The 144,179-nt window shown below is 36.3% G+C and overlaps 6 protein-coding genes across 12 annotated transcripts; 2 read left to right on the forward strand and 4 right to left on the reverse strand.

The window, feature by feature from the left end:
• Positions 1 to 2,426: 2,426 nt before the first annotated feature.
• Positions 2,427 to 90,926, forward strand: LOC132277368 (uncharacterized). 5 transcript variants are annotated; one of them, XM_059779228.1, is made up of 6 exons: positions 2,427 to 2,837; positions 4,784 to 4,843; positions 4,917 to 5,126; positions 5,581 to 5,613; positions 8,975 to 9,043; positions 9,544 to 10,811. In XM_059779228.1, exons 1-6 carry the CDS (start codon positions 2,755 to 2,757, stop codon positions 9,626 to 9,628), a joined length of 540 nt encoding a protein of 179 aa, XP_059635211.1. In that variant the 5' UTR covers positions 2,427 to 2,754; the 3' UTR covers positions 9,629 to 10,811. The 5 variants fall into 5 exon arrangements, with proteins under 5 accessions (XP_059635211.1, XP_059635212.1, XP_059635209.1 ...); XM_059779229.1 differs by lacking the exon at positions 9,544 to 10,811 and adding an exon at positions 16,170 to 16,774 and having other exon boundaries at positions 2,431 to 2,837; XM_059779226.1 differs by lacking the exon at positions 9,544 to 10,811 and adding an exon at positions 90,773 to 90,926 and having other exon boundaries at positions 2,432 to 2,837.
• LOC132277365 (cuscuta receptor 1-like) lies at positions 12,640 to 19,004 on the reverse strand. The gene is made up of 6 exons (XM_059779222.1): positions 17,905 to 19,004; positions 16,207 to 16,362; positions 15,910 to 15,984; positions 15,641 to 15,778; positions 15,148 to 15,294; positions 12,640 to 14,970 (listed from the first exon to the last, which is right to left on the reverse strand). The coding sequence occupies exons 1-6, from the start codon at positions 18,269 to 18,271 to the stop codon at positions 12,734 to 12,736; spliced, it is 3,120 nt and encodes a 1,039-aa protein (XP_059635205.1). The 5' UTR covers positions 18,272 to 19,004; the 3' UTR covers positions 12,640 to 12,733.
• Positions 19,161 to 23,289, reverse strand: LOC132277363 (cuscuta receptor 1-like). Of its 2 annotated transcripts, XM_059779220.1 has the most exons (6): positions 22,860 to 23,289; positions 22,572 to 22,727; positions 22,258 to 22,332; positions 22,017 to 22,184; positions 21,680 to 21,826; positions 19,161 to 21,530 (listed from the first exon to the last, which is right to left on the reverse strand). In XM_059779220.1, the coding sequence occupies exons 1-6, from the start codon at positions 23,272 to 23,274 to the stop codon at positions 19,312 to 19,314; spliced, it is 3,180 nt and encodes a 1,059-aa protein (XP_059635203.1). In that variant the 5' UTR covers positions 23,275 to 23,289; the 3' UTR covers positions 19,161 to 19,311. The 2 variants fall into 2 exon arrangements, with proteins under 2 accessions (XP_059635203.1, XP_059635204.1); XM_059779221.1 differs by lacking the exon at positions 22,258 to 22,332.
• LOC132277367 (protein ALP1-like) lies at positions 25,764 to 29,053 on the forward strand. The gene has a single exon (XM_059779225.1). It carries the CDS (start codon positions 27,600 to 27,602, stop codon positions 28,914 to 28,916), a length of 1,317 nt encoding a protein of 438 aa, XP_059635208.1. The 5' UTR covers positions 25,764 to 27,599; the 3' UTR covers positions 28,917 to 29,053.
• Positions 42,006 to 49,803, reverse strand: LOC132277366 (cuscuta receptor 1-like). 2 transcript variants are annotated; one of them, XM_059779224.1, is made up of 6 exons: positions 49,070 to 49,803; positions 48,700 to 48,774; positions 48,441 to 48,596; positions 47,771 to 47,917; positions 47,365 to 47,612; positions 42,006 to 44,283 (listed from the first exon to the last, which is right to left on the reverse strand). In XM_059779224.1, exons 2-6 carry the CDS (start codon positions 48,761 to 48,763, stop codon positions 42,292 to 42,294), a joined length of 2,607 nt encoding a protein of 868 aa, XP_059635207.1. In that variant the 5' UTR covers positions 48,764 to 48,774; positions 49,070 to 49,803; the 3' UTR covers positions 42,006 to 42,291. The 2 variants fall into 2 exon arrangements, with proteins under 2 accessions (XP_059635207.1, XP_059635206.1); XM_059779223.1 differs by having other exon boundaries at positions 42,007 to 44,283; positions 48,700 to 49,239; positions 49,348 to 49,803.
• Positions 90,927 to 109,935: 19,009 nt separating the features above from the next.
• Positions 109,936 to 130,530, reverse strand: LOC132278440 (cuscuta receptor 1-like). Its single transcript, XM_059780226.1, has 6 exons — positions 130,182 to 130,530; positions 129,109 to 129,258; positions 127,434 to 127,570; positions 110,747 to 111,757; positions 110,428 to 110,626; positions 109,936 to 110,309 (listed from the first exon to the last, which is right to left on the reverse strand). The coding sequence occupies exons 1-6, from the start codon at positions 130,528 to 130,530 to the stop codon at positions 109,936 to 109,938; spliced, it is 2,220 nt and encodes a 739-aa protein (XP_059636209.1).
• Between the last annotated feature and the right edge of the window lie 13,649 nt (positions 130,531 to 144,179).

The raw sequence follows: 144,179 nt of genomic DNA on the forward strand, positions 1-144,179 counted from the left end.
AATTCCCTTTAACAAATATCATCCTCTCTTTCCATATCTTCTCAGAGGTAGGAAGGTCCGTACATATCCTATGTTAAAGAGAGGAAGTGAAATAAAAACAGCCAGGCTCGGTTCCATGCCTGGAAATGGTGTAGGTAATTAATAGGTTTGCAAGAGTCAAATCAAGACTCTCTAGCCTTCGGCAAATAAGAAGAGCCGAGACTATTCGAAGAAAGTTAGGGTTTATTTGAAGAGGGGTAAGACCCAACTTATTGAAGACCAAGTGATAGAAGGGGTGAAGAGAAAATCGAAGAGCATTAAGGTGTCCAACCGATAAAAACAATTCATTCTCCTCGACGCCCTCGCCTGAACTGAAGTCATCCTGTTTTGGGTATGTAACAATTTTTACCCCTTCAGGGATTTCAAATTCCTCCATTACAGACTCAATGGAGAATTTGAGATGCCGTACAGACAAAATCATTATTTCTTTTCTTTGGTGAAAATGCTATTTAACCCGGAAGTAGATACTTCAGCTTGAGGTAGGGAATCGTCCATTTGACTAACTGAACCGTTTGTAAATTCAAAGGGGTCAGAAGCCCTAGGGGGAGGAACCCTAATGAGAATAGGGGAAGACGAAGGTGTGGACTCGGAGTCTACAATTTCTATGTGGTCGTGAGTGGGTGAGGTGCTCATAATATGAAATCAAAGAAATATGTGAAGAACTAACCTGGTTTCATGACGAAGCAAAGAACGCAATAAGCACAGCGAAGGCAAAAGTAAGTCTTGAAGAAGCTCTTAAGACAGAATGGCAACGGACACTCCTTGAACTGCCTTTTGCAAAAAAGGCAACCGTGCAACTTCAATTTCTTTTTTATTAAGAGCCATAGTCCAATTAAAGAGGGAATTGGGGACAAAGTGTGGAGGAAAAAATCCCCCTTCAGTAAGAGTCGTCCATGTCACTGCACTAAAAAATTATAGTTTGGATCTTTGGATGGATTGCAGAAGCCCAGCCCTTCTCAAGCCTAGATTAAGTCTTTGTTAAGCCCAAGATCGCTAATGGTAAACTTTCAGCCCGTCGAGCAAAATCAGCCAGCCCAAGAAGTATTCGGCCCAAACATATGAAGGATTAAATGAGTCCAACTAAACGAAGGATCCTATATAAAAGGAAAGTTCTGTAAAAGGAAAAGTCTGACATGGAAATAATTATAAAAGAAAGTAACTTTATAAGTAAAGAATTGTATATGGAATGTATTGGAGGACAAGTAAGGCGAGTCTTATCATAATTCTACTATCTTTTTGTATATAAATAGAGGCATAGATCTCCAATAAAGATCATCGAGCAATAAACGTTTTTCTCTGAGTATTCTTATTGCTTATTATTATTATTTTGAGTGAGTTGTATTATTTATTTTAATTTTTTTTATAGAGAGAAATTTTACACCTACCATTACAATTTTATTATTTTATTATTTTTATTATTTTTATTATTATTATTATTTTTTTGTGATATCTCATTTTCTAAAACTCATATATCCCTTCTCTAGCTAGTAAGGACTTTGTTCACTAAATGACTCTTCACTCTGCTCTTCTTAATTAATTACTAGTAATATTGTAAAAAATATATTTATTATTTCTCTTTTTCTCTTTGGAGTATGTTTTGATTTGATGTGGTTAATTTGATAAGTGAAAATAAGTGTGTGTACTTAATACAACAACGTAACCATTTCTCTTCTCTTTATCGCATTAGGAAGTTTAGAACTACCTGATAGCTTGGGTTGGATTTGCTCAAATTAATTTTCGTCTTTGCTTTGTGGTGGGAATAGAAATTTTTATTTTATTATTATTATTTTTTTAAGCACGAATTAATCAAATTCGTTTATGCATTATATTTCATCACTTATTATTATTATTTTTTAATTTTCGGGTGAGTAATATTTCGTCACATCTGATGGTGCCACATCCAAAATAAGCATGTGCAATTCACGTGATTTTTTTAAATTCTTATTATATCGTTATAACTTATATATATACAGCTAATTTTCTATAAAAAAAATCATTAATTATATATATATATATATATATATATATATATATATATATATATATATATATATTAGCAACAACAATCACTAGACAGTTAGAATGGCTTGGGTTGAGAAAAAGAAAAAATAAATATGCATGTTTGAGCATTACTTAATAACCTAATTGATAGAATATTAACTTTTTTAATGTGTCCATATTTGAGGCCCCTCCTAATAATTTGAAAAAAATAAAAAAATAAAAAGGTCAAAAAACTTATAATTTATATCCTTATTATTCAGCCAACTCATATGTGATCATAATTCCTTATTTCTAAACAAATTTCTTAGTTAAGGTTTTCTTGCAATTTATTTGTAGGACTATATGATTACATGAGTATTTATTTATTGTATCCTCTATTTAATTGCACACTGACCACACCCAATAAAAGTCGGACTTTTGACTTTTCTCCCCCATCGGAGTTCCATGTAATGTGTACTCACACGCTCTTCTTGATCGCGTGGTTTAATCTAACACAAGGATGAGGATCCAATGCGTCAAGTCAAAATTGCAATTCATTACCAACAAAAACCTAAAAGCTGTTCAATCAAAAACCCTAATTAATTTTTATTACTAATTTATTTTCACACTCGTTCGGACACTAAATCCACCCTGATCCTCTCCTTTGTTAGATTAAGATCTTTGCTTGTTCGGAGTCTTTTGTTTATCTCTCTAAATCTGAAAAAATTTGGGGCAATGGAGCTGGGTATTTTCAGTTCAGATATTGTTACCGTGGAGAGGAAGATGGTGTGCTATGTGGTGCTTGGCTTCTTATGGTGGTATGGATTTCCATTTCTTTTTCTTTTGGTTAATACGGAGTATATAAAATAGTTCAGAATTACATGATTTGGTTTTGGATTTTATGCTCTGTTGTTGTTTTTAATGATTATTTGAGCAGTTTTGTCTTTGTTGTTGTACAGTACACCGAACAACAACTTGTACTCCTTTTGTGTTTTTTCTCACATTTTAAGTCTGGTTCCTATTTAGTGCTTGAATGTTGGATTTTTCCTACTTTGCTTAGTTAAATAATACGGAGTAATTTTTTGTTTTTATTTGCATGGGGTTTTGTTCAAAGGTGGATTTTCGCTTGAAGTTGAACTAGTGAAGTTGTTTCTACTTATGTTCACCTATTATATAGCACTCACTCTGTGTCCTGCTCCTTTTTCGCATATTTTAGTTTTAGTCTTGGTTTGGTTAGCTGGATCCTTTTGAAACTGGTTGTAATTTTGAAAGTTGGCTCAACCGTTTGTGTTTGGAATCTGTAGAATGCACTTGAAAATGAACCATTACCTGGGGCTGTGGTAGGAAATACCAGCACTTATTTTATTTTATTATTATTATTATTTTTTTGTAACGGATAATCAACCTATATCATTTAAGGCTGAGTGTTTTTTGCACTTTGTGAGAATTGAATCCAGAATGTCCGAGTTTACCATTCGTCCACTTGGCCACCAGTATGGCTTCCCATTTTTTTTGTTTTTCTTCCGGGAATTTAGATAATATGGAAGTTGCTAACAGAATCTTGACTAATTAAATCTTCCCAGAAACAAATGGAACAATGTATAAATCTTCCCAGAGAACAATGAAAATAAATGTTATGAATTAATCCCTTTTTGTATACCCAACGATACAATTAGTTAAGAATTAATCCGCCTAAGATCACACACAAGTATACAATTACAACAAAGAGAAAATAAGATGGACAAACACAATATTTAATGTGGTTTGGCCGCACCTGGCCTACGTCCATGGAGAGAAAAGATTCCATTATTCATCATTATAGAAGAGATATTACAACGGTAGATCACACACACACTATCTCATTAGTAATAACATCAAGAGAGATGTCGAACACCGGATCATGCTCACACCACGATCATCGTACTCACACTACGATCGAGCCCTTCGCTCGTTATCGGTGTTCACCACACGTCATCCTCTCTACCCACACACTCACATATTTCTACGAGACTACATCACTCTACCTTTCCGGTGCCTCAGTGCACCCATTCTTTCCCTTTCTTCTATTCTCTCATATTCCTCTTCTCTTCTCTACTTCCTTCATCACCATGCACCTCTATTTATAGGCATCCCCATCACTAACGGACGGCTAAGATGCAATCTCACCAACGGTGGAGATCGATTCTCTAGAATCTTCTCCCACTTTCTTCACACTTCTATATATATCTACAAGTATCTACAACATTCTAGAACTCTCCATAATACTCCACACAACTTTGGAGAACTCTATAACCTTCCACACACTTCTACAATATTCTACACCTTTCTACACATATCGAGAATCTTTCACACAACTTCAGACAATTCCGGAAGACTCTAGAAACTTCTCTCTTAATATATATATATATATATATATATATATATATATATATATATTATCCTTTAATTTTCGTCATTTTTAACAATAAATATCACTCCTCTATCTGCAGTTCTCAAAAGACCTCGAAAACTACAACACACATACGTCCCAGCCTCGACCTGAACCCTACACCTCTCTTTTATTTTGTATTTTTAAAACGAAATTGCTGTGGGATTGCATTTCTGTGTTGTACTTGGATTAAGTTGCTGTAGATTTGAGTTTGCATTGTGATGTTTTATATTTAATACATATATTGCAGATTTGGAATAGCAATATGTAATGGTTGCTTTGTTATTTGTAAAATATTTGTCTCAGCTCTCTTACCAACATTAGCTAATATTTCAGCCAGGAGCTCTTTTTGAAGGATATCAATGTTTTGCCAAAATTGATTGAGAATGATGAAAGGTAGTATCATTTGCATGAAATGTGTGGTTCAGTGGTTGAAGGGGAAAATTCATGTAATACTATCATTTTGCAGGTTTCCTGTGGACGAGCTTCATAAATTGAGAAAGCCTGATCCAGAAAATAAAGATGGTATTGATACAGAGAATGATGATGAAGAAGATGCTGACAACGCTGATGATCAGGACAATGATGATGTTGATGATGATGATGATGGTTATAGTGGCTTTAATTCTATAAAATATGACTTCTACTGTGAGATTGGTGGATTTCAACTTTTCTATTGGTATGTGGTCTTTCCAAGGCTTCACTAACAAACTGCCACTTTTGAACCCCTCTGATATCTAATAATAACTTAGTTTGAGTTTTGAGCTCTCCAAACAAAGAGAATCTACAGCTTCCTCGGAAAGCTTGTGCAGATTATGAACTATTTCTAGAATTTGAACTAAAGCTTGAATCAAGCAGCAACAACTTTGCATGGTTACTGGATCAATCCCTAGTGAACTATTTTTGGACTAATGCTCTTGTTCACATGAGATAGCACCTGGACCAAGGCCCAAGGCGACCAAGGCGGTCGTCTTGGGCCTCAAATTTTAGAGGGCCTCATGAGGCCCATAGAGGATGGAAAAAATTGGTCGCCTTGGGCCTCAAATTTTAAGGCCTATAGGGGATGGAAAAAAAATAAAGTTAGGGCAAGTTTCAGACGACACAATGTCACAATCTGCTTCGACACTCCGCAGGGCCCAGCCTCCGCTATCGCCTCAGGTGACAAGGTATGTTCATCCTCTTTCTCTCTTCTCTCTCCTCTCTCCTTTTGCATGAATCGATCTTTTATAGATGTTTCTTTCTTTCTTTCATCTCATCATTTGATTTTTTCTAACTTTGGTTTGTTTGATTCGGGCCTTTACCTTTGTTCCAATAGTGAAAAGTAGCTTCCAAACTAGGGTTTTGTGTGTGTGTGTGTGTGTGTCACTGTGTGTCATGGCTATCAAAAGCAATGAATATATTATGGTTCTCTTAGTATTTTAATAAATGTGTGCCTTTCTACATGTGTCTTTCATGGCGATCGAGTCCATAATATATGGTAGGCACTTTTTTTTTTCCCTCTCCCTAATTTCACTCCAATCTCACAACAGTAGCAACCATACCCCTTTTCCTCATAAGTTTTTGCATTTTCACATTCAATCCTACGAAAATTAAGGATCCCTTCTAGTGGGTTGAACCGTTTTTCAATCTCTAAATTATGCTCATACTTAAAAGTGCCAAATTAAGGGTTTTTTTTTTTTTTTTTTTTATATAAAGATACATACCACCATCATTGATGTTATTTGAAGTTGGCTCAGCTAGAATTTCAGTTAATAATACTGTCAAAGCACTTGCCATCAGAATGTACAAACACATGGAAATCAAGAGCAGGCTTTAACAAAACAAAAGTTAATGGTTTTTTCTATTAATTTGCATAGGTCTTCTGTAGCAATGATCAATCATGTAATGTTTTCATTTTCGGCGATTTTATGATTTTCTGGAATATTTTTGTCCTTGTCTCGTTTTGTGTGCCGGACACCGTGGAGTGTGCCGGGTGTGTTTGAGAGTTGGTTGGGGCATTTCTTTGAGTTTAGGACCTTTAGAAATGCATCGTTTGCCATTTAGACATTTTTCTGTCTTTCGGACTGAGAGGTCCCACGTGGGACCCGTTGTTGGAGTCGTTGAGTACGAAGATTTTATTTTGGGTCCATTACATTTTATGCATTATTAATTTTGTGCATAGTTTTATGGTGATTGTAGTTTAATTTGTATATAAGTGTATATATATATAATAATGTTGTAAAGGTGGGATATTTATTTTTTTGTGGGACCCGCCATGTCATAAAGCCGTATAATGGCTTTATAGCCATTACAGGCCATAGTTCCTTCTCTCTCCACGCTGCTATCTCCTCTCCTCCTCTGTAACTCATTTTTTTTTTTTCATTTCACAACTTTAAGCCAAGATTTCTCCTCCACCATTGTGAATTAGGTTTTGCCACTAAAGGCGAATTTGATAAGCTTGTTGAGGCCTTCATTTTGATTGGAGCTGATTTCAATTTGGTGCATCCTTGGATTTCGAAATTCTAGGGTTTTGGGCTTAAATTGGGGCTTCTTGTGTCTTTGCTCTCTGATTGAGGTAGGGGTCTCCCTAATGTGTTAAGTTTTGCCTTTTATTTGAGAAATTTCTAATTCCTTTTGTGATTTTATTTATTTATTTATATGAAATTATGTTTTTATTTATTTATTTTTATGAATGTCTTTAAGTGTTAAAGCATGAATTGTCTTAATTTTGGGTCAAAGGGCTATTTGATTTTTGTTATATAAGAGTTGTGTTGATGTTTAATTAATGGCATGACATGGTGTGTAAAATTACATGTGAACTTGCTTGTGGATAATTCTTGTATATGATTTATTCGAGATAATAATATTCTTGTTGTATTGAATTTTTAAAGTATGCCATAATTTTAATTGATTACCATAAAATGCCATGATGATGTGATTATTGCTATAATGATGAATTTGGGCTTTATGAGAGTGAAAGTCATTGCATTGCATATCATGGCATAAAGGGGGAATTTTTGGAGAAGATTTGAAAAGAAGATTTTTTTTAGAAATTGAAGTTTGTTTTTTTTTTTAGAAAGGGAATTTTTTTTTTTTTAAATGAACCGGATTTCGTGAGTCCGGGGCTAGCTTGACCTAGAGGGAGCGCGGCTCGGTGTAGGGCGTGAAAAAGTTAATGCTAGGCCCTTTATTGGTTGCCGGATTTGGAATCGGGGATAGTCATTAAAAAGTCAGTTAGCGGATTTTCAAAAAGTGTGGGTTGGGTCGATATGGACCGGATTCGGGACGGGTATATAACATTTCATATCATGCACATCAATTGTGGAATTGTGTTAAGTATTGGGATTGTTGCCTATTAAGTTGAAAATATTGTGTGGGCCCCATTGTATGACCCTGATTCCTATTCTATTCTTTTACATGTTACGTGGCTCAAAGGAGTCAAAAACTGACGCCTTAGGCGATTTCTACTGAGCTTTATGCTCACTCTATTATTTAACATTTTTCAGGACATGGGAAAGAAGTGGCGGATGATGTTCCACCACAGGCCTAGTTTGGATTAGAGGATCATTTTGCTATTTTTGTATCTAAGTCCCATCATTTTTTGTAAAACCTTAGTTTGATATATTCGGTATAGAGACTTATGAACTTTTGTTATTGTAATTTTGCTTCATGAACTGTAAGTTGATGTAATTGGAGTAAAATTCTAGTATGTGAGCATGGGACTATGTATAAGATAGGTACTCCTTTGTTCTGGATGAATGGGATGATAATGATGGGCTATTTTGAGGAGGTTGTTGGTGTTGTTGTTTTGGGAATGTTTTATATTATTTGCATTGTGTGTTGGAATAGGTTAGATTAGTTTTGAAGGTCCAAGAGAGGCCATTACATTTTTATGCATTTCAACAGGTTGTTGTAGGACCCTTTTTAGCCGCGATCACGCCGAATTTTATTTTTATTATTTTTTTTATTATTATTTTTTTATGACTGGTATCATTTTGGGTCGTTACAAATCAAACACTGCTACTAAAGTTGATTCCTCATCCTGAAATCAAGAAAGGGGTAATTGGCTCCCAAAAAACACACACAAAGTGTAGGTAATATAAAGAGTGAAAGACAAAACTATATTATGATAGTGGATGTCTCATATAACCTAAAAGTCCCACTACTTCTTCAGCATTACAAGTTCAGCCTCCTATATATATATATAGTCACTTCATCTCCACATATTTTTGTCATCTGTAATCATCAAATTTTAGCAGCTATATAAACAATGAATGTAAAAAAGAAACTGCAGTTTTCTGTTCCTCATTTCCACTTTTGGATTGTATTTTTTGATACTCTGTTTTGTCTTCCATCCTCTCCTCTCTTCCAGATTCCAATGAAAACTCCAGCCATTCGACCATTCAACCATTCGACCAAACTGCTTGATTTTAGAATTTATTTATTTATTTATTATATTTATTGTATGATCGGCAATGCCAGTTATTATTGTTTCTGTTTGATTCTCCATCCGTTTTATGTTAATTGTGATCTTCTCTCACATGCTAGCAGGACACTCTTCTTAGGATCTTGTGAGGTTATTTGCCTTGAACTTGAATCAAATCATTGCATATTGAGGTAATATATATTTTCTTTAAACAAAGCAAATTATTATTATTATTTTTTTGAAGTCTAGTTTTATGTTGATTATGGTTCCTGTTATTTAGATTTCAAGAGATATCATTATGTATACAATAAAATTTGAATCTGGGCATGGAAAAAGTACAAAAGAAAAAAAGAAGAGAGAAGAAGAATTGATTCAATCTCAAAAAGGAGATATTCTTAAGTTTTTTAGGAGCAATACACAAATAGAGAGTTTAGTCGAAGATTTGGTGAAGGAAGAACATATGAATGCGAAAGCAAATGAAGAAAATCTCAATAAACATGAATATTTAATGAATGAAGATCATAGGAAGTTAGTCAATGAACGTGAAGATTTAATGAATGAAGATTATAGTTATTAGTTAGTTGTCTTATGCACAATGCAGATGCGTACAATTATATGAGCTATAGAATTTGAAAACATCGTGTGAAAATTCCGCACTCCTATAATTTTTTTTGCGCATGTGAAACTTAAGGGCCTCACATTTGAAAGTTTGCCTAGGGCCTCTCAAAATATTTGGAATCTTAGGGCCGGCCCTGACCAAAGGGGATAAGTTATAGCCTAGGGAACTGACTGAGGGCACATATATTTTTCCTGCCAACATTGTATGCCACCAGGGCAAGGTTCTTAGAGGTATACAAGGATGTTACTGCAAAATTGTCATTTACTCAGATGTTGATCCTAGAGCAACTGTACCTAAATGTGTGTGTGTGTCATGATGTGCTTTCGAGTCTGCAGTTTTTAAGATGACTGAATGTTTGTAGCTTTTTGGAAGTCATTCAAGGCAGTTCATCAAATTTGATTACAAGAACTACAGGTGAGGATAAAAGTACAGTCACACATTGGAGTCTAGAAGGAAATTTACGGATAGCATTTTATTTTGTTTCTATATATATATATATATATATCTGAAAATTGAAACAGCATGTACTGAAAATTCAGATCATTGGAACAATATAAATTATAAGTCATATACAAGATTGCTGAAAAAACATCTGGGTCAGATAGAGAATGCAAATATATTAATTCAAACTTAAAGTTGAAATTGAGGAACATAAAAGTAAAATAAGTATTTGAGTTACATGTTGCTGCAGTTGGACAGCTTATGGAAGCTGTCAATAACAAAATAGCAGCAAGAGTTTATATAGACTTCAATGAAGTTGAACCATACCCATCGCCAATAAGGATTTATATACAGAAGTAGTAACAAAACTAGTGCAATTCCCAATAACACTGTTATATAAGATGCTGAAAAACTCGCATAAAATGCACCCTCGTCCATGAAACCACCATCATTCTCAGAAATATTTTGCATTTGTGAAGTTGATCCAGTGTTGCTGCAACTGTTAGGTAATGGAGGTCCACAAAGATATAAATTTCCCTCATAGATTGAAGGTCACAAACTGAGCTTTCATGTCTGGTATTTTACGGTTTTTACCCGATAAGTTGTTGTGTGCCACATTGAAATCCACTAGAAAGGTCAAGTCAGTTAATTGAGAGGGGATACTCCCGTTCAAGTTGTTATAGGAAAGATCTAAACTCTCTATGTTTCTGAGGTTGGAGAATGTTGTTGGGACTGATCCTATCAGATTGTTATGGGACAAGTTTAGTGTATGAATCTCGGTTAAATTCCCAAGTTCCAATGGGATTTCACCTGTCAATTGGTTGCAAGAGAAATCAATTCCAGACATAAATTAAAGCACAGTGCCCTCATATGAATAGGACCTAGACTTTGTTGTGAATTCCACCTCTTCTTTGACAGTAAAAAGTTCAGATTGTCGATTGAATCCATAATGGAAGGTGAGCTCTAATTGTTCTCTAGCAACCAGATTGGTAACTTACCCACCAGGCGGCTGTAGTAGAGATCAACCACTCCTAGGCCACTTTGGTCATATAGGAAGCTGGGAAGTTTATTAATGGTACAATTTGAGCAGCTAAAAGCCTCCAGTTGGAAACTTGGAATCCATGATTGGAACTTATTTTCAACACTCAGAATATTGTTGCTATCACGTAGAATGACCTTGAGCTTTGAATGGTTGAAAAATGATGCAAACGAGAATGGAACCATGAAGTGGCTATATGAAAGGGAAATGTATTCAAGTGCCATGAGACTAGTAAGAGGAGTCTGGGCAATATTTCCATTGAAATGGTTCAAAGAGAGATCCAATTTTCGGAGAGATGTCAAGTTTCCTAAACATGATGGAAGTATCCCACAAAATCGTTTTTGCTGAGGTCTAGCTCTTGGAGGTTCTTAAGGTTGCACCAGCCTGTAAAGATTTAAAAAGTCGATGATGATGTTGGTATTGGTTTTGTTTCATTGGTCTGTGGCCGGAGGGGCTATTTATTACTTCACATTTGTTTATGAGGCTTAAGATCAAACTGTCAATTTTTCAGGTCTTTAAAGAATTTCAAACATTTTTTCCCTCTTGCATTTATGGGAAAATTTAATTAGTTAGGAATCCATCTATTTATGCAAACATTACTGCAAGTCTTGGAAAATCTGAAGCTCTTTACATATTGGTAGGGCTGGCTGAATATAAGCCCCTCGATTTTGAACCCTCCTCTATCCTATTAATGTGGAGTTTTGAGCTCTCCAAACAAAAGGAATGCACTGCTTCGCGGGTAAGTTAGCAGATAATGAGCTGTTTCATCCAGAAACCAAAGGGATTTTTTGTTTTTAAATTGATGCTTGGATATGATTCTGTTTGATAAGTAGCATATCAAGATTGAAATCTCTAGAATGATGGCTAGTACAAATGAAATTGTGGAAGAACCACCTGTGAGAATGATTGAAGATAGGATATATGTTACGGTGGGGAAGGAGGTTAAAGAGAGTAAATATACTTTGTCATGGGCACTGCATAACTCAGGAGGAAGGAAGGTCTGCATCCTTCATGTTCACCAGCCAGTGCAGATGATTCCAATGAGTAATTTCATACTGATGTCTCTTGCCTCTGTTTTCGGTTCAGACCGAGCTGTTCTGATCTGTTCCCTCACTGGGACTGAAGGATGGTTGGAGAAGACATATGGTAAAAGACGCGCGTTAATGGTGGTGGTAACCAATTGACTGTTTAAGGGGTATTTTCGTCCAAAACATAACCCCTTGAACGGCCATCAGTTAAAATACCCCCCTCATAATAGTTGAGGGGGGTTTTTTGCTACAACAATTCATAAGGGGTTTTTTTGCTAAAGGGTGAAAGTCAAGGGGGTTTTTTGCAATTCGCCCTATAATATATGTGTATGTAACTACTAACAAATGTAATTAAATAAGACAATTCAATTATCTAACTAATAAGTAAAGAACCTGGATTAAGACCAAGGTTAGAATTGAATTCTATATCCGTTAGACAATATTCACCCCACCTGGTGCTGAATGGGCTCTTTGCAACTGTCTCCCGGGAAAGAAACAGCAAGAAATTGCTTGACATTGGTTCCCAAATCAAGAAAAAAATAGCAAGAAATAGATTTTCATTTATTGGTGGTAATGCACCCCTTAGATGCAAAAATCTGTAGAAATTTAAAACACCTTAACCTAAAACTTAAATCTTGGGGGAAGTAATGGTAACATGGATTGGGTAAAGGAAACATAATACATTAAATCAAACTTATATTGACACATAGATATGTGGAGACTTGTGGAGGCAGCAGAATTGTCCGATAAGGAGTTACACATTCCTGCAATTGAGCAGCTTATGAAAGCAGTCAACTACAAAATAGTAGAAAGTGGTTATACACACTTCAATGAAGTCGAACCATACCCTTCTCCAATAAGGATTAATACACAAAACAGCTGCAATACCTAACAACACAGTTATATAGGACGCTGAAAAAGTCACATAAAAAATACCCATGTCCATGAAACCATCATCATTCTCCTCATCCTCTGAAGCATTTCGCTTTGTTGATGGCGATCCAGTGTTGGGGCAATTTTCATGCAGTGGAGGTCCACATAGATAAGGATTTCCTTCATAGCTGCTTTTGTTGAAGGTTGCAAATTGATCCTTCCTATCTGGTGTTTTACCTGATAAGTTGTTGTATGCCACACTGAAGAAGCTCAGAGAGGTTAGATCAGTCAGCTGAGAAGGGATACTCCCATTCAAGTTGTTACAGGAAAGATCTAAACTCTCTATATTTCTTAGGCCGGAGAATGTTGCCGGGATTGATCCTACCAGATTGTTATGGGACAAGTTTAATGTATGAATGTCCGTTAAGTACCCGAGTTCCTGTGGGATTTTACCTGTCAACTGGTTGCAAGAGAAATCAAGTCCCGACATTAAATTTAGGACAATGCCCTCGTACAAGTAGGAGATGCTCTTTGTTGTAAATTCCACCCGTTCTTTGACAGCAATATATGAATGATTTTCATAATTAGATTCATACTCGAGCGCCATAGGCAAATCTGTCATCCACGTATATGTCATCCCCATGATAGACAAAGCTAATGACCTTGAATTAGGAGTCGATATACTAGGGCCTCCTACAAAAGATTTGCTACCACTTGCTTTAAAAGTAATGTTAATTAGGCAATGTGGTATAGAACCAGATAGATAATTCTGAGAAAGATCGACCAGACTGACTTGGTTCAAGTTGCATAACTTAGAGGGGACCTCACCTTCAAAATGATTAGCTTTCAATATCAGAATGCTTAATGCATAAAGGCTGCCAATCCATTCCGGAATTGTACCAGTTAAGTTGTTATCTCCAAGGTCTAATGTTACCAAGGTAGAGCTGTTAAAAGCACGAGTCCATGGACCACTTAATCCATTTTTATTCAGATGGACATATGCTAGCTTTGGTGGAGAAAAACAGGATGGAATAGATCCAGACAGATTATTCTCAGAAAGGTCCACAAACCTAAGCAATTCAAGTTTGCAAAACTCAGTTGGAATAGGACCTTCAAGCTGATTTTTTGCCATATTAATTTCTATCAAACTTGACATATTCCCCATCCAATGCGGGAGCATGCCAGACAAATGGTTACTACTGATATCCAACGCCCTCAAATTGGTGGCGTTAGACAAGCTATGAGGTATCTTTCCGACAAAGTGATTACCGTCCAATAATAACAGAAACAACATAGTCAGGTTGAAGGATTTTGGAAATATTTGACCTTGCAAATGATTGTTTGATAGTTTGAGGAGTCGTAAGGAGTAGCAACCCCGTGCAATATGTTCTGGTGTTTCTCCTGACAGGTTATTGTTGGATAAATCTAGAACCCATAAAGAGCTAAGATCACCCAGGGATGAAGGAATATTACCTTGGAACATATTTCTGGACATGTTGAGAGACTGCAAATTTGGAAACATTACATTTAAATTCTTTGGAATTTGACTGCTCATGCAATTATCTGAAACATCCAATCTTGAAATAAGTGGATTAGGATAAGAAAGCAATTGAAAAGGCCCTGTGAAATTGTTACTTCGTAGCCTAAGTACTTCCAATCTCGTATTGTTCACTAACAACCAGGTAGGGAACTTCCCCACGAAGTTGTTATAGGACAGATCAATCACTCTCAGGTCATTTTGGTGATAAAGAAAATCAGGAAATGTTTTGAGGCTACAATTTGAACAGCTGAAAACCTTCAGTTGGAACCTTGGAATCCGTGACTGGAACTTGTTTTCAACATTTAGGATGTTACTATCACTTAGAATGATCTTGAGCTTTGAATGGTTGAAAGATGAGGCAACGGAGAATGGAACCTCAAAGTGGTTATATGAAAGGGAAAGGTATTCAAGTGACATGAGACTGGTAACAGGAGATTGAGCCACATTTCCAGAAAAATGGTTCAAAGAGAGATCCAATAGTAGAAGAGATGTCAAGTTTCCTAAACATGAAGGAAGCATCCCCTCAAGATCATTTTCACTGAGATCCAGCGCTTTCAGGTTCTTAAGGTCGCACCAGCCTGTAAAATATAAGAACTCATCTCAGATAATTGAGTTTTTTATTTATTTATTTTTATTATATATATTTTTTATATGAGTAGAGTTATTAATCCGAGGACTTTGTTGATGTTAAAGATCAAAGTAACAGAAGGTGTAGATATATAGAGAAAGAGATGTTAAAACATCAATTAATATACCTTGAGTTGGTAAGCTGCCAGCAAGTCCACAACTATGCAACGATAAAAATGTCAGAGAAGTCATCATTCTAACATTTTGAAGAAAGCTACGGTCGATGGATGAAAAATCCAAAACCAATTGCTCCAAGTTGTCCAAGCCATCCAAATCTGTATTAGAATATTAATAAATAAAAAAAAGTTATAATGTGTTGCCTACTAAGAAATACGGAGTAATACTGATATCTATCTTATATATATGCAGCATCAGATGTCAGTACCAAAAAAATAAAAAGTAATAAAAATAAATTATGTAGGATGTTATAACATCTTGTTATTTTACAATATACCCCAACAGAAAAATACCATGAGAGAGAGAGAGCAGGAATAAGTAGAGGAGATTTCTGGTAGTTAGTACTCTCACAACTACTATGAAACATTGCAGTGAGAATTTGTGGATGCATATTTAACATGATACTGCAGTTATCGATCTAAGCATGAACACTATTAATTCTACCTTTTTCCATAATCAATCCCTTCAAACTAATTACTAAAGTCTTAATACATGGAAATGCTCCCAGTGACTGCAAAACACTTGCAGAAAAATTGTGACCTTTCAAGACTAGAACCTGCAGCTTGCCTAAGCACTTTCTACCTGCATGGAGAGATGTTGCAATCAATAACTTACAATATAGATCATATATACCATCAATTCATTCAAGTCAGCAACATGAAGAGAATGACTGAAACTTCATCAGACATCTTTTTACCATATTATATTTATACCTCTTCTTGTCCTGAAGCTTTGAATCATGTTATATGTCAAATCCAGCTCCTCCAAGTTGCTCATACCACACAAGTCTACCATATATAAAAGAAGCAATCTGTCATCTATTGTACTATTTTAATTATTTCATAAACATACTAACGTCAGTGTCATTATTTTGCTTGTTTGCTTTTTTTTTTTTTTGATGAATTCCATTACGAGAAAAGAAAATTGTTTGTCAATTGGTATGCTTCCCTTCTATGGTTATTTTGTGGTGCAGGATAATGGTAGGAGCTTTTCTTCAGCAGTAGACTTACCTTGAACATTAATTGATCCTTTCAAAAGGTTGTTCCTCAAATGAAGAATTTTAAGGGATGATAGCACCCCAAGAGATGGTAGGACGCTGTTATTGTAAAAATTTTGATCCAGGGTAAGGACCTCCAGCTTATCCAACCCATTTAATCTTTCAAAACCTGCAAGGATCAAAGACCAGAATTATGTAAAAATAACTAAAACCTAATAAGTAAATCCATAATAATAATTATTATGAATTGTTATAAGCATATAACAAACCTGCAAGGATAAAAGACCAGAATTATGTTGTAATTATTCCCCAATAAGTAAATCCATAATAATAATAAGGGTTAAATGCAAAAAACCCCCCTGAACTATTGGGGGTTTTGCAACTAACCCCCTTGAATTAAAAAAAAACCCCTAAACTATGAATTTGTTGCAATTTGCCCACTCAGGCCACCGGAAAAGTAAAAAGACGAAACTGCCCTTCCAAGTTTGTTATATACTCAATACAACCAAACCCGAAGCCACACACACTGCAGAAATGGAAGAAGTGGCGGCAGCACTGGTGGAGATCTCTTTGCAATTCGTCAACCGTGGATGTGGAACAGAGCATCGATCATCGTCGTAGCCGCCGAGCGAGAGAGAGAGGGGTGAAGGTGATGGCAGCCGGCGCGTGAGAGAGAGCTCGGCGGTGTGGGTTGTGGATATTTCGGCTGGTAGAGAGCTCGATGGTGTAGAACAGCGACTAGGGAAGTCGCGATTCTGGCACAAATCAGAGAATGGCACAGCGGCGACGGATCTGGCGTTGGCGACAACGGCTTTTGTGCGCCGGTGATTGATAGAACAGCGGGCAAGATGGGTTGTGGATGAACTTCGGCAGTGCTCGGATGGGGGCGAGACGGTGACGGCGAGCTTTCGCAGCGGTGGGCGACGGGTTGTGGAGAGGACTCAGCCGCAATGAGGTGCTTCACGGTGTGATGGCAGCAGCGAGCTTGCCTTCGGATGATGGTGGTGGTAGTGGAGCCACCACTAATGACGACTCATGGTGCAATTAATTTGGGGTGATTACCAGTGACGACTCGTGTGTATATCTATATATATATAAATATATCGATTGAGCTTTGGTGTTTCAGTACGAATTACTGTATTTGAATTGATTCAATTGGGAAATTGTTTGAGAAACGTTTGTGGCTACGGCGGTGATGGCAGTGGCTGGACTGGTTCACTATGAATTATTTAAATTTTTTAAAATTGTGGTTCAATTGCTTCGAATGGTGGTGGCAGTGGGATTTTAGTGTGATTTGGGTTAAACGGCTTTCGGTGTGGAAGATGGGCTGGTCGGTGTTGAACCACGAACGCCTGCTGTTGAAGATGGTGAACAGTTATAGGGCGTGTTTGGGTATGCTATGGGGTCTATGGAAATTAAGGGCATTTTAGTCCTTTCATGCATATAAGGGCAGTATGGTCTTTTAAAATAAGTAAATTATTTTTAACGGCCAAAACTTGCCGGATTTTCGCCGGATGGAGTTATCTGAAACAAAATTGAATAGTTCAGGGGGTTAGTTGCAACTTTTGTAGTTTAGGGGGGTTAATTGCAACTTTGTCAATAGTTCAGGGGGGTTTTTTGCATTTAACCCTAATAATAATTATTATAAGCATATAATAAATTTCATCAAATACTACTGGTTATTAGTCAGCTAAAACAAGAAAATTTTGACCTTCATTTGCAACCCAACCAACAAGCGAATTATCCATCAAATCAAGAATTCTAAGCTGTTTGAAGGGAAGAAAGAGAGAGGCATTGAAATACCAATCTCCTAAACTATAATCCCTTGTTAAATTAAGAAGAAGTTTAACCACATGCCCTGTGGTGATGTTGCACTCAACTCCTTCCCAATCACAACAGCCACTCTCTATACCCACTGCGTCCTTCCAAGATGGCAAAGAAGTTCCATTTGGGTAGTTGATGGAAGCCTTGAGTTGCAAGAGGGCAATCCTTTCTTGCTCCCACCAACCACAACATCCATTTTCATGAATCCATACCAAAACTAGCAATACCCATCGCCATAAACCCCTCAATTCCATTTATTTTATCTTCCAAAACACACAACAATTTGTCAGATTAAAGTTTCAAAACGTTTTTTTTTCAGAATAAATCTAGCCCATAAGACACTCCTCTGTATTCAATTTGGGAATGTATATATCACTAGTACTGTTTGGTAGGCAAGTCTCTTGATTAAGTCGTTGGAGTGAGGAAGGGACAATCAAGATACAGCTTGGCAACAACGTAAATGAACCACTGCCGGTTGCAAATGGGAAAGGATTGACTTACTGCAACACCATCAGTCCATCACCATCCATTAACTAAATGCATGCCACACTTTTTCTTCTGTCCAAATTAAGCTGGTCAAGGCCTATGTAGCTGGATTGGGAGAAAGTAATTAATGATGTGACAGATTTAATGCAAGTAGATTAAGTGCAATTGTTACATTTGTGAACCATAATACATAATATTTTCACAATCAATGTGAACAAAATAATATTTTCTGTATATGGGGAGCTGGGCAAGTTTTTTTTTTTTTGGGCGTGAGATTGATTTCCCTTCCATCCAAAATAAAGGTTAATGTCCCTTTTCAATGGGAGTAAATGCAGCTTCTTTTGATAATTATGTGTGTGTGACTTTAAGTATCTGTAGCTTTTTTTAATAATGGAATGTTAGTAGCTATTTCTTAAAACTGTCGCTGAAAGCAGTCCATCTAAATTGTTTATAAAAGCTATTGGTAATAACTAGCAGTACAATTATATTTGTTTGGGGTAGCTGAAGAGTTTGTCCGGCTGCTCACAGCAGCAATTTCTTCTTCTTCTTCTTCTTCTTCTTCTTTTATTTTGTTATTGTTTATTTTTTATTTTTTATTTTTATGGTACTATTACTATATTAATCTGACGCAAATTTTTTAAGAAATTTCAAACACCATTTGCTGAAAATTTAAATCATATACAAGTTGGCAGAGGAAATAATGCCAATATGGGTTGGGTACACAAACAAATTAATTGACTTGGATTGAAAAACAAGAAATGTACATATACCTAGACACAATTATCTAATCAAGAAGAGTTACACATTCCTAACAATTGAGCAGCTTATGAAAGCTGTCAACAACAAAATGGTAGGAAGATGTCATGCACATTTCAATGAAGTTGAACCATACCCTTCGCCAATAAGGATTAATACCCAAAACAGCTGCAATCCCTAACAACACAGTTATATAGGACACTGAAAAAGTCACACAAAAAAAATCCATGTCAATCAAACCATCATCTTTCTCCTCATCCTCCAAAGAATTTTGAATTGGTGATGGTGAACCCATGTCACTGCAATTGTTAGGTAATGGAGGTCCGCAAAGATAGAAATTTCCCTCATAGCTGCTCTCATTGAAGGTTGCAAACTGAGCTTTCATGTCTGGTATTTTACCAGATAAGTTGTTGTGTGACACATTGAAATCCACTAGAAAGTTCAAGTCAGTTAATTCAGAGGGGATACTGCCGTTCAAGTTGTTGTAGGAAAGATCTATACTCTCCAAGTTTCTGAGGTTGGAGAATGTTGTTGGGACTGATCCTATCAGATTGTTATGGGACAAGTTTAGTGTATGGATCTCAGTTAAATTCCCAAGTTCCAATGGGATTTCACCTGTCAATTGGTTGCAAGAGAAATCAATTCCAGACATCAATTTAAGCACAGTGCCCTCATATGAATAGGACCTAGACTTTGTTGTGAATTCCACCTCTTCTTTGACAGTAAAAAGGCCAGATTGTCGATTGAATGCATAATGGAAGTTGAGCTCTAGCATTCCCAAATAAGACATACCATTGAGGGACGTCTGTAGTGCCCTCAAATCAAGGTTACCCACATAATCGGTTCCCGAGAAAGATTTACTCTCACTTGCTTTAAAAGTAATGTTAATCAGGCAATGTGGTATAGGACCAGAAAGATTGTTATGAGAAAGATCAATCAGGCTTATTTGGTTCAAGTGGCATAACTGCAAGGGAACGACACCTTTAAAATGATTAGCCTTCAATATTAGAATGCTTAGTGCTGAAAGAGTGCCAATCCAACCTGGAATGCTGTCAGTTAAGCTGTTATCTCCAAGGTCTAATGTTACCAAAGAAGTGCTTCTGTCGAATGCACGAGTCCAGGGACCACTCAGTCCATTTTTATTTAGATGGGCGTATCTTATGGATGAGGGACTAAAACAAGAAGGAACGGAGCCAGACAGATTGTTATCTGAAAGATCTAGAAACTCGAGTTTATTGAGTTCACAAAACTCAATGGGAATGGGACCTTCAAGCTGATTTCCAGACACATCAAATTCCTTTAAATCTAACATATTCCCCATCCACTGTGGAAGCATGCCCGACAAATTGTTATTACTAATATCCATCGCCCACAAATTGGTATTAGACAAGCTATCTGGGATCTTTCCGTCAAATTGATTGTTGTCCAAATATAACCATGTCAACTTGGTCAGGTTAAAGGATTTTGGGAAAATTTGACCGTACAAACGATTATTTGATAATCTGAGGAAACTTAAGGAGGAGATACCCATTGCCAGATGTTCTGGTATTTTCCCTGAGAGGTTGTTTTTGGATAAATCTAGGTTCAATAAAGGGCTAAGATCACCTAAAGAAGAAGGAATATTACCTTGAAACATATTTCCGGACAGGTTCAAATATAACAAATTTGGAAATATTACATTCAAATTTGTAGGGAGTTCACCACTTAAGCGATTGTTAGCAAGATTTACTGAGGAAACTTGAGGTTGAGGAGAACAAACTAATTCAAGAGGGCCTGTGAAATAGTTATTTTGTAGGATGAATCCTTCCAGTCTCGTATTGTTCTCTAACAACCAGATTGGTAACTTACCCACCAGCTGGTTGTAGGAGAGATCAACCACTCTTAAACCAGTTTGGTGATATAGGAATCTGGGAAGTCTGTTAATGGTACAATTTGAACAGCTGAAAGCCTCCAGTTGGAACCTTGGAATCCATGATTGGAACTTATTTTCAACACTCAGAATGTTGCTATCACTTAGAATGACCTTGAGCTTTGAATGGTTGAAAAATGAGGCAAACGAGAATTGAACCGTGAATTGGTTATATGAAAGGGAAATGTATTCAAGTGCCATGAGACTAGTAAGAGGAGTGTGGGCAATATTTCCATTGAAATGGTTCAAAGAGAGATCCAATTGTCGGAGAGATGTCAAGTTTCCCAAACATGATGGAAGTATCCCCACTAATTCATTTTCACTGAGATCTAGCACGTGGAGGTTTTTAAGGTTGCACCAGCCTGTAAAGATGTAAAAAGTAGGATAGAATGAATTTTCATTTCAATAGAGTTGATCAACCTTATTGAGGCCTGAACAACTTAAATCAACAAGGAAAGAAATCAAAGCAATTAATGGTACATGTGACAGATTTATTCATGTATGTACGTACCTTGAGTTGGTAGGTTGCCACCTAATCCAGAACTTCGCAATGATAAGAACCTTAGAGAAGTCATCACTCCAACATCCTGAAGAAAGTTCCCTTTGATGGACGAGAAATCTAAATCCAAGTGCTCCAATCTGATCAAGGCTTCCAAATCTATATATATAAGAAACCAAAATAGTTATAATTAATATGGTGTCTGCTACAGAATTTAAATGATATCTATATGGATCATATATAGGATGAAGTACAAAAACAGTATGAAAATTGATGTTAATAAGATATTATTGGTAATTCACATCGAGCACGGGATGGTAGTTGCTAAGCAATATGGACACTAAAATACCTTTTACTGTAATCAGTCCCTTCACACTAACACTCAAAGCCTTAAGAGATGGTAATGCTCCCAGGGACTGTAAAATGCTTGAACTTAGATTTGAGTACTGGAAACGAATTGCATCACAGTGTTGACATTTCAAGGCAAGAACTCGCAGCCTGCTTAAGCAATTCGTACCTGCATACATGAAAATATGTCGCAAAGTTGACAGCACCTTCAATTCAATTATAGACTTTTTAACTTTTCATACCTCCTGCAATCACGAGGCTGTCAATCCAGTTATAACTCAAATCAAGGGCCTCCAAGTTGCTCATATCACAAAAGTCTACAAAAAATGAAAATTTTGTACTTTATATTTTATTTTGTAAATATACAAAACTCTGTTTCATATACAATTGGGTTCCCATATTAATTGTCAGATTTATGCTTTATGCAGTTAGCATCCAAATTTACTCTAAAAACTTGGAGATCGTGTAACTTAATTATTTGTATGATTATTACTAGAATGAAAAACTATGAAAAAAAAAAAAAAAAAAAAAAACAATTATTGAAGAAATGACTTACCTTGAATATCAATTGATCCATCCAATTTGTTGTGCTTTATACTTAGTGTCTTAAGTGATGAAAGCACTCTAAGTGATGGTAGGATGCTGTAATTGTAAAAATTATAATCCAAGATAAGGGCCTTCAGCTTGTTCAACCCAATTAGTCTTTCAAAGCCTGTAAAGGGAGATCCTTTTTCAGTCATTATCTTCACAAATATTTGTAACTACAATTCAAAGAAATTATATAAAAAAGATCATAAAAAATTTCACCAAATAGGATTTAGTTTGGAAAACAAGAATTACAGACCTTGATTTGGGATCCAACCAATAAGCCCATTACCACTCAAGTCAAGAACACTGAGCTCTATGAAGGGAAGAAAAAAGGAGGCATTGAAACCCCATTTCTCTAGGCTTTTCTTTTCATTTTTCTGGAAGTACCATTCATCCAAGCTATGATCCCTTGTAAAGTTGAGAGAGAGTTTAGTGACACGCCTTGTGGTGGCGTTGCACTCAACTCGTTCCCAGTCACAACAGTCAGTCACTGAATCACCCATGTCTTCCCAAGATGGCAGAGAAGTTCCATTTGGATAGTTGATGGAAGCTTTGATTTGCAAGAGAGCCATCCTCTCTGACTCCAAGCAACCAAAGGATCCATTAACATGGATGTGAAACAATATCCAAACCAACCCAACCCACCACCACCACAAACCATCCATCTTCATATAAATAGAGTCTGATGCTCTCACCTTACCCTTTCTATGAGCCCAAGTTTTTTAGTACTGCTTCTTATCAATGTGGTTTAAGATTATATAATAGAACAATAATGTAGGTTTAGTAGGTGCTGTAAATGCTGATAGTGCCCTTTAGCTGCAATTTTAACAAAAATTCAAAATGGTCCAACGATTCCTTGTTTAAAGTCAAGTGGTTTAAATGCATGAATAAAACATAGTTGACCTCAAATTGATCACACAAAATGAGGGTGGCCTTGCTTGCAATGGGAATTATAAATGGTTTGCTTAAAGATTTCTAGATTTAAATATAAAGATCTACGTGGCAGGAACTCCTCCACTCCAGAGTGATGGAAAGGTAAGTGGACGATTCAGAGTGATTTGGGCAGAAGAAGAAGTGCGGCATGCATTAATTTAGATAACAATTTCTTAATCTTTGAACGATTCAGTGAAAGTCTGATCACAACACTTATGGACGACTTATAAATTAGGAGAATTGACTACCAGCAGTACTAGTGATATTCCCAAATTTAATATACTTATTATTGACTTGCACGTATATAGATATTACGTTAATTGTCTTTAAATGATCATATCATACAAAAAAAATATCATATCAAAATACCATAGTATACTAACTAGTCGAATCTGATAGTTCAATTTGTCAGAAACATGTTATTTATTTGTTAGTAGGAAGGGATAGAGTTTAATTATGAAGTAATCGCTGCATAATTCAATTGAATGAGTTCAATATTCCAATATCTAATGAACACATTGTGCATCTCGCCACATTCCATTATATTCCACCACCAGGGTTGGACTCTTTGATAATTATTTGTGTATGGCTTCAAATATCTGGGACAGGGTTAATTTTCAGGTATTTCACCTGTGAATTGACTGCAAGAAAAATCATTTTCAGAAAATAAATTGAGGTCAATATTCTTATATTCACAGTTTTTTTAACTCCATGGTGATAAATTTTACTATTACAAGTGATGCAATTTTAAAAAATATAATGAATAAGTACACCAAAAAAATTGTGATGGAGAGATATTTAAATAGTAAGGCCTCATTTGGATGGAGGGATTTGGAGGGTTTTGGAGAGAAAAGAAAGGGAAGGATAGGGATAGGTGTGTTTGGATGGAGGGTTTTGGAGAGAAAAGAAAGGATTGGGAAGGATTTGGAGGGATAGCCTATCCCTCCAAATCTCTCCTAAACAGTAAAACCAAATCCCTCCAAAATTGACAAGATTTGGAGAGAAAGGGAGCTAATGACGTTTGGAGCCCATCCGGAAAAGTCGCCGGAAGTTGCAGATATCGTCGGAAAATTCGTCGGAAGTTGCAGAGACTGCCGGAAAAGTCGCCGGAAGTTGCAAAAATCGTCGGAAAAGTTGCCGGAAGTTGCAGAAATCGTCTGAAAATTCGCCGGAAGTTGCAGAGATCGCCGGAAAATTCGCTGGAAGTTGCAGAGATCGTCTGTTGCAGAGATCGTCTTCTGATTTTGGTAGATTTTGTAGTTGGCAGTTGGAGAGAGAGAGAGCCAATATGGGTTTTGACCTTCTATTTTTGTAGATTTTGTAGTTTGCAGCTGGGGAGAGAGAGAGAGCAGATGGGTTTTGATCTACTAATTTTGGTAAATTTTGTAGTTGGCAATTGAAGAGAGAGAGAGCTGATATGGGTTTTGACTATTTTTGTAGATTTTGTAGTTGGAGAGAGAGAGAGAGAGAGAAAGAGGGATCTGTGAGATCGGAATAGATAGATGGAGGAGGCTCAAATGATTTTGCGTTCTAACCGTACCAAAAAGGGTAAGATAGTAATTTTATTATTATCAATTCTTTTCTTTTCTCTCCTTTTTATTATCCAAACAACAATATTATCAATTCTTTTCTTTTCTCTCCTGTTTATCCAAACATGAATATAAACATTTCCTTCCCTTTCTTTTCTTTTCTTTTCTTTTCTCTCATAATCCTTTCTTTTCTTTTCTCTCCAGTGTATCCAAACGAAGCCTAAGTCTAAGAAATTTTTAATAAAAAATATTAATTAGTGTAATTTTTATTTTTATTTTTTGCTTATTATGGTAGTTTGAAAATCTTTTTATCTTAACTTAAAAAAAATTCTACATTAGATGTTAAAAAAAAAGTTGACACTTTTTATTTACTTAAGGGGAAAGTCTGAAAAACATTCTTGTGGTTTTTAATTTGTGTGAATTACACCTTTTAGTTATATTTGTTTATATAAATCCCTACAAAATATAAAAATGTGCAATTAAGCACATCTTGTGAGAATTTCGGTGAAAATTGAACGTCAGTTGGTCATGTGTCATGCACATGACCATTTTAAACCATTTATTTCGAAATTACCCTTCTTATATTTCTTTACTATCCCTCACCATATATATATATATTCCTTGTATTTTTATGATCACAATCTGTACCTCCAGATGAAGTACTAAACCTCATCCCAACTTCTACTTCCAGTGAGTTCTACTCAGTTTAATCAAATAAAAAAGTTGAAACTAAAAGAAATGTCAAGATAGACATACACATTTACGAATGGGTTTCGTGGTGGGTTTTTTATTTCCATCATGATCGAAATCATAGTGGGTTCAATTGAGTGGTGGTAGGGGTGGTGAAAGTGATGGTGGTGGAAGTACGAAGTTGGTTTTTGGGTTAATTTCGGGATTGCTTCCATGAACCCAAGAAGATGAAATTATGCGAATTGGGGAACCGAAACTCACCGGGTCACCAACGGGAGATTTCTTCTCAGTTTCCAACTCAGACCCAGAAATCTGCAGGCTCTGTTCTTATACTTCTTTAATTGGCTCTCTCTGTTCCTGTTCCTGTCATGGAAGTTTCTCTCTCAAAGAAGTGGTTTTGACAGATTATAGTCTCTGTTCGACATAGCACCTCTAGTCAAAGAGATCGATTAAATATGATACAGAGAGAGATTGTAATATTGATACAGAGAAAAAGTAAAGAGAGAGAAATTGCAAAATTTGTATGAAGAAATTAGAGAAATTTTAGTTACTAATCTACGGATTTTTCAAGCAGGCGAAGAAAGAGAGAAATCTGAGAAATCGTCGTTCACTCGATCGAGTTCCTTCCTCTTCATCTTCAACGGCAAGTACCCTGCTATGCTTTGAATTCTAACAAAACAAACCCTAACTAAACCAAACCCTAAAAATTCTTGATCAATTGTACTATACATATATATAAAGCCATATATATGAACGACCATGGATGCTCTCTTCTTTTCTCTAGAAGATTTGTGGTTTCTCTCCGAAAATCTAGATGAGTATGTTCCAAGGGTTGGGCTGTTTGCCCATTAAAGTAGTACGTGAGCTGGGTTCAGAACGTCGTGAGACAGTTCGGTCCATATTCGGTGTGGGCATTAGAGCATTGAGAGGACCTTTCCCTAGTACGAGAGGACCGGGAAGGACGCACCTCTGGTGTACCAGTTATCGTGCCCACGGTAAACGCTGGGTAGCCAAGTGATACTATTGTTTCGCACGAGTTAAATTATGGAAATTGAGGTTCAATTAAAGAAAGGGTTTGGACAGATCTTTGCGATTAAAACTCGGTGCTATCTCACGATTTTGCCTCGATCAGTCTCCGATTTCATTGTTGAGATCTTCGCGAGTCTTCATGCTAGGGTTTAGCAAATCATAATTCCAGAAAACAAAGGAAAGCTCTGTTTCCATGGCGACTCTGAAGCATCACTAGAAGAAATCATCACAACAAGGACATAGCAAGCGGTTCAGTGTGTGTAAATATGCCCTTTGACAAAGGGTTTCTTTGTCTTTTCACATTTTATGTTATATTATTAGTTTTTGTAAATCATAGAGGGCTATTTTAGTCTTTTTGTAGCTTCAGTACCAGTCAATAGCAGTCGATGCCTAAAATGCACTAATTCACACCATTTTTAAAATATAAGGGAGGTGAACAAATAATGAGGGATTATATACACTATACCGATATTGTAAGGGTGTAAAGCGCACACAAACCTTTCCTTAATGATATTTTATAAATAATGTCACGAATCAGTAACTTAGTTGTACCAAATTTCTACTTCTAATAGGAAAATTATGAATTCAAGTCTCGGTGAAAGAATGATTGTTACCAACTAAAAAAACAAAAAGTTTTATTTATTTATTACTTTGGAAATTACCGGTCAAACTCATACTAGTATCATACTGTAGTAAACTTTTTGGCGGTTGTTTATGCAAATAATGCAATTAACCCTGTAACTATAACAAATTACTGAACTTACCACACTCGTGTTGGCTGTTGACACCTTAGAGACAGAGCACGGCCATCAGTCATGGCAGCGGGCGGAGGAAAGCAGAGCGGCGCTAAGTCCACCACCAAACGCAGAAACGAAAATTCCGAAAATGCCCTTCGCCACTGTCACCGTGAAAACCTTACCCACCCCATCACCCTCGTCGCTTCCACCACCTCCGCCGCCCATTCTTTCCTTTCCCAAAAGGACCTCCGCCTCCATCCTTCCCAAACCCTAACCCTAGAATCCCATATCTCCTCCACCGCCGTCTCCATCTCCAAACTCCTCTCTCTCCTCTCTCCTCCATCACCACTCTCCTCCTCTTTCTCTTCCTCCTCAACTCCCCCTTCCTGCTGGTTCCACCGCTTCCTCTCCGCCGCCTCCGCCAACTACGACGCCCGATGGGTCGACGCCTTTCGCATGTCCAAACCTTCCTTCACTCTCCTCCTCAGACTCCTTACTCCTTCTCTCAACTCTCTCTCTCCGATCCCTCCCAATTACGCTCTCGCCGCTGCCCTTTTCCGCTTATCCCACGACGTGTCCTATAAGTCCGTCGCCAGGCGGTTCGGCCTCAATTCTGCCGGCACTTGTCGTGCATTTTACATGGTTTGCAAGGCAATCAATGAGAATCTGGGACATCTTTTCGAATTTCAAACCGATATCAAACGAATTGTAGTGGGTTTCGGTTGGATTTCACTTCCCAATTGTTCTGGTGTTTTAGGATTCCATCTGTTTGAGATTGATGGTGAGTTGTTGGGTGAAAATGGATCGTTGATGGTTCAGGCATTGGTGGACTTGGAAGGCAGGTTCTTGGATGTTTCCGCCGGGTGGCCTAATACAATGAAGCCTGAAACCGTTTTACGGCAATCCAAGTTGTTTTCGGGTGTGGAGGAATCGAGGGAGTTGTTGAATGGGTCATCTTTTGAGCTCAGTGATGGCAATTTTATTCCACAGTACATATTGGGTGACTCTTGTTACCCCCTTTTGCCATGGCTTCTCACTTCTTTTGTTAAATCCGACGAAAGGAGTAGTTTAAGTTCATCAGAACGAGCTTTTAATTCAGTGCATAGTCGTGGAATGGAATTGGTTGGCACAACATTTGGGAGAGTTCGGACTCGATGTCAACTTCTATCCAAGCCTTGGAAGGAAGAATGTATCGAGTCCTTTCCATTTGTTATCATAACGTGTTGTCTACTTCATAATTTTCTGATCAAGTGTAGTGAGCCATTTCCTGATGAAGCGGCATGCTACTCGAAGGATCAAGAGCTTGCAGTTTACCAAGGAGAGGTGGATGAGAATGGGCTGCGGATCAGGAATGCACTTGCCACACACCTGAGTAGGGTGAGTCAGAGGAGGTAAATTCTGAATTTATGAATGCAGTGGATCTTCCTTTTCTTTTAACGCTTTGTGTTATATATACTTATATAGTAGGAATGGGTTAATGTGAATGAGTTTTGTGTTTTGATGTGATCTACTTCAAGATGCATTTCTATTCAGATGGATCCCTCCCTCTCTCCCAAGTTCATAATTCCTCGTTATAACATTTGACTGACGCGAATGCGATTGAACTATATTTTTTGTTAATGAGGAAATGCATTTCAATGGGGCTAGGCATCAGGTTCTCAGAATGTATGCTTTGGATTTTCTGAGTTTTTGCACATGCAAGGATGTAGGTGCCTAGTGAAATAAATAACTGTTGAATGCAAAAGTGATCCAAAAATACTTGATGAGTGGCTCTGAAGAAAAGAGGCTGATATACTTCACCAGTAAACATATTAAAAAATGGCTACATGTTTCAACTGAATAATAGTTTTAGGCTTTAAGCAGAAAGTTCTAACAGTTACATGTCTAGTGCACCTCTATGAGATAAAATCATAATTGTTGCCAATGTGGATTTATGTATAAAATAGCAGAAATTCTGAACAGCATGGTTATGCAAGTCATCATGAAGCGATATAGGATGTTTCCTATAACTGAAGTCGCTATCTTCTTCACTGCCGTTTGTGGATGTTTTGATCATAGTTAGTTTTGGCAATTTGGTTGATCAGGAAATTCTATATGCCAACTTTGTGGCAGAAAATGGTCATAGGGCGTAATCTCGCATGATGCTTGGTGTGGGGATGTTTCCTTGAGAGGTGTTCTTGGTCTTTTTTAGTATAGCCTCTGGGAAGGAAGTGCTGGAACCAGATTATGTTAGGTTCTCTAAGAGTGAAGTTGTATGAGCTCAAAATTAAGTAGGCCCGAGTTATTGGATGCTTTCGTTAAGATTTGCATGGTGCCTCTATGTGGGTCACAGATTGACAATAGTGAAAATTTTTGCGAGACCATTTTATAAGGATTTGTGCTGGGGATGGAGAGTGAATTTCCTTGAAATGCTTTTAGCATGTCAAAGTGCTTCCCTACGTTTTTTCTTTACCTCAATCAAGCTGCAGCCTTATGGGTGATATTGACTATTGCTGACCGGAATCACTGGAAGAATATTCATCTGAATTGGCGTTGTATGTGTAAGGAAGCAAAGGAGATTGTCAACTATCTGTTGATTCACTTTGTGCTAATTCGATATTTAAGTTGTATCTGTTCTTTCATTTTGAATAGCTTTGAAATTATCCTATTCTTGGTTGTTGATTTACTTCTTATTGGCAAGGGCCTTGTGTAATCAGGAGAGTCGGGCTGTTCCAGAAGAAGTTGTAGACTGTATGGAAGGAAAGGAACAGCCTCACATGTATGATATTGAGATGTTGTACTGCTATTAGATACAAGTTTTAGGTCACCTAATTGTTTATACTCAATTATAGATTTTATAGGTTATTTGTGCTTTTTATTTGAGCTTAGACTTTGTTTGCTCTTACGTACTTTAAATGGGTTGGACATCTTTTCTTGCTCACAGTTTAACTTATTCTTACTTGCACACCCTAAACAAACAAACCAAAAAAAAAAAAAAAGTTCCATGTTCATTAGTCCTTTGTCAAATAAGTTATTGCATTGCAGTCAAACAATCTGGGATTATTGTTTAGTTGCTTAAGGAATAACAATGAGAAGCAACCAAGGGTAGGTGCTCTATTAAGTGAGTTGGTTGTTGAACTATCCTAAAAGCCTTGCAAAATTAAGATGACCTGTTGAAGAAGAAACTTGCCTTTACACGTACTTTAGACACATTATATATTTTTGAACTTGGAAGAAATATGCCAATTTTGAGTGGACTGTGGGTTTATCAAGCTACAATTGTGAAAAAAATTGACTTTTGTTGAAAATTTGGTTACACTGATACTCAGTTACCACAACAATTTGTCGCTATCACCCTCACTGACCATCAGTTTTAATTTTTAGAAATTGATTTATCTGATGTTGGGATTAGGAAGTGGTTGTATGGAAGGCATAGTTATCTGAGGAAAGGACTGATGAGCGAAAATGGTTCCAGTAAGAGAGCTCGAATAGTTGATGGGATCTTAGTTCCTCTAAACATAGGGCAGGGTATCCTTGACACAACTGCCACTGATATCCTGCTCTTGGGGATTTTATTTTCCTCCGTGCACAGGCCTGCTTATTAGTTTTATTTTTTTAATGAAAGAGGAATAACTGTCTGAACTAGTAAGGAGTATTTTTCTGAAAGATAAGCGATAAAACCTCAGGATGAGTAAGTACTTTGAGGGAAAGAATCTAAGAGATATTTGGTTTTAAGGTATGAGAATGCAACCGGGGACTGTAGTAGACTGCTATCGTTGCTACTGAACTCTCCTTGCAATATTACCTTCAGCTTGGTCAATTTGATGGCTGTACTGTTGCGATGGAAATCATTCTGCTGCTTAAATAGTAATAGACATGAAATTGAGGTAAAATCATCATTGCCCCCCCCTCCCCCTCTCTCTCTCTCTCTCACACACACACACACACACACAAAAACAAAACAGACAAGCAAAAACTTATTTGACAAATAAGTATAATTGGAATACAAACCGAGAGGATACTTAAATAGGCACATATATATAACTATGAAGATGCATGTAGTCTCTGCACGCCTATTTTGTTGGACAACTTGAGAAAGCAGTCAAGAACAAACTAATTGCAAGAGGTCCCATAAACTTTGATGGTGTGAAACCATGCTCGTCTCCAATAAGGATTTATGTACAAAACTGCAACAACTCCTAAAAATGCTATAAGGAAGGACACTGTGAAGGTCACATTGAAAACATCCGTGTCCATGAAGCCTTCATCTGAAGAAATTGGTAATGTTGATGGTGAATCAGTTTCAGTACAAATGTCATGTAATGGAGGTCCACAAAGAAGAGGATTTCCCTCGTAGCTGCTTTCTTCAAATGTCGCAAACTGAGCTTTCTGGTCTGGAGTCCTACCTGATAAGTTGTTGTGTGATACAATAAAGACTTCCAAAACGTTCGAGAGGGAATTGCTCCATTCAAGTTGTTGTAGGAAAGATCCAAACTCTCAGTTTGCTTTAGCCCCAAGAATGTTGTTGGGACTGAACCAGTGAGATTGTTATGTGACAGGTTCAGTGCAAGGTTCTCACATAGCATTCTGATATCAGGTGGGATTTCCCGTCAGGAAGTTGCAAGATAGATCCACCCCTGACATGGAGTCAAGGATATTGCCTTTTTAGGCATAAGATATCTTTTTTGTTGTGAACTCCACTACTTGTGGCACACTGTTTGTTAGGAAATCTCGAAGGTCAAAAAGATAATGATAATCTGATCGTGCTGAATCTAACCTTGATCCCACCACGTAGGACAACGATATGTCTCTTGGATCAGCAATTAGGTGGTCGATCGGTATAGAAGATCTTCCCAAGGTTGCCTCAAAAGATATGTCACTAAAGCAAGGAGGTATGGGACCAGAAAGATTATTTCGAGGAAGATCCAAGATGCTTAACTTTTTCAATTGGCATTCAACAAGAATGTTTCCCTCGAAGTTATTAGATTTGAGGAGAAGAATGCTAAACATGGAAAGGTTGTCGATCCAACTTGGAATGTTACCGGTTAGGTTGTTCTCTCCGACGTCTAGCGCTACCAATTTAGAACTGTTGTAAAATGCAAGTGTTAGTGGGCCGTTTAACCTGTTTTAGTTCAGATGGAGTTGCTCTATATGTGATGTGTAGAAGCAAGATGAAATAGTTCCAGACAAATTATTGTTGGAAAGGTGTAAAAAAGAAAGCAAATCAAGTTTACAGAACTCTACTGGATGGGACCTTCAAAATGATTTTTGGACATGACAACTACCCCAAAATCATGCATATTCCCAACCCATCTGGGAAGATTGCCTGACATGTTGCTGCTAATATCTAATACCGACAAAAGAGATATGGCAGACAAGCTGTTTGGAATCTTTCCCTCAAAATGGTTGTCGTTCAACCTGTTCAACGCTAGAAAGACTAGTGAACAAATATAAATGAAAACATTTGCTGCTCATTTTGGTGAAAAAGTAAATAATATAGATAACCAAATATACTTTGGATTCCTTAATTGAATGAATGGAAATTTAAATTGAGTTCATAGGATCTTTGTTGGGCATGTCAGTTATATCTTTTGTAACAAATCCCGGCAATTCATTTTGTTGGAGATGTAATTCCTTTAGTGATGGTAGAGCACCCAATGTTTGTGGAATGCTGACATTTTTAAAGCTGTTAAAACTGAAGCTGCAGATTTTTTAGGTTGCTTAAACTCTTCAAACCTGAGAAATATAAAAACGTAGCCATTAATGTTTAGCATCTTGTTGGTAATTAAATCTCAGCTATGCAAATGCGTAGTAGGATGACATCTAAAACTAGGTCTAGCAATATGTATTTATGCTCCTTTATACCTTCATTTCTGGTAAAACTATTTATGTGGTTGCCACTCAAGTCCAGTTCCTCCAAGTTGCTCATGTTATGAAATGCTGGTTGGCAGAGGAGTTCCATATGTATAGTTAGTTGTTGATGGAAGCTTTGATTTGCAATCCTCTTTTGCTCCAAGCAACCATTGCATTTTTTTTTTTTGAGAATGCAATGTAAAAAAATGTTATCTTTTCTAAGCGGATCGTCAATTTTTTAAATATTAATCATTGACAATAATTCATTGACTTGTTAATCTTTTCATCTTCAGCTTCTCTTCAAAAAGAAGAAAGGAAATGATTTAATATTTTAGAAGTTTCTTTTGTCTGTTTAAGCTTTTATAACCAAACCATGTCAGTTTAAGAATACAGATATTTTGTGTATACGTGGTGTTTAAACAGATACCTAGCCTATCAATTTATTGTAGATTGGCAAAAAGCATGTGAATTAACAGAAATGTATTAATATTGATACATTATGCAGCAATCTACACTCAGAATGACGCAGTTTTGCCAATGTACATTATTTTTAGTAATCCTGGGTACGTATCTTTTCTTCTCATCTACCGTTGCTCCAATGCATAAGAAATATAAGAAATATGAAAAAAAAAAGAAAAAAGGCATCTGTATTTGTTTGATCAATTGAGGGATTTTTATTTATTCAATTTTTTTTTTTTTTTTTGAGTCAGCTAAGTACTCACAGATGAGAAGGTTAGTGGACGATTCAGATTGAGTGATTTGGACAGAAGAAAAAGTGTGGTATCTTTGAGTCGTACGCAGCGGAATGTATATAGAAAAGTTTTTGTTTGTTTTTATAAAACAGATTGGTGTCCTTACTTTACTTATTTTATATTTTAGCAATTAAACAGTAATCACATGCAAATAAAATAAAGCAAAGTATAAGTTAGAGATGACACCAGGATTTTAGCGAGGAAACTCCAATTGATAAAATACGTCAACTGTGGGAAAAATCTCGTGGACTTGTGCAGTCCAAAGTAAACCAATCCACTATGATTAGAACAAAGTATACTGAACTTTGACTCTGGCTCACACCCTATCGTTCTACACCACACCAACCGCTGACGATCTTCTGGCTTTGCGACTTCCCGTCCAACAGTTACTTGATCTCAGACTGACACTTAATATTTGTAGAAGAGTAACAGGTAGATCAGACAGCACTCCACGAATGCTCCAATCCTTCCAAAGTGTGACTACGTTTACTTCTGTTCTTTAATCGTCTGAATGATGTAGAAGAAGATTTGCTTCGTCTGATCGATGTTGATACAACTGTATGATCACGATTAGGATTCGAACACAACAACTCTAACCTATCTAGGTGAATATGTGTATGATCTAGGAAGACTACAGAAAAATCAACTTTGATTTTCTATGAGAAAGAAACTTCCTAAGGCTTTGAAAAATATATGACTTATAATGTAAAAGCCGTCAATAAACCAATGTATATGACATGGTTTATATAGAGTCTAGAATGACCTAATCCCTCTGAAACTAAGGTAAAAATTCATGCATAGGATTTGGTACAATTCTAAACCAACTGGGATACAATTCAGAATAAGGAAACTAAAGTTGTATAGTGAACATGACTTTTTGAACCTGTTCAATAAATCTTGAACCGGTTCAAGATAGACAAAGTGTAAAATCTCGACTATGCTGAAGTTGAACCTGTTCGATAAATCTTGAACCAGTTCAAGTTGAACCAGTTCAAGATGGACAGAATGTAAACACTTGTTCCTAAGAAAATAGGATGTGTAGAATGTCCAACCTTGTTCAGAATCCTTCCAATGTGGTGTTCTTACCTTTTTCCTCAAAACTCTTCAAATATGGTAAGTTTGAACTCCTTCCCAGTTGTGTAATTCCTGTTGAACTTGATGACTTGTAGAACAAGTAATATAAATTACAACTCAACTTGGACTTGTTATGTCTACGATAATGATAATTGCCAATACATAAATAATATCTCACAATCTCCCCCTTTGGCAATTTCGTGACAAAACCCTAAAAACAATATATGCAATTTACTCAAAGCAGAAAAGTAAATTACATGATTTGCTTAAAGGTAATAAGAACATTATTCTTCTTGGATTCAAAACTTGACCTGTTTCCTGCACACTATCAAGCAACAACTACCAGTGAAGTTTAATAAATAAAAATTAAAAAACTCCCCCTGAAGTAAATATCCAAGGTTTCTCCCCCTGAAGTATTTTTTTCCCATGTGTTTTTGTTTTTACCTTCAGTTTTGTATCTCCCCTTTTTTGGAACAAATTGACAAAGGAGTGAAGTAAAAAAAACTATAACAGTAAATTTCAATTCAAAGAAGTCGAGGAAAGCATAATCCGGATAAGCATAATAAAAGCTAGGAAAGCATATTCCAGGAATATCCAAAAACAAAGACAAGTGGTGCAATAATTAAAACAAAACATGATGTCATGATGCATGATGAAAAATCAATAAAAACAGCACCATGTCTCCTTAACCACCCAGAGAAAAGAAAACATCATCTAGTCTTCACCACCTTCTTCTTCAACCTCGTCCTCATCTGTATATTCAGCCCCCTCTTCATCATTGCCCTCATCTTCAGCTCGCTGAGCCGGTTTTGGAGGCACAGGCCTGTAGACATCCTCATCCAGCACCCCAGATGGCTGTCCTCTCAGCTGAGTGACCTGTAATTTGAGATCTCGGATCTCAACCATCATCTTCTCAAATAATGAATTCTGATGCTGAAGTAGATGAGAATACATGAGGTTTGCATCGGATTTCATGAAAGTCCCTCTTGAAGAAAAGAGTGGAGTAAATTATGAACCTTGTGACGGCCCCTCCTCAACAGATCTCCTTGCCCTTCTAGCATTCTCACGAGCAGTTTTTAACTTGTGCAAAGTGCGTGGGTCTAACTTAGTCATGATAGGCTTATGATTAGCCCTTGGAGGAATTGCCACATTCTTTGCTTTCAGAATTTCCATGATGATCATTGGGAAGGGAGAAGAGTACTTGCGCGAGTTTTTCTTGTAATAAGCTATCATAAGCTGTATAATAGACTTTCCAAGCATAATATACTCATTATTAGCAAGAAAATAAAGCACTTGTACTCAAGGGAGAGTTCATCCTTCTTCCCAAAGTAGCCCAAATTTGCCATTGTAAACAGATTGAAGAAAGCAGCTTCATCTGTCAGAAATCGAGCTGGAATACTATCTCGGTTCAGTGAGAAGTTCGGCACACATATCTTTGGAACAATACGGGTAAAATCAGGACCTGAGACTGTTAAAGGGAGTGTATGTCCACTCAAAAGATGACTGTCCTGAAGACCAAGGATAGTCTTAATATCCTCCTTCTCAATAGTATGATCAACTCCAAACAGAGATACAACGAAGTAGGTGTCATGAACTTCACGGATATTAGCATATAAATAGCTAATGATATCCGGACAATAAACACCTTTGCTGAGTCTAGTGAAATAAAGCCAATGATGAGCTTTGATGTAGTTCACTAGATCTTGTCCAGTAGTGTCTTGTAGCTTCTGTAGATTAATATTTCTCTCTGTTTTGATTGGCCCATCCTTGCATACAAAGTTATACACTTTCCAAGCCTCTTCATTATAGAAATGTGCTGCTGTAAATTCAATCCTTCCAGTGCTAGAAACTGAAGGATAACAAATAAGAGCCATGCTTGGAGCTTGAAAACCACTTTGGGGTTCTTGGATGGAGATGCCAGTGCGAGACCTTTTTGGGGGTCTTGGATCTGCAATTCCTTTTCCCTTTGCTTCCTTAGTCAATTTAGGAGCCATGGTCTTTAGGAATTTTCTTACTTTGAAGCTTGTAACTCTTTTAGAACTTTTATCAAACACTTGGTGTGCAACCCCAAAAGTGTTTGTATGAAATTTTGTTTTGATCTTTACTTCTCCCCAAAATCAAGCAACAAATGTAAATTAGAATTTCCCAAGTACAATCAAGCTTCAATTTCTTCAATCAATGCAAAAATTGAATCAATCCTCCAAGATTTTAAACCCAAACTCCATAACTTCCATTCAAACCCATTTTGCAAACTTTCAATGTTCACATTCTTCAAATTTTTTTCTTCAATCTCATGAATATCATGTAATGATCATCTGTATCATGAATGATTGACAAACATATTTGATATGATGCATATGGATATATATGTTTAAGTTGGGTAATGACATGGAGTGAAGGAGAACTAGAGAGATGAAGTGTTATATGCAACAAAATGATGCAACTAGCAGGATAAAATCCAAACACCCGTGCTCTTGAACCGGTTCAGCTTTCTTGAACCTGTTCAAGAAAGGCAGTGCACATTATTACACAAGACTTGAACCGGTTCCACTTTCCTTAAACTGGTTTAAGATGGTCAGTCACATGTTTATGGCCAAATGACATGTTTGAACCGGTAGGGGATTTTGGGGACCGGTAGGATTATGACAGTATGTTATTCTAACTTGAAATTTTGCCAGAAATTTTCTTTGGAGTTTTTTTTTTTTTTTTTTAAAACACTTAGTGATCAAATTAAAACCAAAACAAAAAAAACTAAAAACTATAAGCTAAAAACAAAAATCTTTTTGATTTTTTTTCAGTTTTTTTTTTTTTTTTTTTTTTTTTTTTAAATAAAATAAAACAAAACAAATTATTAAGTAATTTAATCAAAGATTTTCAAGTCCATACCTGATCCAATTTCCCAGAGAATTATAGAGCTATCTATGAACAAAATTCTTGACACAACAGATTAGTCAGTCAATTTCATTTCTCAGGAAGTAATCACAAAATGAATTTTCACTTGCAAATATTAATAAAACAATTAGAAATCAATCTAGCAAGTTCAAGTGTGTGTGTGCAATTCATCTCCTCAATTTCCAATCAATTATCAATAAAACATTGTCTAAACTATATTGATCGAAAAACATCAAGATAAAATTGTCTTTGAGCAATTTTTCTAAGTTAGGTGGCTTTCACTCTAAAGAGCAGACAGCAATTCTCCAATTCAACTTGTCTCCACCTTTCTTTTTACTCATTTAGCTCATCTTCAAAGTCTAATGGGAGCTTTCGAACACATCTCAATAGGTAGCTTTTTCCTAAACTGAGAATTCAACATTTTTTTTTTTTCCTTTTTCTTTTGCAAGTTGATTTTTTTCATTTTTGTTTTTAAAGCTCCTATATTTTTTTTGACAATAACCTTTATAGCTTTTGTGATCAATACACCCTAGTTAACAAATTAAAGATTTTCAATCAAATTTTTCATATTTGGACTAGTGCACAAATGTTATGAACTTAAGAGATTAAAATCTAAACATCCCTTAATCAATGCAAATGAACTTTCATTGTATAGATTATAAGCCAAGAATCTATTCTTAATCAAAAAATCATGTGTCCAAATTTGCATTCAAGATAAATCATTAATTCAATGAAAGAATTTTCACAGATATTTCATGAAAACTATGATGAGAAACTCAATTCTAAACTAAACCCTAGTTAGTGATCCAATGGCAAAACAAACCATTTTCTATAAAAAAAAAAAAAAAAAAAAAAAAAAAAAACAACAAGCCATGATCACTGTAAGGACTTAGTTTGAAGGTGAAGTCTTTTTGGAAACTTGTTCCAAGGACTAAACAGGCACATATTTGATCAAATCAGATTTTTTGATCCAAACAGTTCTCACTCTCAACTCTTGAAATTCTTTAACATCCTTTACCTCTTTCTTAGACAAATTATCAGCTTTAGAAAACTTAGGTGACACATTCTTTTTCTTCCCAGAACGCCCCCTTTTTTTAGCATAAGAATTCTGAGAATGAATTTTAGAAAAGTCTTTCTTTTTCCTATGAAGGCATAAGTTATACTTATGTCCATTTTTCCCACAAAACGTGCAATGCAACAATTTAGGCAGATAAGACATAGCAGAATGTGATGTAATAGGCAAACATGGTTTAGGCATAATAGCAGGTTCAACAAACATTGGTTTACTTTGATTACCAGGAAAACCTTTAACAAATCCTAACCCTGTTTTATCATTCACATCCTTACCCATATTGATTATCTTATTCAAACTGTTTTGACTTATATTGATCCCTTTCAGTTTATCTCTTTCAGATTTCAACTCAATTTCAAGATAATTAGTTTTCAAAGCAAAACATTCCTTTAACGAGTTAGCAACACTTACCTTATCCTCAAGAATGATGATCTGTTTCTCAAGCTCAGTGACGACTGTCTCTCTTTCAACAGCCTTCTGTTGGCATTCAGCAATCTGTTTCTTGAGATCTTCATTCTCTCCTTTTTGCTGGATAAGCTCCTTTGCTAGCTTATTAATTGTCTGTTTGGTTTCAATGGTTTCTTTGACCATCTTCTTCAATCTTTCATCGTCCTTTTCAGCTTCTTCAATCTGTTCATCATGAACTTCATCTTCTTCGTTATCTGAACTATCAGAGTCAGATAAATGAACGACATGAGGACCCCTATCAAGAAAAGTGACATATACAAGATCATTAGTATCATCCTGAGGAGAATCACTATCACTTAAAGTAGAATTTTCAACCATAGAAACTTTTATTACTTTTCCTTTATTCCCATCCTTTTGTTCTTTCCTAGGATTAGGACAAACATTGGCTGCATGACCTTTGCCACCACAATTCCAGTAAGTAAATTTCATTTCTTTTGATTCTTCTATTTTCTTTTCATTAAATCTAAACTTTGACGTTTTGTCAAAATTTTGAGGATTAGCCTTGTTGCTATTCCTTCTCCTCTGTTGCCTTTGCAAAATCTGACTGAATTGCCTTGACAAGAATGCAATATCATCATCAGAGTCATCATTCACAGAATTCTCAACCTGTGTAGATTTTAAAGCAAGATTTTTCTCCTTCTGATTTAAATCAAAATTCTGCATCTCAAAAGTTTTTAGTGAACCTACCATCTCATCAACTCTACAAGTAGTCAAATCCCAATGTTCAGAGATGGTTTCAACCCTAATCTTAAATCTCTTAGGTAAAGACCTTAAGATTTTTTCACAGATTTTTTTATCACTAACTTTTTCCCCTAAGTGACACAGTTCAGAGATTATTTCAAGAAGACTAGAATAAAAATCAGAAAAGGATTCATCTTCTTTCATCACGATGTTGCCAAACTTATAAGAGAGCAATTGAATTTTGGACAACTTCACATTTAAAGTTCCTTCATGAGTAACCTGCAAAATATCCCAAGCTTCTTTAGCAGTTTTACAATCAGAAATTCTAACATATTCAGATGGAACAACAGAATTAATACTTGAATATAAAGCTTTGCCATTCGCATCATTACGCTCAGTTTCAATAGCAGTAAAAACAAAAGTATCTTTTAACTCTTTGACTATTTTACCATCCACAGTTGTATCTACTATAGGAGGTGTATAACCAGATTCAACTATTGCCCAAGTTTTACCACCAGAATTTTACAAATAGGCTCTCATATTTGATTTCCGAAAATTGTAATTATCTCCTTCAAATAAGGGACCACGTTGATTAGAACCGCCTTCTTTCAACGCATAAGACATGATTAAAATAATTTTTGAACACAAAACTTTCCAACAAGGATCAACTCAATGTATAGAGGTTGGCTCTAATACCAAATTGTGAGTCGTACCCAGCGGAATGTATATAGAAAAGTTTTTGTTTGTTTTTATAAAACAGATCTGTGTTCGTACTTTACTTATTTTATATTTTAGCAATTAAACAGTTAATCACATGCAGATAAAATAAAGCAAAGTATAAGTTAGAGATGACACCAGAATTTTAGCGAGGAAACCCCAGTTCATAAAATACGTCAACTGTGGGAAAAACCTCGTGGACTTGTACAGTCCAAAGTAAACCAATCCACTATGATTGGAACAAAGTATACTGAACTTTGACTCTTGCTCACACCCTATCGTTCTACACCACACCAACCGCTGACGATCCTCTGGCTTTGCGACTCCCCATCCAACAGCTACTTGGACTGACACTTGATATTTGTAGAATAATAGCAGGTAGATCAGACAGCACTTCACGAATGCTCCAATCCTTCCAAAGTGTGACTGCGTTTACTTTTGTTCTTCCATCGTCTGAATGATGTAGAAGAAGATCTGCTTCGTCTGATCAATGTTGATACAACTTTATGATCACGATCAGGATTCGAACACCACAACTTTAACCTATCTAGGTAAATATGTGTATGATCTAGGAAGACTACAGAAAAATCAACTTTGATTTTCTGTGAGAAAGAAACTTCCTAAGGCTTTGAAAAATATATGACTTATAATGTAAAAGCTGTCAATAAACCAATGTATATGACATGGTTTATATAGAGTCTAGAATGACCTAATCCCTCTGAAAATATCATAAAAATTCATGCATAGGATTTGGTACAATTCTAGACCAACTGGGAAACAATTCAGAATAAGGAAACTAAAGTTGTATAGTGAACAGGACTTCTTGAACCTGTTCAATAAATCTTGAACCGGTTCAAGATAGACAGAGTGTAAAATCTCGACTATGCTGAAGTTGAACCTGTTCGATAAATCTTGAACCAGTTCAAGATGGACAGAATGTAAACACTTGTTCCTAAGAAAATAGGAAGTGTAGAATGTCCAACCTTGTTCAGAATCCTTCCAATGTGGTGTTCTTACCTTTTTCCTCAAAACTCTTAAAATATGGTAAGTTTGAACTCCTTCCCAGTTGTGTAATTCCTGTTGAACTCGATGACTTGTAGAACATATAAATTACAACTCAACTTGGACTTGTTATGTCTACGATAATGATAATTGCCAATACATAAATAATATCTCACAGTATCCATTTAGATAATCATCATTGTACATTACAAAAACAGATAATCCTTAAATAGACCTATATATATGTACACACACATAGCCATGAAGATACATGTGAAGTTTACACACCTCTTCTGTTGAACGGCTTGAAAAAGCAGTCAAGAACAAAATAATAGCAAGAGGTCCCATAAGTTTCGACGATACGAAACCAGGCTTGTCTCCAATAAGGATTTATGCACAGAACTACAACAACTCCCAAGAACGCAATTATGAAAGAGACGGTAAAAGTCACATAGAAAACCCCCATATGCATAAAACCTTCCTCTTTTGAAGAGTGATGAGGCAATGTCGACGGAGATCCAATTTTAGTGCAACTGTTACATAATGGAGGTCCACAAAGAAGAGGATTTCCCTCATAATTGCTTTCTTCAAAGGTCCCAAACTGAGCTTTCCGTTCCGGAGTTCTACCTGATAAATTGTTGTGTGACACATTGAAGACTGCCAAAGAGTTTAACTCAATGAGTTGATAGGGAATTGTTCCACTCAAATTGTTGTAGGAAAGATCCAAACTCTCCACTTGTTTTAACATTGAGAAAGTTGTTGGGATTGAACCAATGAGATTGTTATGCGACAGGTTTAGTGCATGGATCTTGTTTAGATTTCCAATAGTAGATGGGATTTCTCCTGTTAAGTGGTTGGAAGAGAGATCCACTCCTGACATATAGTCCAGTATATTACCACTGTATGCATACAATCTACTCTTTGTGGTGAACTCCACTACTTGTGCCCCAACCTTTAGTGGGAATTCCTCATTCTTCTCACCAAAAGTATTATAGTTGTTAAATAACCTTGTCTCCATCACCACGTAAAACACAAAATAAATTCTCCAATCCACAACACCAAAGCTATCTGATATAAAGGATTTTGTAGTCATTGGCTTAAAAGGTATGTAACCAAAGCAATGAGGTATGGAACCAGAAAGATTGTTTTGAGAAAGATCCAATATAGTTAACCCTTTCAAGCTGCACAATTGGACAGGAATTTCACCCTCGAGACTATTAGATTTGAGGAGAAGAATGCTCAATGAGGAAAGGTTGCTAATCCAGCTCGGAACCTTACCACTTATGTTATTGTCTCTTAGATCTAACGTCACCAGAGAATAACAGTTGTAAAATGTATGTGTGAATGGGCCACTTAGCATGTTGTGATTCAGATGTACATGTTGTATTTGTGATGAGTTGAAGCAAGATGGTATAGATCTGGACAGATTATTGTTGGAAAGGTCTAAAAAAGAAAGCCGAGCAAGTTTGGAGAACTCAGCTGGAATTGGACCTTCAAAATGATTTTTGGACATGACAAGTACTTCTATGTAATGGATATTCCCAATCCATATTGGAAGATTACCTGATATGTTGTTATTGCTAATGTCTAATGCCGTCAAATGAGATGCGGTAGACAAGCTATCTGGAATCTTTCCTTCAAAACGGTTATTGTCCAAATATAAAAATTCCAAATCGGTTAGGTTCACAACATCAGGAAGCATCCGACCATCCAAATTATTACTAGATAGTTTGAGGAAATGTAAGGAGGAGCAACCAATTGCAAAATGTTGAGGTATTTGCCCTGATAAATTATTGTTAGACAAGTCTAAAGCCCATAAAGAATGCAGATCACCTAATGAAGCCGGAATCCTACCTTCCAATTCATTTCCGGACAAGTTTAAATAACGTAAACTGGGAAAGATGGAACCTATATTTGTTGGCAGTTGACCATGAATATGATTGTTAGAGATATCAATACTCTTTGTGATGTTGTAAGGAGAAGAAGTCAAAAATGGGAAAGGCCCTGAGAAGGAGTTATTTCTTAAATTAAGAAAACCCAATAGTGTATTGTTTGCTAACAACCAAGAGAGAAAAAATGTCCCACCTGCAGTCAGATTGTTATGTGATAGATCAACCTCTATGAGGTGATGTTGATGATAGAGAAAATGGAAAAGTCTTTCACTGAACTGGTTGGCATTGCAGTTTGACAAAGTGAAAACCTTCAATTGGAACCTTGGAATTATTGAAATTGACAAAGTCTTACTCAATTTGTTGTGATCACCTGAAATGAGCTTTATGTCACGGGCTTAGAGTTTCAGCACCACTCTAGCTGCTCCCGTGCGGCACCAAGACGTTGCTTTCACTCTCGCAAGTACTTGGTCAGCCTAACTCCCGTGCACACCTTAGCCAACACACTCCCCTCGTGCGCTTACTAGTGTTGTAGTTGCCCTCGCCCTCTCCTCACTTCACTTACACACACTAAGGCACTTAAGTTGGCAAGGAAAGAACACTTCTATTACTTCAAAGAATGCTCTGTACAAGGCTAGCACTCAAGCTCTCTACAAGGCTCTCAAGACTCACTCTAGGACTTGTTGTCCACAAAATGAAGTCCTACCTCTATTTATAGGCATCCCCATCCCCAATGGACGGCTAGGATGCATTTTAACCGATGGTGGAGATCGATTCTCTAGAATCTTCTCCCACCTTCTTCACACTTCCATACTTATCCATAAATATCTACAACATTCTAGAACTCTCCATACTACTCCACACAACTCTGGAGAACTCTAGAACCTTCCACACACTTCTACATATTTCTACACATATCTAGAATCTTCCACACAACTCTAGACTACTCCGGAAGACTCTAGAAACTCCACTTGCCATGCAGTTGCCATGCAGCATCCTCCTCAGCGTCTGCGTGGCACAACCTCCATAGGCGGGGCGTGACATTCTCCCCCACCCATTTCCGTGACGCCCTCGTCACGGTTTCTTCAGCTGACCCAGCCTCTCGCAGGTCATCAGCACTTGCGCATATGTCCTTGGCCCAAACGTACGAGCGCCCTTCGGGAGATGTGAGGTCCTCACGAGCTCCATCGTGTTGATTGCCACCTCTGGACTCTCCTTCCTGCCCACGAGCGGCACCATGCATGCGGCCTTGTCTTCCTCGCCTCCAAGTATCATTAACGCACCAAGGCATGGTAGTGGCGCGGCGTTGTTCCTATCCATGAACTCCAGCCCCAGCACCATGTCGTGGTCGTCCATCTCCGCAACCTGGAAGTCAGCCTTGCCCTTCCATCCTTGCATGTATAGCTCCACCTCCTTGCACACTCTACTCACGCGTGCCTCCTCGGAGTTAACGGCCTTGATCCAGCCCTCCGTCTTGCGCATCTCCAAGCCAAGTCGTTGCGCCTCCTCCGGGGTAATGAAGTTGTGTGTAGCGCCCGTGTCTACCAACGCTTGCACGGCTTTGCCACCAACCTGCGCATCCACATAGCGCACCCCAGCTACCTTCTTTGCCTTAACCTTCTTCTTGGTGTCATGCGCCATGCTACTCAGCATCTGCATAGCCCCCATGCACCTATCTTCATCGCTGCCCGCATCGTCCACCTTGCCCTTGCCCTTATCCTTCACAAGGGCGCTCATGGCCTTCTTGTTGGGGCAGTGTCGCAATATGTGCGGCCCTTCGCACAAGTAACACTTCGGCTCCCACTTACCCTTATCACGGCGCTCCCATTTGCCACTAGCCTTGGACCTCTCTCCACGGTCTTTGCCCTTATCATGGCGTGGGCGTCTCTCCTCATCGCTGTGCTCATCATCACTGGACTTGGGCGAGCCACGTTTCTTAAAGCGCTGGTCTCCCCCACCTTTGCCGTGGTCCCTCCTGGGAGACATGGCCCTCTTGTCATCGTGCCTAAAGTCTTCAAGGCGCTCCGCTATAGCCATTGCGGATGCCAAGTCTCTAAGCTCCCTCCTTCTCAGCTCTGTGGCTACCCAAGACTGCAACCCATCAATGAACAAGCACACGCGTTGCCGCTCCGGCATCTCTGGGATCTCCAGCATCAAGTTGGAGTACTCCTTCACATACTCCCTTATGCTGCCCTTCTGCTTCAGGCGCCTTAGGTTGATCATGGCGAGGTCCTCAACGCACTCGAGATAGAACTGCCTCTTGAGCTGCCTCTTAAACTCCTCCCATGTGTCAACTGCTCTTGCGCCTCTACCGGTGAAGCGCTGCCTCCACCATAGAGCGGCAGTGTCCGTGAGGTACATAGTGCCTGTCTGCACCTTCTCCTCATCATCCTCGATCTCCATGCACTCGAAGTACCGCTCCATGTGCCAGAAGAAGTTGTCAATCTGGCGCGCATTCCTTGCCCCATCGTACTCCTTGGGCTCCTGCGCCTTCTTCTTCCTTGGCTTCACCACGACCTCGCGCGCCTGGGAGAATTCCTTCTTGCACTCGGCAATCTCCACGCGCAAGTCGTCTACCAGATCATGCAAGTCCCTTTCCTTCTCTTGCGCCTTGTTGGCGATGCCATCAATCAGCTCGTAGAGCTCCGCCATCCTTTTCTCGAGCCTATTAAACTTAGTCTCCGTGTAGACCAAGTGTGTAGCAAGCTTCTCCTCCAAGCTCTGCTCTAAGATGTGGACTTGGTGGTCTCCTCCGCTAGCCATGTCTACTCCAACAAAGCTCCCTTGACGAACCTGGCTCTGATACCAACTGTCACGGGCTTAGAGTTTCAGCACCACTCTAGCTGCTCCCGTGCGGCACCAAGACGTTGCTTTCACTCTCGCAAGTACTTGGTCAGCCTAACTCCCGTGCACACCTTAGCCAACACACTCCCCTTGTGCGCTTACTAGTGTTGTAGTTGCCCTCGCCCTCTCCTCACTTCACTTACACACACTAAGGTACTTAAGTTGGCAAGGAAAGAACACTTCTATTACTTCAAAGAATGCTCTGTACAAGGCTAGCACTCAAGCTCTCTACAAGGCTCTCAAGACTCACTCTAGGACTTGTTGTCCACAAAATGAAGTCCTACCTCTATTTATAGGCATCCCCATCCCCAATGGACGGCTAGGATGCATTTTAACCGATGGTGGAGATCGATTCTCTAGAATCTTCTCCCACCTTCTTCACACTTCCATACTTATCCATAAATATCTACAACATTCTAGAACTCTCCATACTACTCCACACAACTCTGGAGAACTCTAGAACCTTCCACACACTTCTACATATTTCTACACATATCTAGAATCTTCCACACAACTCTAGACTACTCCGGAAGACTCTAGAAACTCCACTTGCCATGCAGTTGCCATGCAGCATCCTCCTCAGCGTCTGCGTGGCACAACCTCCATAGGCGGGGCGTGACATTTAGCTTTGAATGATTATAACATGCGGAAAACGAGATTGGGATCACAAAATCATTATGTGAAAGTGAAAGATATTGGAGTGATGTGAGACTGGTAAGGGGGGAGGAGGCAATACTTCCAGTGAAATGATTGAATGAGAGTTCCAAATAGCGGAGTGATGTCAAATTCCTCATGCACCAAGGAAGTGTCCCATTTAATCCATTCTCACTCAGATCCAACTCTTCAAGATTATAAAGCTCACACCAGCCTGAAAAACCCAATGTTAAGTTGAGTTAGACTTTTATTATGTCTACATCCAAATCAATTATTAAAATTTTTTTTTTTTTATCAAAACAATATTATTAAATTGAATTTTTTTCATGATTATTAATCCAAAAAATTAAATCTAGAATAAAGTATATAAACCTTGGTTCGGTAGTCTGCCTTTGAATTCAACGTGTCCCATTGACAACACTCTAAGAGAAGTTATTACACCAACATTATGAAAAAAGCTGACGTCAATAGAGGAGCCATCCAAATACAATTCCTCCAAGTTGGCTAACCCCTCCAAATCTAATAACAACAGTTGAAAATAAAATTATTACAGTATCTGCAAAGAAGATATTAAGATTATGATGGCAAGAAAATTTGAGATTGAGTCATTGACAGCTACAAACTTAGGATGATTCGGATGGAGTATACGTGATCTGTGCTCATTTTTAGCAAAAGGGTAAATACACACACACACACACAAACACACACACATATATATAACTAAATACATTTTCTATAAAGTGTAATAAGTGAAGTAATGCCAATTTAAAGTGAGCTTGAGACATTTTTAAATTGTTCAACCCGTCCAACCCTAGAAAGAGTATTAAGAAAATAACAAGAAAACCATAGGTGAAGATGAATATCAGGACCCAAATTAGTCGACTGAAGGAAAAAATAAAAAATGGATATCTGGTACAATCAAAACGTTTTCTACTCATTTTAATAATATATATAACTGAATATGTTTTTAATTCCAATATTGAAAAAATGCCAATTCAAATTGAGTTGAGAGGCATCTTCGGGCATCTCCATTATCTCTTACCTTTTTTTGTAACCAATCCTCGCATCAATTCATAATCGTTCTGGAGATGTAACTCCCTTAGTGAGGAAAGAGCACCCAATGATTGTAGAATGCTGGCATTTTTAAAACTGTTCGGCCCCAAACGCATGATTTTCAGCTTGCTTAAGCTCTTCAAGCCTGATTAGTATGAAAATGAATATTTAAAATCTGGTTGGTAATCGCATCTCAACATGGTCTCTCAAAATTAGATCAACCAAAGTGCTTTTATCTCATTTTATACCTTCATTTCCCGTAAAACTATTTATCTGGTTGTTACTCAAGTCCGACTCCACCAAATTGCTCATGTTAAGAAAAGCTACAATGACACCAAAAGAAACTGATATCAGAATTTATACACTTCAAACCATTCATACTAATTTAGAGGCAAAACCTGCAAATTTTTTTTTTTTTTTGACACTAATTTGAGGATAAAATTGCTCAGGACTAATATGTATTTGTACTTTTTTTTTTTTTTTGTTGAATTTAAATTGCAGTTAAATAACAAGTAGTAGCTTTCCTCCAAATTTATAAAGTATGTATGAAAAATGATAATATTAAGGCATATTGAGAACAAGAACATATGCTTCTTTTGTCATTTTTGAATTAATCACCTTGAGTGTCAATTGATCCATTCAAATTGTTGTTGGCTAGAGATAAAAGTGCACCAATCCAATTCCAAGTGATGAAAGTGCACCAAGAGATGGCAAAATGCTATTATTAAATAAATTCAAATCCAATATAAGCACCTCTAACTTCCTTAACTCATATAATCTTTCAAAACCTGCAAATTATATTGGAAATTTCAAAGTCACACACAATTAAAAAAATTCTAAAAAATAAAAAAAGAGTGTATATCAATAAAAATAAATAAATAACGCAAACAGCTAACCTCCATGCTCAACCCAACAACTAACTGAATGTATTTCAAGTCTAGATATACGAGTTCCCTAAAGGGAAGAAACAATGAGAAATTCATATAACGGGTTAGGCCATCATCGTCACGCCAATCTGTGGCATTGAGTAGAAGTTGGACGACCCTCCCATTGTTGCACTCAACCCTTTCCCAATCACAACAGTTGCTGTGTTTATCATTTGATTCCCAAGATGTCAGAGGAGACGTTCCATTTGGATAGTTGATGGAGGCTTCGATTTGCAAGAGAGCCATCCTCTCTGACTCTAAGCAACCAAAGCATCCATTAACATGGATGTGAAACAAAATCCAAACCCACCAAAACAACCGATCCATCTCCATATATATAAACTAGTAGTATCTAATGGTTCTCTCTCACCTTACCTACTTTCTATGACCCGAAGCTTCTTGTACTACTGGTGGTTTTTATAAACGAGATTTAAGATTATATATAGACCAATAAAGTTGGTGTTGTAGGATGTAGATGCTTATACTAATTTTTTAACTGCAAGCCTGAAACACTCAAAACAAAAATTCAAAATGGTTTAGTAATGTAGGGGACCATGTTTGACGAAGAAGCCCTTTCAAATTGAATGGGTAAAATATTACTCGGAAACAAGCATTCCTCCTCTAATTTTGAGATGTTGCAAAATCAATGTAATATAATAATATATAAAGTCTTTTATCTTTATCTTTAATTTTTGAAATTTCTCTATTATTATTAATATATGTTTTTGAATGTTCGGAGGGCTAGTTTTATTATTATTATTACTTGCAAATGGATTCATAGTTGTCTCATAAAAGGACATTTATCTTTGTGATGTTCCATCTTTTTTTTTTCTCTCTCTCCAACTACGGAGAAGACCTTAATTTCTATCTCTACGGTCGTTAGAAGACCTTGACCAGTTTATATATATGTATGAGTAAATAAATAAAAATATTGAAGAGGCTTGAGACTTCAAAAAGTATCTCTATTAGCATTTTTTCATTTTAAGTCTTCAAATTTGTCTTGGCAACTTGTTAAAATTTGAAAAAGTTATGTCAATTAGGACTGACTTATATATACATTACTGGGATACTTTCTTTTTTTATTATACCCTTGCTAATTTTCTCTTTTTAATTACATACTTATAAAATTTTACCATTGTCCTCACTGAAATAATTAAAAAAATAATAATTATTGTTGCCTTTTCTCACATAATTTTCTGAATAGTGCACGTTTTGAACTCTCCAAATTTTGGCTATTGAATGTTCCACAATAATAGGCATTCGCTCTTCAAAAAATATATTTTTATTTTTAATTTTTTTTCCAATGACAATATTAAAAAGAAATTAAACAATACAATATCCATTATGGATTAAAAGACTGGTTAAATTCGTGAAAATCATAAAATCCCCTGTACCATTTCAAAATGTCACATAACTTTCTCATACTAACAAATAGCCTCAAGAACTAACAAAAATGATCATTCTACCCCCATTCAGTGATGGAAATGTTAACTGACATGTGAAATGACAAAATTAATTTTTCTAATTAAAATTATAAAACATCTCATATACTAACCAAAATCAGTCCTATAACCCCATATACTAAGAAAAATATCTAAAACCTTTTTGCTTGTTAAAAATATCTAAAAGCTTCATTACGCATACTTGTCATGCGCTAACTTTTAAAATGATATATGAATATGATGTCTTTTTAATCCCTTATTGACTAAAGATGCATTTTGAAAAATCAAATTCATTGTATCCACTCATTTTGAATCATTGTAATATAATGATAGGCCAAAAGGACCCACGTGGCACTCATTGTAAATCATTGTATATCTAAAAACTTCATTAGGCATACTTGTCATGTGCTAACTTTTAAAATGATATATGAATATGATGTCTTTTTAATTCCTTATTGACTAAAGATGCACTTTGAAAAATCAAGTTCATTGTATCCACTCATTTTGAATCATTGTAATATAATGATAGGCCAAAAGGACCCACGTGGCACTCATTGTAAATCATTGTAAAATTAACACCCAATTCCTGCACTAAACAGAGATGGGGAAATTGTATTTAATGAAGGTTGTGTGTCTGGGCATGAAAGAATCGATGTGAATTTCAATGGTCAATCAAACACCTCTTCACTTTGCAGCAACTCATGGAGCTATTTGTTAGTTACACATGAAGCATTATTGTAATTTGCATTGGAAAACATTGGTGCTTAAAGAGCTTTCTCCTCTCTTTCCTTTTTTATTCTTTTGTGTGTGTTTGAGTGTGTAGGGAGGGGGGCTTGTTATTACCGAAACATGAGTTCATTGCAGAACAATTTTGAAATGGTTTTAGCAACATTAATTTCTGAAACTCCGTGATAGATTGTACAAAAATAAGAAGTCAAGTTGAAGTATAATTTACCTTATTGTAGCAGAAGCAATTTGTTACTCTAGCTCTGTGATGTTGAGTTAATAACAAATGCAGCTTTCACATCATTTCACTATATATAATTGTTAGTTAGATTTCTTGTACATTCTCTTTATTTTTTTCTTTCCTCAATTACACAATATTTTGCATTTGGGTGATGTATTGCATCGAACTGCAGAATTAGATGATATTCATGGGAAGAAGAATTAACTAGCTGAAGGTTAGAATTATTGGACCCCTCTGCACAGAGCTGCATTCAAGGGTGGAGAGAAAAATATATGTGAGTCTTGGTATTGTGCGATGTGGTTTTAAATTTAGTATTGTGTGCATATTTTCTCAGGTCATACGAATGGCATATTTGACATTTCAAAATTATACATTCAATTTTTTAAAATAATATTATACAATCAGCAATTATTTTTGTTAATTTGCATGAAATTAACAATTCCATCAAAAAATGGAAGCAATATAATAATTTTTGTTAGTTATGAAAATTATTTGTTAACACAAGAAATTATATGACACTTTTAAAAATTAGAGGAAGGTTTTATAATTTAAACCCTAAACGCTATAGATATATACACGATAAAAAAAGTGGTCAAGGAAAACAACAATACACGCGAGTCATTAAGACTTGTCGCAAAAGTCAATAGAATTTAATAGCATAGAACTACTTTTTCCATGTAGAATACAAAACGTCTCCAAAGGTGTCCCATCATTTGTTAGACTACCTTTCAACCTTCCTAAAAGCTCCGTTTGGATAAACAGGAAAGAAAAGAAAGGAAAGAATTATGAAAAAAAATAAAAAAATAAAAAATAAAAAATAAAAAAAAAAGGAGAAGAAGAAGAAAGAAAGAAGAAAAGAAAAGAAAAGAAATGATAGATATAATAATATTCATGTTTGGATGGATATGAGAGAAAAGAAATGAATGAGTAATATTCTTGTTTGGATGGATAGGAGAGAAAAGAAATGAATGGATAATTTACCATCTTATCTTTTTTTGTGGGATCAAGGCTGTAGACACTAAAATTTTAGTGGGCTTTGGTTTTGACAAATGGACCCATAAAATATGGGCTTAATATTTAATTAAGTTATTTAATTGGCTCAAATTTGGTCTACTTAAATTATTTAATTAGCCCAACCCAGATAATTAAATATAAAGATAATTATTCCTAATAAAATATATTTTGAATAATTATATTTAAGGATAATTATCATAATATAACCAGCCCGGCCCAATTATGATTTTATCCTTATCAAGAGATGACACGTGTCATCATCCTATTAATCCAAGAAGCCTATAAATAGAGGCCTGGAGGAAGAAGACAGGGACACAAATTCAGAGTTCAGAAATCCAGAGATTCAGAAATCCAGAATTTCAGAGAGAAATACAAAAACTCTCATCCCCAACATCCAAACCCAAAAGCAAAAAACAACAAGCACATCAAATTGTGCCGGTCTTTATCAAATTCCAAGGTGATCAACAATAAGCACATCAAATCATGCCATTCTTCATCGAAATTCCACGGTGATTTAAGAACAAGCTCGTGCAGCCCTTGGATCCAACCAACAGTAAAAAAGGAGATCGAATCAGAGGACCTTTCTTTTTGTAAAAGATATTACAAAGGATTGTACTCCAATTATTTTTTCAATTTAATAAAATATTATTATTTGTTGCTCCATATTTTGTTTCTATTTGCAGACTTACAAAATTTGCATATACAAATTTGTGACACAACCAGTGGGACTCCTTTGCCTCTCATCTCTTTTTCCTACCATCAAGTTTCTTCTCTGTCAGATTTTATGGCTCCTCCTAAGACTTAGACAGACAAGAAAGCCCAAAATAACATCGTTACTGCAAGGTCGATGCCAAAGCTACCATGAAAAGTGGCACGAAGGCAAAATCAAGTGATGGAAGTACCTTAGCGGGCCCTATGACACATAGCAAGTCCCAGGCAATCGCGTTATCCAAACATCAGTAAGACTTGGTGAAAACTACTCCTATAAAGCCGGCGAACGTTGTAATACCTCTAATTTTAAATGATAGACTTGGTAGTTTATTTTTGAGGTTTTATTGTAATTTTGCATTCTTATGTGATTATTTGGCTATTTGTTTGGTTGTTTTGTTTGTTGTTAATTAATTGATTAATTGCAATATTTTGTTTTATTTCATTATTTGATTCAACTGATTAACTTGATTAGCTGGATTAATTGTTTTATGTATTTAATATTGGATTAATTATTTAATTGGTTTGATTTAATTGTTAACTGCTTAATTGTTTTAATTATATAATTAGGGTTTTATGTTTTTATGAGATCGTGGGTGGCGGACTAGTTGTTTAGTTATTGTTTTAGTTTTTCCCTTCACGTAGTAGGACTAGGTTTAGGGTAAACTTAACTGCCTATATATATACGAGTATAAGTCTGCCAAGGGTTTTAGAACCCTAAGCACGTACTGGAGGCAGAAGAATTGAGGAGTTAGGAACAGTAGAAATCGCCGGAAACCTTAGGAAGACGACGCTAAGATTTTAAACTAAAGTCTTACAGACAAGTTCTAACCTTAACTCCTTCCCTTTTACTCGTGTTCTTTGCATGCCTAAAGCAGTTCTAGGAACCATTAACCGTAAGAATTAATTGATTGTGCATGTTTAAAACTTATTAAAGCAGTATGTGTTGAAACGATTTGTAAATTGCTAGTCTTTGTGTTCGACTGTGTACCTACTAGTTTAAAATTGCTGTTAATCAATGCATAAATGAGTTGGATAAATATTTTCTGGTTAAGTCTGAACCTAATTAAAACCATTAGAGACTGTAACAGAGAGGGACGGAATCAATGGAATTCACCGGAGATGAAACAGGTGAGGAACGGGTGAGAGTCGGCTCTCAGTTAAGGAGAGCAGGCTCTCCTTCACAAAGAGGCGGCTCCATGGAAGCATGGAGCCGGCTCCTTCGTGGTTTTGCAATTTTTTTGGTTTTCTGCGAAGTCTGGGCTGTTGTGTTCGGATTTTTAAAATTCCAGGTTGAATTTGGAGTTGTTTTGGGGGTGTACAGTAATGTCTAAACCCTTATTAAGGTTTCAGAAGGCGTGGTAATGCATAATGTACCATAAGAAGCTAATCTAGAAAATAGTGGGAAACTCTTCAGAAAGTTTGCGTGTTGGCTTGGATGCGAATGATTCAAGTTGCTCATTTGTAGAATTAGCAATTGACTTAGGGGTTTTATAGTTTAAATCCTGTCGTAGTGGTTTTAAAATAAGCATGCCAATTATTATAATCTCTGTTATGCTTAATGGGAACTGGGTTGATAACTATAAAGTTTTGTATCTTATCAACTTACTGGATATTGTGGAATAGTCTTGAGTGAGCATGATAATTCTAATATGGTTATTATTATGCTTATAGTGGATAAAAGGATGGATTATACCTATTCTCTGTATTTTAAACTTATTGGAGAATCATGTATCGGTAGTATAGAACAAGCATGTCATATACATATTCTTCTTATACTTGTGAAGGATTCTTGTTATACTTGTTATGGACTAGTTGGTATTTACTTTCATTATTAGTGTTATCAACTGCTGGATGGTATGGATTGTATGCACCGGTATGGGACGGTGGCATACTAGGTTTGGACTAGCTCGAAACGCTAAGTCTTACCTATATCGGAATAAGGGAACATATTATATAAATAAAATCCTACTTATATTTAAGTCAAAAAAGCTGCACAAGCTGAATGACTAATTGGATTACTTGCTATTTATGTTAAGTCAAAGAAGCTGCACAAGTTGAATGACTAACTGGACTTACTTTGGATAGAACGAACGAACTTTAAATATATGTTTATGGTACCGCGATCTGAGCTTGAGCCTCAGAGTCGTCGGTTAGGGAGCGTATATGCATTAGGATGCGTAGTTGGATATGAGAGGTTAAGGTATACCCTGTTAGGTCTAGGTACTCATGCCCACCTTTGGGTGCATTTTCACATATTGCCTTCTATTCAGGTTGAGACCCTCTCCATAGTCCAGTGAGAGTCCTGTAGTTTGGATATACTTATGTACGGACTATTAGCTATTGTTGAATTGCTTAGGATGTATATGCGTATCGAGTTTCTACTTGGATTGTAGTAGGTTAAAACTTGTTCGTGGGCCTGACCCACTTCTATTTTTTAGGTACTCGTCAGTTTCAGACTTAGAACTGATCGTGCTAAGCAGAGACTACTACTCACTCTTTCGATGACGTAGGACTTCTTTCTATGGTTTCATTTCGGATTTTTTTTTTTTGAGTATTTATACTTCAGTTTGGATTTTCGTATTAGGGGTCCAATGGATGGATTTCCGATTTGTTTAACTATTGGAGGTTTTGGAATTTTAAGTATTTAATTTTCAAGGGATTTATTTTTGGAATTCATTCAGCTTTTATTTGTTTCTTATTTCATTTTGTATTCCGTGTTCATTTTAAATATTCATTGTTTGATATTCCCTCGGGTTCGGGACTGAGCCTTGTGATACCCCTCGATTCTAGAGTCACGGGTGATCAAGTCTGAGCACAGACCCGAGGAATACCAAACAATTAATATGTAAAACGAATACGGAATACAAAATAAAATAAGAAATAAATAATTAACAGCTTGAAGGAAACTAAAATAAAATCCTTTTAAAAATAAATACTTAAATCCGGTAATCCAAAACCTTCAGTAGTTTAAACAACTCGGGAATCCATCTTCAGTGGACCCCTAATAAAAACCAAACTGAAATAAAAACTAACTAACGAACATCCAGAGTAAACCATAGAGAGAAATTCTACGTCATCGGAAGAGTGAGTTACTCTGCTCAGCTCGATCAAGTCTAGTCTGGAACTGACGAGTACCTGAAAAATAGAATTGGGTCAGGCCCACGAACAAGTTCTAACCTACTACAATCCAAGCAGAGACTCGATACGCATATACATTCTAACCAACTCAACAATAGCTAATAGTCCATACATAAATATATCCACACTACAGGACTCTCACTGGACTATGAAGAGGGTCTTAACCTGAATAGAAGGCAACATGCCAAAATGCACCCATAGGTGGGCATGAGTACCTAGACCTAACAAGGTACACCTCAACCTCTCATATCCAGCTACGCATCCTATTGCATATACGCTCCCTAAACGACGACTCTAAGACTCAAGCTCATATCGCAGTACTATAAAAATATATTTAAAGTCCTCTCCTATCCATTCGAACCAGTCTAGTTAGTCATTTAGCTGCTTTGACTTAACTTGGATAACAAGTAATCCATTTAGTCATTCAGCTTATGCAGCTTCTTTGACATGATTATAAGTAAGATTGATTTCATAATCCATTCCCTTATTCCGTATAGGTAGGATGTAGTATTTTGAAACTAATTCGTCCCTAGTATGTCACCGTCCCATACCGATGCATACAATTCATCCATATAATAATTGATAATACACATAATGAATATAAATACCAACTATTCCATACCATCCAGCAGTTGATAACACTAATAATGAAAATAATTACCAACTAATCCATAACGCATATAACCAGAATCCATTACAAATATAACAAGAGTTACGTATATGACATGCTTGTTCTGTACTACCAATACGTGATTCTCTAATAAGTTTAAAACACAGAGAATAGGTATAATCCATGCTGTAATCCACTATGAGCATAAAATTAACAATATCAGAATTAACATGCTCACTTAAAACTGTTCCATGATATCCAGCAAATTGATAAGATACAATACTGTACAATTGTACAATTAACAACCAAGTTCCCATTAAGCATAACAGCGAATTATTACAATTGACATGCTTAATTTTATAACACTGTGACATGATCTAAACCATAAACTCCTTAAGTCTATTGCTAATTTAAACGTGAGCAACCTAAATCATCCGCATCCAAGCCAACCCTTAGACTTTCTGTAGAATTCCCTACTGTTTTCTACATTAACTTCCTATGGTAGTTTACGTATTGCCATGCTTCCTGAAGCTTTAATAAGGGTTTAGACATCACTGTGCTCCCCTAGAACAACTCCTAATTCAATCTAGAATTTTAAAATCCAACCACAACAGCCTAGACTTCGCAGAAAACCAAATTTTTTTTTGAAAAACCATGAAGGAGTCGGCTCCAAACAAGTTGGAGCCGCCTCCAAACCCTTTTAGAGCCGGCTCCATGTTTCCATGCAGCCACCTCTTCCCCCTCTCCCCTTCTCTACTTGATTTCTTCCCATATGTCCACTCCGGCGACGTTCAGTTTGTCTGTCCTCAATTCCTAAGACTTCTAGGTCTTTAAACTGAGTTCTAGTGTGTTCAATAGACAATTAAATTCTTTATACAAACCCAGTTATTCTTCGGAACACAACCTACACAACAAAACTTACAACGAAGTAATTGTTTATTCCTGAACGCTCACTGATTAAAGCATTCAACCCTATGATCCAATTTAATTCCACTGTATTCCCATGTGTTCCAGATTAGTTAAAACCCTACATACATCAATTTACATGCATTCGATTAAAGGTTACACAAGAAAACCTTAAAATAAGCAGTACTTAATCATATAACTACATTCAGTTTTAAAACATCAGAAACATGAAGACGTAGATTAAATCTCTAACCATTATTATTTTCCTAGAGTTGTATTAGACATGAAAAGAACACGAGCCAAAGGAAAAGAGCTAGGATTAGAACTTACCTTTGAGATTCTGGTTCAAAATCCTAACGTCGTCTTCCTAAGCACTTCGGCGAACTACTGTAATTCTCCTCTGTTCCTTCTCTGCCTCCACTATCATGAATAGGGTTCTAAAACCCTAGGCAAAACCTCATTACGTATTTATAGGTTTACACAAAACCCTAGTTTAATCCAAATCCTACACTGAATCCTTAGTCGGCCCATAGAAAACCCTATTTAAAACTGCATCGGCTACATACGTGACTTCTAAAAACAAAAACCTAATTTAATAAATAACACATTTAACTTAATTCAATTAATATAACCATGCAATTAAAATAATTAATCAAATAACAATTAGCTGAAACAAATAACCAATAAAAATATACAATTAAATAAAATAATTAATCAAATAATCAATTAAAGCCAAACAAAAGTCAATTAAAACAACAATTAAATCAATTAAATTAACACATAAACACTTCATTAATTAAAAATGCAATTTAAACCATAAAGTAAATACCAGGACTATCCTTTTGAAATTAGGGGTATTACATTCTTCCCCCCTAACAAAAGGAATTCCGTCCTCGAAATTCGCTCTTACCTTCTTTCAAAATTTCAGGAAACTGTGAGCGAATAACGTCCTCCCGCTCTCAAGTAGACTCAGCCTCATTGTGATGACTTTACTGGACACGAACTAAAGGGATAACCTTGTTACAAAGTATTTGATCCTGATGGTCGACAATACAACACGGTGGTTCCAAATAAGTTGCATCCGACTGCAACTCAATCTCCCCAACATCGATATGCTGGTACCGATCCTCATCGAGCAAAAAGTTCCACAACATGGAAACATAGAACACATTGTGTACGCGATCCAAATTATCCGGAAGTGCCAACCACTAAGCGACAGCTCCAACGCAATCCGAAATCGTAAATGGACTGACAAACCGCGGTGATAACTTCCCTTTCGTCCCAAAGCGTATTACTCCTTTCATAGGGAACACTTTGAGTAGAACTTGATCCCCAACCTGAAACTCCAAAGCACGTGTGAGACGATCCACACAAGCAAACTCCACAAACGGTAAATAATCCTCCCAGTGGCCCTTGAAATCAAGAACACATGACCGAAGCATATCCTCCATAATCTGATTCACCCTCTTAGTCTGTCCATCAGTCTGAGGATTATAAGCAGTACTAAGGTGTAACTCCGTACCCAAAGCCTACTGGAAACTCTTCCAGAATCCAGACACAAAGTTCAAATCCCTGTCCGATAGAATAGACAAGGGAATGTCATGTAACTTCACAATCTCAGTAATGTAAAGTTGCGCCAACTGTTCAGAAGTGTAGTCAGTGCGAATAGGCAAGAAATGAGCTAATTTCGTCAATCTGTCCATGATAACCCCAAATGGAATTGTGATCCTGGAAGAAATTTGGCAATCCTTCCACAAAATCCATAGAAATGCTCTCCCATTTCCACTCCGGTATCGGCAATAGTTGTAAAGCTCCTGGCGGCCTCTGATGATCAATCTTGACCATCTAACAAGTACTACATCGTGAGACAAATAGAACAATGTCCCACTTCATACCTGCCCACCAAAACTGCCGTTTCATATCCTGATACATTTTGTTGCCTCCTGGATGAACCGAAAACTCAGAGTGGTGAGTCTCAGTCATCACATCCTTCCTAACTCATCAGCAGAGGGTACCACTAACTGTCCTTTGTACCGCAAACCTCCATCAGCCCCAACCTAGTAGAATGGAACTTCTCTGGAAGCTATCTCTGTAACTTTGTCAATGCAGTATTGATTCGTCTCATATTCAACTCCCGCTAAGTGAACAAATACTGCAAGCTCTTGTGATTGCTAAATAACCTGAAGGACTCACCCAACAGATAACGCCTCCAAATGCGTAAGGCAAAGACTACAGCTGCCAACTCCAAATCACGCGTTGGATAATTAAGCTCATGAGGCTTAAGCTTCTGAGATCCATATAAAATCGGTCGCTCCTCCTGCATCAGAACATATCCAAGACCCTGTAACGAAGCATCCGTGTAAACCAGATACTCTATTCCGCTCTGTGGGGTAGACAAAACTGGTGCAGAAGTCAACTTAGTCTTCAGCTCATCAAAAGCTTTTTGACAATGTTCATCCCATACAAACCGTACACCCTTCTCAGTCAGGTGCGTGAGTGGTCCAGCTATCTTAGAGAACCCCTGGATGAACCTCCGATAATATCCTGCCAAACCGAGAAAACTCCGAATCTCAGTAGGTGAAGTAGGCTTTCCCCACTCAACCACTGCCGAAACCTTGGCCGGATCCACCGCTATTCCCCTTTCTGACACCACGTGACCCAGAAACTTCACCTCCCATTGTCAAAATTCACACTTCTCAAACTTGGCATATAACTGGTGTTCACAAAGCATCTGCAAAACTATCCGTAGATGTCTAGCATAATCGTCCTCAGACCTAGAATAGATCAAGATATCATCAATGAAAATAATGAAAAACTGATCCAAATAGGCTTTGAAGACCCTGTTCATCAAATCCATGAAAACCGCTGGTGCATTAGTCAACCCGAACAGCATCACCCGAAACTCATAAGATCCATATCTAGTGAGAAATGCTGTCCTCAGAACATCTTGCTCCCGAACCCGAAGTTGATGATATCCAGACCGCAGATCAATCTTAGAAAAATAAAGTAGCTCCCTTCAACTAATCAAACAAGTCATCAATCCTGGGCAAAAGATACTTGTTGCGAATCGTAACCTTGTTCAACTCCCGGTAATCCATACACAGACGAAGTAATCCATCCTTCTTCTTCACAAACAAGACCGGTGCTCCCCAGGGTGAAGTACTTCGGCACATAAAACCCTGGCTGAGTAGCTGCTGAATCTAATCCCTCAGCTCACGCACCTCTACTGGTGACATCCTATACGGTGCCTTAGCAATAGACGTAGTGCCTGGAGCTAAGTCTATCACAAAGTCGATCTTGCGACTAGACGGCAATCCCTGGAATCTCCTGAAATACATCCAGGAAGTCCTGTACAACTGGTATGTTATCCAATGATACAGTAATCCCCTCCTCCGCTTCCTACTCTATCCGAAACAAATAGGTGCTAATATCTCCGTTAAAATGAGGCATAGCAACGACATAAACATCCGGACTAGGTATGGTAACCACAATAGACCCATCCAAAAACAAATAACTTGAGTATGGTAGTGATAACCAATCCATCCCAAGTATCACGTCATAAGTGTGCATGTCCAGGACAAAAGATTGGCTAGAAATTCGAGTCTACCAATATCTAGTGTCACAGGCACATCGCTCTCATGAAAAATGGTAATATTACCCAACAATATAGAAATATCCTGAGGTCTACTGCATATGTGTGTCACCAACTAATCCATGAAAATCCCTTGTTTCTAAATACTCCATAGAGCAAAACACATAAGGCAAAACGAAAAGCTCCACAATCATCCTATTTTTAGATTATTGTTCTATCCTGGGAATGCCTCCTTCTAAACCAAACCTACCATATTGATTTACACAATTTCTCTTATAAACTTCTTGGTAATCAACTTGTCTCCACACCATGTATTTACAAGCAACTATTTGCTTGCCTGTTCCACAAACCCCCAATCACTCCACTGGGATAATCATCTATTAATACAATATAATCATCCCAATATAGTTTAATAAAAACCATATATACCACAAAAATACTATCACACAACACAATTCAAAAATAGCTAAAACCCCTAGTTCACTTTATTAAGAACTTTTCCAAACCATAAACTGTCAAACGAATAATCGTAAATATTCTTTAACATAATCCTAGTGTACATGATTAAATCCATACTACACTTACTAATACCTCCTCCATTATTAGTTATTAAAAGTACTCTTAAAAGAATAGTCACCCTTTAACTCCCGTGCTCTCCATCTTGGATGTTTCGGTATTTCCTCCATCCTGATCTTCTTCGGAGTCTTCCTCTCTGCTGGGCTCAACTTCGAGGACCATCGAAGTTGTGTTAGGTCCACAGTTTGGTGGCCAATCCCGCACGCCAGAAACTTTCCTTGACTTGTACTTCGATGCAACGCCTATTGGAATCAACTCCCTGGTCTCGAATTCTGCCTTCTTGGTCGGCCTTCGTAGGGGAATCACCGGAGTAACCTTCCTCGGCCTTGGGCCCTTTTTTGCTTTCATCGCGGCCCTCATCCTCTTCCTAGTGCCAAACATTCTGAAATTTCAGAATAAACTTGAATTTAGTACTTTCTAAACGAACCGTAAAGGAATACTATGAATCCTAACCTTAAGCTCTAATCCAAAGAAAACGCTACGCGGAAGTCTTAATACGAAACACCCTAGAGACACTTGAACCTAGAGTGCTCTGATACCAACTGTGATACCCCTCAATTCTAGAGCCACGGGTGATCAAGTCCGAGCACAGACCTGAGGGATACCAAACAATTAATATGTAAAACGAACACGGAATACAAAATAAAATAAAAAATAAATAATTAACAGTTGGAAGGAAACTAAAATAAAATCCTTTTAAAAATAAATACTTAAATCTGGTAATCCAAAACCTTCAGTAGTTTAAACAACTCGGGAATCCATCTCCAGTGGACCCCTAATAAAAACCAAACTGAAATAAAAACTAACTAACGAACATCCAGAGTAAACCATAGAGTGAAATTCTACGTCATCGGAAGAGTGAGTAGTAGTATCTGCTCAGCTCGATCAAGTCTAGTCTGGAACTGACGAGTACCTGAAAAATAGAAGTGGGTCAGGCCCACGAACAAGTTCTAACCTATTACAATCCAAGCAGAGACTCGATACGCATATACATTCTAACCAACTCAACAATAGCTAATATTCCATACATAAATATATCCACACTACAGGACTCTCACTGGACTATGAAGAGGGTCTCAACCTGAATAGAAGGCAACATTCGAAAATGCGCCCATAGGTGGGTATGAGTACCTAGACCTAACAGGGTACACCTCAACCTCTCATATCCAGCTACGCATCCTACTGTATATACGCTCCCTAACCAACGACTCTGAGACTCAAGCTTATATCGCAGTACCATAAAAATATATTTAAAGTCCTCTCCTTTCCATTCAAACCAGTTCAATTAGTCATTCAGCTGCTTTGACTTAACTTGCATAACAAGTAATCCATTTAGTCATTCTATTTGTGGAGCTTCTTTGACATGATTATAAGTAGGATTGATTTCATAATCCATTCCCTTATTCCGTATAGGTAGGATGTAGTATTTTAAAACTAATCCATCCCTAGTATGTCACCGTCCCATACCGATGCATACAATCCATCCATCCAATAGTTGATAATACACACAATGAATATAAATACCAACTATTCCATACCATCCAGCAGTTGATAACACTAATAATGAAAGTAATTACCAATTAATCCATAACACATATAACCATAATCCATTACAAATATAACAAGAGTTATGTATATGACATGCTTATTCTGTACTACCAATACGTGATTCTCTAATAAGTTTAAAACACAGAGAATAGGTATAATCCATGTTGTAATCCACTATGAGCATAAAATTAACAATATCAAAATTAACACGCTCACTTAAAACTGTTCCATGATATCCAGCAAATTGATAAGATACAATACTGTATAATTGTACAGTTAACAACCAAGTTCCCATTAAGCATAACAGCGAATTATTACAATTGACATGCTTAATTTTATAACATTGTGACATGATCTAAACCATAAACTCCTTAAGTCTGTTGCTAATTTAAATGTGAGCAACCTAAATCATCTGCATCCAAGCCAACACTTAGACTTTCTGTAGAATTCCCTACTGTTTTCTACATTAATTTCCTATAGCAGTTTACGTATTACCATGCTTCCTGAAGCTTTAATAAGGGTTTAGACATCACTATGCTCCCCTAGAACAACTCCTAATTCAATCTAGAATTTTAAAATCCAACCATAACAGCCCAGACTTCGTAGAAAACCAAATTTTTTTTTTGAAAAACCATGATGGAGCCGCCTCCAACCTATTTGGAGCCTCCTCCAAACCCTTTTAGAGCCGGCTCCATGTTTCCATGGAGCCGCCTCTTCCCCCTCTCCTCCTCTCTACTTGATTTCTTCCCCTATGTCCACTCCGGCGACGTTCAGTTTGTCTGTCCTCTATTCCTAAGACTTCTAGGTCTTTAAATTGAGTTCCAGTATGTTCAATAGACAATTAAATTCTTTATACAAACCCAGTTATTCTTCGAAACACAACCTACATAACAAAACTTACAACAAAGTAATTGTTTATTCCTGAACACTCACTGATTAAAGCATTCAACCCTATAATCCAGTTTAATTCCACTGTATTCCCATGTGTTCCAGATTAATTAAAATCCTACATACATCAATTTACATGCATTCGATTAAAGGTTACACAAGAAAACCTCAAAACAAGCAGTACTCAATCATACAACTACATTCAGTTTTAAAATATCAGAAACATGAAGACGTAGATTAAATCTCTAATCATTATTATTTTCCTGGAGTTATATTAGACATGCAAAGAACATAAGCCAAAGGAAAAGAGTTAGGATTAGAACTTGCCTTTGAGATTCCGGTCCAAAATCCCAACATCGTCCTCCTAAGCACTCCGGCGAACTACTGTAATTCTCCTCTGTTCCTTCTCTACCTCCACTATCATGAACAGGGTTCTAAAACCCTAGACAGAACCTCATTACGTATTTATAGGTTTACACAAAACCCTAGTTTAATCTGAACCCTACACTGAATCCTTAGTCGGCCTATAGAAAACACTATTTAAAACTACGTCGACTACATACGTGACTTCTAAAAACAAAAACCTAATTTAATAAATAACACATTTAACTTAATTCAATTAATATAACTATGCAATTAAAATAATTAATCAAATAACAATTAGCTAAAACAAATAACCAATTAAAATATACAATTAAATAAAATAATTAATCAAATAATCAATTAAAGCCAAACAAAAGTCAATTAAAACAACAATTAAATTAACACATAAACACTTCAGCAATAAAAAATGCAATTTAAACCATAAAGTAAATACCAGGACTATCCTTTTGAAATTATGGGTATTACAGGCCTGATCAACACTTGTCTCGGATTAGAGGGGTATCATAAACGTGAAAACCCAACATGTCAAGAACCCTGACATTGTTCCAGAGGAGATTCCACCACCAGATTTACCTTTTTCCATCTATGATGCTCGTTCTAGTGTCGGTTCGCCCCCAGAGTCACCACGTCAGACTTCGGAGCAATCAATCACTTCTAGGAATGTTAACTCTCAAGGCCTATCATACTCAGATGTAGTCGCTGCTGTGATAACTGGAGCTACCACGGTGGAGGAACAACTAGCAACTATGTCTCATGCCATTGAGAACCTCACAAAGACTGTTGAAGAGAAGGACTTGCAAATCACTAAACTGATGAACAAATTGGAAGTTCAGATCGGTGAATCACCAATGCCATATGGGAATTGTGCAAATTCCACACCACCACCATGTGGGAATCCTACATCTTCCACAGCAGTGCCGACAGAGAATCCTAACTCTACCGCACAAGGTACTCACACGGAGGACCCCAAACAAACATCGATGACAGAACATGCGACTGGTCAAACCAATCATACTTCTTTTTCAGTCTCTTCATTATCTGTCAAACAATTACAAGACATGATAATTAATACAATTCGAGCCTAATACAAAGGCATCTCATAGAGCACTCTCATGTACTCAAAGCCCTATACAAGGAGAATCGACAGTATGAGAATGCATGTAGGATACTAACCTCCGAAGATTCAATAATTTGACGGAAAAGGTAACCCCAAGCAACATATTGCCCATTTTGTCGAGACTTGCAACAATGCCAGAACAGATGGGGGACTTACTAGTTAAATAGTTTGTCCACTCCTTTAAAGAAAACCCATTCGAGTGGTACACCGACCTAAAGTCAGAATCAATTGATAGTTGGGACCAAATGGAACGAGAATTCTTGAACAGGTTATATAGCACTCGTCGTACTGTTAGTATGATAGAATTGACTAACACGAAGCAATGGAAGGATGAGCCTGTAATTGACTACATTAATAGGTGATAAGCACTCAGTCTTGACTGCAAGGACCGATTGTCAGAAATCTCTGCTGTAGAGATGTGTATACAAGGAATGCATTTGGGCCTTCTTTACATTCTTCAAGGCATAAAACCTCACACATTTGAAGAATTGGCTACGCGTGCCCATGACATGGAGATCAATATGAAATCTCATGACGGCAAAAGTCCCGTGACCATAGAACCACGCAAAGATAAGAAGGAGTGGAAGAAGGGTGACAAGTCATCAAAGATCGCTGCTAAAGATTCCATGGCTATCTCAACCACCCCAATCAAGATATCGGTTAAAAATGATAAGAAGGGTGATAAAAAGCCTCGCCAGTTTCAAGAGAGGAAAAGACAGCGTCCTACGCTAAGGGAGTTAGAGAAGAAGGAATACCCCTTCCCTGATTCCAATGTCCCTAGCATATTGGAATGTTTACTCGAAAGTAAAGTTATAGAACTCCCTGAATGCAAATGCTCTCAAGAGATGGGACGTGTCAACGATCCAAAATACTGCAAATATCATCGTATTGTCAGTCATCCAATTAAGAAGTGTTTTATCTTTAAGGAGGTGGTGATGAATCTGGTAAAACAAGGAAAAATCTTGTTAGACACAGACGAAATTGTAACTTCAAATCATACTACTACTACTATGATAACCTCTATCGTGGGGAGTGCTCGTTTTTAACCTTCAACTTCTGAGGTATATTGCACAACCATCCAGTTTGGCTCATTGGAACCAATCCCCATCTATGTTGGCCAAGGAAGTATACTTGACGTTTCATCATTTGTAAGAGTTTTTCCTCAAGATGATGAAGAAGGATGGACTCTGGTGACAAGAAAGAAACCATGGAAGCAATGAGCTGACATTTTTCAGACTAATTATTCTGACAGGGGGCAAAAGAAGAAGAAATCTCAATATCGCCATAAGCAGTCTGGCCATAGCAGAAAATGGGTTAAGAAGACACAGTCAACCAAACACACCTCTATAAGCAAAAAGATCCAGAAACCCATTACTTTGCAAGAGTTCTTTCCAGAAGGATATCTAGATGACGAAGTTGTGACAGCTTACATGGTTTTAACTCAGAAAATGAACCCTAATAATGAGAATAACAAGGATCAAGATGAAGCCCAGCCTGTGGAGAACCATGCAAAGGATGCAGCCATCATTAAAAAGTCTGATGATGATGAAGTAGTCAGAGGTACGCTTGATTCATGTTATGCACCAATTATTTTCATTAACGAAGATCTTCAGTTGGGTTCGAAACCGCATAATTGTCCTCTCTTCGTTTCTGGTTACATAAAAGAACAACGAGTTAGTCGAATTCTTGTTGATGGTGGCTCAGCGGTGAATCTCATGCCAAAATTTACGATAAAAAATCTCGGCATCATAGTTGATGAGTTATCTCATAGCCGTCTTATTATTCAAGGGTTTAACTAAGGAAGACAGAAGGCTATTGGCATGATTCATGCGAAGTTAACTATTGGCGAGCTCCAAGTTGAAACCTTATTCCACGTTATTGATGTAAAGACATCCTACAATTTGTTGTTGGGAAGGCCTTGGATGTAATGATCCTCATTTTTATCATTTATCAATTTTTTTTGGGATTTTTTTTTTCAATTTTCTAGATTATTTTCGTCTTGTCTTGTATTACGTGTCAGACACCGTGAGGTGTGCCGGGTGTGTTTGAGAGTTGGTTGGGGCATTTTCTTGAATTTAGGTTTCTTGAAAATGCAATGGTTACCGTTTTGGTTTTTTCCGTTTTTCATGCTGAGAGGTCCAGGTCGGACCCGCTACCGGGGTTGTTGAGCACGGGGATTGTGTCACAGATCCATTACATATCATGTCCTGTTATTTTAAGCATATTTCATGGGTGTATGCAGATTGTGTGGTTGTAAATTTATTTGTGAATGTATAAATAAATATATATATATATATATATATATATATATATATATATTAATATTGTAATGAAACTATATTTTTTCTGCGGGATCCGCAACATCACTAAGCCTTATAATGGCTTATTAACCATTTTGGCTATCATTCTTCTCTCTCTCACGGCCAGACTCCCTCCCTCCTTCTGTTTTCTTTTTTCTTTGAGCTTCATAATTTTCCTCCATTTTTCGGCCAAACGGTCGGGTTTCCGGTCTTAGTTCCTAGACGGAAAATGTTCCTCTCGTCGTTCTCTATCACATGGTTAAATGATTTAATTTTTGGAGGAGCGCTTATTATTTTATGAATTTTTGAATATAAGGCTTCAGAGGGGATTTTGGGCCACTTAGATACGGATTCCGGAGCTGAGCCTTTGGAACAGTAGAATCTTCTCATCGACGGTTACATTCCTACTGAATAGTTTTCTGTTCCGCAGCCGACCGACGTTGACTTTTGTTGACCAGCATTGACCGCGTTAACTGGCGTTGACTTTTTCGGCTGGGGATGTATTTTGACTACTTTTGAGGTCAGGGTGATCTAATTCTCAATTTCTTAGGTTCTATGTGAATTTTCCTTCTTAAATTGACTAGAAGCATGTTTAATTTCAATTATTTTGACTATGTGATTGTGGTTGATTATATGTAAAGTGGTAGATGTATGTTATGTGATAAATGAGTTTGTAAATTTAGTTACACACTACAAGAAATATGGGTTTTAGTAACAGTCCTTTAGGGACAGTCCTAAAAACTGTCCCTAAAACCCTATGTTTTAGGGACAGTTTTTTAGGACTGTCCCTAAAACCTTATTTTTTGGCACAGTCTCAAGGACTGTCCCTAAAACCTAACTTGCCCGTCCCTAAAACCTTATTTTTTGGCACAATCTCATAAACTGTCCCTAAAACCTTAACTAGCCCGTCCCTAAAACTTTATTTTTTGGCACACTCTAAAGACTGTCCCTAAAACCTAAACTAGCCCGTCCCCAATTCCACAAAAAATAGCGCGGTAACATTTGGCACTTCATTTTTTGTTTGGCGCTACAAAAATATAATATATAAAATAATTTTATTTTATAAAATACTGAAAAGGGGCATAAACTACGTCGTTTAATCATATATCTCATTACATTTGTATACCTAGTCTTCAGTTCTGAACGCTCAAGCCCTCACGCCTCTTCCACCGTCTTCTATCCTCTTCCACCGTCTTCCATCCTCTTCCACCCTTTCCATCGTTGCAGAAGACGGAGGCTCTTCCACCCTCTTCCACCGTTGCAGAAGACAGAGGTTCTTAATCAAACATTCTTTGGGCTTCAATCTTCACCGAATCACAAGATTCAATCTTCACCAAATCTGGAGTCGGCTTGTGGTCTGAGGCTGAATCGCTGTGGGAAATACAGGTTTGCAGAAGCGATTCATTGTTGTTTCGAAGAGAATCTCGGGCTTGGTGGAGACTATCAAAATCAGGAGGTACTATTGTGATGGAACTTTATAAACCCTTATATATTCTGTTATGTGTTCCTTATATATTCTGTTATGTATTCCTTATATATTTCTTGAGATATAGTTGAAATAGATTTTCTGTTTGTTCTTATGTTTTATTGTTACATACTTTTTGAATGGTGTGATCTAGTTGATTTGGCTGCAAATTTTCATGATAATTTAGGTCTTTATTTAGATTCAGTTGTTTAGGAAGCTGCAATTTCATTTTTCCAACAGTTTAAATAAGTTTATTGTTAATTTCTTCAAAGTTACTGTCAAGGTATTTAATCAGATCTAGACTATCTCCAATGATGTTCCATCCACCTTGTCTCCTAAATCTTACTAAGAAAGATGCTCCGAGTTCAATGGGGGAACCTTTTTTATTCCCTTTAATACTCAGTCATGATGCTCCTATGTTGACCTAGACACCATACCTTATTAACCCCCCATCTAATACCAATTTTCATACTTTAACTCCTAAGGTTGACCTCAATCTCTTCACCTATCTTTCATTGTTAGTTAAAATGAAAATGTTTTGTTTACCTAAACCATGAACAGAATAAAAGCTTAAATACATTAAGGTTGAGTTCACGAGTCAGACACTTGAATATTTTTGAGGATCGATAAAGTCTCCATCTTCATTTTAGGTTCAACCTGTAGGTGAATCTAGCTAGCTAGCACCATTTAATTTTTTATTTTTATTTTATAAAAATGAAAATAAAAATAACTCACAATAATGTCAAACTATTTTATGGTAATGTAACCATATAGTAGTTTGAAATTTTTATTTCTGTCTTCGGCCAATATAGTGCCCAAATGTATTAATCTTAATAGCCATTGATTTTAATTTGTTCTCCTGAAATCTTCCAAACCTTTAGACTGGTAAGGAGTAGCTAAAACTGATAAATGTCTGCCAAACCTTCAAATTGGTAGGAATTAGCTGATGCTTATAAATATGTTGGTCCCAACTCTACATGCCATTAATGAACTTTTCACATCAAACTTCTTTAAAATTAATATATATATATATATATATATATATATATATATATATATATATATATATATATATATATATATATGTCTCAATGGTACTTCCAAACTCCATTAAAAAAAAAAAAAAAATTATATGGCTGAAATCAAATATATTGATATCAGATTGGATTACAAAGTATATTTCAAGTTTGCAAAACTACCAATGCATACTAATCAAATATATTGATATCAAATTGGTGTGTCAATTCTTTTTGGAGTATCTAATCAAATAATATATATAATGTATATATACCAAATTACCAATGCATTTATTTATTTTTTGGGGAAGTTTTTTTATTAATTTAGATGTATGTGGCCTGCAAATCCATAGAAAATGGATTATACTCTTCGCACTTTGGATTAAAATTATGGACCTAGCCATTGGATTCTTCCCAACAACTTTCCTCATTACTTTTCTTAATAATTTCCATTATGATTTCAAGCTATTTGGCATCGGAGAAGATGACATACTAATCATATCTACTACAAACTGAAAGCTGGATTGTCCTAATTAAATTTACAAACTACTAGGCAAAAACTTAAGTATGCAAAACTTTCTATTGCACTGTTTTTGGGCTAAACCAGTTAATAATTATTTACCTTTTCATGACAATGATTGTAAGTTAGGTTACAGCAGCCCATAATTCTATCCCTTGGTGGTTATTCTTTCTATTTCTAAAACAAAGACACAATTATACACACACACCCTTTAATTTCACCTTTAATAATTAATTGCTAATTTCCCTTTGCTTTATACTACTCCACTATAACAATTAATTTTTTTAAAAAAACATTTATTTATAGCTTTGAAGAAAATGTCTTTTGTTGGCTTTTCTCGTTGATGATTGAAATGATACTGTTTTGATGCACTGTACGTGCTAAATACTCTCTAAATAAGAGGTTCGTATATATAACAAAATAAATCATGTGTATATATATAAACAAGTGTTCATAAGACACAATCCTCAGTTAAAAAAAGGTCAACAGAGACATTGAAGATGCCAAATACATTGACTTAAATTAATACAAAGGTAATCAAAGTGTAATTTTCATGTCTTTAGCTATTGTTGGTTGGTCCATCGAAACTACTTATTAGCAACTGGCTGGAATAGCAACTGAGTGGAATGCAAGCTGTAGGTGCTTGGAAGTATATGGTAGAGAATTTAGACCTAACCTTTACTTAGTACTTCAATTAATTGACCTAATTATTGAAAGTTTTGATAATGATGAGTATTCTCTTTGAAATTTATGGTAATACATCATTTCTAACCATGTAGATGCATATATCATTGTCTTGATTTTGAGGTTTGAGCACCTTTGGAATTATGTGTATGTATTATTCAAAATTTGAAACATATAAAAAAAAAATAAAAAAATAAAAAAATAAAAAAAAAACCAAATTTCCATTTCAGATGTCAAAACTGAAACACCTAATCCTGCTTCTTGAATGACAATGTTAAACAAGTGTGTCTCACCATCTAAGGTCACACCCAACTGCCTTAGTTTCTCACCCAAGCATTCTATTCTCTATCTGTTTTTGTTAATTTTTTTTTTTTTACTCTTTTATGATTATGCTTGTTGGTGGGACCATCTAGCTGATTTTTACTTTTAACTCTTGTTTTCCTGGTTTAGATTGCATTATGTTTTGATTGACAACAGACCAATAAGTAGACTTCTTCAAATTCATCTGTTTATACCAAGCCATGCACAATCTATCCTTTGAAAGTAAAAATTCCCAATCTAAAACACATTTAGCAGCTTTGTCAATGTCAATCAACTTTCGTATGCCCAAACCACCTTCAGATTTTGGAGTAGATAGCTTTTTCTAACACAAACCATGGAGCTTATAAGATTGAGAACTATAACCCCAAACAAAATTTTGCATTCTTCTCTCTATAATGTTAACAACAGCAGCTGGAAGAGAATAAACAGAGGTCCAATACAATAACATAGGAGTAATAACAGCTCTAATCAATTCAACTCTCCCAGCTATAGATAAATTCATACTAGCCCATCTTATGGTAGCTGCTTCAACCTTTTCAATCAAAGGTTTACAATCCAATCTTTTTAGGCCTTTATTAGAAATCGAAACACCTAAATAAGTGAAAGGAAGATTTCCTTGTTTGCATCCAAGAATTCGAAGTATCATGGACTTTTTTCTCATCGATCTAGTAAAAAAAATCTTAGACTTATCTCCATTAATAGCCAAACCAGAAACTGAATCAAAGTGTCTCATCATCCTCCTTAAAGTCAAAACTGAGGCCATGTTGCCCTCCCTACTACAAGAAGGTCATCTACAAAAAACTAGTGAGTAACCCCAACCTGTGCCCTTCGAGTTGCTTCAGAAACCACCAGATGTCCTGCATCACATTCATTTTGGAACATACCTGAAAGGTAATCTGTCACCAAGGTAAATAAGAGGGGAGATAGGGGGCAGCCTTGCCTAATTCCTCTAGATGATTTGAAAAAACCATAAAGACTACCATTAATTAACAATGAAAACCAAGCTGTGGTAATACATCCCTGAATCCAACCTATCCATTTGCTGCCAAACCTAAATAATTGAAGAATGTGAAACAAAAAGTTCCATTGAATAAAGTCATAAGCCTTTCAGTGGTCCACCTTCCAGACTAAAATAGGCTTAGTAGACTTGGCTCCAAAACCTCTCAATAATTCATTTGCAATGATAATATTATCTTGAATTTTCCTTCCACTTATAAAAGCATTATGTTCTTTCCCTACCAACTGATCCAAAACAGTCCCCAATCTTAAGGCAAGAATTTTAGTAATCACCTTGTACAAAGTATTGCAAAGTGAGATTGGTCTGAACTCCCCTACCTTGACAACATCTTTACCTTTTGGAATCAAAGTAATAAAAGTATTATTAAGCCCCTTATCCAAAGAAGAATGAACAAAAAAATGTAATACTGCATTTGTAACATCCTCCCCAACAATATCCCAATAAACCTTAAAGAATTTCATAGGAAAGCCATCAGGGCCAAGAGTTTTATCAGCTCCCATTGAAAATATAGTGGTCTTGATTTCCTCCCCTGTAATAGGTCTCTCAAGATACCCTGCTTCCTCAGGAGTAAGAACATTCCTAACATACTCTGCCACTGGAATACTATACTGGCCTTTAGATGAGAACATTTCAGTATAGTAATTTAAAAGCTTATTTCGAATACCAATATCATTATGAATCAAATTACCAACATCATCCTGAAGTTTAGTAATGTTATTTTTCACTTTCCGAGCCTTAATCTTCTGATAAAAAAACTTTGAACATTGATCTTGGTCTTTAATCCAACTTACTCTAGCCTTCTAAAAAAGCAAAAGCTCCTCATTGGACTGAGCAATTTCATATTCTCTTCAAGCGTCATCCTTTTTCTGAATAAGATTATCATTAGAAGGAAACTGAAATAAATCTCTCTGACAATCCTCAAGATCCTTCTTAGCAGTAATTAACCTCTCAAAAACTGAACCAAACTTGGTTATATTCCAAATCTTAATAGCTTGTTTCACCCCCTTTCAGCTTTTTAATAACCCTAGCAATTGGATCTCTAACCACTACCATTTGCCAAGCCTCAGCCACCACTTATTTAACCATAGGTTGAGCATTCCACAAATGAAAAAATCTAAAGGGTTTTGAACCTGAAGCAACCTGCAAAGGAACTTGTACACATATCCCCCAATGGTCTGAAGCTAAAGGAGGAGTAAGTTCAATTTGAGAAAAAGGAAAAAGGTCACTCCATTCTTCATTCATCTACCCTCTGTCCAGCTGAAGATAAATTCTACGTGAAAACTATCTCTTATTACACCATATATAAGTGCCATTAAGAACAGGAATATCAATAGGAGTTAAGAGATCAATAACGTCATTGAAATCCTTCAACACCTTAATTGATAAAGATTTGCCACCAATTTTCTCATGATTATATCTAACAATATTCCAATCACCAATAAGTAACCATGCCCCTGTAATCTTAGAAGCCATATCCATAAGACATCTCCACAATTCCTTTCTTTCTGCAGCAGTAATTTCACCATAGACACAACTGACCCAAAAAAACAAATCAGTATTTAAAAAAAAAATTCATTATTAAAGTTCTAGGAAGATTGTTGATTTTCTAAAGTTCTTAATATTCCAAGGGAATATATAAAATGCATAATGCATAATGGTCATTCTAGAAAAAAGAACCCCGCCAAGTTGGTTTTATAAAGCTAGGAACAAGGAAATTAGGGATTTCAACAGGTTTTCCATGCTCTCTCTCTCTTCCTTCTTTTTTTTTTTAATTTGTTTTTTTATTCTTCTATTTTTTTCTGCTTCAATTGTTGATTATCAAGCAGAATTGTGCATGCCAGCCTTGATTTAGCTGTTGCCCCTTTGCTTCAACTGTTACTCTATGTCTATTATATTATTCCCAATAAGTTATAGAAGTTTGATTTTTAGAATTGTTGTTTGAAAATTTTAAAGTAGTGTGATATTATAATATTGGCGGGTATTATATATATATCTTCTCTATGAAAATGTTTGAAATATTATTTAAAAGATGTGCATAATCTGTCTTTTATTGTTTTTCTATTTATTATTTTTTTTAAAAGGTAAAATATATTTTAACTAATTTAATTGGAGAAAGTTTAATTCTTACACGTATGTATATGCATATACCTAGTTTAAATTTTTATATCGACCAGTACATTTTCTGTCTCTAGTTTAGTTGGATGAACATGCTGATCTGCAAATGCAGGAATGTTCATGTTGTGCACTTATTGCTGAAAAGTTTGTGCTGACTTCACCAGAGATATTGGCTGGGAAAGGAATCAGCCGACTTCTGGTATGTAGTGCTTCTGAACTTGCAACTGTCAATTTCTTTTCTTATTTTTTCTTTTTCTTTTTTTTTCTTTTTTTTTTAATTTTATTTTATTCCGTTTAATCTTTTTATGTTTCATATATTCAATACCTACTTCGCCAAAAAAAAATTGCTGAGATGTTCCAATGCAGGACGTTGAAGGGAACTATCAATATGTGCCCTTTCCCCCTCCGAAATATCCAACACAAACTGAAAAATAAAACTTCTGTTATGAATTCTTCTTAGGAGATTTGTAGATTTATCAACATTTTAGGATATGGGCTATCAACTTCCTGACCATGCCATTAAACGTAAAACTACATTAGGTCAAGATAGAATTGAAATGAAGTTAAAAGACAAAGAAATAAGTGAAATGAAGAGGTCACACTTATACTAAATAATAAATTTAATAAAAAAAAAAATTTAATTACCCCATCTATATCATTCTTCTGTGCTCTAGTATTTTATTAGAAAAAAATATGAGTCCATTGATCCGGCACATATTTATATTCAAGTGATTTATGTAACATGCATCACAAACTATAAAAATTTAAAATTGTATATAGAAAGACATATATGCATCAATATTTAAATTGAGGAGGTATTTGCTCACACCAATTCTATTAGTTGATGCTTGGTAGAGCACCATAGTCATTAATAAGATTAGGTTGAAGCAGACTTGATGTAGTATAGTTATCTTTCTAGGTTAGGTCTGTGCTCGTTTGTTTTGCATATTTATTAGTGTAACTTCTAAAATTAAGCAAGCAAGGATGGAAGATGAAGATAGTATTCGGTCCTTCAAGGACTCAGAATGACTCTATAATGCTAGGTGGTATGACTTTAAGCAGAATAAAATTTTCGCATGCTGTATTGTCATTGCTTGTCATACTAGTTCTCCCCACATTTTTACAACTGTGAGTTCAAGTAGGAAGAAAATCTTTTTTGAACTATGTTGGCCAGAAACAATCAAGCATCCTTAGTTTTCATGAACATCCAAATGCCACATTAATTAGTTGCAGCATGTTGCTTCTATCCTTGCTCTATCTTTTGTTTGATGACTTCTTTCCTTGTGATGATCAGGTTTGCAGAAGTGATTCTTTGGTGTTTCGAAGAGAATCTCGGGCTTGGAGGAGGCCAGCTATCAGAATCAGGAGGTAATCTAAACCCTTATATATTCTGTGATGTGTTCCTTATATATTTTGTTATGTGTTCCTTATATATTCTTGAGATATAGTTGAAATAGGCTTTCTGTTTGTTCTTACATTGAGATTGGGAAAGTAAAAACAGAGAAAGTGATTGAGCTGAAAAGTTTTATTGCTCATGCCCCCACAGTTTGAAAATGAGAAATTGAAAGAAAGGAAAAACAAATGATTTGATCTTCAAGTTTGTTTTCGTGGCTGGCAGAATTGGATTTTTATTTTGAAAATTTCGTTATATGGTTGATTGTTTAATTACAATTCGCAAAAAGATAATTTATTTTTTCGTTGCAATGATTAATAACATTATGTAGATTACCCGTCACAAAGGGTTTTATTTTGGAATTCAAAAGCCAATTTTATCTTTGGCTTAAATTAGTCATTCACATTTGGACCAAATTTGAAAACTGAATTTTTAAAAACTTGGGCCAGCTTTGATCAACCCAAGAGCTTTTAAGTTTCAGATTTCTTGGTCATGTTTCACCAAATTTTAACTGAGCTATTAATTTTTTTTTCTTTCTTTCTGATTTTATGGTTGGATTAATGGAGTTTAAATAGGATTTATCACTACAAATTTTCAACAAACTCTGTTTCAACAACCATATTTTCTGATTTTGACGATGTGCCTAGTTCAAGAGATTGAGCAGGGAGATAGGAAGAAAAACATAGCTTAAACAGGGAGAGATAAAACTAAATTGGACCGGGCTAGTGTTTGCAGAAGAATAAGAAGTTGCTGTCCTTTATATTATTATTATTATTATTTTTTTTTTTTTGCTTCTGCTCTTCTCCTATTTACTCCAGATTTTGGTTAAAATAATAGCACTAGTCATTAAAATTGCTTCTCTTAGTTTTTGGCTGTTGGTGTTCTCCTATTTACTGGACAATTTTTTTCCATTGTTTGAATTGTAATCTTACAATGTTGTAGAAGCTTTTAAGTCAGTTTGTAGTGCAGTGGTAGAAGTCTTTTTCGCCCCTTGTTTAACAACTTTTGAATTAAACAAATTAGACTGACTACAGTAAACCAAAACCGTATTTGTCTACAGTATACCATAAACAAATTAGAAATTAATTATCTTAAGACTTACCCAAAGCCATGGTGAGAAGGCTATAAACAATTTGCTAACTACTGCCCCAAATTTGAATATTTGGAGCTGATGAATCCCTTCTCAAGCCTCCAAAAAAGATACAATATAAATAAGACTAAATATTTAATGGGGAATAAGTAGAATCAAAATTTACAAGTTTGGCATGCCGACAAGGAAAGGAAGGAAACATTTCTGTGATGGAGTTACTCGACCTTCTTTTCATCCCAAGCCTTCAAATGACCATTAATTTCTCATAAATATTAGGAGAGGTTGCCAGAGAAGATGTCATTGAAACTGAAGAAGTAAAAACTAAACAAAAAATGACATGATTACTCTTTTCCACTGTTATACAACCTAGAATAGAATCAATCATATAGAATAAAGATTTAAATCTCCATTCCATCACTCATTTTATATCCATCTAATGTTATCCAATACCATCATTACATGAACTCAAATTAATAATGAAACAGTTAACCAAATAAAAATAAAAATACAGCGAAAAAATACTTTAACAAATTTCAATTACCAAAAAAACCAATAGAATTGCAGGGAAATTCTATTATGTGCGCTCCCATTCTGGAAACCCTTATCATCTACACAACTTCCAAGATCTACACCTCCATTTCTTTAACAGCCTCATCTCTAATTAGAGTTAAGGGTTCCCCAATTTCATGAATATCCAGAAAGACATCTATGTCTATACAACCTGCATACACCTGAAACATCTAAAGTGCATCTAAATCTTCCTCTATCATCCTCTTTTCATTGGGTCAGAAGATAGATCTAGGAAATTATACCTACCAGTGTCTATAATACTAATGCCATGTGACCATGGCAGTGAACCAACAGAGTATGAAGAAACTCCATTTCTTAATTACTATGTCTTTCAATTTTCTTTAACTGTATTTCACTCTTTTTTTTTTTTTTTTTTTTTTGGTTCTTTTTTAAAGAAATGATAAGACGGTTCTTACACTCATTCATTGTTCCTTCCATGATGGGCTCCACACACTTATATACATACACACACACACACACACACACACACACACATATATATATATATATATATATATATATATATATATATATATATATATCCTTTATTAACTCTTGATGGATATATGTTCTTTTTTTTCTATTTTTTTATTATTTTTTATTTTTTTTTGTGTACATTTAAGCAGTTACATGGATAAGTCTTGGATTCATCATCACACTAGGGGAAGTGTAAAGTATTTTGATGGCATACATGACTTCATTGATGTGGCTAGGCGTCATGCAGAAGTAGACAGTAGGTCCCGATGTCCATGTCGTCGTTGCAAAAATAGGACTTATCATCAAATTGAAGAAGTTAAGCAGCATCTCTTGAGAAATGGGATGGACAAGGGGTATACCAATTGGATATATCACGGGGAGGCTCGTCAAAGCAACAATAATGTTAATATTGATGCTAATGTCAGTAGGGAAAATGTCCACGATGAAGATGGAAATGTAGATAATGTGTTTGAATTGTTGGATAACATACAAATGGGAAACTTCACTAATGCACCACAACAAGAAGATTCGCCTGAAGTTGATGTTGGAGGAGGAAGCTTTGATAGATTGTTAAATGATGCACAATGTGAATTGTGGCCAGGTTGTGAAAAATACTCTAAGTTGTCAGCGATATTAAAGTTGTTCCATGTGAAGGTTACAAGCCGAATGAGCAACAAATCATTTGACATGATGCTTGATGCATTTAAGGATATGCTTCCCGATAATAATGTGTTACCAAAGTCTCATTACGAGACTAAAAGCTTGTTACGAGACTTGGGTCTCGGATATGATTGTATACATGCATGTAAACATGATTGTGTTCTATTTTGGAGGGAAAACGCAAGTAAAGAAAATTATCCACAATGTGGTGAATCGAGGTATAAACCTCACAAAAGTAAGGGTAAGAAAATCCCTCAAAAGGTTCTCCGGCACTTCCCATTGAAATCAAGACTTCAACGGTTGTTTATGTCAAAGGATACAGCCTTAGATATGCGGTGGCATAAGGAGAAACGTGTGAAGGAGACAAATGAGTTAAGATATCCAGCTGATTCAAAAGCTTGGGAAGATTTTGATAGTAAGCATAGTTGGTTTGCTGCTGATCCTCGTAATGTTCGTGTTGGATTAGCAACTGATGGATTCAATCCATTTGGAAATATGAGCAATGCGTATAGTATGTGGCCTGTGATGATTGTGCCTTACAATTTGCCACCTTGGATATGTATGAAGGAGCCATATATATTTATGTCGTTGCTTATTCCTGGTCCAACATCGCCTGGTAATGATATTGATGTGTACATGCAACCTTTGGTTGAAGAGTTAAAAGAATTGTGGCGGGATGGTGTGATGACATATGACGCGTACAGTAAATGTAACTTTAAAATGCTTGCGGTAATGATTTGGACCATTAGTGATTTTCCCGCCTATGCGATGGTATCTGGATGGATGACAAAGGGTTATCTAGCATGTCGGATTTGTAACAAAGAAACATGTTCTTGTTTTTTGAAACACGGACGTAAGATATGCTACTTGGGAAGTCGTATGTTTTTATCGTTAGATCACATTTTCAGAAACCATCACAAGCAATTTAATGGCAAAAGTGAAGACAAAGGGCCACCAAAGCAGTTGACGGGTGATGATATTCTAGAACAACTTAACCTCATACCCGAGGTTAGTTTCGGAAAGGGGCCAAATAAAAAGAAGCGAACTCGTGAGGAATTTGAACTTAACTGGACGAAGAAGAGTATTTTCTTTGAACTACCTTACTGGAAGACCATTTTGTTACGGCACGACCTGGATGTTATGCATATAGAGAAAAATATATGCGATAGTGTGTTGGGGACATTATTGGACATTGAAGGGAAAACTAAGGACACATTCAAAAGTCGGTTGGATTTAGAAGCAATGGGGATTAGAAAAGAACTCCACCTGAGACGTAATGATGAAAAATTTGAGATGCCACAAGCGCGCTACACATTGTCAAAGAATAATAAAAGACAACTATGTGAATGGCTAAAATCAGTTAAGTTTCCAGATGGCTATGCATCGAACATAAGTCGGTGTGTGAATGTTAATAATTGTAAGATATCTGGATTGAAAAGTCATGATTCACACGTTCTCTTACAACGTCTCCTCCCTATTGCTATACGAGGATTCTTAAATTCAGATATTTGTAACACAATAGCTGAGCTTGGTTTATTCTTCAAGGAATTGTGTTGTCGAACTGTCAAAGTGGATGTCTTAGAGGCAATGGAAAGGGACATTGCTGTTATACTAAGTAAGTTAGAGATGATATTTCCTCCGTCATTTTTTGACATTATGGTGCACTTGGCTCTGCATTTGCCGCGTGAAGCCATCATCGCAGGCCCTGCACAATATCGATGGATGTACCCGATTGAAAGGTGCTGTATATTTTTAGTAAACCAACATTTTTTTTAACAAGTTTTATTAGTTTGTTATTAAATATTATTGGTTTGATTAACGGTTATGTAGATTTTTGCATACTCTCAAATTGTACGTCCGCAACAAAGCACGTCCGGAAGGGTCCATTGCGGAAGCTTACGTGGACCATGAGTGCCTCACATTTTGTTCAAAATTTCTTGGAGGGATTGAGACAAGGTTCAATAGAGAAGAAAGAAATAGTGAGGGGAACTACAACAATAATTGGTCCACATTTTATGATCTAAAGCAAGTGGTTCGACCGATAGGAGCACAAAGTTTGGACATATTGCCCCGTGCGGACATAGAGATGGCCCGATTGTACGTTTTACAGAATTGTGAAGATGTTTTGTCATATGAAGAGTAAGTAACTCATTGCATGTCATATCTTGTCAGTTTCTATGAATATATAGTGTATTTCTTAATACATGTATACAATTGTATCATTAACATAATGTAATTGTTTAGAAAACACAAGGTAGAACTTGAGAGAGAAAATCCGCGCAATGTTTCTCAAAGACATGCTAAAGAATATTCGAGGTGGTTCGAAACAAAAGTAAGTCCATTATGCACCTATTGTACTTAATTAAATAAAATTCGTTAATTAAATTAAAATGAACTGTCATTCATATATTTAACACTACACTTCTTTTAATAGATAAAGGAAATGCGTCATCATCAAAAGGAAACAACTTGTGATGATCTGTATTCATTAGCGTGTGGACCTCAATGTCTAGTAAGTCGATATTCCGCGTGTATTGTAAATGGGATTAGGTTCCATACTAAGGAAAGGGAGCAAAATCGACGAACACAGAATAGTGGCGTGTTAGTGAAAGGAGAATACCAAGATTACTATGGTGCCCTAACAGATATCATTGAGTTAAGATATCCTCTGGGTAGAAAATTTTTTCTTTTCAAATGTGATTGGTTCGATGTTAGGATTGGTACCGGTGTACATAAAGATACCTATTTCACAAGTGTAAATGTAGCCAATAGAGCGTACAAAAATCAGCCGTTTGTGTTAGCAAATCAAGCATTGCAATGCTTCTATGTCAAAGACAATAAATTACAAGGGACGTGGGAGGTAGTTCAAGATATAACAAGTAGAAGCTCGTTTGATGTACCTGAAAAAGAGGGTGAAACAGGAGTATATGATGAAATGCTCAACACTACAGCATACCAAGAGAGCGAACCAAGCATCATGGATGGAGTTGTTGAAGCGGACTTGGACATGGATCCATTCCCTTTGAACAGGGACGATTTGGAGGGTGAAACTCTTGATGCTGAAATGATTCAAAATGTAGGGGTGAAGCAGCCATTAATGATGACTTTTGGGATGTTGAGAATGATGAAGCTCTTGACATTCAATATAGTTCAGATGAGGAACCAGAATTAATGTCTGAAGATGATACTGATATGGATGACATGTGAAGCTTTTTATTCTTGAGCATGTACCTCATTTTATTGTTTTATGATTAATACTTTAAGTGACCAGCTGAATTATATTACCGAGCTTTATCTTTTGAGTTACTTTTTGTTTAAATTTCTCTTTAAGTATTGTTTCTGTGCTTCATTAATTTGCAGCTTTGATTTGGTTGACTAAATTAATTGTTATATTTGAGCATTTACTTTTTTTTTTTGGGTTTGTGATTATATTTAATGTGATCTATTCAGTTATATTGCCTCTAATTATTGAATTTTTTATTCAATGGAATTATGTAAATATGAAATGATGACTCAGAATATATTTTGCATATGCTTGTTTATTTTGATTTAATTTCACTTGATTCTTCATATCAGCTTGTAAACTAAATTATGGACACCTCCGAGGAACCGATGCGTAGAGTTTTAAGGTCCCGCAGGGCTGAAACTGAGCAACCATCTACAAGTTCACCTCCTACACAACCAAGTGGATTAGGTGAAGATAGGAATTCACCAAATGAAAGAATGGAAGGTGATGGTAGTAATGAGCAGACAGGGCCACAACCAAGTGGAGGTAATTATGCTTCATCATTGATTAACCATAAGTTCTTTTGTAAAATGCCTACGCTTTAATTAAGATGATAAATTTTTTTTTCAGGTCCGATACGAAAAGGGCGTGGAAGAACAAAAAATGAAGCCTTGCACAAAATTAATGAAAACAATTGGCCAGTTCCAGTTGAGTTTGGAGAGGGTTATATTAAACCTGTTGGTTTAAATAACAAATTATGGACGGCTGAGGTTGGCATTAATACACGAGATACCGAAGCCCTTCTAAAGTATAAAACGTGGAGGGATGTTCCAGATTTTGAGAAAGAGGTCTGCTATGACCATTTGAAGGTAATGATAACCATCATTTAATGCTTGTTTTGGTTAAAAAAAAATCAGAGATTACTGGTCCAATTGGTTACAAATTATAGCTTACTTTAATTTTACATTATAAAGGAGGTCTTTGGAGTGAATGCATACGCAAATGACATTGATTTTAAGCGAGTAAATATGGGAATTTCCAGCGCGTTGAGGAAATATAGATATAAATTGAAGTGTCATTTTGAAGAGCATCTTCCGATTGAGAATGCACGCCGCCATCCTTACAATGGTATTGGTAATGCTGTTTGGGAAAAATTGTGTGATACGTGGATGTCACCTAAATTTCAGGTTCAATTTCTTAACTACTTGTTTTTACTATTTAATATAATAACTTCATTCACTAGTTATTTAGGTTTCCTAACTTGTAATATTGTTTGAATTACTACTTAGGAAATAAGTGCAAAAAACAAATAAAATCGTTCCAAGAATGAGGTTCCACATTATTCTGGATCAATGTCCTTCGTCAGACGTTACGATGATTATGTGCGTAATATACGAAACAATAATTATAAATTTTTTATTTTATATTCTACGTTCTAAACCATATATTTGTCTAATAGTCACTATTACTTTGTACTATAGGTCAAACTCAAAGAAAGGCAGAGCCAAGAAGATGGGGACGGTGAAAGGGAAGAGGATCCTGCTATTCGTTTGTACAAGGACACACATTTTAAGGAACAAGGTGGATGGGCACATGAGAAAGCTAAGAGGAATTTTGTAAGTTAACTATAAGCTACCATGTTAGATTATGAAATTTGGATCTCATAATATTGTCCACATTGATTGATTGTGTTGGATTTGTAATTTATCTGTTTTGCATAGTTCAAATATGTGTCTTATATCTAGGGTATAAATCTGGAGATTTAATAACAACTCATGCCAAATAAATGTTCTATCCCCTTACATTCCATAACTCCAAGATACTTCAAGTCTAGAAACCCCTCACCATCTCTGTCTTGACTCACATTCTTTAAAATTTCCACTTCTACTAAATACATACATGAGATCTTTGGATGTATCATGAAAATTAATGAATCAGTCCATTAATTGGGGTTTCTTGAATTAAAACTTGTTTAGAGTAAAGATTAATTTTAATTAGGGTTTCGTCAATCTTGGTTGTGACTGAAAATTATACCTATAGCAGGAGAGAGAAGAGAGAGAATGGAATAGCTTGTAAATGGAAGCCTCACTTTGCTCTAACAAGTAATGACCCATTTATATATATATATGAATATATCTGTCTGTCTGTCTGTTTTTGTATGGGGGTGTGGAGAAAGTGAGGTGATTTTCCATGAAGCAACCCTTTTATGCATAAGGTTTATGTGTGGTTGTTACATATATATATATATACACACACTTTTATGTTTTATGATTATCTAAATATATATGTAGAGAAAGTGAGAAGTGATTTTCCATGAAGCAAGCACTTTAATGTCATAAGCTTTATGTGAGGTTGCACATATATATAATATATAATTATCCGTACTCTTTTATTATGTTTGGGTGGCTGTAACTTTGAAAATCCACCAAAAACATAAAATCCCATTTGTAGGAATGTTAAAGAAAAGATGAATGTGACCTCTTTTTTTTGGTAAGTACTGTTGTTCCCTTTTTTATTCTCTTCCTTTTAGTTAGTTTAATTATGTGATATGAAGGCTTCAAGCTACTTTATCGATCAGCTCCTGTAGGAAGGTTATCTTATATATAAAGCATATTCCTCTATTTAGATGGGGTCAGCTGCAGATCCTGTTGTCATCCCACTATATCCTGAGCTGTATTTGTTCTCTCTCTCTCACACACACACACACAACTTCAGTAAAAGCTGTCCTAGATACTCTTGGAGCGTCATGTTATATTTTATTAGTTAATTTCTTGAATTAAATAGATGACAAATCAAAATCTGATTTATTGTTATAATTTAATAGCTTAGTTTTGGGATAGTAGAGAATCACTATTTACCTATTACATAAATATGTCTACCTATGACATTATTAGATCATCAAATATTTTTCAGACATTATTTTAGATCTTCAAATCTAAATTAACTGCATTTTATGAGATATCAAATCTCCTTTGTAGGACCCCTAAATTCATAAAGATTGGCATTGCCTGGTGTTCCTGGCTGGTTTCTCTTCTTTTTGAGAGCTGAATTTAGATGACAGAGAGGGAGGAGCTGAATTTAGATCACATATTTCTCCTCGAGTTTTCACCCTAGGCTCAACCATGTGATAGTAGAGAATGCCATATTTATTCAATGATTCAGCCATATAGAGGCCAAGAGCCTCTGGATTTGAGTCTCCGGATTCCATAAAATCTGCAAAGGGAGAGAGCCTTATTCCCAGTCTATTCGCTCCTATCTCATTAGCAATAACTTCAACTATTTCTAGACATGTCACTCCTACAAATGGGATTTCATTCTCATTCCAAGCACTACAGAAAAGACAATCTACAACTTGTTCAAGCCTTGTATCAGGTTAACTACCTTCTTCTTTCTTTTCCTTTTCTTCGGACTACAAAATTGAGATTATAAAAACTCTAAATTGATTAATTTGCTCTGTAGATTCATCTGTGAGTTTATATATACATCACTGGTCTTGCATATTCTGAGAAGTGGCACACAAAATATATTCTTGATTAATTTGCTCTGCAGTTTCAACTACTCTGTGAGTCTGTAACCTCAACTATTATGACATTTTAACCTATATATCTATGTGAAATTATATATATACACACACATACACTTTTTGGAATTGTATCTATCAGAAAATTATATACATACGCACACATACACATTTTAGAGAGAGATGAGAGACTCACAGGGTTAATTCCTTGCTCCTCTTTGATCTGCGTCTCTGCACTCGGAATCGGAAGTTGTGGACTCTATTATATGTTATTCACATTACACATCAACTTAAAATTTGGCAGCTCAATAATGGATTCCATTCATGTCAAGTTGTCATTTCAGACGCCCAGAGTGGGTTTTTTTGCAGTAGATATAATCATTTCATTTATATGAATCAATGTTTCTACTAAAGGTCAAACTGAATTCATGTTGGGGCAAAACTGCTCGATCAAACCTTGGGACCTTGATAGAAAGAGTGGAAAACTTAAGTTCAATTCAATCCATAAGTCATTGGGTCTGTCTTTCCTAAACCAACCTTATCATAATTAGGTTGATGGGTTTAGCTTCTAAAATCAAGTTGACATGAAGATCTTGAAGTCGACTCAATTATTTTGGTGACTCTTGGAGCTTATAGGTCGTATGTCTCCAACCATATTGTGTTTGCATGATTGACTTTATTATCATTAATAGTGATAGGAGATTCTAAGTTTATTATTCAATTAACGTACATATATATATATATATATATATATATATATATATATATATATATATATATATGACGAGCTAAAAGCTTTTTTTAGCTTATTAGAAAAATATATATAGGTTGATGTTCATCTTTTTCAGATTTATAAGGTCAATACATGGACTCCCAAATGCACTCATTCAAATACCTTCTTTTTTTTTTTTTTTTTGGTTATGCTAATATAAAACATTACGCTTATTATTTTATTTTACCAAACAACTCCAGAGCACAAAAAGACTGGAAAAACAAAATTGGAACTTCACTGTGGCCCCAGAGCCCACCATTAGGATTTTGGAGAGATAGTTGGTTTCTACTAAATGTCAAAATGCATCATTCCTTTTTCATATCAAATTTGGCTATGTGGGTGATGGAATCGCACAACTTGCAACGGGGACAACATGGGCAGCCATTTACCATGTTTGAGAAAGTGCCTTAGAGTTGCAAGTTACAGAAAGTGCCTTGCGTTTTGGCTCCATTCTAATCTATTAAAATACCAGAACCTTAATGATTTGATCAGCCATTTTGCAGTGATGGATACTTTTTGTGTGTTAAACTCGTATCAGACCACATTATAATGATAATGGAGAGTTTTTGTGAAAAAATTAGCTCTGTCAAACCCATGGTTTGTTTGCTAATATTTTTCTAGTGCACCAACTACCCACAAAGTTTCTAACAATAATTTCGACAGTAGTGAGCCTTAAATTTATTTAAATGTACAAATTTTTTTTCTATTTGTTGAGAAACAGCATGTCATACAAGAAATGGCATACAAGAAATGCCATTGTTTACTGTATGTGCGCATGTTATAAACCGAATCACTTTAATCTCTCTATTTTTATGTGCTGGTGCATGTGTGATTACATTTTCTGTTATTACTTGATTTATTCCTATGCCATATTTTTTTAATTTGATAGCGAACTTAAATATTTTGCAGGATGCAATGAAAGAAAAGGCTGCACAAAATTCTCAAAATTCTGATGGTACGAGTCCATCCATAAATGATGTTGAGATAGCACAAAACCAACTAGGCATAAGGAAGGGATATTGCCGTGGATTCAGACATGGTTTCGTGGCTCCAAAGCATCAGCGTGCCTCTTCATCATATGATGAGGCTTCTAGGAAAAGGGCCAAAATTGCTGAAGAAAGAAGTGTACAAATGGCGGAAAAAATAGAAAAACTTGAGAAGATGCTTAAGCAGTACCAACAACAGCCGCCACCATGGTTCCTCCAATATCAGCAGCAGCAGCAGCAACCGCCACCATGGTTCCTCCAATTCCAACAGCAGCAGCAGTCGCCACCATGGTTCCACCAACAACAGTCTCCATCAGATTCCCAACAGCAGCAAACCGCACCAAATTGGCATCAACAACCACCGCCACCTCCAGCAGACTCGTATTTTCAGCAGCCGCCACCAACAACAAGATGGCAATATCAGCTGCCGCCACCAACATGGTCTCACCAGCAAGCACCACCACAACCACCAACAGAATGAATAATGGATCTTGAAGAGGATGGAATAATTTTTTGTGCTACCACATGGTTTTAGTTTTTGTTTAGAAAACTAGAGATTTTATATTTTATGGATCTTGAATATATATATTTGGATTGATTTTATTCTATGGATAGTAATATTTTTTTGAATGTTATTGTGGATCTATTTTGTATATGTTTTGTATGTATGTATCCGGAATGGTTAAATTCACAAATTAAGCATACAATATATATATATATATATAGACGGTTTAATATAATAATTATAATTAAAAATAATGTATTAGGGACGGTCCTGACCGTCCCTAATATAATAATATATTAAAATATATAATTAAAAATAATGTATTAGGGACGGTCCTGACCGTCCCTAATACATTAATATATTAAAATATATAATTCAAATAATGTATTAGGGACGGTCCTGACTGTCCCTAATACAATAATATATTAAAATATATAATTAAATTAATGTATTAGGGACGGTCAGACTGTCCCTAATACAATAATATATTAAAATATATAATTAAATTAATCTATTAGGGACGGTCTGACCGTCCCTAATACAATATATGAAAATATATAATTAAAAATAATGTATTAGGGACGGTCCTGACCGTCCCTAATACAATATATATTAAAATATATAATTAAAATAATATATTAGGGACGGTGTGGCCGTCCCTAATACAATATATATTAAAATATATAATTAAAAATAATGTATTAAGGACGGTTTGATCGTCCCTAATACAATAATATATTAAAATATATAATTAAAATAATCTATTAGGGACGGTCTGTCCGTCCCTAATACAATAATTATAATTGAAAAATTATGTATTAGGGACGGTCTGTTTGTCCCTAATACTCTAGTTTTTGGGGACAGTCATTTAAACTGTCCCTAATTCGTACCTTATTAGTGACAGTCTTGGCCGTCCCTAAAAAGTTTTAGGGACGGTGTTATTTAGGACAGGTTGGACTGTCCCTAAAGGTCAAAAGTATTAGGGACGGTCAACTTTGACCGTCCCTAAAGCTCTTTTGGCACGCAACTTTTAGTGACGGTCCAAACTGACTTTTAGGGACGGATTTGGTACTTTTAGGGACAGTTTCGACTGTCCCTAAAACCCGAATTTCTTGTAGTGACATCCTTGTAGTGAAGAAGCATGCTTAGAAATGACAAGTTGTTTACTTTATGTATTTCAATTGCCATGGAAATTTGATGTCATAATTGTAGAAATAAATGTTTAAAATATTCTTTTACAAGTTGTGATTATGATATAGGTAAAATGTATGGAATATAGTTGTTAAATTTGGTATTTGGAATTATAAAGCATATATGCATCCATTGGGAAAGAAAAAGGGGAAAAGTATATTTTTTTAAAACCAATGATATTGTTTTGGGGAAAAGTTTTTGAAAAGTGTTTGTGAAAACCCGGACGCCTAGGAGATGCCTAGTGGTACGTGGTCTTAGTGTGGTCTAGAGAGGGGATTAGGGAGAGACCCTAGTGTGGTTGAGCTAACTAGGCTGGATGCGACGCCTTGGAGGTGCCTTGTGGTCGTGGATGGTTAGCCAATCTCCCTTTCGTGACACCTTAGAAATGCCTTGGGTCGGATTACACTAACGGTTTGGAAGTTGAAACGGTATGGTTTCGGAAACGGAGAGTGATATTGCATGGCATGGCACATCATTGGCATACGTGGTGCATTTGGTAATTGGTTGAGATATGTATGTTTGTTGATGATACAGTGGTTTTACTTGACTCCCGAGATATGATCCCGTTCTCTTACTTTCTATTCTCTATGTGGATTCATGAGGTCATAAGAGGTGTGTCTTAGACACTTCCTACTAAACGTTTAGCTCACTCCATCATTTTAACATTTTTCAGGTCACGGGAAGGAAGTGACGGACGACGTTCCTCCATAGGTTTTGATGGGTTAGTAAACTGTTTGACATATTTTGTAGCTATGATCTCATTTTATTATTATTATTATTATTATTATTATTATTATTATTATTATTTATAAATCTTAGGATAACACGTATATTGTGTATTGATATAGGAAAGGACGGTAACGTTTTAGTTAACCTCGGGTTCGGGTAAGGACCCGGTTAGCAATTCGGACCCTTGGGTTCAGGTCGTTACAAATTTGGTATCAGAACAATGGTTCGAAAACCAATAGGACGATGGGTAGAGGCCTACCTAGGGTTGTGTGAAAGGTGGATTGCACTGTTTATGTGCTTATGTGTTAAAGTGTTTGTTACCTGAGAAACATGTTTACTTACTTAATTGCTTATGTGTTTACGGTTTTAGAAGGCATGCTTATTTACTAAGTGTTCACATGCTTAAATGTTTAATTGCTAAAATGTGTGTTATAAGGCCATGACGATGAAATGTATAAATAATTGAAAACATATTAATTATGATACGATGACAAGTGTGATTTAGGTGGTAACGGCAAATGGTTCAAAATTTAAAAGAATGGCATACAAACGGTTGTGGCAGACCATAAACCATTTTCAGAAGCAGAATCTCATTTTGCTGATGCCAAGTTCTATATCGATCCCAATACACTTTCGGAATTGCCCAACCCAAGCTATCCGTCTACATAAGAGGTTTAATCTACAAAAACAAAAGAAGTATTAAGTGATCCATTAGATATTTCAGTGACAGATATTGTAAAGGTAGCTAAAACGTAAGGGGTCTCGATAAAAGCACATCGGACGAAACCTATTTTAAAGTATGTTCCAAAATCTCAACGACAAGAAGGGCAGTCACCTGTCATCGAGATACTTGAAACCAAGGAATTTAAATTGAAGATGTCATAAACCAAGGAAAAAGAAGATCTGCAAAAGCTGCAAAGACAAAAATCTTCGCCTCCTAAACCTCCGTTAAAAGGGTTCGTGCGGCCTTCTCAATCTGTGCTCGAACATGGATCACTTCCAAAACAGAGGACCAATAAAGGATTCGATCCTCAAGCATACCAACTCTTAGCTAAGGTAGGGTATGATTTTACAAATCCTACAGGCCTTGGAAAACTGAATTCTGAGGTCACTGTTGAGAAAGTGCATGGCCTTAATGAGACATAGAAGAAGTTAACGGAACAAGGGCATAGCATCATTCCACCCAAGTTCGGTCTCGGTTTTGCAGCACCTGAGCCACTTCGAATTCAAATTACAAAAAAGATAAGAAGTTAAACACTTTATACATTGGGTTTGAAGAAGTTGATGAACAAGATCAGCAGACTTGCATCAAAAATTAGTCTTCGACCGTATAGGAGCTCCATGTGCTCGAACATCTGTATTCAATAAGTTATCAAGTCAAAAATCAAATGTCTCAATTTCTCATGTCAATAGTTTGCCTCATACCTCTGTTTTTAATAGAATAAGCTTTCATGACCAAGGAAGAAAATCTCCACAACTTCAATCTCAAAAGACAGTATTTTCTCGGATTGGTACTATTAAAGACACACCGCTAAGAAACAACAATAGTGGAAAGTTAGAATAAGCTAACATCGACGTGGTGAACAATAATGAAGTTCAGAGCCTAGTGCCTTCGTGAATGAAACGTAAGACAGAGATAGATGTCACCAATGATGTCACACTAAAAGCTCGAAGGCGAACCATAGTATTCACTAATCAATTAGAAAAAGTGGATAAAACAGAAGGCACTAGCGAATCATCTTGTGTTACTTCATACCATATCACTATTGAAGAGGAACCTGACTCTGAACAATCAGATGAAATTGATAAAGCTCCACCAACACTAGAAGACGGGGGGCAGGCTACTGTTGATCAACTCAAGAAAATCAACTTAGGGACTGATGATCAACCCAAACCAGTTTTCATTAGTGCATTCCTAAACCCCTTAGAAGAAAATGATTACTTTCAATTATTGTTTGAGTACAATGATGTCTTTGCTTGGACATACAAAGAAATGCCCGGTTTTGACACTAAAATTGCAGTGCACAATCTTGTTGTCAAACATGGGACACGTCCGGTTAAGCAGTCTCAATGTTTCTTCCGCTCAAAGCTGGTTCTGAGGATAGAGGAAGAACTCAACAAATTGATTAAGGTAGGGTTTATTCATGAGGTCAAATATCCAACATGAATTTCGAGCATTGTTTCAGTGAAGAAGAAAAATGGACAAATTCGAATCTGTGTGGACTTTCATGATATGAATGAGGCATGCCCAAAAGATGATTTTCCTCTTCCCATCCTTGAGCTCACTGTAGATATAACCACAGGGCATTAAGCTCTTTCTTTCATGGATTGTTACTCCGGGTACAATCAAATAAGAATGACTCCGAGGGACGAGGAGTTAACTGCCTTTCACACTCTTAAAGGCATGTATTGTTACAAAGTTATGCCCTTCGGACTCAAAAATGCGAGAGCAACATACCAGTGCGCCATGTAAAGGATCTTTGACGACATACTCCATAAAATTGTTGAATGTTATGTTGATGACTTGATGGTTAAGACGAAAGAGTGAAGAAATTATTTACAGGATTTACGTACAGTTTTTAATCACCTCCGAAAATATCAGCTCTAAATGAATCCCCTTAAATGTGCATTTGGTGTGACTTCAGGGAAATTCCTGGGATACGTCATACGTCATCGTGGTATTGAGATTGATCCTAATAAAATCGAGGCCATTCAAAAGATGCCGCCACCAAAGAATTTACGCGAGCTTCGAAGTTTATAAGGTTAACTTGCGTTCATTCGTCGGTTCATCTCAAATTTGGCTGGTCATTGTCAGCCTTTTAACCAACTTCTGAAGAAAGATGTTCCATTCAACTAGGACCAATCTTGCCAAAATGCTTTTGATAGCATCAAAAAGTACCTTCTCAATTCTCAAGTATTAAGAGCACCTGTACCTGAAAAACCACTCATACTTTACATTGATGGGCAAGAAGAATCACTGGGTGCCCTACTTGCTCAAAATAATGAAGAACATAAAGAAAAAGCTTTGTATTACTTAAGTCGCAGGCTCACCCCGATGGAGCGAAATTATCCTCCAATTGAAAAACCATGCCTTGCGTTGTCTTCGCCTCTAAGAAATTGAGGGATTATTTCTTGGCTCATACGATACATCTTATTACAAGAGCTGATCCTCTCAAATATGTTATGTCTAAATCGGTCTTTTCCGGACGCTTGGCGAGGTGGTCAATTTTGTTCAACGAATTTGAAATTATTTATGTGCCACGAAAAGCAGTGAAAGGACAGGTTCTAGCAAATTTCTTAATTGACCATCCTATTCCAGCCGATTGGGAAATTTCTGAAGATTTTTCTGATGAAGAAGTCTTCCTTGTGGACATCCGCTCTCCATGGATGATGTTTTTCGATGGGGCAGCACAATCAGACAGGACAGAGCAGGTTTAGTTTTTGTCTCTCCAAAAAGACATGTCATTCCATACTCTTTTGCACTCGCTGAAAACTGCTCAAATAATGTAGCTGAATATCAAGCCTTGATTATCGGCCTTCAAATGGCGAATGAGATGAAGATCACGGATCTCGAAATATATGAAGACTCTAAGTTGGTGATCAATCAACTTCTGAAAGAATATGAGGTTAAAAAAGATGATCTAGTGCCGTACCATCGTTATGCCTCTCATTTGTTGGAACGGTTTGATAGCGTTATGCTGGAGCACATTCCGAGGAAAGAAAATTGGATAGCTGATGCTTTGGTAAATTTAGCTACGACATTGGCGTTAACTAATGAGGACCTGATTGATGTTCCTGTATATCAACGATAGGTCTTGCCACAAGTCCTGGAAAATAAATTTGAAGAAAATAATTTGGTTTATTGTTAGACACACGAGGAAGAAGACTGGAGACTCCCTATCATTGATTATCTGGAACATGGTAAGCTTCTTGAAGACCTACACCACAAGACTGAAATACGAAGATGAGCACCTCGTTTCATTTATTACAACGATACGTTGTATAAGCGTTCATATGAGGGTCTTTTCCTTCGCTGCCTTGGAAATGACGAAGCAACCCACGCAATAAAAGAAGCACATTTTGGGATTTGTGGAGCCCATCAATTGACCCAAAGCTTTACTTTTGCGTCAAAAGAATGGGTTATTATTGGCCCACCATGGTCAAGGACTGCTTGGAGTATGTGAAGAGGTGTCCAGCCAGTCAATTCTTTGCTAACTTCATACACCAACCACCGGAGCCATTACATCCTACTGTGACATTATGGTCATTCGATGCATGGGGATTAAATGTAGTTGGTCATCTAGATTAGTCTTCAAAATGCCACTTGTATATCTTAGCTACAATTGATTATTTTTTTAAATGGACGGAAGCTGTACCCTATAAACATGTGAAAAAGGAAACAGTTGTTGATTTTATCAAGTCTAACCTTATTTATCGATATGGTGTCCCTCGATACATCATCACTGATAATGGGACGAATTTTAAAAACTGTTGGGTAACTGACCTTTGTGAGAAGTTTGGTTTCAAATAACGTAAATCCTCCATGTACAATGCCCCTGCAAATGGTCTTGCGGAAACATTCAATAGAACTCTTTGTGAGCTATTGAAGAAATTAGTCAACCAGACAAAGAGAGATTGGCATGAGCGAATGGAGGAAGCATTGTGGGCATACTGCACTACACATCGTACACCTACTCAAGCAACTCCGTATTCTCTTATTTATGGTGTAGAAACGGTTCTTCAATTGGAACAACAGATTCCTTCGTTAAGGATTGCCATAGAAGAAGGTCTTACAAATAAAGAAAATGCCATCTTACGTCTTCAAGAACTGGAAACATTGGATGGTAAGAGATTAGAAGCTCAACAACAGCTAGAGTGTTAACAAGCTCGACTTTCTAAAGCGAACGAATAAGAAAGTTCGACCTCGTTCATTTCAAGTTCGAGACTTAGTATTAGTTGTTCATAGACCAATTGTTATGAATCATCGCAAGGGAAATAAATTTGTATCTAAATAGGATTGACCGTATGTTGTTTGCGAAGTTTATACTAACGACGCATATCTCATTATTGATGAAGATGGAGTAAGAGTGGGGCCTATTAATGGCAAATTCCAGAAGCACTACTACCCATGAAGGCAATGTTCCTGATCGTATGAGCTTAAACTGCACTATGCTCCTGCCCGTATGAGCTAAAACTGTGTACAGCCCGAATAATAATAAATAATAATAAAAAGTTATTTTTAACCGAACTACGTCATTGACTTGATCCCTGTAAGGGTAAGTAGGCTGCTTTGAGGATTTTTTCCAAAGTTCAGTTATCCAACAAAAAAAAAAAAATCTTCGTATACTCCTGGCCCGCAAAAGTATAAACTGTGAACGGCTAAACAGATAAACATTGACAACATCTTTGTTAAAAAAATGGAGATAAAAAATCATTTGTTTTATTGCTGGAATTCAAAGTTACAACTTTTGGGGTTGCATAAAAAATAATAAAAAATAAAAAAATGAATGATGATTAATATTAAAATTCCATAGCTATGATTTCATCACGTTATTGCTGTAATATCTCTTATAGTTGCTTCGCTACTTTAAGATCGTGATTAAAGATGACGTTAGCTTCTTCCACTGATTTTCAATCTTCCCAAAGTTTGGTGACAGCTTCCTTCTTCTGAGATAACTATGCATCCGCCGTCATTATGAAGACTTTAAGTCCCTGAGTCTCTTCCCTGGCTTGTTGCAACTCCTTCACTAACATGGCTTCTTTAATTTCGGCTTCACTCAAAGTAGACCGAAGTGATTGTATACGCTTAGCACCATCATCTTCTATAGCCCTAGCATTGGTGAGTTATGTATCAATACTGGCCAGTCCTTAGGATTGAGAGTCTAAAGTCATCATATAAGCATAAGAAGAAGATGTAGCAACATAATTGGCCGCATTAGTCGTATACGAGTCAATTCACATTTTCAAAGCCGAATGATCTCCAGGGAGTTTTTCGAGTCCTTCATAAAGTGTTTAAAGCTTAGGTGCTCGAGACAACATTTTATCGGTAGGAGTATCACGTATGATACCCTTTATGAAATCAATAAAGAGTAAAGTAACACGGCGATGAACATCAAGAATGATCTCTTCCACATTGAAAATGGACATTTCAAAGCAGGAAACACGATGCAAGGGTGGACCTTGTTCTTTTATAGGCAAGGCAGGGATAGCCATATAATCTATATCAACATTTTCAACTGGCTCCATAGTTTGACTAGTCACTTTAGCAACCCCCAAAACATTCGAGTGTTGAATAGTTCTGCTTCTTTGTAGTGAAATCTCTGTACCTTTTCCAATCACTGTTGCTAATGCTATAGCAGACGGTCCATAAATAGATTCTTCACTACATGTCGGGTTAGCAACAAAGACGACATCTTCCCCGAGAAATCCCTCGTTACCTTTTGTCTATTCAAAAATAAATAAATAAATAAAATAAAATAAGAGTGAAGGTAACTCGTGGAAAAATAAATAAATAAAGATACCTGTATAGGTTGTGAACTGCTAGGTACTCTATAAAAGAAATTGGTCAAGAGAAGTGGCAACACACTCCTGTACGGGATCAAGTCTCACCTTATCAGTGACGTGTTTCCAGTTACGATCCTCATCGTAAGCTCTCACATCCTCATCTGAATCCATTGCTAACTGGCGACGGCGACAGTTATTGATTAGTGGTGAGACATCTTCTGCTGTTTGGGGATGACTATTAGACCACCCCACAACAACACCACCATTATTATGAGATTTCAGGGATGACCCTGGCACTAGCTTAGATGGGAGGTTTGACTTCAACCCTTTAATTAAACCTTCCTGATCTTAGTTGGTTTCTCTGGTGGGGAAATCGTACATTTAGGTTGCTTTGAGGTAGTTTCTTCCTGTGTAAATGGATCAACATAGACTTTGGCCCACCATTCAGCATATGCTTTCGTGGCCCCAAATTTCTGAAGATTAGAGCTCAAAGGAAGCAATACCTTACACCAGTATGAAAACAGGTGGACAATCTCCACAGTTTCATAACCTCTTCTAATTTACCAGTACGAATGTCCCTCTTCAACCTCCCTGGGACATCTTTAAGAAAGTGAAATTATCTGCTAAACCTATGCGGACTGTAAGGCTCAATGATGAAATGGTTACCTTGGCACAATGTCAAATAACTCGACCGAAGGGAGACAAAATATTCAAAGATTGAGAAATTTTGCTGGCCATCATCCGCAAATAGTCGCTCTGGCTTGAATGTTTTAGACAAATGAGATAATTTGGTACCTTCATAAAATCTGAAAAAATTTTGGGCTTCTGATTCATCGAAGTGCTTCACTGACCCTTCCCCTTCGAACTGTATCATTTGAGGAACATAGTTGTGTTATAGAGAAATAAAGTGCGTGTTGAAATATTCGGCTAGCCGTCTATACACATAGTGAATGGGAAATGTCACTACCAAATTCCATGGGGTAGAGGAAGAAACAATATCGTTCAAGCCCTTATAAATGCTGGCCAGGACCGGAACAGAAAGACAAAACCCATCACCATCTGCAATCATACTGGCAACTTTGAAAACTCCAGGGCGAATCATATTTTCAGGGCTGGAAGACAGAACGAATTTGCATAACCAACAAGCTACAAAGGTAGCTAAATAAGTTTTCCTTTACATCCCCTATTCTATTCCAAGGCCGCTGAATACCTCATCCGCTTGCAAAGTCCAAGTATGAATGGTGGTGATCACTCCAGAAAGATGCATATAAGTTTGTTTGGGGCATTGGGTTTTGTTCTTTGACGCTTTTCTTTTAAATTTTCCATACTTTATTAGGCCTTTAAACCAAAACTTTACCCAATCAGAAATCTTAACAGTCTGCTCCTTTGTATGCTGTTTACAAAGATGGTGGAAGGCAAAAAATAAGTACCAACAGTAAGGAGGAAGGAAAGGTTTACCGTCTTTGTCTGAATCTAATAACTCTCTCACAAAAGGATAACTTCTTCGTATTGTTTGCCAGAAAAAGGAAGACCTCCTATCACATATAAGTCAAGAAGAGAAATTGACAATTCACCTATTGAGCAATGGAGAGTGTTGGTAGAAGAGCACCAAGATTCATGGAAAGCTTTAAGAACAGGCCCAGGGCGATCATATGTGAATAACGAAGCATATATTGCACCATATAGTTTTTTCTCTTCAAGGTATTTAGCATGGCGACCCATGACGTCCCTTGACCATTCCCAATATCCATCAGTATAAGATAAATCAGGGATCTTGAAGGAATTGCCCCATTTAGCTTCTTTGGCACGCATCCTATGACCCAAAAGTGAAAAATGTTCTGGTGCCTTTATTAGTTCATGAAGTGTAGAGCGTAAAATCAGAATATTTGAAGTCGAGCTTATCTCCTTATTTTGATTATAGCCAAGGTTGGAGAGCTCGCAGGAAGATATGCAGGACCACTCTAGCAAATGATGGTACGGAGGATCAGAGTGAAGTGGTTTCAGTTCAAAGCGGCCAACAAGAAAAGTTCTGACATCCAGAGTAGTTCCTTTCTCTATGGTATCGTTTTCTCGCTCCAAAATGGTGATAGTATGGACCTTGAAACTCTTAAAAAACACTATGGTTGACTAGCACCCCCAGAAAAAAAAAAAAAATGTGTTAGCACTTGAAAAAAAATCTAAAGTATGAATTGGCATGCATAAAAGATTTTTTTTTTTTTTTTTTTTGGTTCCAATAGAACAATAGGTCCTGAATGGACTAGTAAAGTTACGTTCCAAAGGAACAAGGGGCCCTTACGGGCTAGTTGCATTCCAAAGGAACAATGGGTCCTTACGGACTAGATGCGTTCCAAAGAAACAATGGGTCCCTATAGACTAGCTGCGTTCTAAAGGAACAATGGGTCCTTACGGACTAGATGCGTTCCAAATGAACAATGGGTCCTTACGGACTAGTTGTGTTCCAAAGGAATAATGGTCTTGACGGACTAAATGGGTTCCAATGGAACAATGGGTCCTAAAGGGACTAAAAATGTGAAAAGGAAGGAGAGAAAAAAAAAAAAAAAAACAAAAAAAAAAACGTGAGAAACGTGATTTGACAAAAAAAAAAAAAAAAAAAAAAAAAAAGAAAAAGAAAAAGAAGAAGAAGAAGAAGAAGAAAGGAGACATACCAATTATTTGTGTCCAAGTAGAGGCCGCAATCCAACACAGTCTTCATAGGTTGTAATCTGACAAGTCTTCAGAGATTATTGGAATTAATGTCAAACCCTATAATATTGGGGGGTATATATAGGTAACAAAATACCTCTAAGTTGTATTGGGATTTGTATAATTCAGTTCAAATAGGAAAATAAAATTCTAATCCAAAGTTGGATAGAAAAGCAAAAGAGGAAATCTTACAATCCAAAGTTGGATAGGAAAGTGAAAAAAAAAAAAAAAAAAAAGAAAAAAAAGAAAAAAGTTGGATACTTCAAATCCCATTTAAAAAAGGAGATAAGTCCTGTCAAACTTAAGACTCGAAGTGAGGGCAATTTGTAGACACTAAGATTTTAATGGGTTTTGGTTTTGACAAATGGACCCATGAAATATGGACTTAATATTTAATTAAGTTATTTAATTGCCCAAGTTTGGTCCACTTAAATTATTTAATTAGCCCAACCCAGATGATTAAATATAAAGATAATTATTCCTAATAAAATATATTTGGAATAATTATATTGAAGGATAATTATCATAATATAACTGGCCCGGCCCAATTATGATTTTATCCTTATCTGGAGATAACACGTGTCATCATCCTATTAATCCAAGAAGCCTATAAATAGAGGCCTAGAGGAAGAAGACAGGGACACAAATTCAGAGTCCATAAATCCAGAGACTCAAAAATCCAGAATTTCAGAGAGAAATACAAAAGCTCTCATCCCCAACATCCAAACCCAAAGGCGAAGAACAACAAGCACATCAAATCGTGCCAGTCTTAATCAAATTCCATGGTGATCAACAACAAGCACATCAAATCGTGTCGTTTTTCATCCAAATTCCACGATGATTCAAGAACAAGCTCGTGCAACCCTTGGATCCAACCAACAGCAAAAAAGGAGATCGAATTAGATGACCTTTCTTTTTGTAAAAGATATTACAAAGGATTGTACTCCAGTTATTTTTCTAATTTAATAAAATATTATTATTTGTTTCTCCATATTTTGTTTCTATTTACAGACTTATAAAATTTATGTGTACAAGGGCAAATCATTTCAGTCTCCCCAATCGCCTCGATCTCTATTCTCGTTCCCAGGCTCCCCCCCCCCCCCCCCCCCCCTCTTTCTCTCTCTCTATGCAACTGCAAATTACAAAATCTATGATCGCCGGAGTAGAAATAACGGAATTAGAGGGAGTCGCCGGGACTGCGTTTAACATTCCAGCTACTGATGCCAACACGACGTTGTACTAAACACCTCCTAAGATTCCTCCCTATATATATATATATATATATATATATATATATATATATATATATATCGTCTATTTTTCAAAACCCATATATTTCATGCCCCCCTCTCTCTCTGCAACTGCAAACTACAAAATCTACAAGAATCAGAAGTTCAAAACCCATATTTCAAATCATTTCAGCCTCCCCAATCGCCTCCATTACTATTCTCGTTCTCATATCTACATATCATTTCAAATTGTTCAAATAATCAAAGCCCATATCTATCAGTTTCCATCACCCGTTGTTCCAGCTTAGGTTCGTCGTTCGCAAAACTTCAGCCGGCCCGCTATCTCTCAACTCTTAAGGCTACTTTTGTCATCAGTTTCATTTCTTTCCAAATCCCTCCAAATCTTGTCAATTTTGGAGGGATACAATATAAGGGATTTGGAGGGACAGGTTCCCTCCAAATCCTTTCTTTTCTATCCTATTCTTCCCATCCAAACATACTAGTCACTATCCTTCCCTTTCTTTTCCCTACAAATCTCTCTAAATCCCTTAATCCAAACTAAGCCTAAGTCAATTATTCAAACAACGCGGCTTGATTTTTAGTAATTTACGATGTAATAACTATCACAATAATAAGCTTTCGCTCTTCAAAAAATGTATTTTTTTTTTAAATGACAATATTAAAAAAAAAAATATTAAACAATACAATATCCATTATGAATTTAAAGAAGGTTTAAATTAGTTAAAATCATAAAATCTCCCTATACTATTTCAAAATGTCACATAACTTCCTAATATACTAACCAAAATAAGTCCTATAACCCCGTATACTTGTTAAAAATATCTAAAACCTTCATTACTTGTTAAAAATATCTAAAATCTTCGTCACACGTACTTGTCATGTGCTAACTTTTACAATAATATAAGAATATGATGTCTTTTAAATCCCTTAATGACTAAAGATGCACTTTGAAAAATCAAGTTCTTTGTATCCACTCATTTTGATTTTTTTTTTTTTTTTGGGGGGGATTAAAAATTTAATTTTTTTTTTATAAATCATTGCAATATAATGATAGGCCAAAAGGACCCACGTGGCACTTATTGTAAATCATTGTAAAATTAAACACCCAATTGCCGCACTAAACAGCAGATCGAGATGGGGAGATTGTATTTAATGAAGGTTGTGTGTCTGGGTATGAAACAATCGATGTGAATTCAATGTGCAGAAACATGGAGCTATTTGTTAGTTACACATGAAGCATTATTGTAATTTGCATTAGAAAATATTGGTGCTTAAGGAGCTTTCTCCTCTCTTTTCTTTTTTATTCTTTTGTGTGTGTAGGGTAGTGGGGGCTTGTTATTACTGAAATATGAGTTAATTGCAGAACAATTTTTAAATGGATTTAGCAACATATTGATTCCTATGCACGATGTTCACTCCCTCATTCTTTAAAATAAGAAGTCAAGTTGAAGTATAATTTACCTTATTGTAGCAGTAGCAATTTGTTACTCTAGCTCTGTGATGTTGAGTTAAATAACAAATGCAGCTTTCACATCATTTCACTATATATAATTGTTGGTTAGATTTCTTGTACATTTTCTTTATTTTTTTTCTTTCCCCAATTACACAATATTTTGTATTTGGGTGATGTATTGCATCAAACTACAAAATTAGATTATGTTCACGGGATAAAGAATAAACTAGCTGAAGGTAAAAATGTGAACGTTAGGGATTAGAATTATTGGACCCCTCTGCACGTCGGAGAGAAAAATATATGCAAGTATTCTTGATTTTGTGTGACATGGTTTTAAATTTAGTATTGTGTGTATATTTTTCTTAATTCATACAAATGACATATTTGACATTTCACAATTACACAATCATTTTTTTAAAATAATGTTATACTATCAACAGTTATTTTTGTTAATTTGCATGAAATTAACAATTCCGTCATAAAATGAAAACGATATGATAATTTTTGTTAGTTATGAAAATTATTTGTTAATGCAAGAAATTATATGACACTTTTAAAAATTAGAGGAAGGTTTTATAATTTAAACCCTAAACTCTATATATGTTTATATATATATATGAGATAGAAATTTGGTCAAGGAGAATAATACAGGCGGAGAAATTAAAAATTGTCACATAAAGAATTTAATAGCATAGAACCAATTTTTTCCACGTAAGATATAAAACTTCTCCAAAAGTGTCCCATCATTTGTTAGACGACCTTTCACCCTTCTTTAAGTCAATTATTCAAACAACGCGGCTTGACTTTTAGTAATTTACAATGTAATATCATTGTAATATCTATCTTCAACTATTTTCAAAATTAATGAAGATTACATATTCAAGATATTTTATGATTACATATTTGTGCACCAGAAGCGATGCAATAGATATGGATTAATCTTTTCCACTTTGGAGAGACAGACGGTACAAGAAGTCTCCAAACGTGTTGCATGGGCTAGACTTCTCCTTGGTAAATGTACGTCATTTGGCATATCTCAATCTTTGTCTATTATCTAATAATTTAATTTTAAAAAGAAATGGAGGGGCTACTTTTTAAAAAGAAATGGAGGTGTTACTGATGCCAATGAAAATGGTGGCGGAGGTGAAAGTTATGATGGTTTCTTTCGATAAAATTATTGCACCATTATTTGCATATTATCCTTCCAATTGAAAAAGTTTATCCTTCCATTTGAAAACTTTCACTCTTTTATTGTGATTGGCTACGACAACATTTTCAACTGGAAATGGCGGATAGTTATGGTATAAATACTACTTTTATAATATTTGAGTGTGGCTTTGAAAATGCTTGAGCTGAAAAAATCTTGAAGAGTATTTTTATACTTGGGGACTGAGAGTGCGAATTTTCAGTAGAAGTTTAAGAATACAGATATTTTATGCATACGTGTCGTTTAAATATAATATCTAGCCTATCCATTTATTGTAGCAAGGTAAAAGCATGAGAATTAACATAGATAATTTGAACTTGAAATGAATATATATATGCTAATAAATAGTTCTTCACAATTACTGAAAGTTCAATTAAGGGAAAACAGGGTCATAAACATGGTAAAAGATGAGTTATTTAAATGCATGAATAAAAGCGAATGTATAAAAAGTTGACATCAAATGATATAAATTGAGAGGTGGGGTGGCCATACAATGGAAATTATGGATGGTTTGATTAATAATGTCTTAGTTCAGTATTAAGATCTACTTAATATCGATAAGAGTATACTATGCAGCAATTTACATTCAAAATGACAAGGTTTGGCCAACATTATATATATTTTGCAATCCCGAGTGCGTTTCTTTACTTCTGATCTATCAATGCTCGAGTGTAAAAGAAATATGAGAAAAAAAAGAGACCACAAATGTTTATAAATTTCAATTGGTTTTTCAGATGACTGACTTAAAAAAAAAAAAAAAAAAAAAAAAAAAAAAAAAAAAAAAAAAACCACCGTTCTAGAGTAACCTTATCGAGGAGAAAAGTTTTTAAGGATAGTTTCGATATTTATCATCAATTTTAAGAACATAGCTGAGGTTGAAAGCAAATTTGGACAGCTTCTAAATGGCAGAACGCCAGTTGGAATATTAAACAAGTTGTGTGTATATATATATATATCAACAGAGTACATTATATTCAGCTTCGGCTGAATGAAGTGAGCAAGCCCATCAAAACACGAACCCAAAGTAAATGGGCCAGAAAAAACATAAGAAAAGGCCATGACCCAGACAAACAAGTCATTGGCCCAATAGCATCATAGCATCAACCTGGTAATTGTTTACCACAAAGGCTCAAGGAAGACCTAGAGCAAGGATCATCCAGCCGCAGAGGAGGAGGAGGGCGACAGGTGGCGGTAATTGGATCGTTTTCCCATTCAAAAATAAACAATATATCCACCTAAGAAATTGAAAGGAATTGATTTGGACCGAAGAAAAAGTAGGGTTGTAAGTTGGGCTGGTCCAACCCAGCTCAGGCCTAATCCAACTTTAACCCGAATTGAGTTGGATTGGCCAGCTTGAATTGTACCCAATATGAGTTGTGGTCATAACCCGAACCGAATATTTTCGGTCGGGTTGACGGGTTGAGTTTATATATATATATATATATATATTTTTGGAAATGCATATATATTATATATTATATATTATATATGTATATTATATATATTTGATTATATTATTATTAAAAATATATATTTTTAGGGCAAATCATTTCAGCCTCCCCAATCGCCTCCCCCCCGTGCAACTGCAAATTACAAAATCAACAAGAATCAGAAGTTCAAAACCCATATATTTCAGTTTATCTATCTGTCTGCAAGAATCAAAAGTTGAAAACCTATTTCCTATATCAAAACCCCATATTGGCATATCATTTTAGATTGTTCAAAAAATCAAAACCCGTATCTTTTAGTTTCCATCGCCCGCTGTTCCAGTTCGGGTTCGCCATTTGCAAGCTTTAGCCGCTATCTCTCAACTCTCAAGCTTGCCCCCCTCTCTCTCTCTCTCTCTCTACAACTGCTAACTTGTATGTATGGCGGTAGAGAGAGAGAGGAGAAAAAAAAAAAAAAAAAAAATTAAATTTTTTTTTTTTGGGTTTTGGGTTGGGTTCGGGTTGGGTTTTGACAAAATTCAACTCAAACATGAACCCAATTTGTGAATTTTAAACCTCCAATTTTAAAATTTCTAAGTTAGGGTTGGGCTGGGCTGGGTTAGCTCTTCTAAGTTACAGCCCTAAGAAAAAGTATGGAAATGCATTTAGGTTACAGTCTCTTAATCTTTGAACGATTCAGTGTAAGTTTAATCTGGAAATCTATGGACGGTGATGGTTTTGTAGTTAGTCTACCCTTTCCCATTTTTGATATTCCCAATTTGAACAGAGGCCAGTGACTTGATCATGCATTGTACACCATGGGAAAGTGCCACGAGCCCTTCTTTAAATTAACAAAAATTTTGAAGAACGATATTATCATGTTGTTAGTATTTAAATGGTCATATAAAATTACATTAAAATATACTAGTTAGTCAAATGTGCTTTATTGTAGTGAATTTTGAAACAAAATCTTTAATGTTTAATTGTCATATTGTTTAATTCCTTTCAAATGATCAAGTCATTCTCTAAAAATTTGTAAATGATCAAGGTGAACAAATGGGTTTAAATTCGATCCTTTTAGTGAAGCTGAGGTTTTGAAACTATGCATCTAGTACCTTAATTTGGATCCTTGTCTATTGTAATTCATACGATAGTACAAAAAAAAAGGGGCTACACTTCTTAGTAGATGTACATCATTTGGCATATCTCAATCTTTGTCTATTATCTAATAATTTAATTTTAAATTTGATCAAATGGACATGGTACATCATATGGCAATTCTCAATCTTTTCTGGATGATGATGGCGTAGCAAATTCATTATATATATATATATATATATATATATATATAAACAAATTTAAAAAATTGTGGAGCAAAATTTAATGAAGGTTACATGAAAATGATTTATGAAAAATGCTTTCATTTGATGAAATTTTTTACTTCTTTTACCGACTTGGGGTTGAAATAGAATCTAAGAATTGGCATACGGATTCATTCCGAATCTTTTTACTCTTATGTTACGTTTCGTGTGTATGAAATAAAATGCAAGTGAGAATGGAATGAGAATGGGAATAGAATGAAATGATACTAACTATTTTTGTATTTGGTTGGACCAATTTTAAATTTTAAATAGAATGAATTTAAATTAAATGATCCAAAATAACCCTCTTAGTGACAAATAAAATAAATTAACAACATAACATTCTTCTATAATTTTTTAAAAAGAAATGGTGGTGTTGGCAGTGAAGATGGTGTTGAAGGTGAAAGTGATAATGGTATCCTTTGATAAAATTACGTGTATTGCACCATTATCTGCATATCACCCTTCCAATTAGAAAAGTTCACCTTTCTATTTGGAAACTTTCTCTTTCATTGTGATCGGCTACGATAACCTTTTCAACTGGATATGGCCGATAGTTATGGTATAAATAGTACTTTTATAATATTTGAGTGTGGCTTTGCAAATACTTGAGTTGAAAAAATCTTGAAGAGTATTCTTGTACTTGGGAATTGAGAGTGCGAATTTTCAAAATTTATGCGTCAATTTGGGGTAATGGGCTTGGAGTCTTGGACTGTTATGGTGAAACAAAATTGAAATGGAGCTTAAATGCATTCTATTACACACCATTAATTTATTGCTAACCTTAATTCAATAGAAGTTTAAGAATACAGATATTCTATGCATACATGTCGTTTAAATATAATATCTAACTTATTCATTTACTGCAGCAAGGTAAAAACATGAGAATTAAGAGAGAAAATTTGAACTTGAAATGAATATATATGCGAATAAATAGTTCTTCACAATTACTAAATGTTCAATTAAGGGAAAACATGGTCATAAATATGGTAAAAGACGAGTTATTTAAATGCATGAATAAAAGCGAATGTATAAAAAGTTGGCATCAAATGACATAAATTGAGGGGTGGGGTAGCCATACAATGGAAATTATGGATGGTTTGATTAATAATGTCTTCATTCACTAGTAAGATCTACTTAATATCTATAAGACCATCTCCAATGTTAAAAGCTATTTTCACATGCCAAATACATATTTTAACAAATGCTACAGTGTCAAAATGTTATATTTTAACAATTCCACTGATGCATTTCATGCAAAATGTTATTTTTTTACACAACCACCATTCTTTTTCAACTATCATTCCCACCATTCATATTTGCATCAGTAAAATTAATATTAGGCACATTCCAAGTCAAGTTGTAGACATTAGAAGGAAATTAAAATTAAACCTAATTAAAAAGAAGCAAAAATCTAAAATATCTAGTCAAAAAAGACCAAAAACAAAAAAAAAAAAAAAAAAAAAAAAAAAAAAAAAAAAAAAAACAAAACAAAACAAATTTTTTATAATTTTTTTACCACTATTTGTGAATTAATTTTTTTATATAATTTCTTTTTTTTTCGAAAATTTATATTATATATATATATAATATATTTGATTATATTATTATTAAAAATATATATATTTTTAGGGCAAATCATTTCAGCCTCCCCAATCACCTCCATCTCTATTCTCGTTCTCAACTCTGAAATTGCCCCCTCTCTGTACAACTGCAAACTACCAAATCAACAAGAATCAGAAGTTCAAAACCCAAGTCAGAAGAAAAACCAAAGTCAGGCCAGCTTCGCAAGGGAAGGTTACCGAGGACGTGAGAAGGAACGGTGACGTATGATTGGAGGAGACGAAGATCTGATCGAATGGCCAGGAACCGTCAAGATCGAGATCGAGGTATATCAATAACCCTTTTTTCGTCATCGATTTTCTTCCTTTGGTTCAGATCGGATGATTTTCCCTTAACTTTTCTCTCTCTACATTGCAACAGACAAGGAGAGAGAGAGAGAGAGATGCGAGTGGGTGATGATTTTAGATTGTGATTCCACAGATAAATAGTATTGGGAAATGAGAGACTTGCAAAAAAAAATTTGGCAGCTGCTATGTGTGAGAGGAAATTTGAGAGGCTAAATAAGAGCTCATTGGAGAGGTCTTTTTTTACCCAACTCTCAAATTTTGAGTTTGAGAGGCCCAAATGAGAGAGCATTGGAGTTGCTGAGTATACTATGCAGCAATCTACATTCAGAATGACAACGTTTGGCCAACATTATATATATTTTGCAATCCCGACTGCATTTCTTTACTTCTGATCTATTATTGCTTAAGTGTACAAGAAATATGAGAAAAAAGAGACCACAAATGTCTATAAATTTCAATTGGTTTTTCAGATGACTAAAAAAAGAAAAAAAAAAAAAAACATAGGAACCTTATCGTGGAGAAAAGTTTTTGAGGATAGTTTCGATATTTATTATCAATTTTAAGAACATAGCTGAGGTTGAAAGCAAATTTGGACAGCTTCTAAATGGCAGAACTCCAGTCATTTTTTTTTTTTTTTTTTTTTAAACAAGTTGTGTATATATATATATATATATATATATGAACAGAGTACATTATTTTCAGCTTCGACTGAGAGAAGTGAGCAAGCCCACCAAAACACGAACCCAAAGTAAATGGGCCAGGAAAAACATAAGAAAGGGCCATGACCGAGGAGGGCGAGGTAATTGGATAGTTTTCCTACTAAAAAATAAACAATATATCCACCTAAGAAATTGAAAGGTATTGATTTGGACGGAAGAAAAAGTATGAAAAGGCATTTAGATAAGAGTGTCCTAATCTTTGAACGGTTCAGTGAAATTGTGATATTCCCAAATTGAATAGAGGCCACTGACTTGATCATGCATTGTACCCCATGGGGAAAGTGTCATGAGCACTTCTTTAAATTAAAAAATTTTGAATAGAAAAAATTGCAAGTGATGAACGATGTTAGCATGTTGTTCGTATTTAAATGGTCAATTCCCATGCATGATTGAAAAATCTAAACATGAACACTACTGGATACAATCAAGAGGATCATTAAATGGTGGACCGAATGCTTCCCATCCACATTGGTCCCACATAAATTCAACCATCAGTGCTGGTTACAATCAAGAGGATCATTAAATAGGCAGACGTCGCACACATATATAATCATGAAGATACATACATTCAAATTAAAATTCTACCCCTCGTTTGTTGGACAGCTTGAGAAAGCAGTCAAGAACAAAATAAAAGCAAGCTTCCACGATATGAAACCATGCTCGTCTCCAATAAGGATCTATGCACAGAACTGCAATAACTCCTAACAACGCAATTATGAAAGAGACCATGAAAGTCACATAGAAAACACCAAAATCCATAAAACCTTCCTCTTCTGAAGAGTACTGATGAGGCAATGTCGATGGCGGTTCTATTTTAGTGCAAGTGTTATGTATTGGAGGTCCACAAAGAAGAGGATTTCCCTCGTAACTGCTTTTTTCAAAGGTTGAAAACTGTGCCTTTTGGTCCGGAGTCCTACCTGATAAGTTGTTGTGAGACACACTGAAGACTGCCAAAGAATTCAACTCAATGAGTTGAGAGGGAATTGTTCCGTTCAAGTTATTGTACGAAAGATCCAAACTCTCCACTTGCTTTAACGTTGAGAAATTAAGTTGCTGGGATTGAACCAATGCGATTGTTATGCGACAGGTTTAGTGCATGGATTTCACTTAGATATCCAATGACAGATGGGATTTCCCCTGCTAAGAGGTTGCGAGAGAGATCCAATCCTGACATGTAGTCAAGTATATCACCGCTGTATGCATACAATTTACTCTTTGTGGTGAACTCCACAACTTGTGTCACAACCATCATTGCGTCGTCGTGCTGGTCATGAAATTCAAGAAAATTATGCATCCCATATAATCTTGTCTCCCCAACGTAGTACCAAAAATTTGTTTTCCATCCCATAAGAAGAAAACTTTATGAGATTAAGGATTTTGTAACCATTGCCTCAGAAGGTATGTCACTAAAACTATTAGTTATGGAACCAGAAAGATTGTTTCCAGAAAGATCCAGTATAGATAACCCTTCCAAGTGGCACAATTGAACAGGAATTTCACCCTCCAAACTATTAGATTTGAGGAGAAGAATACTCAATGAGGAAAGTTTGCCAATATAACTTGGAATGTAACCAGTTAGGTTATTGTGTCTAAGATCTAACGTTACCAAAGAAGAACAGCGGTCAAATGCATTTGTCAATGAGCCGCTTAGCTTCTTGTGATTCAGACGTACATGTTGTATTTCTGAAGAGTTGAAGCAAGATGGTATTGGTCCAGACAAATTATTATTGGAAAGATCTAACAGAGACAATTGATCAAGTTGGCAGAATTCTACAGGAACTGGACCTTGGAAATGATTTTTGGACATGACAAGTACCTTTAAACCAAGCAGAATATTCCCAATCCATATTGGAAGATGACCAGACATGTCGTTATTGCTAATGTCTAATGTTGTCAAAAGCGATGCGGTAGACAAGCTATCTGGAATCTTTCTTTCAAAATGTTTATTGTCCAAATATAAAAATTCCAAGCTAGTTAGGTTCACAACATCAGGAAGCATCCGACCATCCAAATTATTGTTGGATAGTTTGAGGAACATTAAGGAGGAGCAACCAATTGCAAAATGTTGAGGTATTTGTCCCGACAAATAATTGTTAGACAAGTTTAAACTCCATAAAGAATGCAGATCACCTAATGAAGCCGGAATCCTACCTTCCAATTCATTTCTGGACAAGTTTAAATAACTTAAACGGGGAAAGATGGAACCTATATTTATTGGCAGTTGACCATGAATATGATTGTCAGAGATATCAATCGAGTTTATGTAAGGAGAAGAAGTCAAAAATGGGAAAGGCTCTGAGAAGGAGTTATTTCTTAGATTAAGAGAACCCAATTGTGTATTGTTTGCTAACAACCAAGAGAGAAAAAATAATGTCCCACCTGCAACGACCCTAAACTGATGCCAATAAAAAAAAAAAAGAAAAAAAATTCCGCATGACCTCTGTTAAAAAGGGTCATACGCCAACCTTCTTAAATGCATAAAATTGCAATGGCCTCTTTTGGATCTTCAAAATTTATCTAATCTGTACCGGCACACAATGCAAATAATATAAAACATTCCCAAAACAATAAAATTAACAACCTCCTCAAAATAGCCCATCATCATCAACCCATTCATCCAGAATAAAGGAGTACTTGTCTTATACATAGTTCCATGCTCACATACTAGAATTTTACTCCAATTACATCTACTTACAGTCCATGAATATAATTACAATAAAAAAGAGTCCATAAGTCTTCGTACAGAATACAATATACTAAGTTTTACAAAAAAAAAAATATATATATATATATATATATATATATAGTGAGACTTGGATACAAAAATAGCATAATGATCTTCTAATCCAAATTAGGTATGTGATGGAACGTCATCTGTCACTTCTTTCCCATGTTCTGAAAAATGTTAAAATAATAGGGTGAGCATAAAGCAGTGGTGCCTAAGACACACCTCTTGTGACCCTGTGAATCCAAACAATTAATAGAAATAGGAAACGGGGTCATACTATGCCAGGAAGGAATACAACATTAATTCCAATTCCAAAATAACAATGACGTGCCATGATATGTGATGCCATGAATGTCGCTCCCCATTTCAAAATCCAAATCCATCACTTTTCAAACTGTTAATATAAACCATCCGTTGGTGACTCCGCGGCGACACAAGAGAAGGATTGGCTATTGTCCCTGACCGTTGGTACCTCCGCGGCGTCATTTGGGGCCAGATAACTCAACCACGCTATGGCGATCTCCCTAATTCCCTGTAGGTTATATTAACACCACAGTCTTTTGGTAGCTCCGCGGCGACCGGGTTTTCATAAAAATCACTTTAATCAAAACTTTGTCCCAAAATCCCTTTTTCCTTTCAAAACAATTTTTACCTTTTCATGCCCAATGCTATGCATGAATGTCTCATATATCTCAATGTTATACAAATAAAGAAATTCATGCTCATCAAATTATTATTCAATAATATACATGCTTTACAACATAAAATTTTCTAAAAATTATATTTCATGTTTTCTAAACACCAAACTAGCACTAAAGGCACAAAGGACTTAAATTAATCAACAATTAACATGTTTCATGAGAAATTTATTTATTTATTTTATAATTCATGTTTTATCATCACATAAATATAACAATTTAATACCAAGGCATGAAAATTCATCAATTAAGTATGCTTTCATTATCATATATCACATAAAACATAGTCATACCTTTTCACATAGCAAGTAAATAAATTTACATGAAATTTCACAATTTAAGCATGTTAAAACACAAATTTTTTTGAAATTAACTCACAAAAACCCAAGAATATATGGATTAGAGACTCCTACCTCAATCTAAGCAAAAACCCACAATTTTGTGCCATAGATCCCGAAATTCCCAAATGCACCAAATTAGAAATTGCTCCAATACCAAATAATGAAGGAGAAATCAAGATTTAAAGCTTCATTTGAAATGAAAAAGAAAACGTGAGATAGGAATTGAGAGAGAGACTTACGAGAGTGAGAGGAAGAGAAGTGAGAAATGTGAGATCAAAATGATCTCTTTTAGCCATAAAATATGTGAGTGGTGGATCCCACCACCAAAATTTTTATTTTATTTTCTTTTTAACCTTTATTAAATCATTTTAATACATAAACCACACATACATATATAACCCACATAAAATCTAACAATTAAAATGCATGAGATGCAAATGGGCCCAACCAAAATCCCCGTATGCAATAATTCCGGTAGCGGGTCCCACACGGAACCGTCCGGCCCGAAAAACGAAAAAAATGCAAAAATGGTTACCCTTGCATTTCAAAGAGTCCTGGACTCAATGAAATGCTCCAAACAACTCTTGGACACAACCGCCACACTTTGCAGTGCCCGGTACATAAAACGGTAAAAGACGAGAATGCCCATGCTGCGACAAAATTTCCAAAAAAGGAAAAATGGCAAAAATTTGAAAATATTACAATCTACCTTCCTTAAAGAGATTTCGTCCCAGAAATCTACCCTCCTTATAAAGAAGGCCCACAGCCATACACTCTCCTCCAAGAACACCTCACAAAACATCAAGACTATGAACCCACTGACATTATTGCCTTTAATACCGGACGTCACCGAGTAATCATACATCATTGCCACTAAAACCCTATGTGGTTACCCATCTCTCCATTCATCATAACACAAGACCAACTAGACCTTATGCCTGACTCAAAACGGACAGCAGTCTACTCTACACAGTCACAAAAGGCTCTAAATCCCGAGAAAATGATGGTTATCAGACCACCAAAAAAGACAACATCTAACCTCAACACATCCTTCAAAGGACACACCAAACCCCAAACAAGAAATCATGTCTATCTCTCGATCAATCTCAACTCTAACCTACACATTCCTGGCAAACCAAACACTTGTTATCTAGTACGTAGCTACACCACCACATAACCATACCAACAACTACAAATCACACTATATAACAATCATTGTACTTCACAACTTCAAGATGATTAAATAATGAGTCCCCCAATAGCTACATAAACATTAGTCACCAAATTAGTAAAGCGCACCATCCTGTACCCAGGACACAAATCATAAAAACAATAACTTCAATAATCAATGATCGTACTACAAACCCTTTATCGGACACTTGGTGCTACCTAACACGTCATCACCCGAGATCAACCACCTGAATTCACACTATTACACCGACACAACACCCAAAACCATACTCTCACTGTTCATGACAAACTAAAACAATCATTGACCCTTAACCCGACATCATGCTAAAGAGGGACTGATTCAAGAGAAATGGTTGGCTAGGCCATTCTCATCATCGATCCAATTTCAACACAGACATCATTCCTATCTTCAGGTCTAAACCTCAAACACAACCCTACACAGTCCACAAAACAACCACGAGATCCACTCTCTAATCAATCCATCGCTCTACATAACCTCAATAATTATACAATCATATAACAACATGCTAAAAGCAACACGACAATCTGTAACGACCCTCACCCTGGCCAGACACAATATTGTCCGCTTTTGGCTCACCCAGACCAGAGACTTCCCAGGAGGTCACCCATCCTGGTACTATTCCAAGTTAAGCACGCTTAACTACAAAATTCTGATAGGTTCACGGCCATCACGGCTTTAAAACGCGTTGTGCCATAGAAGGGTGTTGAATCTACATATAGCACTTGCCCCATCCACACCCAGACGATGTGGGATTGTGCACCTATAGCTCGTCCAGTGTAGTAGCCTACTGGTGCCCCCTGCACACGCTCACACACACCCGCCCACAAGGTCGCCACACAATCATTCCTCGATCACACAATCATAACAAGCTAAAAGTAACACGACACCAAACGTCACGATCATAACAAGCTAAAAGCAACACGACACAAAATGTCACAATCATCGATCAGGACTAACGATCCCTAATTTCCTCATAACATCCACACCAGGTAAACAATTCCATGACATCATTCGGTTCAATTCTTACTTCTTCAAAACACATAATACAACTGTCTCATACCTAAAATCTCAAAACCAAAGTCCATTATTCCTATTATTCCTCAATAGAATCACACATTCACTTTCTCTAATTGTAATACCCTTAATTTTAAAATGATAGTCTCGGCATTTTTATTTTTATTTTTATTTTTGTTGTTTTTATTCTGGCATTTTTATTTGATTCTTTGCTTATTTGCCTAATTGTTTTAATTGTTATTATTTAATTGAGTGTTGGTTTAATTATTTTTTTTATTAATGTATGCTTATGTGGAAAATGAATAAATTGTCTTGTTTATTTTATTTACATTGATTAGTTGGTTTAATTAAATTAGTTTTAATTGTTTTAGTTGTTTAACTATGGTTTTGTTCTCTTTTAGGTGTCACGTTTTTAATATAGCTGATTTAGATATAGAATTAATTGTATTTTCCCGTCTCTAAGTTATATTAGAATTAGGGTTTCTGTTCTTCTTAAGTTTCTAAGTTAAATAAGAATTAGGGTTTCTATTCTTCTTAAGCCTATAAAAAGAATAGTAAGTCTGCCAAGGGGGTTTTGAGAACCCTATTCACGTATTGGAGGCAGAGTGAAACAGAGAGAGACGTGAGAAAAACAGAAGGGAAAACTAGGGTTTGGCAAAGGGGTGTTGTTCGTGGGTTGAACCAAGGAAGAACAACAAGGAGTTAGAATGGTGAAGTATCGCCGGAGAATTTAGGAAGACGACGTTGATGTTTTGAACCGAAATTAAAAAAAAAAAAAACAAGTTTTATTCCTAACTCTCTCCCTTTGACTCGTGTTCTTTACATGTCTAACACGATTCCAGGAATAAATAAATATTAAAATTAATCTGGTCTGCATGTATGAGATGTTTTAAACAGTACGTGTTCACAAATTGTTTATTGCTCGTCTTAAATTCTTTCTTGCATAATTCATGATTTAACTGATATCGATTAATGAACAAAGAATTTAATTAGTTCTGGAATACATTGGGAAACATTAAAATTAATCTGGGTTGCATGTTTGATTTGTTTTAAACAGTGTGTGTTCATGAACTGTTAATTGCTCGTTATAAATTCTTCTTGCATGATTCATGTTTAATTGATGTCAATTAATGAATAATGAATTTAATTAAGTCTGGAACACATTGGGACCTAGTTTAGACACCTAGGAACCTTAGGAATGGAGGACAGTTCATCGTAGAGTCACCGGACTTGAAGGAGATAAAGAAACAGGAGGAGAACAGACTCCCGTTTAAAGGGAGCAAGCCCCCCTAAGCAAAGAGCAGGCTTCCTCAAGGAGGGAGCTGGCTCTAGGGCCTTTGGAGGTGGCTCCATCAAGGAGAGAGCCGGCTCCATGATCTAGGGAGGCGGCTCCCTCAATTTTTTTTTTTTTTTTTTTTTTTTTTTTTCACTTTTCAGTGAGAGGTTTGGCTACGGGGCTTGGATTTTGAAGTTTCTAGATGCGTGGAGGAGTTATGTTGGGGGCTGTCAGTAATGTCTAAAGCCATTTTAAAACGTTCAAGGGCAGGTTAATGCATAATAAACCAATATAAGTTTATAGCTTGAACAGTAGATAAGTTTCAATAAAATTTGTTTACTACTTTGGTTGTGGAGGATTTTAAATTACTAAACCTTGGTTTAGTTATTCTCTATGAATGGTTATATAGTTAATCATATACTATTGGTAGCAGACAAGTATGTTAATTAATATAATTTTTATTATACTTGTCATGGATTAATGGACGGTGGGATTTATTATCTGCATTTCTAGGTGTTGGATAATTCTGTATCAGTGGTTTAGAAGAAGCATGATGATTTATCTATTTTTATTATATTAGTCATGAAATTAATTGATGTATACCTTTACTTAGATTTATCAATTACTGGAGTAAGCGTGTTAATTTATATATTTCACTTGTGTTTATTATGGATCAGTTGATATGTACATTTATAATTTGTTTTATCAACTGCTGGATGTTTGGATTGTATGCACGGGTATGAGATGGTGGCATACTAGGGTAGGATTAGCTCGAAACGCTAAGTCCTACCTGATTTGGAGTAAGGGAACGGATTATAAAAATAAAATCCTACTCATATGTAAGCCTGTGCAGTTGAACAAGCTGAACGGCTAACTGGATTTCTTGTGGATTGATAGGCTAGGATTTTAAATATATGTTTATGGTACCGCGATATGAGCTTGAGTCTCAGAGTCGACAGTTAGGGAGCGTATATGCAGTAAGATGCCTAGCTGGATATGATAGGTTGACGTATACCCTGTTAGGCTTAGGTACTCATGCCCACTCAAGTACTTTTTGCATGTTGCCTTCTATTCAGGTTGAGACCCCCTTCATAGTCTAGTGAGAGTCCTGTAGTGTGGATATATATATATGTACGGACTATATAGCTATTGTTGAGTTAGTTAGAGTGTACATACCTATCGAGTCTCTGTTTGGATTGTAGTAGGATAAGACTTGTTCGTGGGCCTGACCCACTTCTATTTTTTAGGTATTCGATAGTTCGTCTTACGCTTGATCGCGCTGAGCAGAGACTATCACTCACTCTTACGACGACGTAGGACTTCTCTCCGTGGTTTAATATTGGATGTTCTTTCATATATTTACATTTTGATAAGCCGAATATTGCATATTCAAGCGCCCTTATTTGCATTAGTTAAGTCCATTAGTTAATTATAATGTATTGTTTAGCTTTATTTGTATATTTTCGTCTTCTTTCAGGTTGGTTCCCCCGAAATTGGTTAAAAGAACGGTTTTGATGAACTCTTAAAGAATCAAAGCAGGCCGTTGCTGGGGACCGTCATTTGGACCAAGCTTCTTGAGTCAGTATGCATGTGAGTTTTGTGGCGTAGTGCTCGGGACGAAGACCGTGTCAACGGACTGATCCAAAGTGGTTCAAGGGATGGGTGAAAGCATTGAAGCTAAGCTCCCGCAGGCGCCCGCTAAACCATCCAGTGGGCTCGTTAATCATGCGGGCGCCCGCCACAGACCCGCGGGCGCCCGCCAAAGTGACCAGAATCTTCATACATCCGCGTGCGCCCGCCATGTGCCTGCGGGGGCCCGCCACTCTGCGAATAAGGAAGTATGGGTTCCCCTTTTCTTCACCAACTGTTATCCCCTGAATTAAGGGATTGCCCTGCAATGGTCTTGGGGCTCAAGGACCACAAATTGGGAGTAGATAGAAGGCTAAGGTGGATATAATAGAGGGTGGTTACATTGTATAGAAGGATCTCAGATTTTAACAAGTTTTAGAGAGAGAAATATTGCAAGGTGAGAGGGTTTGTGGGTCTTGAAGCTTTAGGTGCGAAAATGGAGTTGAAAATCATCTTTTCTCCTTCCTCCATTGCTCCTATGGGTAACTAACTCCCTTTCTAGGGAGGAGATGAAGCCCTACATTGTAAGCATGCTCTAGCTTTTGGTTTATTTTGGGGAAAATGATGTATATATGTGACTACTTCACATTCTAGAGGTTACACTTGATGTAATGAATCTAATTTCTTATAAATGATTATGATGAATGTATTATCTTGTCTTAGATTATATTTTCTCATGATTGTATGGCTTGCATTTTCATAGTGACAATGGAAATGAGATTATGAAATGGGTTTCTTGGCATGTTGTATGAGAATCTTGATATTCCATAGCTTAGGACCTCCTTTGATGGACTATTCTTGACTCTTGACTTCATGTACTCTTATCATATGATTAAAGGCTTGATAATCTCTAGCTTAGCAAGCATGTTTAAGACTACACACTAGTTTAGGTAGTTCAAACATGTGTAACTTTGATAGGTTATTCTTGCTATTAATTTCATGAATTTCTTGAAGGAATGTAGTAATTTTGTGTTGTAGCATTTCATAGTCACATATTTGTGTTGTTTCCCCTAAGTTTACCTCAATTAGCATGCTTATAGGGTAGGTAGTGGATTCACTTCCCTAGTCCTCTCTACTAACCTCTTTCCTCTAAGTTTCTTACAAATTATTGTTTTATGCAATTTTAATATAAGTGACAAATTAAACACAACTCTATACCTCTTTCATCAAATCAAAAGTGAATTTAACGACCTTGGTTGCCATAAACTAGTAGTCCCAGTGGTTCGACCTACCCGTTCAATAGCCCTATTTTACAATGATTTGTGCTATTGCAAAGGGTTGATTTATTATAGATCGAATCTTAAAGTCGATCACATTTCAGTTTGGATTTTCTTATTAGGGGTCCACTGGATGGATTCCCGAGTTGTTAAAATATTGGAGGTTTTGGATTTTAAGTATTTAATCTTAAAGGATTATATTTAATAATTCATTCAGCTTTTTATTTATTTCTTATCCATTTTGTACTCTATGTTTGTTTATATATTAATTGTTTGATATTCCCTCGGGTTTGGGTTTAGGCCTAATCAACCCATGTCTCGTATTCGAGGAGTATCACACTAATCACAAAATTCTAAAGCAACATCGATACTTATTCTCAAGACACTACTCGAATTAAACGCCTAGAAAAACATCCGAGTACATAACTCACATCCCATCACTTAATCATCCTTAGACTGTGATTCACGACACATTTCTTATCCATCACCGCTAGTACTAAACATCGGAAACACAACCCCTATTCGGCAACCCGTGCCTCACATCCTACCAGTCAAAAGCACTCTAACAAACACTACAAAAACCAAATACTACACCTCCCTCCGTGGGAGTGAGTCGACCCATTCAACCAAACCTTTACCAATGAACCCTAATAGCATAACAACCCATATACAGGTCCGTCTATTCGCAGACGCACATAACTTCTAGGTGGAGGACAAGACACACGACAAACGATGTCCTCGCTAGGATCAGAACAAATGAAAAGGGTAACAAACCCTGTTCTCACAAGAGACTAACAACTCACACTTGAATGAACCAAACACCCTATCACACGTTACTCACCAATTGTCTAACTGCGAACACCCAATCTCACCCGAGATGAAATGAACTTCCTACGCATAAGGAGAAAAACCAACTGGAAACACGTACAGGACTACGACTTTAATTTTAGGCTACCTCACCACTAACGGACCGTCACACCCTACTAATACGGAACCTCATATATATTACACTGCGATACTCATGCTAACCAAAACCAACCAGACAACAGTACACGCTCACGACACACACTAGGAATAATCGCAGCCATTCGGACACCGCGTCTCGTCCCATCAGGAAACCGTCACTCCCAAATGACAACCTTTAAACCGTAAAACAACACTTTACCACCTATTCCACTTTCATTATTCAATGCGACACTACCTCGAACACCGTGCACACAAGACCCATGAGCTTAGTCACAACAACCCAATGACTCTCCAAAAGAAAAAGATACCTACGTGGCAACACTACAGGAACAATCCCTAGGATAGATAACAGATACCACGCTAAACGGTCAACCACACAAACTACATTCTACTAGAACTACAAAATAGTGGTCTCTCATTAGTATCTAACTGGACACTTAAGTCATACTTACAACTAACCTATCTGACCAAACAAAAGGGTCTACAACTTCTATGCCTCTAACACTATCATTTCCTAACCAATCACTATGACTACCATCCAACACAATGGAATGTCCATATCGATTTCATCTGAGTTGTGTGCCAGCAGCTCGCCCAGTGTGGTAGCCTTCTGGTGCCACCTGCACATGCTCACGCACACCCGCCCACAGGGCCACAAAATAAAGAAATCAAATAGAACAGGTCACCAAACCCAAGAGGTCACTCCTCATCCTGGCTCAACATAATCTGTGACCAACACTCTATGGTCACCAAAAAATATCACATTAAACTTCTGCCTTCCTCACTGGAAATCAAAACAAAAGTGCAACCTACCCATCTCGTCACCAATTCTAAGTCAACCTCTGCTCTTACTCCCAAAATGGTAATCTAAAAGACAAATTCGCAACCTTAAACATCAGTGAACTTCTAAATAAAAATTTAAATATAAACCTTGCTCAACCCGCACAACACCTGAACCTCACAAGTCATGCACTGCATACCACTTCACGTCTTGTGACATCAAATCAACTTTGCTCACCTGAAAGGAACCAATGACTCACACATCATACCCTACTAATCCATCATCCCATGATTTCACTCATTGCACCGAGAAAACACAACACAAACTCTCGCCCGTGCAAGAAAATGAGGACTTCCGTCCCGGAAGACACCTAAAATCAAACCCTTCCACCGTTACCAATCTCTAAAGAAAAGACTCCTAATGGAACAACACGTCCAGATCGAACCGGACTCAAAAGATTGTGCTATTCACATCACCCATGCTCACAGCACTAATACATTTCCCCATCGTAGGTGACAACTCACAGAACTAATACAACATAAAAACGCGCCTGTTAAATAATTACATACTGAAAACATAACACCTACTCATGGATCATTTAAGTCAGTTCTACACACATATAACATATAAGCATGTGATCACATAAGCAAATAAACAAGTAAATAAGTAAACAAATAAGCATGCTTCACAAACATTCAAACACTTTAACATGTCGCACATAATCATGCAATTCAGCTTTCCCATGAAAACCTAAGTAGGCCTCTACCCATCGTCCTAATGGTATTCGAACCATTGCTCTGATACCAAATTTGTAACGACCCTAAACTGATGCCAATAAAAAATAACAATTAAAAAAAAAAAAAAAAAATCGACTTGACCTCTGCTAAAAAGGGTTATACACCAAACTGCTTAAATGAATAAAAATGCAATGGCCTCTTTTGGACCTTCAAAATTTATCTAACCTGTACCAGCACACATTGTAAATAATATAAATATTCACAAAACAACAACATCAACAACCTCCTCAAAATAACCCATCACCATTAACCCATTCATCCAGAATAAATGAGTACTTGTCTTATACATAGTTCCACTCACTTACTAGAATTTTACTCCAATTACATATACTTATAATCCATGAATATAATTAAAATAACAAGAGTCCATAAGTCTCCGTACAGAATACAATATACTAAGTTTTACAAATATATATATATATATAGTGAGACTTAGATACAAAAATAGCAAAATGATCTTCTAATCCAAATTAGGCATGTGGTGGAATGTCATACGCCACTTCTTTCCCATGTCCTGAAAAATGTTAAAATAATAGGATGAGCATAAAGCTCAGTAGGTGGTACCTAAGACACACCTCTTGTAACCTCATGAATCCAAACAATGAATAGAAATAGGAAGCAAGGTCATACTATACCAAGAAGGAATACAACATTAATTCCAATTCCAAAATAACAATGCCGTGCCATAATTAGGGCTGCAAATGAGCCGAGCCGAGCCGAGCTTTAGGCTGTTCGGGCTCGGCTCGTTTGTTTATGGGATCAGCTCGGGCTCGGGCTCGGCTCGTGACGAGCTCAAAAATTTGAGCTCGGGCTCGGGCTCGTCTTGATTTTAAAAGCTCGGGCTCGGCTCGTTTAACAAAAAAATAAATGAATATAAAATTCAAAATTAATTAGTATTCTACAGGCCACAATACCTTTTTCCATTGCTTTATCAATTAAACAAAAAGAAAAAGGGCAAAAAAAAAAAAAAAAAAAAAAAAAAAGGTGCAGTAGTGGAAGCTTTTATGTTTCAAGAACAAATTAAGGGTTAATTTCGAAAAAAGAAAAAAGGACAAAATTGAGCATGAGTGCATTATGCATTTTCTATGAAAATACAACACATCAAAAAGTTATAAATTCCCATGATAATAATATCTATAGAACCACTGAAACATTGTATATATTAAGTAGAAAAAGAAATCACGGAGGAAAATAAGTTGGAGATAAATTAATTTAGCTACCTGTGGCCATTGAGCATTAGTCTTCATAAATTTAGAGGAAGCAGAAGAAAAGGCTAAACAAAATTGTCTGCAACTGCCTAAAGAATGTTTTGAGGTTGTCCAGATCCATGGAATTAAAGTGAAAATAAAGTTTTGCCAAAAAATTAATTGATGCAGTACCTAATTGATGGCGAAGACAAAGGATGGCCAACGATGATGACGAGGATAGAGGGACAGCAGCACAGACGACGGCGGGAAACGGACGACGTCCATGGCGAAGACAGAGGACCGCGGCCGACAATGACGATGACAGACGATGCATTCAGATCTAAGAGAGAGAGAGTTATGGCGATTGAGTTATTAAAGAGAGACAGAGAGGTAGTTGTGTAGATGGAAGGGTTGTCGTCGCCGGTGGAGTTGATTCGTAACTCGTGAGTGAGTGATAGAGAGAGAGAGACTGACGATGTTATGGAGAAGAGGTAGATCCAAATGGTGGGATGTAGTTTTAGGGTTTTTTGATATCTTACAAAATCAATGGATGAGATGGGTTCTAATTTAATGGGTGAGACGAAATCTTATTTGGGCTATGGATCTATGGTGGATTTTCTTTGGGCTAATGAGTTATAATGCTTGGGCCATATTAATGAAAAATATGAGCTGGTCCAAACTTAAAAATAATATGGACTAAACATTTTAAATGTACAATAAAAACAAATGGGCCTGATATATATAGAATGGGCCTGATATATGCAACGAGCCTGATACGAGCTTTGTTCACGAGCCCTAACGAGCCTTAACGAGCCCATGTTCACGAGCCTATGCGAGCCGAGCCCAACGTTGCTCAGGCTCGGCTCGTTAAGAAAACGAGCCTGGAAATTGGGCTCAAGCTCGGCTCGTTTGCTTAATGAACGAGCCCGAGCCGAGCCCGAGCTGTTTATGAACAGCTCGGTTCATTTACAGCCCTAGCCATGATATGTGATGCCATGAATGTCGCTCCCCATTTTCAAAATCCAAATCCATCACTTTTCAAACTTTAATATAACACATCCGTTGGTGACTCCGCGGCAACACAAGAGAAAGATTGGCTACTGTCCCTGACCGTTGGTACCTCTGCAGCGTCATTTAAGACCCAGATAGCTCAACCACGCTAGAGCAATCTCCTTAGTTCCCTCTAGGTTATATTAACACCACAGCCCTTTGGTAGCTCCACGGCAACTGGGTTTTCATAAAAATCACTTTAATCAAAACTTTGTCCCAAAATCCCTTTTTTCCTTTCAAAATAATTTTTCCCTTTTTATGCCCAATGCTATGCATGAATGTCTCATATATCTCAATGCTGTACAAATAGAGAAATTCATGCTTATCAAGTTATTATTCAATAATATACATGCTTTAGAACATAAAAATTTCTAAAAATTATATTTCATGTTTTCTAATCACCAAACTAGCACTAAAGGCACAAAGGGCTTAAATTAATCAACAATTAACATGCTTCATAAGAACTTTATTTATTTTTTTATTAAATTTTTTTATATATAATTCATGTTTTATCATCACATAAACATAACAATTTAATACCAATGCATGAAAATTCATCAATTAAGCATGCTTTCATTATCATATATCACATAAAACATAGCCACACCTTTTCACATAACAAGTAAATAAATTTACATGAAATTTCACAATTTAAGCATGCTAAAACACAAATTTTTTGAAATTAACTCACAAAAGCCCAAAAATATATGGATTAGAGACTCCTACCTCAATCTAAGCAAAAACTCCCAATTTTGTGTCCTAGATTCCGAAATTCCCAAGTGCACCAAATTAGAAATTACTCCAATCAACTTGTAGATCTCGTCGTGAGCTTCAATTTGTCACAAACGACACTTAAAAATACCAAATAATGAAGGAGAAATCAAGATTTAAAGCTTCACTTGGAATGAAAAATAAAACGTGAGATAGGAATTGAGAGAAAGACTTATAGGAGTGAGAGGAAGAGAAGTGAGAAATGTGAGATCAAAATGATCTCTTTTAGCCATAAATTATGTGAGTGGTGGGTTCCACCACCACAATTTTTATTTTCTTTTCTTTTTAACCTTTATTAAATCATTTTAATACATTAACCACACATACATATATAACCCACATAAAATCTAACAATTAAAATGCATGAAATGCAAATGGACCCAACCAAAATCCCTGTATACAATAATTCTGGTAGCGGGTCCCACACGGAACCGTCCGGCCCAAAAAATGAAAAAAATGCAAAAATAGTTACCCTTACATTTCAAAGAGTCTTGGACTAAATGAAATGCTCCAAACAACTCTCGAACACAACCAACACACTCCGCAGTGCCCGGTACACAAAACCGTAAAAGACGAGAATGCCCTTGCTGCGACAAAATTTTTGGAAAAAGGAAAAATGGCAAAAATTTGGAAACATCACACCACCACTATGAGTCAGATTGTTATGTGATAGATCAACCACTATGAGTCAGATTGTTATGTGATAGATCAACCACTATGAGGTCATGTTGATGATAGCGAAAATGGAATAGTCTTTCACTGAACTGGTTGGCATTGCAGTTTGACAAAGTAAAAACCTTCAGTTGGAACCTTGGAATTATTGAAATTGGGTGGTCACTACTACTACTCAATCTGTTGTGATCACCTGAAATGCCCTTTAGCTTTGAATGGTTATAAAATGCGGAAAACGAGTTTGGGATCACAAAATCATTGTGTGAAACGAAAAGATATTGGAGTGATGTGAGACTGGTAAAGGGGGAGGAGGTAATATTTCCAATGAAATGATTGAACGAAAGTTCCAAATAGCGGAGTGATGTCAAATTCCTCATGCACCAAAGAAGTGTCCCATTTAATTCATTATAACTCAGATCCAATTCTTCAAGATTATAAAGCTCACACTAACCTGAAAAACCCAATGTTAAGTTGAATTAGATTTTTGTTATGTCTATATCCAAATCAATTTTTTTTTTTTTTTTTTATCAAAACAATATTATGAATGATTTTTGGACATGACAAGTACTTTTATGTGATGTATATTCCCAATTCATATTGGAAGATGACCAAACATGTTGTTATTGCTAATGTCTAATGCCCTCAAAAGAGATGCGGTAGACAAGCTATCTGGAATCTTTCCTTCAAAATGGTTATTGTCCAAATATAAATACTCCAAGGTAGTTAGGTTCACAACATCAGGAAGCATCTGACGATCCAAATTATTATTGGATAGTTTGAGGAACGTTAAGGAGGAGCAACCAATTGCAAAATGTTGAGGTATTTATCCTGACAAATAATTGTTAGACAAGTCTAAACTCCATAAATAATGCAGATTACCTAATGAAACCGGAATCCTACCTTCCAATTCATTTTTAAATAATATAAACCGGGAAAGATGGAACCTATATTTGTTGGCAGTTGACCATGAATATGACTGTTAGAGATATCTAGTAAGTTTCTAATGCTGCAAGGAAGATGATGATGAGAAGGCAATGGGAAAGGCCCGGAGGAGGAGTTACTTCTTAGATTAAGATAATCCAATTGTGTATTGTTCTCTAGCAACCAAGAAATAAATAATGTTCCACCTATCAGATTGTTATGTGATAGTTCAATCACTCTCAGGTCATACTGGTGATACAGAAAACGAAATAGTGTTACGCTAGACTCGATGCCATTCCAATTTGACAAAGACAAAATCTGCAGTTGGAAGCTCGGAATTATTGATGAATGAAACACAATTGCATCACTCCTACTGAATCTGTTGTTATCACCTGAAATAACCTTGAGCTTTGAATGGTTATAAAATGAGGCAAACGACATTGGGAACACAAAATGATTATGTGTAACGAAAAGATATTGGAGTGATGTGAGACTGGTAAATGGAGAAGAGGCAATACTTCCAGTGAAATTATTGAATGAGAGGTTCAAAAAACGGAGTGATGTTAAATTCCTCATACACCAAGGAAGTGTCCCACTTAATCCATTCTCACTCAGATTCAACTCTTCAAGATTATAAAGTTCACACCAACATGAGAAAAACCAATCAATCAAGTGATTAATGTTGAGTTGTACTAGAATCTTTTTGTCTACATCCAAATAAATTAACCAAACAATATAGTGGAATTGATGTATCATTATTAATTAAAACATTAATCCAAAAAAATTAAATATGGTATAAAGCATATAAACCTTGGTCTGGTAGTCTGCCGTTGAATCCAACATATCCCAATGACAAGAAGTTATCACTCCAACATTTTGCAAAAAATTCGCGTCAATAGAAGAATAATCTAAATACAATTCCTCCGAGTCGTTTAACCCTTCCAAACCTAAAAACAATTGAAAAGAAAATTATTTTCCATACATATCTAAAGATTATGACAAGAAAATTCGAGATTGACGTAAATTGTAATTTTAGTAGAGGCATCTTCATAAATTCTAAAAAAATTAAGATATAAAAAATCCAGTGGGGCATTGGGTCCATGCCTATACGTAAAAAAGTTTCACGTGCAACTAGCCTGGATCTTTGGTGTTGAAAACGTTTTCTACTCATTTTAGCACAAGGGTATGTGGCAATCGAATGAGAGGCACAAGTTATAGGTATGCAATCTCACATCGTATGAGTGTGAAAAGGGGAAAGTGCTATACGATCTCAATTTCGCTCAAGCGTGGAAATGAAAAGTGCTATACCTGTAGGATTGATAATCATCTCCATGGTAGAATGCATTTTGAGTTAAGGCACATGAATAAAATTATGCGGGCTTCAACCCGAAGCAAACAATATTGTACCATGTGGATCCGATTCAAACAAGTTATATAGATCAATAATACATAACTAAATGCTAACGGACCGGTACAACTTGGCTAGGTTCTCAAGGCCTAAAATGAACCGATCCAACTGCCCTAGAACCAATATGGAAAATGTTGATTTAGTCCATTTTAATTTCCTTTTTTATTAGATTTTGGGGAAATTTTTTTGCATGAATTAAATTTATTTTCCAAATATATTCAATTTTCCCTGAAATCTATATAAACCATTCTCTCTCAGGTTTAGGAGGCTTTTAGGAAATTAACTTTCAGCAAATTTGAAAATCTTTGATTTCTACAGAACTTCCCTCACACTCCATCTCTTTAACGCATAAGCTCTCTCTCTCTCTATCCATTTCTGTAGCCTCTGGAGAAGCTCTCTCCCTCACACTCCATCTCTCTATAGAAGGGATCACTCTCTATTTTATTCTCTCTCTCTCAAGAAAAGACCCAATTTCCACAGCCCCAAAGAAAAAGAAAAAATTGGATCTCTGGTACAACGATCAAAACATTTTCTACTCATATCAGCAAATACATAAAAACAAATATATTTTCATCTCAATTATATCTTACCTTTTTTTGTAACCAATCCTAGCAATTCATTGTATCCGAGATCTAACTCCGTTAGTGAGGATAGAACCCAATGAATCTAGAATGCTGGCATTTTTAAGACTATTTGATACCAGGCGCAAGATTTTCAGCTTGCTTACACTCTTCAAGTCTGATTAGAATGCAAAAAATTTGTAATTAATATTTAACATCCGGTAAGTAATTTCATCTCAACTTTTCAAATGAGTATGATGGTCTCCAAAAATTAGGTCAACCAAATTAAAATGCATTTATGCCATTTTGTACCTTTATTTCCCATAAAACTATTTATATGGTTGTAACTCAAGTCCAGCTCCTCCAAGTTGCTCATGTTGAGAAATGTTGCAATGACAAGCAAAAAATATGAGAATGTATATGACAATTCCCATAGTTATACATATATCCTCTAAAACACAGAAATCTACCGATCGAAGTAGAAAATTATTGAGTGTTACATCTATATATATCTTACCCTCTTTTGTAACCAATCCTTCCAATTGATTGGCCTTAATATGTAACACCTTTAGTGACGATAGAGCACCCAATGCTTGTAGAGTTCTAACATTTTTTAACAGGTTGTAATTCAAGCGCAGGATTTTCAGCTTGCTTGAGATCTTCAAACCTGATAAATAATATAAAAACATTGTAATTATTGTTTAACATCTCGCATGTTATAATTATATCTCAACTTTGCAAACGAATGAGCTCTAAAACTAGCATTTCTATTCTTTTATATCTTCATTTCCCGTGAAACTATCTATCTGGTTGTAACTCAAGTCCAGCTCCTCCAAGTTGCTCTAGTTATGAAATGCTACAATGATAAAGGAAAAATAAAAAATAAAAAAATTGATATGACAATATATATAAATGAGATATCCCGTATTTATACCAGTTTTTGTAACATTCTGAAATTTAGTGCACCAAAAAACTACCACCGTACAAGCAAGAACAATCTTAAAAAGACAAGACTCTCTCTTTGCATCAATCTTCAAGACCCACTTCAAACTATTCATAGTAATTTTGAGGCAATTTCTGCATTGTTTCTACACCAAAAGTCTAGTCTATATCCTATGATAGTCAAAGATCAGGACTAATATGTATTAATTTGTGTGTATATATATATATTTTACTGAATTAATGAATTTAAATTGCAGTTAAATAACATGTAGCTTTCCTCCGAATATATAAAGCATAAATGAAAAATGATAATATTAAGGAATGTTCAGACCAACAAGACATGCCTTTTTTTTTTTAATGGCAAGACCAACAAGATATGTTTCTTTTGTCAACTAAGCTGGAAATGGTATTTCATTCTTGAATTAATTACCGTGTGTGTGAATGATCAGTTCGGCTAGAGATAGAGCCTTGAGTGATGTAAGTGTACCAAGAGATGGTAAGATGCTATTATTAAATAAATTCTAATCCAATATAACCACCTCTAACTTACCTAACTTAGATAATCTTTCAAAACCTGTAAATTATATTGAAATTTTAATGTGAGAAATTCCAAAAAAAAAAAAAAAGAATGCAATCAACAAAAAAAACCTTGATGCTCAACACAACCGGCTAGGCCCAAATTACTCAAGTCTAGATATACGAGGTCTGTAAAGGGAAGAAACAGTGAGGAATTCAGATACCAATATCCTAACTGGTTCTCCCTTGTGCCATTGAGTAGAAGTTTGATTACTTTTCCGTTCTTGCACTCGACGTTTAGCCAATCACAACAGTTGTTCTCTTTATCGTCCCAGTATCGCAGAGAAGTTCCATTTGGATAGTTGATGCAAGCTTTTATTTCCAAGAGACCCATTCTCTCTGACTCCAAGCAACCAAAGGATCCATTAACATGGATGTGAAACAATATCCAAACACACCACAACAACCGATCCATCTCCATATAAACTAGTATCTAATGTTCTCAAATATCACCTTACACTTTCTACGACCCCAAGTTTTTAGTCCTGGTTCTTATAAACGTGATTTAAGATTATATATATATTAAACAATAATGTAGGTGTTATAAATGGTTATAGTACTACTCTTCAGCTGCAACACTTAACAAAAATAATATTCATAATTATTGGATGAATGATTCTTTGTTCAAATTAAGATGATGTTATCTGTTTAACGAAAGATCACTTGCAAATTGAATGGGTATAATGTTATTCCATCTTTCGCAAAACAAGTATTATAATTTTAATTAATTTTTGAAAAAAATTTAGTATTATTAATGTACGTTTTTTAATGTTTGGAGGCCTAGTTTTATAATTATAAAAGAAATATTATATTAGGAAAAATTACAAAAAAATGGAGTTTTAGAAGTTTATTTACTCGGAGATGGAGTAAAAGTCAACACTTTTCAAAATCATGAACTTTGATCGAAGTCTGATATGGATATGAAAAAATGTGATCTAAAAAAAAAAAAAAAAATATATATATATATATATATATATATATATATATATATATATATATAACAATAATGTAGGTGTTGTAAATAGTTGTAGTACTACTCTTTAGCTGCAACACTCAACAAAAATAATATTCATAATTATTGATTAATTGAACGATTAATTCTTTGTTCAAATTAAGATGATGTTATCTATTTCATGAAAGAGTTCTTACAAATTGAATGGGTAAAATGTTACTCCATCTATTGCAAAACAAGTATTCCTCCTTTAATTTTGAGATGTTGCAAAATCAATGTACCATACATATATATATATATACACATGGGAGAAGTGCAGAAAACAACACTCAAGTATACTTTTAGTAACACTTCTACTCCCTATTGAAAAGAGTGTGCAATAAACACCCCTAATCTTTTGAAATTATGCAAAATTCCCCCTCTATGCAATAAACACCCCTAAATTATTATTGCAATACCCATTTTGCCTTTTTAGTCTTTCGAAAATACCCATCATTCTCTCTCTACTCTATGCCGCCAGTTCCTCCCACCACCGTCTTCTTCTTCTTCTTCAACCACCGCTTGATGGTGACCATGAAAGCCATCACCCACAGTGACGCCGCTGCCAAAATAGAGTTTCGTGTGATCAATGGCGGTGGTGAGATCCACCTACCAACCACCGCAACCCCCACACCCAACATTAGAAATGCCAACCACCGCTCTCCACCAAGCCAAGATTATCACCATTAACCATCATTCTCTTATCTCTATACCTTCTCATAAATTCATGGTAGCTAAAGCACCGGTACCTTCGCCGGGCTTTCATGGTCATGAGAGAGCATCAATGCCTGTATATATTTGCGATTGAATGATTTCGGACCTCATTAATTTGCAATTGAACCTAATTGAATTAATATTCAAATTTTGATTTTGATCTGTTATATATATATATATATAAATTAGAGATCAAAATGAAAAAGGAGATCCGATCGGCCTACATGAAGCTCGCCCTCTAGAGCTGTAATACCCCTAATTTCAAAAGGATAGTCCTGGTATTTGATTTATTGTTTTAATTGAATTATTAAATTGTATTTGAATTTTAAATTGTTTAACTTGTTGATTGGCGTGTTTATTTGCAATAATTGATGACTTGTTATTTAATGGTGATTTTGTGAATTAATTAATTATTAAATGGTATTTTATTTTCTGTATTAATTATAAACTTGTTTTTTTTTTTTGTATTTCGTTACATTGGAATTTATTGTTTTCCTTTAATTGAATTGATTATTAAATGTTTTAATTTAAGAAGTATTTTAATTAATTATTCGTTATGAAAATATAATTAGGGTTTTGTTTTTAGAAGTCAAGTAGGTAGCCGACGTAGGTTTTAATTAAGTTTTCTCTGGGCCGATTTGGATTCTGTTAAGGCTTGAATTAATTTAGGTTTTGTATAACTCTATAAATAAACACATTAAAGTTAGGCCTAGGGTTTTAGAACCCTATTCACGTCTATGGAGGTAGAGAAAGAACAAATGAGGGATTTCAGTAGGGATCGCCGGAACCTTAAAAGACGACGTAGAGATTTTGAACAAAAATCTCAAAGGCAAGTTTTAATCCTATCTCTATTCCTTAAACTCGTGTTCTTTGCATCTCTAATACAATTCCAAGATCATATAAAGTTTAAAATTCAACTAGTATGCATGTCTGAGTTTTAAACTGGACGTGGTTGCAAGATATGTATTGTTGGTTTAAATTTCCTCTTTGCATAACTTCTATTTTAAATTCATATCACTTGGTGTTTTAAGCGTTTAATTAGTTTGGAACCTGTTGAAAACTACTAGAAGTAATCTGGATTACAGTGTTTGAATTGTTTAAACAATAAGCGTTTACAAACTGTAAATTATCTGTGTTAAATCGTTAATGTATAATTCGGGTTTAAATCATGGTTGGTCACTAGACAAAGAGGTTAATGGTCTCTGGAACACCTTAGAGTTTAGTTCAAACCTTTTTGAACCTTAGGTTAGGAGGACAAACAAACTGGACGTCGCCGGAATAGACACAGGAGAAGACGTAGTTGAAGAGAAGAAGCAGATAAGGGGAGAGGAGGTTGGAGGCGGCTCCAAAATATTTTGGAGCCAGCTCAAAGTGCCTTGGAGGCAGCTCCAAGTGGTTTGGAGACGGCTCCATCTTGGTTGGAGGTGGTTCCAACTTGTTTGGAGCAGCCTCTCTTCAGTTCTTCAGTTTTCTGAGTTTTTCGGCGACTATTTGGGCTGTGGAACTCAGATTTTGGGATTTTCAAATTCTGGAGGAAGCTATCCTTGGGTGTTTTGAGATGTTCTAAGTCCCAAAATCCTACTGGTTTATTAAGCATGATAATTAATATAGTTTTATTAGACTTATCATGGTTTTATGGATGAGAAGAATAAATTATCTACATGCTCAGAGTAAGATAATTTGTAACGAAGATATGGGATGAACATGATGCTTATCTGTTTAATTTATGTTTATCATGGAATTAATTGATACATCTTATTATTTTGATCTATCAGTAACTGGAGTAAGCATATTAGTCTATATCTCTATTTATGTTTATTATGTTTCAGTTGTTATGTGCATTGATTATGTGTGCTATCAACTGTTGGATGGATTGGATTGTATGTACCGGTATGGGACGGTGACATACTAGGTTTAGATTAGCTCAAATTGCTAAGTCCTACCTACTTTGGAATGAGGGAACGGATCACAAAAATAGAATCCTCCTTATGTATAAGTTTGTGCAATTGAATAAGCTGAACGACTTAAGTCTGTACAGTTGAATAAGCTGAACGACTTACTGGATTTCTTATGGATGAATGTAAACAGATTTTAAATATATTATTATGGTACCGTGACTTGAGCTTGAGTCTAAGAGTCAACGGTTAGGGAGCGTATATGCAATAGGACGTGTAACTGGCTATGCTGGTTGAGGTGTACCCTGTTAGGCTTAGGTAATCATGCCTACTCAGGTGCATTTTGTATGTTACCTTCTACTCAGGTTGAGACCCGTATCATAGTCCAGTGAGAGTCCATAGTGTGGATATATATATATATATATATATATATATATATATATATAGACACGGATTATATAGTTATTGTTGAGTTGGTTAGAGTGTATATGCGTATCGAGTCTCTACTTGGATTGTAATCGATTAGGACTTGTTCGTGGGCCTGACCCACTCCTATTTTTCAGGTGTACATCAGTTCCAGGCTTGAACTTGTTCGTACTGAACAAAGACGATCTTCCATTCTACCAACGATGTAGGACTTCTTTCCAGATCTTGGATTTGGATTTTATCTTCAGTTTTACTTTCATTCAGTTTGGGATTTCTATTAGGGGTCCACTAGAGATGGATTCTCGAGTTGTTTAATTTATGGAGGTTGTTTTGGATTATTGGGATTTAAGTATATTTAATATTAAAGGATTTTATATTTTAGTTTCTTCTAGCTCATTATATTATTTCTTTAATCATTTTGTATGCCGTGTTCGTTTTAACATATTAATTGTTTGATATCCCTCGGGTTTGGGCCTGGGCCTAATCAACCCGTGTCTCGGATCCGAGGGGTATCACAGTTGGTATCAGAGCCCTCTAAGTTCAAGTATCTCTAGGGTGTTTCATATTAAGTCTTCCACGTAGTGTTTTCTCTTGATTAGAGCTTAAGTTTAAGATTCGTTGAATTCTTTTACGGTTCACTTAAAACGTACTGATGTCTGTCTTTCCGTGTTAACGGATGGTTAACGGTAGGAGAAGAGGACAGAACGTGCAAGGAAATAAGAGGCAGAGGAGAGCGGCACGTAGGCAGCAAGAATGCCTACAGTGTCAGCTAATGGAAGATGAGCAGCAATTGTCTGGATTTGAGGATGACAGTGGTCAGTTTCGTAATAAGCAGGAGGAAGTTCAGCAGACTCCGGGTCAGGTTAGAGATCCAGAGTTTCCTCCTCACCTCAATGACTTCGTTGCTCGGGCCATAGAAGCTGGGGTAACAGCTGCACTTCAGAATCAACCACCGGTTCAGCAGGCACCTGTACCAGCACCGGTTGTTCCGACTGACTCATGAGAAAAGGCTAGGAGTTCTTTCACAAAGGGGAGTCCACCTGTGTTTTCAGGCTCCACCGATGCGAGAGCAACTCACTAGTGAAAACAGGACATTGAGCGACATCTTCATTTAGTTCAGTGTACGGAGGTTCAGAAGCAGATGCTTTCTACCTTCAAGCTAGTTGGAGATACACTACAGTGGTGGGAGTCAGTTATCACTGCAGAGGAGAGGATGTTATTGACCTATGATCAGTTCAGTGCACGCTTTGATGAGAAGTACTTCCCTTATACAGTCAGGGCAGCCATGAAGACTGAGTTTCTTAATCTGCAACAAAGGAACATGACAGTGGCTGAGTATAAATAGCAGTTCACGCGCTTGTCTCTTTTTGCACTGGAGGAGGTGGATACAGAGGAGAAGAAGTGCAACAGTTTCGTTAAGGGACTGATGTGGTCTATTAAGAGGGCTATTACAGGTAGTCCAACTTATACTACATATGCTCAGGTGGTAGATGCCGCTCTACAGCAGTATCAGTTGACATTGGACATCAGACAGGCTCGTGGTGAGAAGCGGGGTGATAAAGGCTCTGCTAATCAATCAGCTGAAAAGGGGAACGGCAATGGTCACCGACAGAATAACAAGGGCAAGTTCCAGGGAAAACAGCCTTAGAAGAAGCACAAGGGTGGTTCAGATGCTCACAAGAATGGGGCACCTATTCAGAGGCAACCGAATGGGGGACCACAGATAGGACAGGGTTAGCCACTGGCTAACCGACAGAGGAGGCCATTTGGTACTTTCCAGGGTAGTTGTTACACTTGTGGAGAGTATGGTCATACTACCAGGCAGTGTCCTAAAGCGGAATAGGGACAGGGACAGGGACAACATGTGTAGCCGGGACAGAGGGTGCCAGTACCTCTACCAACTCCACAGGTTCCATGGATTCAGGGACAAACACATCTAGTTTTACTGGCACCGTCGCAGATTCAAGGACTGGCACAACAGCAATTACACTATGGCAGGGTGTACAACCCCGTGCCTTAGGATGTTCAGACACCTCAGGCTGTTGAGGGTAAGTTTCCTATTTATGGTTTGCATGGACGTGTTTTATTTGATACAGGTGCTACACACTCATTTGTAGCTAGGACTTTTGTTATTTTATCTGGGATGAGGACGAGGGTATGCACTAAACCTCAGGGTATTTCTACACCATGGGGCAATACAGCCATTTTACACGAGAGTGATGGGCCTGTGACACTAAATGCTGGCAGACTCAGATTTCTAGCCAATCTACTGGTCCTAGACATGCACACTTATGACGTAATACTTGGGATGGATTGGTTATCTCACTAATATGCCCAAGTTAATTGTTTTGATAGGTCTATTATATTCACCATACCTGGTCAGGATATGTATGTTGTAGCTATGCCACGTAACAAGGGGGTAGTAGTACCTATTTGTTCCATGTGGAGGAAACGAATGAAGAGGTTACTATATCATTGGATCGTATGCCGATTGTACAGGACTTCCCGGATGTTTTTCAAGAGATTCCAGGGTTACCACCTAGTCGCGAGATCGACTTTGTTATTGACTTAGCTCCAGGCACTACGCCTACTGCTAGGGCACCATATAAGTTGGCACCAGTGGAGATGAGAGAGCTAAGGGATCAGATTCAGCAATTACTCAGCCAGGGTTTCATTCGTAGGAGTACTTCACCCTGGGGAGCACCAGTTTTGTTTGTGAAAAAGAAGGATGGTTCGCTTCACCTGTGTATTGATTATAGGGAGTTGAACAAGGTTACTATTCGTAACAAGTATCCGCTACCCAGGATCGATGATTTGTTTGATCAGTTAAGGGGAGCCACATATTTCTCCAAGATTGATCTGCGTTCTGGGTATCATCAACTGAGGGTTAGCGAGCAGGATATTCCTAAGACAGCGTTTCTCACAAGATATGGTTCTTATGAGTTTCGTGTCATATCGTTTGGGACGACTAACGCACCAGCAGTGTTCATGGACTTAATGAACAAAGTCTTCAAGGCTTATTTGGATCAGTTTGTTATTATCTTTATTGATAATATCTTGATCTATTCTCTGTCGGAGGACGATCATGCGAGACATCTTCGCATAGTATTGCAGACGCTTCGTGAACACCAATTATTTGCCAAGTTCGAGAAATGTGAATTTTGGCAGCGGGAAGTGAAGTTTCTAGGTCACGTGGTGTCTGAAAGGGGAATAGCAATAGATCCAGCCAAGGTTTCAGCCGTGGTTGAGTGAGGACAGCCTACTTCACCTACCGAGATTCGGAGTTTCCTCGGTTTGGCAGGATATTATCGGAGGTTCATCCAGGGGTTCTCTAAGATAGCTGGACCACTCACGCACCTAACTAAAAAGGGTGTATAGTTCGTGTGGGATAAACACTGTCAACGAGCTTTTGATGAGCTGAAGATTAAGTTGACTTCTGCACCGGTTCTGGCTACTCCACAGAGCGGAATAGAGTATCTAGTCTATACAGATGCTTCTTTGCAGGGTCTTGGATGTGTTTTGATGCAGGAGGAGCGATCGATTTCATATGGATCTCGGAAGCTTAAGCCGCATGAGCTTAATTATCCAACACATGATTTGAAATTGGCAGTTGTGGTCTTTGCCTTGCGCATATGGAGGCATTATCTGTTGGGTGAGTCCTTCAAATTATTCAATGATCACAAGAGTCTGCAGTATCTATTCACTCAGTGGGAGTTGAATATGAGACAGCCCAGATGGTTAGAGTTCGTAAAGGATTATCACTTTTTTATACAGTATCATCCAGGGAAAGCGAATGTGGTGGCAGATACACTCAGTCGCCGACCTGTTGGTAGTCTTTCTGCCTTATTCACCACTGAGTGGAATGCTTTAAAGAATGTAGATGAGTTGTTAGACGCTTTTATGGCTTGCATGGTGGTTACACCTTTCATCATTCACAAGGTTTTGCAAACACAACTCACCGATCAACAATGTATCGACAAAGTTGCAGAGATAGCTTCAGGGGACGTTCCATTTTACCATGTTGGGACTGACGGAGGCTTGAGGTATAAGGAACGCTTAGTGGTACCTTCTGCTGATGATTTGAGGAAGGACGCGATGACGCAGACTCATCATTCTGAGTTTTCGGTTCATCCAGGCGGAGACAAGATGTATCAGGTTATGAAGCGGCAGTTTTGGTGGGCAGGTATGAAGAGGGACATTGCTCTGTTTATTTCTTAATGTAGTATTTGTCAGATGGTTAAGATTGATCATCAGAGGCCGCCAAGAGCTCTACAGCCGCTGCCGGTACCGGAGTGGAAATGGGAAAGCATTTCTATGGACTTTGTGGAGGGATTGCCCATTTCTTTCAAGGGTCACAATTCCATTTGGGTCATCATGGATAGGTTGACCAAATCAGCTCATTTCCTACCTATTCGCACTGACTTCACTTCGAAGAAGTTGGCGAAGCTTTACATTTCAGAGATTGTAAAGATACATGGTATTCCGTTGTCTATTATATCAGATAAGGATTCGAACTTTGTGTATGGATTTTGGAAGAGCTTTCAGCAAGTTTTGGGTACAAAATTGCATCTTAGCACTGCTTATCATCCTCAGACTGATGGACAGACTGAGAGGGTGAATCCAATTATGGAAGATATGCTTCGATCATGTGTTCTTGATTTCAAGGGCCACTGGGAGGATTATTTGCCACTTATGGAGTTTACTTACAACAATAGTTTCCAGAAGACTATTGGTATAGCACTATTTGAGGCATTATATGGTCGACCATGTCGATCGCCTGTTTGTTGGATGGAGGTTCGAGAGAGTAGATTCTTGGGTCCTGAGTTTATTAAGGATACTTCTGAGAAGATTGATCTTATTCGGGATCGTATGCGTACTGCTCAGAGTAGGCAAAAGAGTTATACTGATCGGTGAACTCGTGCTTTGGAATTTAGGGTTGGAGATTAGGTTTTACTCAAAGTGTCGCCTATGAAAGGTGTTATGCGCTTTAGGAAGAAAGGGAAGTTGTCACTGCGGTTTGTCGGTCCATTCATGATCACGGATCGTGTTGGAGCTGTTGCTTATAGATTAGCATTTCCGGATACATTGGATCGCTTTCACAATGTGTTCTATGTTTCCATGTTGCGAATATTTCTGCAAGATGAGGATCAGTATCAGCATATCGATATTGGGGAGATAGAGTTGCAGTCGGATGCGACTTATTTGGAGCCCCTATGTCGTATTGTCGAGCAGCGGGATCAAATCCTTCGTAATAAGGTTATCCCTTTGGTTCGTGTTCAGTGGAGTCATCACAATGAGGCTGAGTTTACTTGGGAACGGGAGGATGTCATTCGCTCGCAGTTTCCTGAATTATGGAAAGAAGGTAAGAGCGAATTCCGAGGACGGAATTCCTTTTGTTAAGAGGAAAGAATGTAATGCCCCTAATTTCAAAAGAATAGTCCTGGTATTTGATTTATTGTTTTAATTGAATTATTGAATTGTATTTAAATTTTAAATTGTTTTACTTATTGATTGGCGTGTTTATTTGCAATAATTGATGATTTGTTATTTAATGGTGATTTGGTGAATTAATTAATTATTAAATTGTATTTTACTTTCTGTATTAATTATAAACTTGTTTTTATTGTCTGTATTACGTTACATTGGAATTTATTGTTTTCCTTTAATTGAATTGATTATTAAATGTTTTAATTTAAGAAGTATTTTAATTAATTATTCGTTATGAAAATATAATTAGGGTTTTGTTGTTATAAGTCAAGTAGGTAGCCGACGTAGGTTTTAATTAAGTTTTCTCTGGGCCGATTTGGATTCTGTTAGGGCTTGAATTAATTTAGGTTTTGTATAACTCTATAAATAAACACATTAAAGTTAGGCCTAGGGTTTTAGAACCCTATTCATGTCTGTGGAAGTAGAGAAAGAACAGATGAGGGATTTCAGTAAGGATCACTGGAACCTTAGAATATGACGTAGAGATTTTGAACAAAAGTCTCAAAGGCAAGTTCTAATCCTATCTCTATTCCTTAGGCTCATGTTCTTTGCATCTCTAATACAATTCCAGGATCATATAAAGTTCAAAATTCAACTAGTATGCATGTCTGAGTTTTAAACTGGACGTAGTTGCAAGATATGTATTGTTAGTTTAAATTTCCTCTTTGCATAACTTCTGTTTTAAATTCATGTCACTTGGTGTTTTAAGCATTTAATTAGTCTAGAACCTGTTGAAAACTGCTAGAAGTAGTCTGGATTACAGTGTTTGAATTGTTTAAACAATAAGCGTTTACAAACTGTAAATTGTTTGTGTTAAATCTTTAATGTATAATTCGAGTTTAAATCATGGTTGGTCACTAGACAAAGAGGTTAATGGTCTCTAGAACACCTTAGAGTTTAGTTCAGACCTTTTTGAACCTTAGGTTAGGAGGACAGACAAACTGGACGTCACCGGAATAGACACTGGAGAAGACGTAGTTGAAGAGAAGAAGCAGATAGGGGGAGAGGAAGTTGGAGGCGGCTCCAAAATATTCTGGAGCCAGCTCAAAGTGCCTTAGAGGTGGCTCCAAGTGGTTTAGAGCCGGCTCCAACTTGGTTGGAGGCGGCTCCAACTTGTTTGGAGCAACCTCTCTTCAGTTCTTCAGTTTTCTGAGTTTTTGGGCGACTGTTTGGGCTGTAGAACTCGGATTTTGGGATTTTCAGATTCTGTAGGAAGCTATCCTTAGGTGTTTTAAGATGTTCTAAGTCTAGTTAACACTTGAGAGAGTGGATTAATGCTTAATAAACCAGTAGGAGTTTATAGCTTGAACACGGGTAAGTCTCGACGAAAAGTGTTTTATTTCAGTGCAGAGGAATTCTAAATTACTGAACCTTAATTTGTTTATTCTCTGTGAATGGAAATTTTATTAATATGATATTATTAATAGTGGACAAGCATGATAATTAATATAGTTTTATTAGACTTGTCATGGTTTTATGGACGAGAAGAATAAATTATCTGCATGCTCAGAGTAAGATAATTTGTAACAAAGATATGGGATGAACATGATGCTTATCTGTTTAATTTATGTTCATCATAAAATTAATTGATACATCTTATTATTTTGATCTATCAGTAACTGGAGTAAGCATATTAGTCTATATATTTATTTATGCTTATTATGTTTCAGTTGTTATGTGCATTGATTATGTGTGCTATCAACTGTTGGATGATTGGATTGTATGTACCGGTATGGGACGGTGATATACTAGGTTTGGATTAGCTCAAATTGCTAAGTCCTACCTACTTTGGAATAAGGGAATGGATCACAAAAATAGAATCCTCCTTATGTATAAGTTTGTGCAGTTGAATAAACTGAACGACTTAAGTCTGTGCAGTTGAATAAGCTGAACGACTTACTGGATTTCTTATGGATGAATGTGAACGGATTTTAAATATATTATTATGGTACCGTGACTTGAGCTTGAGTATCAGAGTCAACGGTTAGGGAGCGTATATGCAATAGGACGTGTAACTGGCTATGTTGGTTGAGGTGTACCCTGTTAGGCTCAGGTAGTCATGCTCACTCAGGTGCGTTTTGCATGTTACCTTCTACTCAGGTTCAGACCCGTATCATAATTCAGTGAGAGTCCATAGTGTGGATATATATATATATAGACACGGATTATATAGTTATTGTTGAGTTGGTTAGAGTGTATATGCGTATCGAATCTCTACTTGGATTGTAGTAGGTTAAAACTTGTTCGTGGGCCTGACCCACTCCTATTTTTCAGGTGTACGTCAGTTCCAGGCTTGAGCTTGTTCATGCTGAGTAAAGACGATCTTCCATTCTACCGACGATGTAGGACTTCTTTTCAGATCTTGGATTTGCATTTTATCTTCAGTTTTACTTTCATTCAGTTTAGAATTTCTATTAGGGGTCCACTAGAGATGGATTGCTGAGTTGTTTAATTTATGGAGGTTGTTTTGGATTATTGGGATTTAAGTATATGTAATATTAAAGGATTTTGTATTTTAGTTTCTTTCAGCTCATTATATTATTTCTTTAATCACTTTGTCTTCCGTGTTCGTTTTAACATATTAATTATTTGATATCCCTCGAGTTTGGGCCTGGGCCTGATCAATCCGTGTCTTGGATCTGAGGGGTGTCACAAGCGCCACCCCGACAAGCTCGTCCAGTCCGACATCTCCGAAGCCGACGCCGCTGCCTCCTTCTAGGAGCTCGTTAATGCCTATGAGGTCCTCTTCGACCCTCGCGAACATGCTTAGTACGATTCGCACCATTCCTAGATCCTCTTCTTCGGTCTCACCCCATCTGATTCCTCCACCATCCTCGACCTCTTCTATAACGACCTAAACCGGGGGTCTAGATCGCTAACGGGTCCTTACCCAAACCCGAGGACACACTAGGGGTAAAATAGTTATTTTTATAATATGAGAGGATAAAACCTTAAACTAGTCAATTGAAGTTTAAAACAATCATTCTAGTCATTCCATGATACTTGGTGAAGTTCTACAGTCACCGGTTATGAATTCCCAAAAGTACCTCTGGTTTAAGGCTAATTTCGACACTGTTCTACTAAAACAACCATAACTCTCGACATTAATGGAATTTGAAGATGAGGTTGGTCTCATTGGAAAGCTAACTCAAAATCCTTGAAAATGGGCTCAAAAATGACCTGATTTGGGTTTGGAACAAAGAAGTTATGACCATTCAAAGTTGTGTGCTCCAAACTGATAAGCTGACAAGGGAAAAGTGCCCACTAGGAGATTTGAACCGGTTCAAGATGGGCAGTATGCCCACTCGAGAACCATTTTCACCCCTTGAACCAGTTCAATAGGGCTGAATCAGTTCAAAATGCCCAGAACCCTGAAAATGCCCTAGAAAAGCTTAAAATCTTGGATTTTTATATGTTTGCACTACTTTGGTCCCTATGTAACCTTATTCAAAGCCCAAATCTGCCCCAAATCTTTCATTTGATAATATATAAAACATAATTAAACTCTCATACATACAAATAAACCGGATATAAGCCCAATACATCATTTAAAGATTGAGTTATACAAAATCTCATTTTTATACAACTTCCATAGAATTAAATACAAGAATGAGGCCTCCATGGCCAAATTTACATAGCTTAGTAAAAATGAATTAAATTCCTTACTACATCAATATCCATAGATGCACATCATTTACCGACTCATCTCCGAATTGCTGAAAAATGTTAATAATGATAGGGTGAGCTTAACAGCTCAGTAGAGTAATCCTAAAGTACATTCCTAAAAATCCCATGAGCCTCAACCAAAGAATGGGAATCAAAGAAAAGGGATCATGGGGTTATGAAGTATATCAATCATACACGAATTTCACGAATTCATAAACCATTCCATCATACATGAAAATGTAAATGCCCCTTTCTTCCTTTATAACCCAATCTCACCAAAACCTTCATAAACTTCACTTTAACTTACAACGCAAATCATCATCCACTTCTTAACCTTCTCTCCCATATCAAACATTCATCCTCTCAACTCACCCCATACCAAGAATATGCATATCATGCTACCATTCATCAACATACAAGTCATGATTTACATCATAGTTATATTAAAACATCCAAACATAAAGATTGATCACGTAAATCATATTTTCACAATTTCTCATAAAAAAATTTGCATACTTGACACAAATACAAGAAACTATCATACTCTCAACCCACAACAATTAAATCAACACCATCTCATGCTTATTATCATAACCAAAATTTACAAACTAAGCATGCTTCACAACATCAAAAATATCATGTAAGAAAATACATAGAACTCACTAAAATCATAGGAAATTCGTAATTTAGACTTCCCCTACCTCAAGATAGCAAACCAAACAAGGCATTAACAAGCCCTAGCTCCAAGCCCCAAACTCAAATCCCACCAAAATTTTGAAATACCGGTACCAAAACGTAGCCCTTGCAATGATCTATACTTTGCTAACTCTGGTTTAAACCAAATCATCTCTAGTATGAAGAAATTCTAGAGAGAAAAAAGAGAGTAATATA

This window comes from Cornus florida, unplaced genomic scaffold, assembly GCF_030987335.1.
Source record: "Cornus florida cultivar Cherokee Brave unplaced genomic scaffold, ASM3098733v1 CherokeeBrave_3.0.0_Hap2_Chr10, whole genome shotgun sequence".
Lineage (NCBI taxonomy): Eukaryota > Viridiplantae > Streptophyta > Magnoliopsida > Cornales > Cornaceae > Cornus > Cornus florida.

Excerpts from the sequence above, each read along its gene's own strand:
- LOC132277368 (XM_059779226.1), top strand. The coding sequence starts at position 2,755 with ATGGAGCTGGGTATTTTCAGTTCAGATATTGTTACCGTGGAGAGGAAG. Across the intron at positions 2,838-4,783 it reads GTGCTTGGCTTCTTATGGTG|CCAGGAGCTCTTTTTGAAGG; the intron begins GTATGGATTTCC and ends CTAATATTTCAG. Across the intron at positions 4,844-4,916 it reads TTGATTGAGAATGATGAAAG|GTTTCCTGTGGACGAGCTTC; the intron begins GTAGTATCATTT and ends ATCATTTTGCAG.
- LOC132277365 (XM_059779222.1), bottom strand. The coding sequence starts at position 18,271 with ATGGAATTGAGGGGTTTATGGCGATGGGTATTGCTAGTTTTGGTATGG. Across the intron at positions 15,985-16,206 it reads AGGATCAATTAATGTTCAAG|ACTTGTGTGGTATGAGCAAC; the intron begins GTAAGTCTACTG and ends TATATATGGTAG. Across the intron at positions 15,779-15,909 it reads AAGCTTCAGGACAAGAAGAG|GTAGAAAGTGCTTAGGCAAG; the intron begins GTATAAATATAA and ends CTCTCCATGCAG.
- LOC132277363 (XM_059779220.1), bottom strand. The coding sequence starts at position 23,274 with ATGAAGATGGATGGTTTGTGGTGGTGGTGGGTTGGGTTGGTTTGGATA. Across the intron at positions 22,333-22,571 it reads TGGATCAATTGATATTCAAG|ACTTTTGTGATATGAGCAAC; the intron begins GTAAGTCATTTC and ends CATTTTTTGTAG. Across the intron at positions 21,827-22,016 it reads GGGACTGATTACAGTAAAAG|ATTTGGAAGCCTTGATCAGA; the intron begins GTATTTTAGTGT and ends TTATATATATAG.
- LOC132277367 (XM_059779225.1), top strand. The coding sequence starts at position 27,600 with ATGGCAGCGGGCGGAGGAAAGCAGAGCGGCGCTAAGTCCACCACCAAA.
- LOC132277366 (XM_059779224.1), bottom strand. The coding sequence starts at position 48,763 with ATGAGCAATTTGGTGGAGTCGGACTTGAGTAACAACCAGATAAATAGT. Across the intron at positions 48,597-48,699 it reads TAGTTTTACGGGAAATGAAG|GCTTGAAGAGCTTAAGCAAG; the intron begins GTATAAAATGAG and ends CATACTAATCAG. Across the intron at positions 47,613-47,770 it reads AGGCAGACTACCGAACCAAG|GCTGGTGTGAGCTTTATAAT; the intron begins GTTTATATACTT and ends TGGGTTTTTCAG.
- LOC132278440 (XM_059780226.1), bottom strand. The coding sequence starts at position 130,530 with ATGGAGATGGATCGGTTGTTGTGGTGTGTTTGGATATTGTTTCACATC. Across the intron at positions 127,571-129,108 it reads AGGATTGGTTACAAAAGAGG|GTTTGGAAGGGTTAAACGAC; the intron begins GTAAGATATATA and ends AATTGTTTTTAG. Across the intron at positions 111,758-127,433 it reads CGGCAGACTACCAGACCAAG|TTTAGGGTCGTTGCAGGTGG; the intron begins GTTTATATGCTT and ends TATTGGCATCAG.